Source organism: Podarcis gaigeae (assembly GCF_964106915.1).
Source record: "Podarcis gaigeae genome assembly, chromosome: 7".
Classification (NCBI taxonomy): domain Eukaryota; kingdom Metazoa; phylum Chordata; class Lepidosauria; order Squamata; family Lacertidae; genus Podarcis; species Podarcis gaigeae.
Window position 1 is genome coordinate 14632951 of NC_139683.1, and position 143694 is coordinate 14776644.

The 143694-nt window shown below is 45.3% G+C and overlaps 3 protein-coding genes across 6 annotated transcripts; 1 reads left to right on the forward strand and 2 right to left on the reverse strand.

The window, feature by feature from the left end:
• Window positions 1–2400: 2400 nt before the first annotated feature.
• Window positions 2401–29018, reverse strand: TBC1D31 (TBC1 domain family member 31). Its single transcript, XM_083749069.1, has 22 exons — window positions 28709–29018; window positions 27852–27998; window positions 27186–27301; window positions 24040–24218; window positions 23508–23659; window positions 22145–22304; window positions 20971–21171; window positions 20074–20250; window positions 18823–18902; window positions 18390–18536; window positions 18052–18185; window positions 16848–16981; window positions 16560–16739; window positions 14248–14480; window positions 12523–12675; window positions 10270–10405; window positions 9101–9193; window positions 8236–8376; window positions 7530–7724; window positions 5954–6104; window positions 3573–3704; window positions 2401–2683 (listed from the first exon to the last, which is right to left on the reverse strand). The coding sequence occupies exons 1-22, from the start codon at window positions 28783–28785 to the stop codon at window positions 2544–2546; spliced, it is 3258 nt and encodes a 1085-aa protein (XP_083605195.1). The 5' UTR covers window positions 28786–29018; the 3' UTR covers window positions 2401–2543.
• A 2272-nt stretch (window positions 29019–31290) lies between these two features.
• On the forward strand, window positions 31291–49480 carry DERL1 (derlin 1). The gene is made up of 8 exons (XM_083749432.1): window positions 31291–31663; window positions 36424–36535; window positions 37810–37874; window positions 39370–39396; window positions 42085–42180; window positions 43375–43427; window positions 44311–44421; window positions 45808–49480. The coding sequence occupies exons 1-8, from the start codon at window positions 31511–31513 to the stop codon at window positions 45944–45946; spliced, it is 756 nt and encodes a 251-aa protein (XP_083605558.1). The 5' UTR covers window positions 31291–31510; the 3' UTR covers window positions 45947–49480.
• A 1494-nt stretch (window positions 49481–50974) lies between these two features.
• Window positions 50975–104041, reverse strand: ZHX2 (zinc fingers and homeoboxes 2). Of its 4 annotated transcripts, XM_083749104.1 has the most exons (4): window positions 103380–103694; window positions 99184–99371; window positions 54923–57447; window positions 50975–52144 (listed from the first exon to the last, which is right to left on the reverse strand). In XM_083749104.1, exon 3 carries the CDS (start codon window positions 57322–57324, stop codon window positions 54928–54930), a length of 2397 nt encoding a protein of 798 aa, XP_083605230.1. In that variant the 5' UTR covers window positions 57325–57447; window positions 99184–99371; window positions 103380–103694; the 3' UTR covers window positions 50975–52144; window positions 54923–54927. The 4 variants fall into 4 exon arrangements, 3 of the variants coding, with proteins under 3 accessions (XP_083605230.1, XP_083605231.1, XP_083605229.1); XR_014566781.1 differs by lacking the exon at window positions 99184–99371 and having other exon boundaries at window positions 50975–54086; window positions 54667–57447; window positions 103380–103714; XM_083749105.1 differs by lacking the exons at window positions 99184–99371; window positions 103380–103694 and adding an exon at window positions 103703–104041.
• Window positions 104042–143694: the final 39653 nt, after the last annotated feature.

Consider the following 143694-nt stretch of genomic DNA (forward strand, 5'->3'; position numbering starts at 1 on the left):
AGCACAACTAAGTGCAATACAGCCATCTTCTCAGGAAAACTCTTCACAAAGTTCAAGAGGTCAAGACACAAAGACTTTAGCAACTAATCCACACCTAATGACCCACCTAAGTGGTACTCAGGATATCACTCAAGAAATCACTCAAGGTATCTCTCAAGTAATTAAGGAACAAAAGAAGAAAAGGCACACTAGCCTGGGAACTTCCTCTCTGCCCAGAACATTGGAGGCTAGACACCACACCCCCTCTACAGTATTTATAGGAACTCAAACATTGAGATCCCGCTCTGTTCCAGTAACAAGAAGCCGAAAGCACCAGCCTGAAGATGACGAGTGAGACCTCGTCGAAACGTCGCCTAGACACCCCAACTTTTACACGGGAAGACACCCGAGGACACCAAAACCTGCATATATATATATATATATATATATATATCCACCCTGCTCAAAAGTAAGCCCCATGCATCTGATGAGTAAGAACCCTGCTGCTTCCTAGGTGAATTGGATACTGCCTTCTTTTGCTTTGGAGAGAAATCAGCATAATTTAAAATGCCACACTGCCCACGGTTTAAGCACCCAGTGCTCATCAGTCCTTCAGACAAGCAGCTCCTAAACTTTTCTCATTCGCCTTCCACACACCCTTGCACCTACACTCTCAAAACACAAAACCAAGTCATGCATTTAGGAATTCCCCCTCCCCTGCATGTTGATGGGCAGGAGAAACGGGGCCTTTTCTGCTGTGTCCCCTCCCTCCTTCAAGATTAAGGAATTCCCTCCCTATGGAGGTGTGGGTGGCCCAAACTCTTCAAATTTTTAAGTGAGGTTAAAAAAACACACCCAGAAAACTTTCTGAGTTTGAGCCACCTCTGTTAACCTGTTCTTTGAACCCATCTATTTGCAGTTCCTAGTCATTTTTAAGCTGGCCTTTCTCTTTTAATACACCTGTGGCATTGCTGGGTTTTAAATGGTTAGTTTTCAAAATCAGTTTGCTTTTATGAGATGCAAGCTGCGATGTGTTGTCATAGATTCGGAAAACTGCAATTGGCAGCAGTGTCCGGGCAGAAATCAGGACAATCCGGATGCATGGCAGCCCATGTTGGCAGTGTCGTTTTTGAAAAAGCAGCTCAACAACTTTTCTGTCCGGATTTTCACTGTTTGAAATATGGCAGCCCTAAATCTGCCCCTTAGGTAGGCTGTGCCTTAAAAGCTGGCGAACAAATAAATTTATAAATGGCTTTGTATGGGGGCGGTGCAGTCTATATTTCTTGTTTTTAAACAGTGAGTATTGTATTTTCCGATCTGGTTTTATCTTCCATGGCATGCAAGTTTCTAGAGGAAGAGAGAACTTGAGAACATTCAAACCACACCCACCCACACCCCACCCCATGTGTTATGGCGCTGAAACAATGTGTTTTCTCATTATGTGACATGCTTCTGTTTGGCATCAGTGAACATCATTTTTGTCAGTAATTTAAGAGATTGCACATAGACTCCATTAAGGTGGGTTACTGGAATTTGTGCACACTTATTCCACTTTATACAATCAGTGGGGCCAAATAAGCTTGAATCCAAGCACTACAGTATTGATTTGGTAGAATTGGTCGAAATGTCACCAGACCTATTTCTGATAGGGACACCGAGCTGCATGCTTTTATGCACCATGTATTGCTGGTGTTGGGACGCGGGTGGCACTGTGGGTTAAACCACAGAGCCTAGGACTTGCCGATCAGAAGGTCAGTGGTTCGAATCCCCGCGATGGAGTGAGCTCCCGTTGCTCGGTCCCTGCTCCTGCCAACCTAGCAGTTCGAAAGCACGTCAAAGTGCAAGTAGATAAATAGTGCAAGTAGATACCTCTGACGGGAAGGTAAACGGTGTTTCCGTGCACTGCTCTGGTTTGCCAGAAGCGGCTTAGTCATGCTGTCCACATGACCCGGAAGCTGTACGCCAGCTCCTTTGGCCAGTAAAGTGAGATGAGAGTCGGCCACGACTGGACCTAATGGTCAGGGGTACCTTTACCTTTACCTTATTGCTGGTGTTATGTACTGAAGTTCTCACCCTCGGCCAGCAGGGGGACACTGTAGATAGTTATGCAAATGAAGGATCAAAAGTGACGTTCAGTGATTGGATGGATACTGTAGATAGTTATGCAAATGAAGGATCGAAAGTGACATTCAGTGATTGGATAGTTTTAGAAAGTTGTTACAGTAACAAGGTACTGGAGCTCTATATAAGCAGGCTGACTGAGCCCTTCCGTTCAGTTCTGTTCTGGCCTCTGAATAAAGAAGAGCTGTTTGAAGAATGCGATGTCGTCTGATATGTTCACCCACAACTTAACAGCTGGTGTTTTATTTGAAAATACATGTGTCTTTACTTTAAAGATTTGCTTTAAAAAACAGCTACACCTTTCGTTTGGTATTTTATTTTTATGTACAAAAATATTTCTAAAGGCATTGAGAATAAAAATGGTCTTAAAAAATCAGTCCCTTTGATCTCTTAAATGCAGCTCCTAAGGGGAAAAAGTCCATCTGCAGGCAGATGTTGTCCCTTCAGCTGCTCCACTGCACATCTGTTGGTGGGGCTTGCTTTCCACGTGCCTGCGACATGACCTTTCGCCTGAGCTGTCTTACTTCCACCAGCAACTCCTGCTCTCTGGATTCCAGCTCTTGCCGTCCTCTGTCTAAAGAAACTAACAAAAAAAGGAAAGATGAGAATTAAAAGCCCCCCCGGGGATTACAAGGGTGGAACAGCAACTTTTTGGAGATCAAAGTGGCATGAAGTTGTTTTATCTGGAAAGTGTAATTGCACATGTGAAAAGAACGTAAGACGAGTGTGCAGGATCGGGCACCTAGTCCAGCATTGTGTTCTCTCAGTGGAAGGGATACGGGTGGCGCTGTGGGTTAAACCACAGAGCCTAGGACTTGCCGATCAGAAGGTCGGCGGTTCGATTCCCCGCAGCAGTTTGAAAGCACGTCAAAGTGCAAGTAGATAAATAGGTACCGCTCCAGCGGGAAGATAAACGGCGTTTCTGTGCACTGCTCTGGTTCACCAGAAGTGGCTTAGTCATGCTGGCCACATGACCCGGAAGCTGTACGCCGGCTCCCTCAGCCAATAAAGCGAGATGAGCGCCGCAACCCCAGAGTCGGTCACGACTGGACCTAATGGTCAGGGGTCCCTTTACCTTTACAGAGAAAGCATTATACATCTGAATTCTCAAAATATTTTGACAATTCCCTTGCCAAAGGCTACAAATGATACCTGATGAGAGATGTTGTGCTGAGTGTCCTCTTATTATCCTATAGAGACAATCCAGCACTAGACAGAAAAAGTTCTAACTGCTTGGATCTGTCTCCTGCCTTTGGCCTCAAGAGTGCTGAGACACATAAGGTGCACGAAGTTCATAAAACGAACTGGCCAAGCTCCTGCAAATCAAGCTGGATCGCTACATCTTTATTGTGGAGATGGGGTAGGGAGATCAGAACAAACCATTTGGTTCCCAGCTAATCTCATCCACAGGATGGAGAACAACCTATTCGTTTGTTTGGAAGGAGCCCAAAAGACTTTGCTTAGCCACTTACAGTGTTTTGATGCTTCTTCTGCTGGCGAATCGTTTAAGCAGACATTGCCAGGCTGTGATTGAGTCTTGCTGGGTGACATGAGGGATTCTGAACTCTTTCGGGTCTGGGAGGCTCTCAAGTCGCGCAGTCTCTCTGTAGAAAGGGGACAGGCGGGACCCAGGAAGTTCTTGCTAAGTTACAGGCACACTTTGAGCCAATGTATTTTATCAATTTTACACCAAAGCCACCTCAACTTTATACCCTGAATCATGATGAAAATGATGCCATTTTTGGAGCTGTCATACAAAAGCACTTCATTTATTCATGGAACGTATTATCTGAATAATAATTATTTTATACCCTGCCTGTAATGGTTGTATGGGGTTGCTCGTGCGTAAGTTGCCGCCACTCCTGGCTAGGTAGCCTGGTTAAACCTTTCCTGGCTGGACAGCCCTTCACTTCGTGGCTGTTCAGTCGCTAGCAGAATCCGTCAGTGGGCGTTTCTTGAATTTCTTCCAGCAAAGAAATTCTTTGACGCCAAGTCTACGCCTACTTTCCCTGCACGGAAGTCTTCTGCGCAGGGTGGGTGTGGGTAGCGGAGGACCTGTGCTCTCCCCGCTGGTCTTCGGCAAAGAGTCCTGGAGCCCTCTCTCCGATTCCCCCATCCGCCCCCCTTTATCCCTGGTGTTACGCTGATTTCCTTCCCCAGCTGCTGAGTCTCCTCTCTCCCTGCTGGGCCCTTCTCCGGCATCGCTTGGGAGCCCTGCCTCCACTCCTAGCTCCGATGTCAGATCCTGACACTGCCCATGTGTTATCCGGAATTGTGTTTTGAACACTATCAGGACACTGAATACAGGCTTTCATATGCCGCCTTGGTTCATTCCTACACTAGCCAAGACCTTAGAACAATCTTCAAGAGCAACTCCATGTCAGTCTAGCCTCAAGGCTCACAGAAATACAGAGCTAGTCTAGGTTATCTGTGAAGCAGGATGACCCAGGAATCATCAAATCATACGAACTGAAAGGGACACGAAGGGTCATCTCGTCCAACCTTCTGCAATGCAGGAATCTCAACTAAAGCATCCATGGTAGATGGCCACCCAACCTCTGCGTAAAATCCTCCAGGAAAGGACAGTCCACAAGGATTATCCAGCCCCTAGTCTGTACACAATGAAGTAATGATGGAGAGATTGATAAACTGAACACATTGAACGTATTATCAGCATGATTCCAGTGTACTACTGTTATCAAATCCCCTTGTTTCTCCAAGGAACTCAAGGTGGTGTGAATGGGGGTTATCCCATTTTATTTTCATTCTAACTTTGGCAGAATCATTTAGGAAGTTTGAATTTGGGCTCAAGGTAACTTAAGACAGGGGGATCACAAGTGCCTGGACCAAGGTCAAAACTTGGAGGGATGTGACTATCCTGATGTTCTGTAATACAGTGGTACCTCGGGTTACAGACACTTCAGGTTACAGACTCTGCTAACCCAGAAATAGTACCTCAGGTTAAGAACTTTGCTTCAGGATGAGAACAGAAATCGGGTGGCAGCAGCGGGAGGCCCCATTAGCTAAAGTGGAACCTCAGGTTAAGAACAATTTCAGGTTAAGAACGGACCTCTGGAATGAATTAAGTTCTTAACCTGAGGTACCACCAAGGTACCTGAGGTTCTTAACCAAGGTGCCACTGTACAGTGGTACCTTGGTTTACGAACTTAATCCGTTCCAGAAGTCCATTCTTAAACCAAAACTGTTCTTAAACTGAGGCGTGCTTTCCCTAATGAGGCCTCCTGCTGCCAGTGCCCTTCCACCATTCGGATTCCATTCTTAGACTGAGGTAAAATTTGCAAACCAGGACACTACTTCCAGTTTTGCGGCGTTCATAAATCGTTCATAAACAGGACTGTTCTTAAACCAAGGTACCTTTGTAGTTAAGACAGTTGGACTACGACCTGGGAGTTCAGGGTTCGAATCCCCACTCAGCCATGAAGCTCCCTGGGTGTCCTTGGGCCAGTCACCATCTCTTAGTCTGACCTACCTTGCAGGGTTGTTTGTGAGGATGAAAGGGGGAGGAGGGGAACCAGAAACGCCACCTTGAGATCCTTGGAAGAGAAAGGTGGCATATAAATGTTAAAAATCGGCTCCCATCAGTCTCAGCCAGCACTGCCAAAGGTCAGGGATTATGCGATCTGTTGCCCAAGGAGATTCGGACGGCCACAGGTTGCTCACACCTATCTTATCCACGATATAAGCACACTAGCTTTCAAATGGACCACAAATGTTACCATGTGCTTCAACTTTGATGTTTGAGGTAGTATTAAGGCGGGGCGGAGGTTTACAGAAATGCCTGAAGTAAATGAACAAAACACGTGGACTGCATGCAGGAGGCTTAAGCACTCACCAAAATAGCTTTCTTCGTCTTGGAGCTTCTCAGCCAATTCTACAGCATCGTTCATTTCCCGTTCTAGAAAGCGCTTCCTGTTGGCATCCAAAGCAGCGGTCACAGCCTGCTCTGCTGCGAGCTGCTCTTGCTTTTCCAGGAGTTCCTCCCACTGAAAGAAAACAGGCACAGAGAAGATGCTGTATTGAAAAAGGGAGAGAGAGCAGTTGAAGAAGGAGGCAGCAGCACCACCAGGGACCCGCACTCTTAAAGGTAAAGGTGAAGGAACCCCTGACCATTAGGTCCAGTCGTGACCGACTCTGGGGTTGCGGTGCTCATCTCACTTTATTGGCCGAGGGAGCCGGCGTACAGCTTCTGGGTCATGTGGCCAGCATGACTAAGCCGCTTCTGGCGAACCAGAGCAGCGCACGGAAACTCCATTTACCTTCCTGTCGCAGCGGTACCTATTTATCTACTTGCACTGGCGTGCTTTTGAACTGCTAGGTTGGCAGGAGCAGGGACCGAGCAATGGGAGCTCACCCCATTGCGGGGATTCGAACCGCCGACCTTCTGATTGGCAAGTCCTAGGCTCTGTGGTTTAACCTACAACACCACCTGCGTCCCCTACACCAGCCTCGAATTCCTGCAGAGCTTTCTATGAATGCGATGGAAAGAGGCATAAGTGCAGGGATCCCAGTTGGTGTGGGGGTCAGGTGGGATTGCTATGAGGAATTATGAAAAATGGAGCACGCCGTTGTGTTAGCGATGAAAGCATTGCTTTGACTGGGCTTGATTCATTGACAATAATTTCTGATCAAATCCCACAAGCCTCTGCATCTCTGCCCATTTTCTCTACTGTCCATTCTCTCTGCCTGATAGTCACGTATAGCATATTACACAGGCCAGTTGCTTCACCAGGCATCCTGGGTCATAAATATAGAAGGCAGCTTTTGATATAGCTTTTGTTAGTTTTGTTAATCTTAGGGCCAGGAAGAGAGTTCAGGAAGAGAGTTCACAAGGAGATGGTAGATACTACTGTCCTTCCTCTCCTGTTTACTGCTGTTTATGACCTCAGGGGTTTGCTAAAAGCATTACTCCTCGATTCCTATTTTATTTACTCTGAACTATGTATGCATCCTCAAGTAGGAAATAGTTTCTTTGTAGTTAAAAGGATTTCTCTGATCTAACTTTGTCCCACATGGGGATGTTTTTGAAATGCTCAGATGACATCTGATTGGTTCTTACACCACTGGGTTATAAGTTCTTTTGTTAAAAAAAGGGACCTGGGCCAGGGTGTGACAGATTATTATGTGCACTTCCTCCCAGAGTCTTGCTGGCCAAGCCTCGTGTGTATTTTATTAATCAGGGTCCAATCCTTCCTTGCCTTTGGAACGCAACAGTTGGGACTGCAGTGAGGGAGCAAACGGGCTGCTGCATTTTGAAGGAACAGGAAGCAACACACCGTAAGCCGCCCAACCAGAGCCACGCAAGAGGTGCAGTTCATCAGCCACAGAAGTGGTCCCCCCCTGTGCCCTGTGACCCAACCGCGTGCACCAGTAGAGGCACAAACAACTCTGGCCAACCTCTCAGCACTCACTTTTCTGGCTTCCTCCTCTTTCATTGCCCCAAACAGCTCTGACTCTGCCATTCTGTTGTTACGGAGGTGCTTAGCCAGCTCTCGATATCGCAGGTCGCGATCCAGATCGCCGCTTTGTTGCTTGCGCAGGACCTGAGTCCGCCAGTCCGTGTTAATGTGCTCTTGATCTGCTTTGGCCAAGCATTCTTCAACCACCTCAAAAAAAGAAGAGAGAAAAAGGATACCATTTGCATCAGGGAGAGACAGGCTTTGAGTCCGTTCCCTCGAGGAATGTGCCAGGTTTGTAAGAAGAGCCTCATTGCTTGCCTATGAAAGGTGAAAATTGTCGGCAGGCGATCAAAAAAGGAGGCTTTGCAAAAAGGACCCCCCCCCCCGCCATTATCCGCAAATCACTAATAAATGAGTATATTTGGGTAGGTGGAGCAGACCTTTTGTGAACTTTCTGTGTAACCCTGAAAGTACAGTAGCTTGCTTTGCTTAAAAGACATCTAGAGATGAATAGGCATGTGAAGCCAGGAGAGACTGGCCTGGTTTGGGGGCACAGAGTCACACTTCCCAACAGTAGGCACCACTACCATTCACTGAGACAGTGTGGGGCAGGATGGGCGCAAGATGCGGGTCACAATATTGATTATGAATTATGGGAAAAGTTGTGTGTTCCAACACAAGGTTAAAAATCAGGAGCTACAACAATTTCTGCTCTTACTTGCTTTGCGTTCGATTCTCCGTCCTGCTCAATCTCAATCAGCCTCTGAAGGAAAAGGTCTTCGTGATCAGCTTTTGCCCGGCTCACGTCCAGCTCCCCTTTCACTTCCTGAGCCACACTTTCCTGCTCTTTGAGTAGTTTCTGCCGAGGTAGAAACTTTGGTTAGAAACAAGGATGGCATGGAAGAGTCTTTTTTATCAGCTGGAATTTGTTTTGTATCAGAAGTAGTAACAGGGATGCATCTTCAAAAGGTACAAAAAGGACTGAACTGCCATGCCGAACAAGAGGAGCCGGAGTGATTCTGCAGGTTAGAACAGCCGGATTTCTAGCCTGTTGCCAATTTGAAAATCAGATCGGGCAGCACATAATCAGAGTTGGAAGCAATCCCTGAGGGTCATCGTGTCTGGCCCCCTGCAATGCAGGAATCTCAACTAAATCATACATAACAGATGGCCATCCAACCTCTTCGGTCCCTCTCCAACATAGTAAACTTTCCAAGCCACTCAGATTTCCATCTGCATCCAATCTCAGCTTTGACAGTGAAGAGGATAAAGCTCTAACCAATTGTAGAGATGCATCAAATGTCTACCGAACCACAGTGAAATAACAAGGGCAAGGCATAGTCCAAACAACAACAACAACAATTTATTATAATAATAATAATAATAATAATAATAATAATAATAATAATAATAATAAAATTTACTTATACCCTGCCCATCTGGCTGGGTTTCCCCATCCACTCTGAGTGGCTCCCAACAGAATTAAAAGCACAACAAAACCTCAAACATTAAAAACCTCCCTAAACAGGGCTGCCTTCAGATGAGATACGACTGCGGGGTCCCAACAAGCCAAGCGCACAAACCTGCTCAAAAAGCCGCCTTTGTGCCGTGAGCTCCATCTGCCGCACTTCTACATCCTGAACTGTAGCAGCAGTTTCTTGCTCTCTCATAGACGCCTAGGACAGAAAGATATTGTTAGCCCAGAAGAGCAAGGATGTCCCTTCTTTTGTTGCCAGCATCTCCATATACAATGGTACCTTGGTTCTCAAACTTAATCTGTTCCAGGAGCCCGTTTGACTCCTGAAACGGTTCAAAAACCAAGTCACGGCTTCCAATTGGCTGCAGGAGCTTCCTGCACTCAATCGGAAGCTGCGGAAGCCGCGTCGGACGTTCAGCTTCCAAAAAAAGTTTGCAAACCAGACCATTTGTGGCGTTGGGGAGCCAAAACGTCCGAGTACCAAGGCATTTGACAACCAAGGTACAACTGTATATATTGAATTGAAATACTTTATTGTTGCTTGTACAACTTGTATACAGTGAGATTACACGAGCACCCCCCACTCAGCTCTCTTAGTCTTAATTCCCCTCGTTTACTGACGCACACCCACCAAACCCAAAAGTCAGTTGCCCTGTTGTTATCTTTTCATTCAGCAGCCTAACAGCCCACGGATAGAAGCTGTTCTTTACCCAGTTGGTGTGATTAATCATGCTTCTATATCTTATGCCCGAGGGCAGGAGATCAAGAAAGTGCCGGACAGGGTGTGAATCATCCCTGAGAATTTTCCTCACTCTCCTGAGGCAATGTTATATATATTTATAAATAAATAAATAAATAAATAACAACCCACCCACCCACCCACCAGGGTGAGGGGAAGCGGTATCGTTAACCAATACATCTTCCACCTCGCAGCCTCCCCTTACAGCTTTCCTATTTGGATCTAAACCAGCAGGGACTAACTTTTCAGATGAACCCAACCCCATATTGAAGTTGTTTCGGGCTGGATCCACACACTCAAATGATGGCTACGTGGCCATAGAGAGACCAGCTCACCCAACTCAAGAAAGCTGTTAGATGGCCCTGGGAAACGAGAGAATGGTCCAGAAGCCCTCAAAGAAGCGACACCTGCTGGTTTCACAATCCGCTTTCGGCTTAGTCCACACCCAAGCAGGAGAAAGATGCAGGAGAGCAGCTTAAAGGCAGAAGAGCAAAGCCGAGATGGGGAGCCTTTGGCCCTTCCCAGTGTTGCTTTACCTTTCTTGCAATTTCGTCATCAAGCCTTTTGAGCTCCATTTCCCGCTGATCTTGCTGGTACTTTAGGAAACGCCTCCTTGCGGCTTCCAGTAACTGCAGCTCCTTTACTTTCAGCTCTCGCTTCACAGCGGCTAGTCTTCAAAATGCAAACACAGAGGCAGGAATCAAGGAGGGCAGGAACAGGTGACCCTCTTATGATATAGAAGTGACACTGGGCATTAGTAGCCTTTTCTAAGCAGCTGGCCATCAGCCCCAGCTATCAGCCAGGGATAATGGGAAGTGTAGCACAAAAACTGACGCAGTGTGAAATTCTGGAAGCAACTTCCAGCTGCTTATAGCAATTCTGACAGGGTGGATAAAAATAAAATATTATTTAAAAAAAACAAACAGATTTTTAAAATTTTAATTCGGACTTTTAAAATAAAATGCTTCTGGAGGAAAAAATCTTTTTAAAGATAGTTTTCTATTTAAGTTACATTATACAGTGGTACCTTGGTTCTCAAACTTAATCCGTCCCGGACGTCTGTTCCAGAACCAAAGCGTTCTTATATATTAACAAAGCTGTATTCGACGGATGAAAGTACATGATGTTTGACATGATTGAGAATCATGGACTGAGGGACAAAGAATTATGAAGCGTTAAAATCGAAATGTGGAAAATATGGAAACAATGAGAAGAAGGAGAACTAAGATGTGGAGATATGCTTCAGAGATCCAGACCATGGGGAGCCCCCCAAAATTAATAAATATAATTTGGACTATAGCTTGGTCTTTTTTATTTTAGTTTTTTTTATTTTAATTGGAGTATTAGGATTGGATACATTAATTGGATGTTTTCTATTGGAAAATCAATAAAAATGATTAAACCAAGGCGCGCTTTCCCATAGAAAGTAATGCAAAATGGATTAATCCGACCCAGACAATTAAAAACAACCCCTAAAACAGCAATTCAACATGAATTTTACTATCTAATGAGAACATTGATCCAGAAAATGAAAGCAATAAACCAGGCTGCAATCTACTACCCAGTATCAAAAACTGACAGTGATCTACCCATTGCCAGTGACAATAGACAGTGATCTACCCATTGCCATTGGAGGGACAAGAATGGAGGGGGGAGTTTAAGTGGGGTATGTTTGGAAACATTCAAACTGGAGGGACGAAGAGCGAGCATGGGTGTGTGTGGGGAAGGAGGTGGCTAACTGGATGCAGGAGAGGGCAGTTTAAGTGAGGGGAAGGAAAGGGAGGCAAAAGTTCTCTCTCCCCCCCCAGTCCACCCGCCCCCCTCTTGTCAAAGCAGCTGAGTTGCAGAACGCTGCCAGACACTTTTATCCAATGCCCCAATCAGCACAATTTCTCTCTCTCTCTCTCTTTCATCAAAGCAGCTGGGCTTCAGAGCGCTGCCAGGACACTTCTCCTCACCAGCCCAATCAGTGTGATCTCTCTAAAAACGGAAGTGCAACACTAAAAACGGAAGCTCAGGACACATTCGACTTCCAAAAAGAATTCGAGAACCAGAATGCTCACTTCCGGGTTTGCGACATTCGGGTTCTAAGTTGTTTGTGAACTAGGCTGTTTGAGAACGAAGGTACCACTGTAATCCAAAGACTATGAATCAGTAAATAAGGATTTGTTTTAAGTTTTTCATGTGTGCTAAAACTCTATGGTTTTTTTTTTTAAAAAAATTGTTTAACCACATCAGTTAACAAACATGGATACATATGCTATAATGTTATTGCTTTGGTTACAAAAATTGTTTCAATTGTTATCAAGGAAATGATTATCTTCATCCTTCCAATAAAGTAGTATGGCAGAAAAGTTGTCCAAATATAAAGTTAATTTATTAAACCTCACAATAATTTCATAATTATTTGTGTATTTCTAATAGTATAACCAAATCAGTAATTTTTGATATAACTGTAAAAACTACTCTGAAAATTTATTATTTCAAAAATGAAACCTTCATCTGGTTGTAAATATTATACTAGCAAGAATGAGTCTGTCTGTTAAAAAAAAAAATGATTTAAATCAAGTCTTACTGACTAGTGATTTAAATCAATTTGATTTAAATCAAATCCACCCTGCTCTGTGACCCAATAAGGTAGAGCTTTTTCCAGATATAATCTAAACAGGGAAATGATATTTTGCAAGATGAAACGTTATTTATTTTGCAAGACAAGTCCATCTGCGGAAGAGCAGTTCTTCCAGTAATATTCCCGTGGTCAGTACCAGGGATGCTAAAACGGAAAATACCTCCGTCTTTGCTCTGCTAGTTTCTCTTCTTCCTTAAGCAGAATCTTCCTCCTTTGCTCCTCAGCCTCCTGAAGCAGCTCTTGCTTCCGATACCAAGTTTCATCTTCCACTCTGCGCTCGGCTGCTTTGGCCTCTATCTCCTGGACCAATTGTCTGCAAAGAACAATCATAGGGAAGTTTTCAAATGTTTGAGGTTTCATTTTGCTTTTACATTTGTTGGAAGCAAATGTAGTGTGTGGGGTAATGCAGTTAAGTGGGCAGGGTTCAAAAAATAAAATAATTTCAAACCTGACTGTTTAATGAACCAAGAGTTCAAGCAAGTCCATCACCTTTTCAGTTCAACGAACAAAACAGCTTTTAATCTCAAATACTATACGTAGGCAGTATAGATCACTATAGACTGGCCTAGATTATAAAGCAATGCAGGCTAAAGAGGGGAAAAAGTTTGTTGTACATTAAAAAAACAAACCATTGTTCCAAAGGCTATACATTTATCTACAGTTGTACCTCGGAAATCGAACGCAATCCGTTCCGGAAGTCCATCCGACTTCCAAAACATTCGGAAACCAAGGCGCGGCTTCCTATTGGCTGTAGGAAGCTCCTGCAGCCAATCAGAACCCATGCCGGACATTCGGGTTCCAAAACAACGTTTGCAAACTGGAACACTCACTTCCGGGTTGGCAGCGTTCGGGAGCCAAAATGTTCGACTCGCAAGGCGTTCGATGTCTGAGGTACAACTGTACTGGCAATAGATGGGCAAGTCCAAAAACCCAAGATATTTTTCTCTTCAAATGTTCAGTTATTTCCTTTCAAAGGGGCACCTGCCTGTTAAAATGACACGAGGATGTCGGGTGGCCTTTTTACTTTTGCCTACATAGTTAGAAATCAAACCACACGAGCTAAGGAACAGTGATTTGCAAGTGTCACTCATTAATGGTGCCTGCATCTCCTCCCCTTTCAGCCAAAAAGCCACCAGACCTTTGCAAAGCAGACCTCACTATTTCCAATGGGCAAGCTGTTCCACGCTCAAACTGCTCTTGCCAGTAGGAAGTGTCACCCAAATGTTTAGCCAAAATCTGCTTTCCCTGCAATTTCCACCCACTGCTTCTAGTCTGGAGCCACAGATAAATACAGTGGAACCTCGTGTAACGTACCGTCCTCCTTGCGAACGGTTCGAGTTATGAGCTCCACTAAACCGGAAGTAGATGCTCCCAGTTGCAAACTTTGCCCTGGGACGCAAGTGGAAGTCGCACGCTGGTGGCAGGAGGCGCCATTAGTGAAAGCGCGTCTCATGTTAAGAACGGTTTCGGCTTAAGAACGGAACTCCGGAATGACTTACTATATTTTTCCATCTAGAAGACAGCCCCCTGTATAAGACGTCCCCTATTTTGGGGGACTCCAATTTAAGAAAATGGGGGGAGATGGCCTCTGTGTATAAGACGCCCCCACATTTTTGACATTATTTTAAAGGAAAAAAACTTAGTTTTATACACAGAAAAATATGATAAGTTCGTAACCGGAGGTACCACTGTAGGAACGCAGCATCTTCTAATGCAACTGATCTCCAACCAAGATAGTCCAAGTCCTGGTTTACAAGACTGGGCTAGATTGCCCTCTTGAAGGGCAGTCCAGTTTCCCATCCCGCCCCCTGAGTTGCCAGTCCTATTTCCATCAAATCTGTGAAACAGGCCGCCCAACTAATTCCCCGCTGCCACCGGTTCAAACCTCTCTCTCAGGTACTCAATCTCATCCTGTCGGATTCGCTCTCGCTCCTGAGCCTGGTAATCCACAATGAACTTGGGATACTTGTTAAAGATGGGGTACTGGCCCTTGGTCAGCGGCACAAAGTCCTCCAGCATGCGGCGCGGGTGGATGTCGGCCGGGGTGCATTCCATGAGGTGGTAGGCCTCTTTCAGCACGGCGCCGACGTCGAGGTTGTTCCGATGGTGGAAGAAATACTGCAACGAAGGTGGCCTTTGGTTTAGGACAGAAATAAATAGGGGGAGAGGGAGGCGAGTGGCGCTGTGGGTTAAACCACAGAGCCTAGGACTTGCCATCAGAAGGTCGGTGGTTCAAATCCCCATGACGGGGTGATCGCCCGTTGCTCAGTCCCTGCTCCTGCCAACCTAGCAGTTCGAAAGCACGTCAAAGTACAAGTAGGTCAATAGGTACTGCTCCGGTGGGAAGGTAAACTGCTTTTCCGTGCGCTGCTCTGGTTCGCCAGAAGCGGCTTAGTCATGCTGGCCACATGACCCAGAAGCTGTACACCGGCTCCCTCGGCCAGTAAAGCGAGAAGAGCGCCGCAACCCCCAGAGTTGGCCACGACTGGACCTAATGGTCAGGGGTCCCTTTACCTTTACTAAATAGGGGGAGGATCCTATTTGGAGCTTGCTCAACTTTCCTGGGATTCTGGCAACTGGACCTCAGTCCTCCAGGCTCTGCTGAACTACAACTCCCATCATCCCCAACTGTCAACGAGGCTGATGGGAGGTGGAGTCCAACAACATCTGGAGGGCCACAGGTCCCCCAGCCTTGAACCTGACGGAACCTGCACCAAAGGCATTAACAGATTATACAATTTTGGTGGTCCCTCCCGCCCCACGTGCTAGAATTGATGGTTTGATGATTTATTTTGTTTCTGTGTTCCAAAATCTTATAAATTTCAATTACGCTCCAGTCAAAATATCACAACTGCCGTTTCAACGACTTCCATATTGACATATTAAAGGATTTCTATGCCTACATATGAAGCGTTCAAACTCTCTCTTTCCTGTGTGTGACAATTATTCTGTCCATAGTGTTTCTTCCCGTCCTTGTAATATATTATATCTATCTTTTGTCAATTGTTGCTTTTCTCCAGCATGCCCAATAAATAATAAATTTCCAATAAATTTCCTGTTTTCCCTCACAAAGGCCCTGTACCCATGCCTTTAAGAGATGCATGAGGGTGAAAATCAACAGAAGGGGGGGGGGACTGCAACATCTCTCCCTCTCAAAGAGTCACCACATGGGGTCCTGTCCTTCTCATTTACATTTATTTAGCAGATTTCAATCCTTCCTCCAGGGCTACCACCTTCTGTCAATGACACGAAAAACAGGATAAGAGGTGACACCTCTTCTGCTTGGGATTTGCTGTCATAGTTGGGACCCCCTTCATGCCAAGGGGCACTAACTTTCACCTGGAGCAGTGATCTTCAGCCCTTGGTCCTCAGATATTGTTAGACTACAACTCCCATGATCCTTGGCCACTGGACTAAGCTGGCTGGGGTGATGGGAGTTTTAGCTCAACAACATCTGGGGACCCAAGGCTGAAGAATGCCGGTTGAGAGCAAGGGTGGTTAACCTGGGTCTCTCCAGATTAGGGATGGGTAGACACATTAGGATCTGGTCTGTCCCAGTTCTGCCTGGTGAGGGGCCTGAACCTGTTCCATTCCAATGCTGAGCAGATTCTGAAAGGAAAATCCTTAAGAAATCTGCACAGAAACATAAAGGCAATGAATAAAGAACAACTAGGGCTTATATAATGGTCTGAGGGCTGCAGAGATTATAAAAACAGTTTATCTGCCTATCTACAGTCTGGGAGTGGCTGGGCGACCTTTTTTTTGAAAAATGTGAGAAATATCTTTTATCAGAACAGAAGCAGCGCTGCAGCCGTCAGCCTACCTTGTAAAGACTCTGGCAAGACTGCAGATTGTGAAGTGGATCCGCGATCTGATACAGGTTGTAATCCACCCAGATCGAGTCAGGCGAGTATGCTTTGGAGTACCAATTTGGTGAATTTCTCCCACGTTCCCTACTCCAGATGTTGCTCCACTACGCCTCCAATCAGCTCCAACCAGCTCCAGACAGCATGGCCATTGGCCAGAGATTATAGGAACTGTAGTTCAGCAACATCTTGAGGGTCACAGGGTAGTCACCCCGATATAGAGCTTAGTTATCTACTAGTGTGGACTGGTCGTACAGCAAGATCCAGGCTCCCAGGCGAACAGAGTTAGGCCCCCTGAATAGACACGCTGACCCAGCAGCAAGATGCTCACCTCAAAGTCTTCCTTCTGACTGCAGTGAAGCAAAGGAGCTCTGGAAGAGATGATGTAAGCAGCAACCACCATCAGAAAGTAGGAAGGGTGGTTGGAGAAGATGTTATCGAACATTTTCAGCCATTCCTCCCTTGTCAGAACCTCCGAGAACATGGTTTCCAGAAGAGGCCAGGCGTAAACCTGGTGTCAGGTGGCAAAGACAATTAATGGTCACCTAAGCACAACACATCGAACAATCACATGCTAATACTGTTCCATGCGAAGGTTGAATATGTATTTATTTTTAACCTGTGATGTTATATTGTAGCTCATGAAATGCTGAAGCAGCTCTTTGTCATGGTGTGCCAATATGTTCTCCACCATGCCCAGGATGTTGACTGGAGGGTTGGGGAAAAACTCAAACCAGTGCTGACACCAATTAACTAAAAAGAAAAGAAACAGGAACAGCTCATTGCCCTAACAGCAGCACACAAATGCAATTTCATCTGCTGTTTTGGTCCCGCCAATGACTATCTCATGTTTGAAAACTTGGTTCATTGTTTTGCAGTAATATTGAATCTTTCTCCCAAATGTGCCTTCCATTTGACATTTTTCAATGACAGCATTACAGGCTGTGACATTTTGATGAAGCTCCCGCTAGCATGTGAATGGCCGCCATTCAATCTTACTGGAAAAAGCCACATACTGTGCTTGGAGACACTTGAGCAGCACAAAACCTCTCCCACCCATTCCTAATATTTGGTAGCCCAACCCTTATTGACAGAGGGGCTCTTGGGGGTTGAATGTGCCTCTAATCAGGGCACACAGAGATATGCAGCACATCCCACAGAAGTCCTCAGCATACCAGCCCTCCCTCCAGCCATCACAACAAGGGGCATTTTGCTAGCTGGTAAACAATTTCCACCTTTAATGGACTCACACATCCTTTACTGTGGAAATGCTAGACTCCATAGCTGCGCCAGCAATTCACAGCTCTCTGCTATTTGCAAGCGGTCTCTTGGAAGGCAGTGCCTGTGCTTGGACAATCACAGATTGGCTTAATTGCAGCATTTCCCAAACTTGTGTCTCCGGCTGTTTTTAGAACACAATACCCATCATCCCTGATCACTAGACCTGCTGGTTATGGATGATGGGAGTTGTAGTCCAAAAACAGCTGGAGACCCAAGTTTGGGAAACCCTGGCTTAACGGAACCAACATACAGTGGTACCTCGGGTTACATACGCTTCAGGTTACAGACTCTGCTAAGCCAGAAATAGTGCTTCAGGTTAAGAACTTCGCTTCAGGATGAGAACAGAAATCGTGCTCTGGCGGTGCGGCGGCAGCAGGAGGCCCCATTAGCTAAAGTGGTACCTCAGGTTAAGAACAGTTTCAGGTTAAGAACGGACCTCCGGAATGAATTGAGTACTTAACCCGAGGTACCACCGTATAATTATTCAAAGACAGCCCACAGTATAGGAAGTGTGTCATCATTCAAGAGTGCTCCTGCCTTACCTATTACAGTAGCAACCACTTCAAAGCAGATGAGCTGGTTGTTCTGGAAGAGTTTGACAAAAGGGAAGGCCAACAGAGGGACGTAGGGCATCTCGCCAAAGATGGCGGACCAGTGAGCTAGAGCAGATAAGGTCCTGTACATGGACAGAAGAAGCAAGTGCTCAGAGAAAACCTGGCCAAGAAGAATCTCATTTAGTGAAGAGTTAAAATCAGCCTTAACTAAGCTTATGCCCTTCGGATGGTTTGGACTATAACTCCCATTATCCCTAGTCAGTGTGGCTGAGCTGGCTGGGGCTCATCTTCCCTTTCTTCCCACCTGAAAACATGTCCATATTTACCTTTGTAGGACTCTCAAGAGTTTCCTGCTTTTAATAGGGTATTCATTCTGAAGGTGCACAAAAGCTGAATGGGTCCCTTTATCCAACAGGCTGCTAAAGGCCAAGTGGTTTTCTGGGAGATGAAGTAAGGACCGCCAAACAAACATCCTGTAACAACAAGGGAGATTTGCAGACACAGGCCAGTTTGTGCAGAAGCGGCAGAGCCATGATGCTAGCTTCCCAACAGGTGGGTCACAGTTGCTTACTGCGAAGGATGAGGCAGTGGAGAAGTCAGCAGGGTGCAAATGCATCGGCAGGAGTGTCTCCACCAGAGCATATGCACCACGCTGGCTTCCCCACTTGCAGTAAGCAGCAGCAACCCCCCTGCTGTGGGGCTGGTGCAGTGGCTCCACTTTTGGTAGAAGGAAAGACATCAGGTTTGCATCCCACGCACCTGTATTTTGCAGGATACTCCCCAAATCCTTTCAGCAAGGTTCGCAGCCGCTTCTTGTTCAATCCATCGGGCAGCTCATTCTGGAACAGGAGCCACAAATTATTTCTTGCACTGAGGTGGCCTTTTCCCGCCCTTCCTGTCTCTCCTCTCTAACCTCTTTCCTCCGTTTTGAATTCTGCACCTTGCAGTCTCTACTGCGGGTCCACATTATGACCAAGCTACCCTTCTTTTCTGTCCTTTGCACCTTGAAATGCCATCTATTGATTTTCAAAACCAGCTGGGTGCTGCCTTAGAGCGGCCACCCTTTAAGGCACAACTTTTGAGTCAACTGTGCATAATCACCAGCTATCTGGCGAGAGGGGTGTTCCCAGACTGGGATGTTTGCATCTCTCTGGCAGAACTCATCTCGGCCAAGTTGTAAGGGAGAAAGAGCTGGGAACTGGGAAGGAACAAAATGTGGAATGAAACATGTATCTTCCAATTTTTTTTAGCTCAGAAACGTATTGGGGAGGAGTGCCTGCCTTGGCTTTAGTGGTCGTAAAGTAAAGGTAAAGGGACCCCTGACCATTAGATCCAGTCGTGGCTGACTCTGGGGTTGTGGCACTCATCTTGCTTTATTGGCCGAGGGAGCCGGCCTACAGCTTCCGGGTCATGTGGCCAGCATGACTAAGCCACTTCTGGCAAACCAGAGCAGCGCACGGAAACGGCGTTTACCTTCCCGCCGGAGCGGTACCTATTTATCTACTTGCACTTTGACGTGCTTTCGAACTGCTAGGTTGGCAGGAGCAGGGACCGAGCAACGGGAGCTCACCCCATCGCGGGGATTCGAACCCCCGACCTTCTGATCGGCAAGTCCTAGGCTCTGAGGTTTAACCTACAGTGCCACCCACGTCCCTTAGTGGTCGTAGCAGAAATTTGAACCTTGGGTGCGCTATTTCCAAGGAGGAAGATTTATACTAGCCTCCTCCACCCTGGTGGCCTCCAGACGCTGGACTCCAACTCACATCGGTCCCAACCAGCATGGCCAATAGTCAGGGAAGATGGGAGTTGTAGTTTAGGAAAACAACAACACGTCTAGAGGGCATCAATGGTAGGGAAAGCTGTTCCATACAGTCAGTCACAGTAGTGGCGACCTTCTATTTCTTATTATTTTATTAATTCCACCCTTCCTCCTAAGAAACTCAGGGTAGTGTGTGTGGATTTTCTACTTCAGGAATCAGATCTTGGCCCTGCCCTGCCGAAGGTTCTTACCTCTTTATCCTCATGCGACACATCTGGCTGTGCTTTTAACATTTTGGTTTGGATCTTTCCCCTTTTCGATTGCCAGGGTCTTTCTGAGATGCCGGGTGTCACTCTCACTGTCAGCTTGCTAGTGTCAAATTTGCTTTTAGATGACTCTTCAATCACTTTAAACAGAGGTGGGGGAGGCTAAAAAGCAGAAAATCCAGGAAGGAGATCCATTAAAAACCTTTCAACGCCGGAATGCAAAATGTATTCTGTAAAACCTAGTTAAAAGTCTAAATAATCCTGGTCACTGCCTAAATACAAAGCAATATGCTGCTGAGTAAGAAATGTAGAGGTTATCTAATTCTAGAAGCCTGTCTAAATTCTGCCCTATAACTCACAAGAGGCATTAGTGGATAAGGCAATTTTCGAAAGACTCAAATCTGGGTTGATCGTTTTTAAACTTTTAAGGTAGATATTTCCCCCCTCGATTCATTAGAATGGCTTAAATCAATGCGCAGACTAAATCAAGTAGTTTCCGACCCACCTTAAATCATAAATCAACTCATAGCCATTATCCTCCAGGGAGAACTCTTCACCTGGTTTGAAATCAAAACTGAGATGTACAGTATATTTGCTAAGGTAACACACATGAGGTGTTGCTTACAGGGGAGAAAAAAAACTGGTTGGGAGGAAGAATCCCCTGCCCATTGATTTTTCATTGCAACCTGCTCCTCCCACACTGAAGCCATACCTCTTCCACAGCAGAGCATTGGAACTGGAAGCAACTCAGACCAGAGGAAAACACATTCAATTGCAGGCCCAAAGCAACAGTTGGCAGGGACTTCCTAAAGGCATCTGTCAGAACAGAATGCTGCACTGCATGGGCCTTTGGTGTGATTAAAGAGGATTCTTCTGATGTACCTTGTTTACTTCTTTTGTCAGTGCCTGGACACTATATATGTTAAGGCTGCCGTTCTCCATGACCGCTGCAATGTACCTCCCATTAGGGCTCACGGCGACAAGGCTGATTCCCTCCTCGTGGCTACCGACATCAAAGAGTAGCTTGTATGTCCTTATGTTGATGACTCTCATGATATTATCTTGACTCAGCACTCCAAGAACCTAGAGGGCAAAGAAGAGGGTGTAAGAGAGCTAATGTGGAATGGACAAAGAGCTTAATTTGCTTTATTAAGCAAACAGACATAACGCTGTGATCCTAAGTAGGACTTCTATCTGGGTAAGCATGCGTAAGATTATGCAGTAATATTTTGTAGGCAAGAAAATGGTTTTCATTTACATATGCAGACTCTAATGCAACAGGTTTTTTTAAAAAAATTATGCAGACATAGAACTGTTGCGTGTCACATGTCTGTTTACATTCCAGCACAGTTTGCTGGGAACTTCCGTTGTGTGTATAGCCTTTGCTTTTCCCCGTCTCTCTGAGACGACAAAGAGAGAGACGACATGTTTCTTTGTCCTGATTTAGGATTAATAAATCTGTAGTTGTTGTATGCTTCCACAAGCCTCATGCCTATTCTGTGTGCGCAGTTCGCTCTGCTAATATAGTGTGCCCTGGCTTTGAAGCTTGGGTGCGCAACCCGAAAACGTGTAACCTGAAGCGTCTGTAACCCGAGGTACCACTGTATAAGATGATGCTTTTTTGCTTAAAAAAAAAAAAGGCAAAAATTGGTCGTCGTCTTATACACAGATAGCGAATGCAAAGTGAGGACATGCAATTAATGGCAGCAGCAAGCAGGAGATTGGCAGCGGTGATTGGGCGGGTGATTGGTGGCTGTGGCAAGGCCTGCTGGCGATTGGCTGGGCCAAGTGGGTGGGTGGGCTGTTGGTGGCAGCGAGTGGGTAGGCAATTGGTGGCTGTGGCAAGCTGTGTGATTGGCAGTGGCGGGCAAGCGATTGGTGGAAGTGACCTCCCCCACACCCCCAGAAAGCTAAACAACTTAATTTCTTAATTATGCGTTAAAAAAATATAGGGATTGTCTTATACATGGGGGCGTCTTATACACGGAAAAATATGGTATGTGTCAGCTACCAGGAGCTTAGTGAACACCATTCTGTTTCGAACTCTGCCACGCACCTGATTAGAACCACCGTCAAAGCTGTCTGGGAGGAATTCGAGGTGGCGAACAGCTCGCACTTTGGTGGGCATCTGGATGATCCGAAGCAGCTGCTTCGACTCCAAGCACCACAAGTGAAGGTGGTTTGATTTGCCCCCCGCTGCAAGGACACGGCCATCTCTGCACCCCAAAACAAGACACAGTTGACGTGAATGAAGGGGAAGGGTCACAGCGCAGTGGTAGAACACCTGCTTTGTATCCAGAAGGTGTGCATGTCTCCCACCTTGACTGCCTGGATAACCGCTGCTAGTCTGGGTAGCTGATACCAAGCCAAGTGGACCAACAGTCTGACTCAGTAAAAAGCACGTGGCTCTGCCAGCTGATTGGAGGCAAGCACCTCTGCCCAACAGCAGAGGAAAAATAAATCAAAAAGGATGAGACATTGACCAGAGGAGGAATGACTGTTGGGAGGAGTGCAGAGAGAAAAAACCTCATGGCACACCTGTACCAGCAAAACTAGCCGCCTTAATCTGCCCCAGCTGCAATAAAACAGATTTCTCCCATACGATAATCTTTATTATCATTGGCCCATACAGAACAATGAAAATGAAAAAATCTACATCATTCAAAAACCAACAAGCCTGCTATCCCAGCCTGGTTAACACCCTAAAAACTCTGATACCCTATAATTAAATACAATATACTCTCACAGAGACTACCTTACACTGTGTTTAAAACCAAAATCACATTTGGATAAAAACTGTTTCTCAGGCGGCTAGTCCTAGTCTTTATAACCCTGTACCTTCTCTTCCAGAAGGCAGAAGCTGAAAGAGATCATTTCTGGGGTGCGCATTATCCTGCACTATCTCTGCAGCTTTCTTATGAGACCTGGAAGCGTAGATTTGATCCAAAGTGGGAAGAGTGCACCCAATTATTCTCTCCACAGTCTTTACAACCCTGGGCAGCATTGTTTTTCCCCAATGATTGTTCAACTCCCAAACCACACACACAGACCATAAGTTAATATATTCTCAACAGTACAATGGTAAAATGCCATCAACAAGTCCTTTGAAAAATTATTTTTCTGGATGATTCTCAGAAAATATAACCTCTACTGTGCTCTCTTCATCAGGTCTTTAAGTTAAGGAGTAAGTTGTTTTTCCTGCATCACTCCCCCAACTGCTCAACTTCCTTCCTATAGGCCACCTCCCCCTCTCCATATCAGTCTCTATAGCCATAGTACAAACTGTAACTTTCCAACAGTTTGACTTCACCACTGTAGGCGCAATCTATTGTCTCTCAAGACACACGGATGCCGGAAAATCTAACCATAACTCAGCATTACCTAGAAGGACCTCTGCATGGTTGCAGAGTGTGAATTACCTTGTAACAGCAAAAACTTTATAGCTCAACGAAGATCCTTCAATGGGCGAAGGCAGCTGAAACTTGCAGCGAAGGGTATCAAACTCCCAGGCAAAGATAGAGTTATCTTTAAAGCAGCTGAGGATGGTGTTACTTAGTGGAAGAAAGAAAACCTGAAATCACAGGGAGGAAGACTTGGAAAGAGTCCATGCATTGAGCAGGAAATACTTCCAAGGTACAGGAGTCTAAAATATGCGCTTCCAGATTTCAACTGTTTAAACTCTATTACACTTCTGTAATGGGATAGGACCACATGAGCTTCAAGGTACCAAAATACTAGGACTCCAGGAGAACCTGTAAAATGGGGGAAGTCAGGCTTGAGTTTGTGCAGCACAATCAAGCTCTGGTAAAAGGAGGAAATACAAGAAGCGATCACTGAAAGCAAATACTTTGCAACAATGCCTGGGGCAGGCCATGTGGTACTGTCTAAGCCTCTCTGAAAGTGTCAAAAAGGTTGGCAACCTGGGCAAAAGAAATGTTTCTTTGGACTGACCTTCTGAATGCCCACAGACTGGCGGACTTGCAGCTTTCTTTTCCTCTGAAAAGTGTCAAGATCCCAAAGCTGGGCTGTGTCGGTAGACGACGTGATGGCGTATCTACCGGAACCATGAACGGAGATGGAGGACACTGAAGATTCATGTCCTCTCATCCAACTAACAAGTTCTTTGGTATCTAAGGAAAGAAGAAGAGCAAAGAGATAAGACCGTGGTGGGACCTTCTAGCACACAGTCTAATTCAAGCTTCTGGGGGAACTCTCAGAGGTGTCCGGTGCAAACAGAGGAAGCCATATGAGAGTTGACTCTGGCAGAGATGGTTCAAAGGCAGCATTTCCACCCAGATTCACTTCCAGCCTGAAAAGTGAATCACCTGTCAGATGATAAGCGGGTGCCCCCCCCCCCGGCGTCAAAAACGACCAGTGGAAATACTATCATAGCACATATTTTGTTATGTTCTTTATCTTTGGTTTAATAATAATAATAATAAATTTTATTTATACCCCGCCCTCCCCGATCCAGAGCCGAGCTCAGGGCTGCTAACACCAGTAAAAACATAATAGGAAAAGAAAAAAACCAATTTAAAATACAGGTTAAAATGCCATTTAAAATGCAGCCTCATTTTAAAAGTAGCCCATAGATCAAAACCATAAGGGGAGGAAAACATGAGGGTCAGACTGAGTCCAAACCAAAGGCCAGGCGGAACAGCTCTGTCTTGCAGGCCCTGCGGAAAGATGTCAAGTCCCGCAGGGCCCTAGTCTCTTGTGACAGAGCATTCTTGGCAGCGGTGATATCATCAATCTGTCCCTTGGCACCGGGACATTCCCAGGGGAACTGAAGGAGGCAGTGGTGCGCCCGCTCTTAAAGAAAACATCATTAGATCCTTTAGATCTATCCAATTACCGCCCAGTTTCGAATCTTCCATTCCTGGGTAAGGTGATTGAGAGAGCGGTTGCTGAACAGCTTGGTAGGTTTCTGGATGAAACATCAGCTCTGGATCCATTCCAGTCCGGCTTCCGCGCTGGTCATGGGACCGAGACGGCTCTGGTCGCCCTAACAGATGATCTCCGCAGGCAGCTGGATCGAGGTGGGTCGGGGCTGCTGATTCTTCTAGATCTGTCAGCAGCCTTCGACATGGTCGATCACGAACTCCTGGACCACCGCCTTGCCGACGTGGGGATCCAGGGGACAGTCCTTCAATGGCTGCGCTCGTTTTTCTCTGGTCGGGGACAGAGGGTGGCGCTTGGGGGGGAATTGTCATCCCGCCGCTCCTTGGTGTGTGGTGTGCCCCAGGGTGCAATACTCTCCCCGATGCTTTTTAACATCTTTATGCGCCCCCTCGCCCAGCTTGTCCGGAGTTTTGGGCTGGGCTGCCATCAGTATGCTGATGACACCCAACTCTATCTGTTGATGGACGGCCACCCAGACTCGGCCCCAGACACACTGATCGGATGCTTGGAGGCTGTGGCTGGATGGTTTCGTGGGAGCCGGTTGAAGTTAAATCCTTCGAAGACAGAGGTCCTCTGGCTGGGACGGGACGACATGGGACTGAGGGGGCAACTACCATCTCTTGCGGGGGTGCAATTAGTGCCAGCACCGTCCGTTAAGAGTTTGGGTGTAATCTTCGATACCTCCCTCTCCATGGAGGCGCAGATTGCAGCTATAACAAAGGCGGCATTTTTTCATCTCCGCCAAGCTAAGCAGTTGGCTCCTTACCTCTCTCGCCCTGACCTAGCCACTGTGATCCACGCGACGGTCACCTCCAGACTGGATTATTGTAACTCGCTCTACGTGGGGCTGCCCTTGAGACTGACCCAGAAACTCCAGCGGGTGCAGAATGCCGCAGCGAGACTCCTTACGGGGTCTTCGCTTAGAGATCACATTCATCCGGTGCTATATAAGCTGCACTGGCTCCCGGTGGAGTACAGGATCAGGTTTAAGGTGCTGGTTTTAACCTTCAAAGCCCTATACGGCCTAGGGCCCTCGTACCTACGGGACCGCCTCTCCTGGTATGCCCCACAGAGGAACTTACAGTCTTCAAATAAAAACACCTTGAAGGTCCCAAGCCACAGAGAGGTTAGGCTGGCCTCAACTAGAGCCAGGGCTTTTTCGGCTGCGGCTCCAACCTGGTGGAACGCTCTGTCACAAGAGACAAGGGCCCTGCAGGACTTGACATCTTTCCGCAGGGCCTGCAAGACAGAGCTGTTCCACCTGGCCTTTGGTCAGGGCGCAGCCTGACTCCCTCCTTTGGCAATCTTTACAAGACTTTAGTTTATGGTTGCCATTAATTTTGATTTTAATTCATTTTTATAATGTTTTATAATGTTGTACTGTTTTAGTGTTGTTAGCCGCCCTGAGCCCGGCTTCGGCTGGGGAGGGCGGGATATAAATAAAATTTATTATTATTATTATTATTCCACCAAGTCGGGGCCAGTACTGAAAAGGCCCTGGCCCTAGTTGAGACCAATCTAACCACCTTCAGCCCTCCAAAGTGTTGTCATTTGTGGACCTTAAGGTCCTCCACAGGGCACACCAGGAGAGGCAGTCCCGTAGGTATGTGGGTCCTGGGCCACATAAGGCTTTAAAGGTCAAAACCAGCACCTTAAACCTGACTCTGTACTCCGTAATAAAAATGTGTTGTTTTAAAAAGGAGAGCAGTGGAGGTTGGGTCAGTTCTGGATCCTGCCCTCAGGCTGAAAAGGGTTCCGTATTCCTGGTTTAATCAAAGATAATAAAACTCCAGTTCTCAGGTTCCTAAACTAGTCCATGGACCTCCAGTGGTCCACGAGGATCATTCTGATGGTTCATGGTGTATTAGAGGATTTGTGACTGAAGACAAGAGATGGGAGACCTCTTGCATTAAACATTAATATTGCTTTCTAACTGCTGTATGGTTGGTGTTTTTAAAATAAAACAACTAAAAATCACACAGCATCTAGATCACCACATTACAACTGCTACAACAGGCAGAAAAGCCATTAAGTGGTCCACCAAGATCCTCAACAATTTTCAAGTTTTTTGAATTTTCAGTGAGAAAAAGTTGAAAACCACAGTTCTAGTTTTATCATCACACACATGAGATGAAATAGACACTGAGAAGCAGTCATATATAAGGAACATAGGTTTTGTTAACCGAGCTCAGTACCTGTATCGAAGCATTTAATGGAATAATCAGCCAAAGCTACAAGGAATTCTGTTTTCCTGCGGAGATTAAACGCTAGAGCAGTACAAGCTTGCATTGTTCGTTGCACCAGTTTGAACCTATTTGTACAAAGCAAAATTATTACTTCAGAGGACAAGGAAAACTCATTGCAGCCATAAATCAAAGAGTGATTGTTGGTAAGACATATGCCTCAATACAGCCTTTGTGATTATATCACAGGCTATATAGTAGCCAAAAGACAATCCTATGAAATGAAGAATAACAGTTGTTAAAATCAACCAAAGATTGTGAGGTTGAAAAGACACAATAAACCATGGTTAGCAAAAACCAGAAGCAAAAGCTTCCAAACTGCTATTTGTACCTGTTCTTTAAAACAGGATGGGCAGTGTTTGAGATAAGGCTTCCTCAGGCTTTGTTTTGCAATACTAAACTATGTTTTAGAGTTACGGAGAAATCAGCCCAGTTTTGTGAGTATATAAACAACTGGATAGGAACTTACTAGGGCCAGGAAGGGTAATCTAGAAAGAGCTCACCTCTCTACTTCATGCTTAAAACTGTGCTAGTGTATGTATCCCTCTACTGACCCACGGTTTTTATATTTTTAATCAGAGCACATCAAAAGATCAGAGACAAAGAAGCAGCACTTGCCTGTTGCCCACCAAGTCAAAAACATAGATATTCCCTTGATGATCTCCAGAAAGCAGTGCATCTCCGGAACTGTCAAAAGCCACATTCAAAAAGCGAATGGTCTTGGAATGATAGCCCGTGGCACTGTGAATAATATTTACGATGACTCTGAAAACAAGAAGGTGTCAACAGCATGGTGTTATGAAAGTGGTGAGAGCACCTTCCCCTACCCTGCTTTTTAAGATGCTGTCTAGGTTTGTCATCACTTTTCTCCCAAGAAGCAGGCATCTTTTAATTTCGTGGCTGCTGTCACCATCTGCAGTGATCATGGAGCCCAAGAAAGTAAAATCTCTCACTGCCTCCATTTCTTCCCCTTCTATTTGCCAGGAGGTGATGGGACCAGTGGCCATGACCTTCGTTTTTTGGAAATCAAAAAAATTGTATAAGAGATGTCAATACAGTGGTACCTCGGGTTAAGTACTTAATTCATTCTGGAGGTCCGTTCTTAACCTGAAACTGTTCTTAACCTGAAGCACCACTTTAGCTAATGGGGGCCTCCTGCTGCCGCCGGAGCACAATTTCTGTTCTCATCCTGAAGCAAAGTTCTTAACCCAAGGTACTATTTCTGGGTTAGTGGAGTCTGTAACCTGAAGCGTCTGTAACCCGAGGTACCACTGTATATGTTTTATCACTGTGGAAAATGAAATGCTGAAAATTAATAAAAAAATATTTAAAAAAGGAAGAAAAGGCCAATTCAGTAGTGACTTCATTGGAACCGAAAGGGTAGCCTGCTCTTGGACATGGGAGCTCCACTGATGACACCCAAGGACAGGGTCCCCCCCCAACCCCCCTAAAGCCCGTTTCCCCGCCCGGTTTACCCCTGCTGCGTGGCCGGGGAGGGCTTGCGGTGCCAAATCTTCCCGTCCTCCCGGCTCCCCAGGTCCGAGCTCTGCATCCTGACGGGGAACTGAGGCGAAGCCGCCGCCGCCGCCGCCGCTGCCTCCCGCTCGAAAAGGTTCCAACCGCCCTGGCCCCGCCCCGCGCCAACCGCCGCTCGCCTTCCGTGGCCCCGCCTACTTCGGAAGGCACCAAAATCCCGTCGCGGGGGGGTTTAGGCCTCCCTCCCCTTCTTTGAGGGTTCCCGAATGCCAAAAGGCAGGAGAGGCTTCTATCTCTCGATCCCCCCTCCGCTTTCTTCTCAGGGTGGGCCAATCCACCCCGTTGCATGCCGGGAGTTGTGGTTTCTTTTCTTTCCACCCGCACAGGTGGAAACTGGCTTGGGAGGCGTTGGGAGCAGGCGGGCAGGTTCAGGTGTAAACGGCCAAGGCTGTGGGGTTAGATTCAGGAGGCTTTAAAGTTTGCTTTTATGCTTTAGCTGCAAGGTTGTCTTGGGTTCTCATTATTCCTCCTCTTTGTGGTAGAAACAGATTTAAATGTATGCATTCTGCGTTTATATGTTCTGATTTTATCCTGTGAACCGCCTTGAGATTTGCAGGTGTAGGGCGGTGTATAAATTTATTAAATGATAATACAGTCATAATAATAATTATATCACTTATTGATATGTATAGAATGATTTCACTAAGTTAAGCTAAGCAGATACATTAGGCTGAATGTTTCATTATTAAGATTCAAAAATACAGTCTCAGTAATAAAGTTATAAAATGATAAGAAGGAAGTCACGCACAGGTGGAGGGAAGACACGGCAAGAAATAAGAAATGGATAAATGTTGGTACATAATGAAATGTGAAAATGTGAATTTACAAATATAATGTATATGTATCACTATGTAAAGATTTCATATATGTATTGCAACAATAATAAATAAATAAATAATAATAATATCACTTGCTTTAAAAATAAAGCGGACATAACCACCCACCGTAATTAGAAGGCATCTCATGGTGCAAGAATAATCGATCGGAATGGATTCCGCGGTCATCTTGTCCAACCCCCCTGCAATGCAGGAATATCATCAAATGCATACATGACTGATGGCCATGCAACCTCTGCTTAAAATTATTATTGTTTATTAAATCTGTATACCACCCTTCATCCAAAGATCTCTGGGCGGTTCAAAGCATAAAAAAATACAAAACAAAAACACAAAATGCATAATGAGACCAAGAACAAACCAAACCGATAACCCTCCCTCCAAGCAAGGAGAGTCCACCACCTGTCTTGGCAGTCTCTTCATGCGCCTTTTAAAAAATGCATTGCGGTAGGTAGACATTCAAAAATGTCCTGGCTTTCGGGTGTAAAAATGGGGTTGGGAAAATGTTGCAGAATCGGAAAAATGTCAGGGAAAACCCAGATGTGTATTACAATGTGGTGGAAAAAGCAGCGGAAACAGCTCCAGAAGCTTAAAACCACTATTTGTAGCTGAGGTTTCTCCCAAAAAGCTCAACAACACTGGTGGTTTCCTTAAAAAGGTCAACTCTGCAGGTGTCACAAATTACACTTTTTGAAATATGGCAACCCTACATTTGTGGTTAAGTGACATGTAAGCTCTCAACGTGGGTGGCGCTGTGGGTTAAACCACTGGGCCTAGGACTTGCCGATCAGAAGCTCGGCAGTTTGAATCCATGCAACGGGGTGAGCTCCCGTTGCTCGGTCCCTGCTCCTGCCAACCTAGCAGTTTAAAAGCACATCAAAGTGCAAGTAGATAAATAGGTACCACTCCGGCTGGAAGGTAAACGGCATTTCCGTGCGCTGCTCTGGTTCGCCAGAAGCAGCTTAGTCATGCTAGCCACATGACTGTATGCAGGCTCCCTTGGCCAATAAAGCGAGATGAGCGCCGCAACCCCAGAGTCGGCCACGACTGGACCTAATGGTCAGGGGTCCCTTTACCTTTACCTAAGCTCTACACACACACACATACACCCCCCCTCAAAATGTTTTAAATATTTATATTCATCCAGATTGGCTTAGAGAAAGAAAAACTAATGCACTACAACTAAAGTGTCACGCACTCCTCTGATACTAGTTACAGGTAGGTAGCCGTGTTGCTCTGTTGTAGTTGAAACAAAATAAATAAATAAAAAATAAAAAAAATCCTTCCAGTAGCATGCACACGAAAGCTCATACCAATAGCTAACCTAGTTGGTCTCTAAGGTGCTACTGGAAGGATTTTTATTTATTTTTTTTATTTTGTTCCTTCTGATACTAGTAAGCCAGCCTGGGATATTATATGCATGAAATTGGCATTTAAATAAAGCGCACTTATTGAACATTCGTGCCGCGGCTTGCAGCAAACAGGGATGAGTTGGGATCAGGATAAACAGTTAAAAAAATAAAATTAAAACCTCTGTATGTTTACTTCCGCGTTTCTCTGTTTCCCCCCAACACACTCCCACGTGTATGGGTAAACAGGGGTGAAAAACGGTGCCCGCTGTCCCTTTAAGAGCGGGAACTTCCGGCGACGCTCCTTCCGCCCCGCCCCTCAGAGAGAGAGAGAGAGAGAGAGAGAGAGAGAGAGAGAGAGAGAGAGAGGCGGAAACCGGAAGCGGCCGTTGCTCGGCCGAATTCGGCGCGGCCACGTCGGAGGAAGGCGGGCCCCTCCCACCGCCCCACCTCCCGCGGCTTCGCTGTCATAGGAGCAGCTCCGGCGAGCGCGTCGGGCAGCGGAAGGCCCCAGGCGCCCAGGCCTCGCAGCGGCTAGACCAGCGGCGGAGGGGAGATGTCGGACCTCGGGGAGTGGTTCCGGAGCATCCCGCTCATCACCCGCTACTGGTTCGCCGGCGCCATCGCGGTCCCTCTGGTCGGCAAGCTAGGCCTCGTCAGCCCCTTCTACCTCTTCCTGTGGCCCGAGGCCTTCATCAACCGCTTCCAGGTAAGCGAGTGGGCGGACTGCAACTCCCGGCATGCTCGGCGCGAGCCTGGCGCTTCAGAATCACCCGCGGCGCGGCGCGGCGCATGCCGGGAGTTGTAGTTGTTGGGGTTGACGGCGTGGGGCTCGGCAGAGCTGGTTGCCAATGGATCGCAGGGAGTTGGAAGGGGACCCCCAGGGTTCATCTAGCCCAGCCCCATCCCTGCGATGCAGGACAGCTGCCTACCGCCGTTCCTGGGTGGGCTCGAACCAGCGACTTTCTGGTTGACAGCCAGGCGCACTGACCCGTTGTGCCACCCAAGAAGTGTCAGTGCTGTGTCATGGCCACCTGTTGGGGGGACGGGACACCGCTTGTAAAGGTGCCTTGTTTTGAGCCCAGGAGTTCCTACCTCTTTCCTGAAAGCAAAGCACAGTACCACAGTTTAGTGGGGAATGTTTAGGTCTTTACCATCGTGGGTTCAAATTCCCACAGTAAGTCCTGAAACTCATTTGCCGCATCTGGAAGCTTGAACATCATCATCATCGATATCTCAAAATCAAACATTGTTACTTTGTGTGCAGCCACTTTATCCCCTCCTTTTGTGCAGATGAGTGAATGATACAGTACAGTGGTACCTTAGGATGCGAATGGGATCCGTTCCGGAGCCCTGTTTGCATCCTGAATAGAACGTAAGACGCGTTTGCGTGGGTCGCGTTTCGCCGCTTTCGCGCATGCGAGTGATGTCATTTTGACCGTCTGTGCATGTGTGAGCAGCGAAACCCGGAAGTAACGCGCTCCGTTACTTCCGGATTGCCGCGGAGCGCAACCCGAAAATACTTATCCTGAAGCATAAATATCCCGAGATATGACTGTATATGAAGCCAAGTGCTTTGTGTCAGTATCTTGGTTTGTTCAGAAACCATTATGCTTAATCATTTCCTGGTTTGGATATAATAAGGAACAATGATGGAAGGCTTTCTGGTTTGTTTGTTAGGTTGTTGTTTTTTCCTTCCAAGATGGTAGGAGTAAAGCAGGCATGTGATGCTTATTCATGTGCACAGCGCTTGCTCTACAAGTGAGGAGGAGCCTGGGCTAACAAAATGCCTTTACCCTAGTACTGAAATGTCAAGGTAACAGTTCCATTAATAGGGTAAGGAGGCCAGGGCAGAATAGGTTTCCTTCTGGACCTTGCTGGGCCTACAGGACCTTCAGAAAGCAGTAAAGCAGCCATAAATAGAACACCTTCAAGGTTGTATTCTCTGAAATGCTACATGCATAGCCAACTAAACATTCTCAGTGTGTTTGTGAGACAAGAATCTGGATTTGTTAGGCACTGAGGAAACATTATAGAATTATCTAGGCTGCTATGAAAGGGACAGGCTTCATTGAACCAGGGAAGAACTTGGTTTTTAAAATTAGCGTTGTAACAGAGCAGCTTTTAAGTTGGTCACTGGAGGAACAGCTGGTTTGGAATATGCAAGGATGAACATGCTGTATCGTGCAAGGGGAACATTATAGGAATTCAAAGAGGCCAAAGTAAAGTAGGATAAAATGCATGTGCCAGATATGTTTGGAAACAGAGATCATGAATAGACGTTCATTTGTTAATTATAGAAGCCTCCAAGCCAGAATGGATGAGTTGGAATGCTTGGTTTTAAAAGAGAGAATAGATGTATTGGGCATAGTGGGCAATGGTAGCACACAGTTGTCTCCGCATCTGGACTCTATAGGAAGGACAGAGAAGGGTGTTCTGGAGGTGGTGTCGCTCTGCATGTCAAAGAGGACACAGAGTCCCGTGAGATTGAAATCCCAAAAGGGGCAGACTCCACCACAGAATTGTTAGGTGGTGATATTGGACCCCAAGAATAATTTAGTACTGGGGACCTGCTATCACCCCCCTGATCAAAATGCTCAGGAAGATCTTGAGAAGAGAAGGAGCTCAAGGAGGCATCCAAAAGAAGGAATGTAATAGACAGGATAACAACAGGAAAACCCCCCAGAAACCCAGAAGACAAAAGTCAGAGATTGATGTGCATTATAATGAGTGAAATAAGTATTTGATCCCCTATCAACCAGCCAGATGTCAGGCTACCTGGTATCTTCACTGGATGTAACGAGCTGAGATTAGAAGTACCAGCTGTAAGGGAGAAGTCTTACCTGTAATCCCAGCTCGTTACAGTACCTGTACAAAAGACACCTGTCGACAGAAGCAATCAATCCAGCAGATTTCAAAGTAGCCACCATGACCGAGACCAAAGAGCTGTCCAAGGGGGAACTTGTCAGTGATCTCAAGGCAGCTGGGACCATACTCACCATGAAAATAGTTGGTAACACTCTAAGCCGTGAAGGACTGAGATCTTGCAGAGCCCGCAAGGTCCCCTTGCTCAAGACAGCACATGTACAGGCCCGTCTGCAGTTTGCCAATGCACATCTGAATTACCCAGAGGAGAACTGGGTGAAAGTGTTGTGGTCAGATGAGACCAAAATCAAGCTCTTTGGCATCAGCTCAACTCGCTGTGTTTGGAGGAGGAGGAATGCTGCCTATGACCTCAAGAACACCACCCCCACCGTCAAACATGGAGGGGCACATATTATGCTTTGGGGGTGTTTTTCTGTTTAAGGGGACAGGACACCTTCACTGCATCGAAGAGACAATGGACAGAACCATGTATCGTCAAATTTTGGGTGAGCACCTCCTTCCCTCAGCCAGGGCATTGAAAATGGGTCGAGGATGGGTATTCCAGCATGACAATGACCCAAAACACACGGCCAAGGCAACAAAGGAGTGGCTCAAGAAGAAGCACATTAAGGTCCTGGAGTGGCCTAGCCAGTCTCCAGATCTTAATCCCATCGAAAATCTGTGGAGGGAGCTGAATGTTCGAGTAGCTACACATCAGCCTCAAAATCTTACTGACTTGGAGAGGATCTGCAAAGAGGAGTGGGACAAAATAACTCCTAAGATGTGTGCAAACCTGGTGGCCACCTACAAGAAACGTCTGACTTCTGTAATTGCCAACAAGGGCTTTGCCACCAAGTACTAAGTCATCTTTTGCAAAGGGATCAAATACTTATTTCACTCATTATAATGCACATCAATCTCTGACTTTTGTCTCCTGTGTTTTCTGCTGTTATTCTGTCTCTCACAGCTACAATAAACCTACCATTAGAATTATGGACTGGTCATTTCTTCGTCAAAGGGCAAACGGGCAAATTTAGCAGGAGATCAAATACTTCCCCCCCCCCCTCACTGTAAGTGGATGACTTCTTTCTGTGTCAGAATTGCAAGCATGGTCAGCCCCTTGTGGCAAGGCTATTTTTTGTGGCGGCTGCTGCTACTCAGAGTTAGCAGGACTGGAAATGTCATAGGCAGGGAGTTCGCTAGAACAGGTGGAATGTGCTCTATTTTTTGTGTAAAGACAGGCGATGCTTGTGCAAGTCCTACAATATAGCATTGGGGACGTAGCCACCTACTGCTTGGAGATTTTTGAAATCTAGCGGCAGCTAGACTGGTGACTGGGGGCGGCTGCCGAGACCATATAACACCGGTCTTGAAAGACCTACATTGGCTCCCAGTACGTTTCCGAGCACAATTCAAAGTGTTGGTGCTGACCTTTAAAGCCCTAAATGGCCTCGGTCCAGTATACCTGAAGGAGCGTCTCCACCCCCATCGTTCTACCCGGACACTGAGGTCCAGCACCGAGGGCCTTCTGGCGGTTCCCTCACTGCGAGAAGCAAAGCTACAGGGAACCAGGCAGAGGGCCTTCTCAAAAGTGGCGCCCGCCCTGTGGAACGCCCTTCCAGCAGATGTCAAAGCGATAAACAACTACCTGACATTCAGAAGACATCTTAAGGCAGCCCTGTTCAGGGAAGTTTTTAACGTGTGATATTTTACTGTATTTTTGGTTTCTATGGAAGCCGCCCAGAATGGCCTGGGAGGCCAAGCCAGATGGGCGGGGTATAAATAATAAATTATTATTATTATTATTATTATTATTATTATTATTATTATTAAAATGCTGTTATATATATGAAATAAACCACCCTCATAGAAATACACTACAGTGGTACCTCAGGTTAAGAACCTAATTCATTCTGGAGGTCTGTTCTTAACCTGAAACTGTTCTTAACCTGAAGCACCACTTTAGCTAATGGGGCCTCCTGCTGCCGCTGCGTCACCAGAGCACGATTTCTGTTCTCATCCTGAAGCAGAGTTCTTAACCTGAGGTAATATTTGTGGGTTAGGGAAGTCTGTAACCTGAAGCGTATGTAACCCGAGGTACCACTGTGTACTTCATTTCTATAGCATGTATAAATTTGGGTCCTCCAAGGAGAAGTTATTTGTGTACTGCCATGCTCTTGGATCAGAGCTTTCCAAACTTTTCATCTCACTGACATACTTTTTAGACGTGCATCATTTTGCGACACAGTGATTCAGTTTTACAAGCAAGCTGGAGGTTTAACTAACCCCTTTCCAGCCCCAGGAGGAGCATGGGGAGCATTCGCACAACACGTGTACAAACTGCAGCCGACATACTAACATGTTGCAGCACAGAGTTTGGAAAGCTCTTGTCTTAAATGATTGTTACTCTGACTTCACTCCCCTACATTTCTCTCCCATCTGTGTATATGCTAGTCAAGTGAGGCTTACATGCCATGCATCATGTGGAGTTGATAAGCTTATGCCATAATAAATTTGTCAGTAGTTAAGGTGCCACAAGACTCTCGGTTGTTTCACTGTAATAAACCTCTGAATTCATACTCTCTCTTTAAAATCTTTGAACAGATCTGGAGGCCAATCACAGCAACCTTCTATTTTCCGGTCGGCCCAGGAACGGGGTTTCTTTACCTGGTGAACTTATATTTTTTGTATCAGTATTCATCACGATTAGAAACAGGTAATGTAACATCGAATATATAACATGCTATTTAGTTTTCGCATTCAGTGACACTAGTTACCTTCCATTTTCTTTTATAATCTTCTGGGTCCATTTTGTGGAGATAGATGCTAATTCGGATGCATATAGAAGAACATAAGAAGCTGCCCTATACTGAGTCAAGGCATTGGTCCATCAAGCTCAGTACTGTCTGCACTGACTGGCAGTGGCTGTCCAGGATTTAAAACGGGACTCTCCCAGCCCTACCTGGAGATGCCAGGCATTGGGTCTGTGACCCTATGCATGCAAGGCAGGGGCTCTGTCAATGGAGCTGTGAGAATCTCATCTTGCTAAGATGCAGAATTTGCAGGGTTGCATCCAAACTTCCACCAATTCTTTGTGCAGCCCTTAGCGCTGCCTCCTAGCTGTCACCTTCTGGGGCAGCTTTCTGAGGGGCACGAGGCTGCAGGGAGAATTTGTGAAAACAGCCTCTCCCCTCTAGGTCCCTGGGAGAGGTCCCTGGGCAAAGTACCCATGATAGTGTGGACCCATGGGAGGTTAATGAAAATTCAAGTGTGTGTGTGTGCAATGCTAGTCTTTGGGGCAAGCTCAGACACTTGCCCTGTGAGGGTTTTGGGAATGAGAGGAAAATGGAGGCTGGTTATTTTGAATCAAGGTCCTGTTTTGATGCTGCTGTCCTATTCCTGTGTGGTCTGAATTCACTGGTACAGTCAGACCTTGGATTCCGAACGCCCTGGAACTTTGGCTCCTGAACGCCGCAAAACCGGAAGTGATTGTTTTTTAGTGTTCTTTTGAAAGCCGAATGTCCAACAGGGCATCCTGCAGCCAACCGGAAGCCTCGATTTGGTTTTTGAACATTTTGGAAGTCAAATGGATTCCGTTTGACTTCCAAGGTATGACTGTACCTCAAAGATGCACTACAGCGTTGTTTCCTGTATTTTTTGCAGAAAAATAGTGCTAGATACAAAGCTGGTACCCATATTGAATAAAGAGGCTTTCCTCTCCCCAAATGTGGAGATGAGATATTTCGTGTCTATTAAAACAGCCAGTCCCCCCCCCCCCAAGCATTTCTTAAGTGGAAGAAAAACCTTCCCTGACTCTTCCTGCAGGCTCCTGAAACGGATCAGCATCTCGTTTCTTCCTCTGAACGAAAGCTGCAATTGTGTCGTGCAATATAATCATAGCCCTTAAGATCCACCAGTGTCTCTGGGGGGAACAATGCAAAACAACTGCCAAGGTTTCAGCTCGCTCTAACGCCACTCTCTTGTTCACAGGCGCTTTCGATGGAAGACCCGCCGACTATATGTTCATGCTTCTCTTTAATTGGATCTGCATAGTTGTATCCTTTTTTATTTGCTACAACAACGTTTTGGCATGTTTGAGCTCTGCAGAGGGGTGGGAGTGGGTTGTGTGGTCCTCATCTGTGTTTAGTCACACGTCCACTGCATGGTCTTAGCAGTTCTAGTAGTATTTATTAAATTTGTATATCGCCCTTCATCTGAAGATCACAGGGCAGTTCATAACGTAAAAAATACAAAACAAGAACACAAAATGTATAATCAAAAACAGAACCCAATACCCGTCCCCCCCACAAACACATTCAAAAGGCCATAGATTGTTTAATCAGCCGAAGAGTAATGTTTTCGCCTGGAAGCACCAAGTGAGCCTCCCTTGGGGAGAGCATTCCACAAATGGGGAGCCACCACGGAAAAGGCCCATTCTCGTGTAGTGGACCTCTTGTGGAGGGGGCACACGAAGAAGGGCCTCAGGTGATGATCACAGGGTACGAGTTGGTTCATATGGAGACAGGCGGTTCTTGAGATATTGTGGTCCTGAATTGTTTAAGGCTTTACAGGTCAAAGCCAGCATTTAGTCAAGTTAACCTGCTTCACTCCTTTCTGCCCCCTTTTTGCTATGATGTGTTGTTAATTATTATTAATAATTTTATTATTTATACCCTGTCCACCCGGCTGGGTTTCCCTGGCCACTCTGGGCAGTTTCCAGCGCATATAAAAACATAGTAAAATGTCAAGCATTAAAAACCTCCTGATACAGGGCTGCCTTGAGATGTCTTCTAAATGTTGTGTAGTTCTTTATCTCGTTGATATCTGGTGGCTTTGTGTTTGTCTGTACGTGTAGGAATAGCTGTAAGGATTGCAGGTTTAAAAAAAACCACTCAGAAAGATGCTGTATAAATAGTTTTATAATATGGCATCACTGGCCCTGTACTAAAACCTGATTGAGTGGCTGAGCCTTAATGAGGTCAGAGTGAAGTGTTGGGCCTGTGCCTATCCGCTTCTTGTGTAGCTAGGGGACTTCTGCCAAGTTGAGTTTAGCTTTCGAGGAATCTTGGCTTCGCATTCTGTAAAAAAACAGTACTCCTGGCTTAAAATGACTAATGGCTTAACAGTGGCAGCTTCAAATTTGGCAACTATGTTACACCAGGATACCTCATTTGTACCTAATGCTGAGATGAGATTCTTTGAAAGCAGAACTAAACTTTGCAGAAGTCTTCCTCCTGGTCCTGCCGGAGGAGAGGTGAGAGGGGAGCAGGCACATCCTTGGTTGCACTTGAGTCCATTGAAGCTTGCCTGCAGAACAGTAATGGCAGTGTCTAGTATGGCCGGCTAACAGAACTTTTTCTTCTGCACTGTACTTTGTGTTGAATCTGATTCACCAGCAATATTTCCACAGGCTGTTTCAAAGCCATGCTGCAGGTTTCCAGACAGATTCTGTCCAGCTCTTTTAGTCCCTTGAGTTAAATGTGCCTCATCACAAGGTTGCGCTTCTTGTCTTCCGTTTTAGTTTGGTTTTCCTTAGTGAAACAATGAAAGATTACTGGTTTGGCAATGAATATGCAGGTAAGCATGTCTGTTTTCAAAGCGACCTGGCTTCTAAAGTGCCAGGTCTTTCATCCACTTGTACAGAATTCATGTGGGCCAGATCAGATCAGAGTGGATTATGTATACTGTGCATTCAATACTCTCCCATCTAAACCAGTGTGCTGGCAGGGAGAAAAAGGGTCAGTTTGTGTTTCTGAACACCTGAAAGAGCACCAAGCAAAACACTCCACATTCCTGTCCAGCAAGTTTGGTGTGAATTTTCTGCTGATACCCAAGTGCAAAATTGTAGGAGAAATAACCCTCAGAGAAAATGGCTGCATTCAGGTTTTAACAATACTTTGCTGCAACCCTCCATGTCTCTCTGTCTCTCATTCCCCAACCACACCCTCCCCAAGTCTGTCTGTCTGTCTCTCACACAATTGGCCTTGCTTTGCATTGAAAGGTGCCCTTGAACACTGATGATGTTTCATGTTTGCCTGGAGGACAGAGAAAAGGGTGTGGGTGGGTGTTTTGTCTACTGTGCAAAGGTAAATTTTACATTAGTCGATACTGTTTTGTGGATGTGTCTCTTCGGCTCCCCCGCTCCTCTCACGCAGCTGCAAGGAGGAGAGATTGGAAGCTTTCCCTTCTGTTCTTATCTAACTGCAATTTTGCATCGTGTCCACACAGGATGTATTATGCTTTTGTCTGTGGTGTGGCCGAAAGAAGCAGGTTTAGGAAGCTGACCGCAGATTAGGCATTGGACGTTGAAAATAGGGGCCAGGGCTTCTGATCTTCTCACAGGCATGCTTTGGAAGGAGAAATTACACAGGCTTAAGGCTTATTCATGTAACGTAGGGTTGGGAACCTCTGACCACCCAGATGACTACAACCCGCATTGTCCCTGATCATTGCCTGTGCTGACTGTGACTGATGGGAGTTGGGGAGTCCAGCAATATGTGGAAACTGCCAGTTTTCCATCGCTGGTGTAATGATGATAAACCACATCATACCCCTTGAATGCATTCTATGCAGGTGATAAGCAGTCTTACCAATGTCAACAGTGAGTGTGCCGTAGGTGCATTCCTTTTCAGCTGAAGCTGCCATAAAGCCTTTGCCCTTTGTAGGAAGAAGAACTTCCAAGACGCGCCTGGAGCTTCAGGCAGAGTTTCCAACTGCACCCTGTTCTTCTCAAACTCAGAATCCCATATTTGGGCTCTAGGAGCTATAAGACCTTTTGATTTCCAGAAAGAGGGAGAGGTGTCATTCCTGCTTTTGATTATGTTTCCACTGTGAGACTTTGAGGCTGAAACATTTCCTGGGAGCTTCATAAGAGCACTTCTTGGGATCGTATCCGTGAACTCCTCGCCAGCTGCATTGGGCCCAACCTCTCCCTACTCTCTCTGAGGGTTTCCATCTCAGGCCCTTCTAAGCCACTTGTGCCCAGTTCTCCCAAATGCATGCATCATTTTGCACCGCAGAGAAGAATCATATTTAACTTTGCATCTAAAATAGCCAGTCAGCCCCAGTTGTTTAAGGTGTGTGTGTGTGTGTGTGTGTGTAATCTAACTTTCAGGTAATTAAGCAAGCCTGGTGCTGATACCTCTGTCAAACTGTCCTTGCCAATCGCACAATCACATCTCTCAGTCACATTAGCTTTTTAAAAAAGATCTTGTTGAAAGTAAATCAACACCATTTTTTCTTGCGATGGAAGTCATTATGTAAGAACCAACACGGATGTTATGAATAAGGAGGCTTAAAAACCTGCAAGCCCCCTGTTAATGCTCGGCTCTGTCAGCGCAGAATAAGGAGGGGATAGCTGGACTTAATTTTAAAGTCTATTTTTATTTCTATAATTTGAGCAGACTCCTGTAATCTCGAGGGCTGCAATCTGAGGAAAATACACTTGGTGAGATGGTGGCAAAATCAGTGGGACTTAATTCTAGGAATAAACAAGGCTAGGAACCAAGTGTTTCTCTGTGCACCAATCCTTCATCACTTGTGACCCACTAAGTTGAAGGCAGCCCACAAGCCACGTATTGTGGTTGGACCCATCTTAACAACAGGCCTTTTGTATTTGCTATCTGGGACAGGCAGCAAAACCAGATTTCTCGTGCCCCGGCATGCTGTCCTGTCTGGTGATAGGCTGCTTTCTGCTTGGTGGATCTCAAATTAGGGACCCTGAGGCAAAGCGGAAAAACGCCTTTCTAAAACATTTTCTCAATGACGATGTGCTGTCAGGTGTGTAGAGACCTCTCTGTGGCAAGCATCCATGAAAGAGCCACAGCAAGCTTTGGGCTTCTGTGCTCTCTCCTGCTTGCTCTGGCACAGCTGTTAGAAGACTAGAAACTTCTTCATCTGTTTTATATGAACCACAGCTTAGTGTGTTGGCTGAACTCTAAGCTATGGATAATTGTAACTATAGTTAGTGATAACAACTCAAGGTTATAACCAGTTCTCAGATTCAAGTGACATGCTGCAGTTAATCAAAAACAGAAGGCAGAGATTTCAAACTCCCCTGTGCAACCATGTCAGGAGTGGGGAGGAGACACGCGCCAGAGTCTTGTTTCCATAATACTAAATCCAGGTTTGAAATTACGTGCAAATTCGAGAGAGCACTGAACAGGCCTCTGTGTTTCTTTTTATTGTGACCCTTCTGCAGTTGCTTAGGTCTCCTGTACTTAATCTCAATCTTTTTGTCTCTTCATTCTCTTGCTTCCCTTGTAGCTGCTGATGATTCCCTTGATCATGTCCGTACTTTACGTTTGGGCCCAGCTGAACAGAGACATGATAGTGACATTTTGGTTTGGGACACGGTTTAAGGTAATGCCAAAGGGCTTTCCCCTTTCCTCAAGCTTTTTGCCCATATCAAAGGAACTTTGCTCACTCATTGGGGAAGGGAGGCAGTTCCCCCCTGTGACTACTTGTCCCTTCCAGATTCTTAAAGGGATACTAGCATCAGAGGAGCTCTTTTGCTGCCACTAAAGGTGTTTTACTTCCAAGCCTTTCTGCAGGGTAGCCTTGGAGTTGATATCATGTGCCTTGGCCACAAGAGACATAGACCCATGTGTGAGATGGCAATGTCTTTATACCACATGGTATGCTCTAGAAACACCTTGCGATGCTGCAGCCAGGCATGGGCTTGTAGCAGAGCTCCTTGCCCTTTACCCACCTCCCTGATGCTACTAGCTACCTCATGTCAGATTGCCATGCTTTCTCTTGGCTGCCAGATACGTAGTTGTGGGGGCTATGCTATCATGGAATGTTAGGATTGGAGAAGGGGATTTGTCATCCTTGTCTGGTATGCAATGAGGAGGTGTACAGACAAGGAAAATATTGGCAAAGGCAATGCAGGATGGGAGGGAAAGGCAGAGTCGGGAGAGAGATTTTGTGCCAGCGGAGGCAAGGAATAGAGGAAAAAAGTTGAAGGACATTTAACTGCAACTTGGGTGTCCTGATAGCATGTTGCAAGCCAGGGAGAGGTATTGTAGTTCTGAAATGTGAATTACATGTTGCCGACTAGGTAGAGCAAAACCTCCATAGTTGAGGGGGGAAACATCTATATCATGACATGAAATAACCATGGGGTTGTTTCCAGTGATGCGAGCAGAGCTCTGTTTGATCCAACAGGAGCTTGCTGGATCAGCCTAGTCCAGCAGCCTGCTCTCTCAGGGGCCAGCCAGCCACTGACTTTGCCTTTCTCTGCTCCTCAAATATGCTCCAAAATAGACCCCAACTCTCTGGAACAGATTTTCAGGGTGTGCAGTGGGCTTCAGATGAGCAGAGCAGCGGTATGCTCTGTTGTGCAAGTGGAAGTCTTGCCCGAGTAGAACATCATCATTGGATGCAACCCCTGTACATTAAATAATGTACTTAATAATGTACTTAGCTCAATAATGTACTTAGCTAGCTATATTTCTGTTGGGGAATTGGAGAATTCTGAAGCAGGTGGAGACTAAATTGCGCTCTTCAGTTTCCTTGTTCACAGCAAGTTTGCATGTGCTCTTGTTGTCCTAGGCATGCTATCTACCGTGGGTTATCCTGGGATTCAACTATATCATTGGAGGCTCGTAAGTATTCCCAAATACCCGTTTTGTATTACAGTAAATACAGTCCTTACGGTAACATGTGGCCTACCTCCATACCCCAAAGGATATCTGAAACATCTGGATAATTAAGAGGAATGTGTGTGAATGCAGTAGCCTTTTTTTTTGCAGTGGCAAGGAGACGCTCATTCCCTTGCATTGCCCAGCTCTTCCACTGACCCAACCTCCAGATCTTCACTGGCAGGTTTCTCAGTGAGCAATTTCCATGGTGAAAGGTCCCAGCCATAGTACCAGCCCTGCTCAAGCTGCAGTTGCTCCTGCATGAGCAGCAGGCTCCTGTGTCCTCCCCTCTCCAAAAGAAAAGGTGAATGCGGGAAGGAAAGGAACTTCCTGTGCCTGTTTGACTCTTCCGTCTGCCTTATTTTTTAGCCTGTCCTTTGAGCATGGTAACTGCTAGGAGTTGTGGCTTTGGGCATGTATGGCACATTTTTTGCTGCTATACAGGAGAGTCAGTGTGGTGTAGTGGTTAAGAGCGGTGGACTCGTAATCAGGTGAACCGGGTTCGCTTCCTCGCTCTTCCACATGCAGCTTCTGGGTGACCTTGGGCTAGTCACACTTCTCTGAAGTCTCTCAGCCCCACTCACCTCACAGAGTGTTTGTTGTGGGGGAGGAAGGGAAAGGAGATTGTTAGCCGCTTTTAGACTCCTTAGGGTAGTGATGAAGCGGGATATCAAATCCAAACTCCTCCTCCTAGGGATAGGAGCCTAAAGCTGCCCTTTCCTCCAGCCCCAGCTTAGTCTCCTTGGCTGTATGTTGGGGCAACCAAGGTTCAATGTGTATAGATTGCCTTCAGGAAATGCTTTACTACAGAATTGATAAACGTTGATCCCATTCTCTTCTCCTGCAGTATCATCAATGAGCTGATTGGCAACCTGGTTGGCCACCTGTACTTTTTCTTAATGTTTAAATATCCAATAGACTTGGGAGGAAGAAATTTCCTATCAACGCCTCAGTTCCTGTAAGTTGTTTTAAAAGGTTTTCTCCTTTTTTAAAAGGAAAATCAGGTTGCTTATTAGGAAATGGAATTATCCTATTTGGAAAAAAAAAGGTTTATAACAGCGATAACTAGAGAATTTAGGTGACCCAAGCAAGCTTTTCCAGTTTGGTGGGTCTTTCACATTTATCAGAGCATGCATTTCTGACAGCGAAACCAATAAGGAGAGCTTTTAACCTGAAACTTTTAGAAGCCATGAATCGAAGAGGAGTAAGGGGGAAGATGACAATAGACTTGTAAAATAAAGTTTGAAAACAAGTAATTCAACTTAAACTGGTTTACACATGCTTACTCAAAAATGTCTTTCTGAATTAACTTGGGGAGGAGGAAGAAGCAGAGATACATTTCAGACATCGTGATATATCAGCATATACCAATATTTAGCTGTTGATATACCACAATGCTGAAAACCAGATATTGTCCAGTCCTTGATGCAAGCACACATGCTCACAATCTCTCTCTCAGAAAACATACTGGTTCTATCCCAGTTCAAAGCCAAAGAGTGGGATACATCCACACTGTTTCAAGGAGAGAAATAATTGCTGTATCTGTTAAGAGAGCTGCCTAGCAATTCCTGGAACCCATAGGAATGCAGTTGCAGTTGCTGCCAAATGTGACAGATCGTCCATTTTTAAACTGGGGCATTTAACACTTTTTAATGTATTAATAAGGGACGCAGGTGGCGCTGTGGGTTAAACCACAGAGCCTAGGACTTGCCGATCAGAAGGTTGGTGGTTCGAATCTCCGCGACGGGGTGAGCTCCTGTTGCTCGGTCCTTGCTCCTGCCAACCTAGCAGTTCAAAAGCACGTCAAAGTGCAAGTAGATAAATAGGTACTGCTCCGGCGGGAGGGTAAATGGTGTTTCCATGCGCTGCTCTGGTTTGCCAGAAGCAGCTTAGTCATGCTGGCCACATGACCTGGAAGCTGTATGCTGGCTCCCTCGGCCAATAAAGCGAGATGAGCGCCGCAACCCCAGAGTCAGCCACAACTGGATCTAATGGTCAGGGGTCCCTTTACTTTTAATGTATTAATATGCAATGCTTTCCCTCCCACTAAGCTAGGAAGGGCAATGCTTTTGAGATCTGAGTGTTTGATAAAAGAATGTAAACTGTCAAAAAGAGCTTCAGACTTGTTAGGGGGTCTGCCGAAACAGTCCCAATTAGGTTAAAACTGCACTCCAAAGGGCAGGGTGGGATTGAACAGTATCTTAGCCATATGTCATCCAATCATTTTGGCCAGCTTATAGCTCTTACTGTGTAGATTCTACACGCACAATGCCACAAAGCTGGAACTAGTCCCGATTTCAGAAAGACCAGGCATTTCTGAACGGCTCTTTTGCTTGGCCCCCAGGTACCACTGGCTGCCGAACAGGAGAGGAGGAGTCTCTGGATTTGGGGTGCCCCCCGCCAGCATGCGCAGGCCTGCAGAGAACCGCCAGGGCGAAGGGAGACACAACTGGGGCCAGGGTTTCCGGCTGGGCGATCAGTGAAAGAACTTCCTCCTTTTTCTCTTCTTCTTCTTTTCCTTTTTGTGTGTGCGGGACATCTTCAACCATTCATGGAAATGGCTCCTACTGAGGAGTGTACTCAAGAACTGGGTTTGCTCAAGGGCAACTGGCCCATTAAGAAATCTTAACTTTTTCTTTTCGTTCCTGGTGGAAGATGACACAACGGAAGGCACAAGATAGATTTTACTCCAGGCTGTTGAATAGTGCTCAACTCAGTGCTGCCATTAAAACAAACAAAAAAAGAACACACATTTTTAATATTGTCTAGCACAGTGTATTTTCTTTCACCATCCTCTCCTCAGGTGAATTTATGTTGTTGCATCTGAATTTCAGGCCCCTAAGAGCCCTACAGAGTCCAGTAAGAATCTACTCCTTGGGTCAGAGAATTGTCCAACACAGTAACTGGTAAAAAAAAAAAAGGGTTACTTCAGAGTTTGCTGTAATACTAACTAGCAGGAGCTCTTCGGGTACTGATAACTATGTTGGTATTTATTTAGCAGGAACAGAGCCTAAAATTTCCTGTGTAAGGCATCAGATATCTGTTTTGACTGGAGGAGATGCGAACCTAGGCCACTGAGGCGGAGTGCTAGCTCTCTTTTGGGAAATTTTTGCTGCGGCCATCTAAATGCCTCTGCCTCTTCAGCTGTAGATTGGGTGTGCTTTAATGCCAGTCCTGTGCACACACTCACTTGGTGGGGCTTACTCCCGAGTAAATAACACACATAGGACCGAGACAAAACTCAGTTCTTTGGAATCTGTAAGGTAATCACGCTTGGGTTTGTATCTTGTAAAGGGGAAGGCAAGCTGTGAAAAACAAAGTTGTAGGGTTAGCAAAAATTATTTTGTGTTTCCAAACAAGACTCCCAACCAACCGGTGCTTCAACATTTCTCATCCTGGAGGAAAATTTGGGTACCTGCGAATGTTCAGTAGTAACCTTCAGTGCAAGTTAAGCTGCTTGATTATAATACGAGTAATGGGTATCAAACGACTGATGACTGTTTTATGTGGGGTGACACTGGAGATATTTGGATAGAGGGAGGAGAAAGCAGACCTAATCTTGTCCTCCCAATCTTCTGGTTTGTTCCTCTTCCTGCTCCTCTCTTCCCCATCCCCAAGCAAACCACACCAGGTTGTGCTTACCTGTGTTCCCACCTGCAAAATGGGACTGCAAAACATTTCACCCAGCTGCACAAAGTAGGCACTCTTTCCATAGCACTGCAAACATGGAAAGTGCTGTAGAATTGATTATGAATGCTTTGGGTTGCAATTGCTACTGATATTTCTCCATGCATCAAAGGTGTAGCCAATGGGGCACCCTAGAGATGTTGTCGGACCCTCACTAGGGCCAACTGCATTTGGAGGGAACTATGTTGTCTAGCCTTGCTCTGCGTATATTTGTATACTCAACTGGGGTGGGGTGGGGTTGGCGAGAGTGCGGTATTTTCACCAGGTTTTGCTTTCCCAGAGGTGTGAACCCACTGCGGCAGTCTTTGTTGAGGGAAACAGAAACCTTGCAATTATGCGTCTTGATAGTGGGAAATTAAGATTAAGAAATCATTTAGAAGTATCCTCATGGTAATAAACCTTCCAGTGGCTCTTGCTTGATTTAAAAATACATATATTTGTAATAAAAAAAGATGGCATTTCCCCAAGGCCAGAATTTGTCATTAATTCTGGCTTGTAGCATGTGGGAACCCAAAGTCCTATAGCATATTGTCATGAATTAATTCTGGTGGTTTCGTGAATTGGCTGTCCCCATGTGCATGGAGACAGCACAGCTTTGCTTGCTGTTCCTTCACATAACAGGTTCCACTGGCAAAGAGTCAAGCAACTTCTTAACACTGCACTCTAGACTTGCCTCTTCAGCAGTGGGAACAGTTGTACCAAAATCAGAAAGCAAGAGTTTCAGCTGTGGATGCAGTTATTTGCCCAAGGCTGCTTGTTCTCTTTTCATACACTGTCTAAGCTGTGTAAATTTTGAATGTTGCCCCAACCCAGGTTCTAAAAACAGGATCTCATTGTGAATACTTTTAAGGATTGGGATTTTGTCTTCTCTGCATTCTGGGAGAAATTGGTCTCTGTATTGCTTGAGGTATTGTGGTTGGTCTGTACAAAAAACTGAGTTTCTCCCAAAGACCATTCTGTAGAATGGAACACTGGATTACAACCAAAGTGAAATCCATGAACAGACATGACTAATTCTGATGAGTCTACTCTGAGTCAAATCTAATTGGCTACAACCCCATAGCTATACTGATCATAGAGCTAATCAACGCATCCATTTTAAGTCCGAGGTGCAGCCAACTTCATAATGTAGGTGGGAAATCGCAGCTCTGAATATGTTCTTATGTAGGAAGTACTCCATGAAGGGGAAGAGGGAGTAAGAATAGCTTTCCATAGCTTTAATAATTGCTCCTTGGCAAGCTAGCATTCCAAAGCCAGGGATATTTTGGGGTCTTTGTGAAGGTGGAGGAATCCACTCATTCAGTTCTCCGCCTCTGTAGGAAATACTACTACTTCTGAATGGTGTAGCTTGGCTCCAACTTAAGAGATCTCTTATACTGTTTTAGCAGATTCATTCCCCCGGTGCTGAATGGCAGCAGCCCTGCTGCAGCTGAAGAGACCTGACAATCTTGTCTAGCCAACAAGGACCATTATTAAGCCTGCATTGCACAGCTTCTCACTTGAACCCTGGTAGCAGAAAGGGGAAAGCAACACCCCTCATTTGCTTGCAGCGGTTGCTGATGCTCAAAGAACCAAGCATGATTTTAAAGGGAACCTGTAGCTTGGCTCTAAGCCACGAGGATTGCTGTCCTACCAACCCAAGCTCCTACTTCCGCAGGAAGCTGCTAGGTCATCCTGAACGGAGCAATGATTTCCACCCATTTTACAAGTAGAAAACACACCAGAGGAGCAGAAAAGGGGGCAGGTTCGGTGTCTGAAATTTCTGTCTGCACCATAATCTTAAAGCAAATGTCAAATATTCAGGAAGGGCATATGGTACAGCAATTGTACCATGTTGCAGTGCATGTGAGGGGTGGCTTGGTTAGTGAACACCTAAGCCATTGACATTCTCCTTTCCCCCCCTGAGCCCATGTTGATTTTTGTAGTGGTCTAGTCTCGTGGAAGACCAGTTCTTCTCAAAGCTGGATTTGGCTATCAGAATGTGTCCCTGCATCTCTGCATATGGGGAACACAGCAGGAAGACGTCTAGCCTGCCTTCTCACTAGCATGTTAGCCATCCACATGCAACTGGTGCATATCCAAGCCTGGTGACCATCCTAGATCAATACCATGTGCCTTTCCTGGATGTTAAAAGCTCACTTTTGGGCACTTCGCACTACTCTGGTTTTTGTTCACCCGAAGCACTTTTCCCTCCCCCCTCTCAAACTGCCACCGGCAACTTCTGTTATGAAATGAGTACTTCTTTTTGTAGATAATTTCTCTTTTTGTAACCATTTTTTTTTTTTTGGTTCTTGGCAAAGTTTTAAATTAAAGATGTAAAACTCTAGAAACCTGTCTGACACTGAATTTGTTTCCGCTTTGCATGCCTTTGACCTCACTGTGCAACCACAAGGTGCTCCCCCAGCCGTAAATTGAATACCGCTGTTCTCACAAAGCAGTAAAAATTCCTACAGGGCAGTAGATTATTGTTGCCGACGTCTCGGGAAGCTCTTCCTACATTGTGTCTTGGTCAACCTTGCAAAACGTCCTATGTAGCCGAGTAGTAATATCGGGTCATTGAAAGATGCATTGTCTAAAGCCATCTATGAGCAATTCCGGCATTGCTCCATCTGTAAAGGTAAAGGTAAAAGGACCCCTGACCCATTAGGTCCAGTCGTGGCCGACTCTGGGGTTGCGGCACTCATCTTGTTTTATTGGCCGAGGGAGCCAGCATACAGCTTTCGGGTCATGTGGCCAGCATGACTAAGCCGCTTCTGGCCAACCAGAGCAGCGCACGGAAACACCGTTTACCTTCCCGTCAGAGCGGTACCTATTTATCTACTTGCACGTGCTTTCGAACTGCTAGGTTGGCAGGAGCAGGGACCGAACAACGGGAGCTCACCCCATCGCGGGGATTCGAACCGCTGACCTCCTGATTGGCAAGTCCTAGGCTCTGTGGTTTAACCCACAGCGCCACCCGTGTCCCATCTGTATTCCATCTGTAGGCTGTGAGAAAATCCTCGTGCCAAGCCTATGGATGAGAGGGCATGTGGCAGTCTCCATAGAATTCCTTCCACTAGGACTTCCACAGGTGCAATGCAGCATCCTTTTCTGTGCCCGCTCCTAATCCTGGGCATGTGCTAAAGAAGGATATACCTTTGTATAGTAGGCTAGTTTCTTCACATACTCCTCTACCTTCCATTAAGGAAAGCAAGAAGCACCACCAGTGTCTAAGGAAATATTCTCACCGGGCAGAGACTGTTAAGAGGGTGCAAAGCAGGGCAAGGGGACAATACATGACCCAGAGATAGGGCCAGATAGGAGTGGAAGGCTCCATTTGCCCCTTTTGCCTGAGGTTCCCCATCCACGATGCCAGGCCTCATCACCTGTCCAAGTGCCAGGTGGTGCATGCTGGGTGACGAAGTTGAGACCTCCCTGCATGCTAGACTGAGGGTGAAAATTGGTCCTTCCTCATTCACCATCCGATTAGAAACTTGGTGTTTGTGCGGTTAAGGGGTGTGTGGGTGTGTTTGTCTATTTTAAGGGTGTGGGCACATCCATTTTCCATCCCTGCCCATTTTCTCCCAAGGCAATGGAAGCCCAAGAAAGGGATAAAAGGTCCTTCCCTCTGACTATAGAGAATGATAGCAGTGGGATTTCAGTGTCTCTGAATCCAGCTGGCAAAATAATGGCTGTGAATGACAATAGGCCTTGCTTCTTCCCGGATAACTTTCTTTAAGCTGCCACTCAGCATTCAAGAGCAGGCGCGCTATGCTGTATTTAAAGCTACTTAGCAGCTTGAGGAAGATGTTGCATTTTAAAAAAAGAGAGACAAGAGGAAAAGCTTACCAAAAACATTAAAGCCTTTGTTTTACTGAGTTACAACAAACAAGCAAAATGTTAGAAAAAAGTGTTTTGTTTTAATTCAAACTCCCTAGCAATTAGATTTGTGCAGTGTATGTTGGGATAGGAAATGGATCCGTCTCTCCAAACCAAAGCAACTTCACCATTTTGACCTGTACCCAATATGACAGTTCGTCCCCTCTCTCAGCAGTTATTTGGAGAACAAAAGTGCATTCTGAGGACCTAGAAACAAAGGAAAGCTGTAGTGGCTGAGGGTTCAAGAAACCACATTGTGCACTAGAGCACCTAAGGCTGACAAAAATAAGTCTCTGTATTTGCACCAAACAAAGAATTGTGAGCAAGTTCGGTTATTAAGAAGCTTAAGCCCTCCATTGTAAAGTCTTTTTTTTTTTTAAAGGATTGTACTACATGTAGTAGAAAAAGGTGCTTAGAACAAGCAAAGGCGTACTGTCAACAACTCTGGAGCTCCATAATCCAGATGTTTTGGCAAACGGTGAAATGCAGGATGCTTTAAAGAGATTGGCTGTCTCTCCCAGACAAATGTTTTTGCTGCTTTTCCTGCATGCAGAGGAACAAAAGGGAGCCAACTGCAAATAAAAGGCTCTTGAGAAAGTCACAACAAGCAGCTAGCCCTAGACTGAACAGGTAAAAATGTGTGTTGAGATGGGTAAACTCTCTCTGCGAAAATAGAAACACATCTTTATAAACATGTGCGGGAGGCCTAAAAGGTTTCCAAGTCATCATGGATGTAGACGCAGCGGTAACTAATTTTCAAGAAAACCGATAAGCCAAATCGCGACCTCGAGATGGCAATGGGAATCCACAGCGTACGCACCAGCCAGGAAAGGCAGCGAGACGTCTCCACGTTGTGAATGGGAAGTTACAATGGGAGGCAAGCAAGTTGCAGGGAAAAACCTATGTACAAGGGCCCTTGTTGGAAAAGCCCCCTGGTGGAAGTTTGGCACCGTGAGATCTGTAGTGATGCTCCTCAGGACTGTCCTTTCTCCACCGCAACTGTACCCACGTGCCTTGAACTGGGAGGCAAAACCTGTTGGATTTCCCTGCTTCCGAAGATCCTGCTTGCTCCCAGGGTCAGTGATGGCGTACTCCCAAAGCGTGGAAAGATAGGTCTAGAAAGCTGAGTGATATGCCTATGACAGATAAACAAATGAGTGCACGGAATACGGTTATTATTTTGCAAAACGGGACACAGCTTGCACACCAGCAACAACCCTCCTTTGTGCTTTTTGGCTGTGGGGCACTAACTCAGGTGCATGAAATTCAATGGGTCTTCTTACTTGGGAGTGAAACGAATGCAGCTGTGTGCATAGGGGAAGGCTGTGGAGCAGCTGGATTCATTTAGACATGCCCATAAATTTATTTGTTTTTGCAGGGGAGGGTGTATGCCAGCCCTGAAAGTGACATACTTTATTTCCCCTTGCACCAAGAGCAGTGGTAAGGATTTAAAAACAAACAAACAAGGGCTGCAGCCCATCAAAAGCTTCCATAAAAAGAAGTCGCCCCAGCTCATCTTCATTCTCCCTTACTGGGTTGCTCTGCCTGGCTGCAAACCTACACACACTTACTGGGAATTAAATCCCTGTTGGACTCAGCAAGGCTTATTTCTGAGCAAGCTTGCAGAGGAGTGTACTGTACAGTGGATGCTTGGGTTGCGAACGTGATCTGTGCGGGAGGCACGTTTGCAACCCGCAGCGTTGCGTCTGTTGCAATTTGGCACATCTGCAAAGCACAATTTAGCGCTTCTGCGCATACGCGACTGCCGAAACCCAGAAGTAACCCGTTCCAGTACTTCTGGGTTTCAGCACATCCGTAACCTGAAAAAGCACAACCTGAAGTGTCTGTAACCCGAGGTATGACTGTATTTGTAAGAGACAGCATCTCTTCTCGCCCCCAGTAAGTTACCTGGATGCCAAATGCTTGCCAAAGGATAGGCCTGCGCAACACACCTGGTGTATTGCATGTGATCCGCATCTGTCACCTCTCATTCCCTGCTTTCTGTGCTTGCCTTATTAAACCATACTGTGCCCACCTGGGCACAGAAAACTCCCGATTTTACGAAAGGAAAAAGTAAGGAGAATGCTGAAGCTAACCAAATTAATTTTTCAGATTTCTGTCTGGTACTAAGCAGCCCTTTACAGGGGTCCACTGTGTGCGGTTCCTGTGGCAACTGCGTTAAGATACCCTACAATCAAAAAGAAATCTTTAGTACCTTACCCCAGCTTACAAGCAATACAATACAATATCTTCAATAGCAAACCCACTGACTTTAAGTCTTACCAATTCTTTGCTGGATGGTGTCCCGAAAGCATGATGAGACCATGTTAATAAGCATGTCAGAGTTTGTATGTTTCTCCCACTAGAGGGCCTAAGTTTGCGTTTTCAGCAATGAGGAGTGTTTAAAAAGACACTAAGCCGGGGCAGATAAATGAAATTAAAATACACACAGAGAGAATTGGGAGATTCCTTGGATTATGATTAATCAGTTAAGGTGGATCTGAAAAGCATGCAGAGGCTGCTGTCTCCTAGGCATATAAAACAGGTCAGTATTTTTCTCGATTCCAATCTACAGCCAAATACATGCGGCGTTTGAAATTTGCCAGGCGTGTGCGTGCGTGAGCATCACTTCTCCCTAAGTTGGGCAGAAGCTTCCTGGGCTTTGGGAAAGAGGTGCCAGGCCTCTGACAAGATGCTGCAGCCCTCCTGCCTCCTTCCCAAAGCAGAACAGGCTTTGGGGAGGTGGTGGAAGGGCTCTTGGACCCCGTCGAAGCATCACACAGAAGCTTCCCAGGCTTTGGGAAGGAGGTGCCAGGGTTTAATACTTTAATACAGTGGTACCCTCTGGTTGCGAATGGGATCCATTCCGGAGGCCCGTTCACAACATGAAAGGAACGCAACCTGCAGCGGTGCGTTTGCACACGTGCGGGTTGCGAACCGCTGCTTCTGCGCATGACGTCATTTTGTGCGTCTGCGCGAGTGGCAAAACCCGGAAGTAACCCTTTCCAGTACTTGCGGGTCACCGCGGGACGCAACCTGAAAAAACATAACACGAAGCAAAAGTAATTAGAGGTATGACTGTACAGTGGTACCTCCGGTTAAGTACAGTGGTGCCCCGCAAGACGAACGCCTCGCAAGACGGAAAACCCGCTAGACGAAAGGGTTTTCCGTTTTGGAGGCGCTTCGCAAAACGAATTTCCCTATGGGCTTGCTTCGCAAGACGAAAAAATATTGCGAGTCCCCGCGGGTTTTTTTTGCTCCCCCCCTTTTCCTAAGCCGCTAAGCCGCTTAACAGCTGATCCGCTGATAAGCCGCTTAACAGCTGATCGCTAAAAGCCGCTAGACCGCTGTAGCGCTAATCCGCTAAGCTGTCAATGGGCTTGCTTCGCAAGACGAAAAAACCGCTAGACGAAGAGAATCGCGGAACGGATTCTTTTCGTCTTGCGAGGCACCACTGTACTTAATTCATTCTGGAGGTCTGTACTTAACGTGAAACTGTTCTTAACCTGAAGCACCACGTTATTTAATGGGGCCTCCCACTGCTGCTGCGCCCCCGGAGCACAATTTCTGTTCTCATCCTGAAGCAAAGTTCTTAACCTGAAGCACTATTTCTGGGTTAGCGGAGTCTGTAACCTGAAGTGTATGTAACCTGAGGTACCACTGTACTCTAATTTACCAGGAACATCTTGGGGACAAGCCTAGTTCCCCTGTCCACTGACTGCACACCACTGCCTGCAAGTGTGTTGATGTTCCTTCAAAAACTTCAGAGCAGATTTGGGAACTGCGGGGGATGAGGAGAGTAAGTCCCGCTACACAAGTGGAAGTTGCTATAGCTGGATGCAACCCTTGAATTAGAACGCTGAGCCAAGGAGGACCATGGCCAGTGTTAGGTCAACAAACAATCCCATCATTACCTGTCTTAGGTGTGAGAGGTATCGCCAGGTATACTTTCAGAATCAAAACCTGCTTTGCTTCCCGGCGCTGCTTGACCCCAGCTGTCCATACAGTCTGAAGCATCATCGTCATCGTCAATGGTGACTTCCACCCAACTCACATTTCCCTTGTTCTCGTTATTGCCTTGACTACCTCGGTCACTGCATTCAGATTTCTCCATGCCCTCTATGTCCTGCTTCTCTGGCTTCTGAAGCTCTTTACTGGGTTGCTGAACCCCCTCGCTACTGCTACTCGCCGTCTCGGCGGCTGCTGGTCCTTTTGCTTCGTCATATCCATCGACGGCGTACTGCTGCTGGTATTGGTCCAGCCATTTTAGTGTCCCGGTTCGTAGGCAGCTCCTGTTCTCTTTGAACCAACGCACTATTTCAGTCCTCGTGAGCCCCGTCTGAGCCGCCAACTCGTCATACTCCTGTGGAGTTGGCCACTGCGTCCTTGCAAATGTGCTCTTCAACAAGTGCGCCTGCTCTTGGCTACTTGAGGCAAATGCAGTCGAGCACTTGGACAAAGAGGTCTGTGCCTGGGAGACGTCAAACTGCTCTGTCGGACCGATGGCACCGTTGGAAGCCCCTTCCTCCTTATTCTTTACGCTCGGCCCCATCGAGTCCAAGACGGCTTGTTCCATATTATCCCTGAGCTTTCTGCGCTCGGAGAACCAGGCCTCAACCTCTCGACTAGTCATGCAGGCTTCGTTCCGGAGCCTTTCCAACTCGCTTTGGGTTGGAAAAGAACTCTTGATAAAGCTTTCTTCAAGGACCGCCAGCTGTTCTCTGGATTTTCCTTTGAACTTCTGGAAAGTGAAGTCCGGGTATGGAGTATAGTTCCGCGCCTGCCTTGCTGCCACAAGAGCAACCTGGTCCTTGGCTAGCGACTCGCTCGTGATGTGGACAATCCCTCGCTGGCTCCGGTATCGGTGGTCGCTGAACCACTTTTTGATCTCACTTCGGGAGAGGCCCGTGACTTCTATCAGCCTGTACACTTCCGCGTTATCGGGGAACTGGCTGACAATAAAACTCGCCTTCAGGGCTGCTATTTGCTCCTTGGTCTTCTTGCGGTCATTTGCCAGCAGCGCAGGAGACAAGGGCACTGCGGTCGTGCTCGTCGGAGCAGCGGGGGCGATCTGTTTGGACAAGACCTCCGCGGCGACGTGCGGGCGCTTGACTTCCGGGACGGCCTTCTGGGCCTGCATGCTCCGTTTCTGCCCTTGGTTGGCTGCCACGGCAAGAGCAATGGGGGAAACATTGGACCCGTTTGAGACTTGCGTCAAAACCAGGCCGGTCTGGCTAAGTATCTGGCAAGGCACAGCCGTCTGGATCATCGGCTGCGGCATTTTTGCGGCGGCGACGTGAGCGGGCAGAACGGCAATCGTCTGGGCCGCTGGTTGGATAGTGCCGTTGAACATCTTCTTCCTTGCCTCCTCCACCTCTTCCGGAGACCAGCTGATGCCGTGCTTCAGACGCTGGGTGGCAAACCAAATCCGGATCTGTTCCTCGGGGTGCTTGGATGCGGCCGTCAACCATGACAACTCTGCCTGTGTCGGGTACGGAAACTTGTTGAAGGAGCTGATCATGGTTGTGTTGGTGTCCAGTGCGGAATTGTATTTGGTACTGTTCAACGGCACGGGGACTTTGGGAACCAGGCTGATGTTCGGCGGGAGCTGCACAGAGGGCATCACATGGGCCAGGATATCGTGGAGGAGCTCTGCTCCGTTAATGCATGTGATAGGCTCTGTGGCCTCTGTAATCAGGTGAGGGATCCCATCCAGGTGGTTCTCTAAAGAAACTTTCCTGCCTTCGACTTTAGGCTTCCCAACGTTAATCACTGGGGTGGCCTTGCTTGTACCGCTAGGCCCGACAGGAACCACCTCGATTTCAGGGGTTTCCACGGCAACTGAGCTGCTTGCCGCCTCAATGGACTGCTCTAGGACAGTCTGGTTGTTGAGCTTGATCAACTTGAGCTTGAAGTTGTTCTCTCCTGGGTGGAGTTTGGCGTTGTGTTCGGATAAGGAATCATACTTCTTGGTTGTGAAGTTGCACTCGGCGCACACGTACAGGGGGTTGAGGATGACGTTGGGGTGCTGGGTGTCTATGTGCTCCGTGAACTCGTTGAGATTCTGTGTGGAATAGGGGCAGTACTTACATTCGTAGCCTCCGAGGGGTTTCCTAGCTGGGTTGGCAGGGGAGGATTTCCCTTCGATCACCTCACAGTCGTTTTCGCAGCTCTCCTTACTGGCCACCAAACCATTGCTCGCATCCTGTTCTGGAGTGCCGGTTGCTTCCCTTGCCATACTGCAGTCCTTGAGAGCTTCCTCAGACTCAGATGCTCGAACCATACATGGAGTGGTCGATTTCCTTTTGCTAGCCATGGCAGCTGGGCAACTGTCTCTCCAAGATGGCTTATTGTGTGATGTTATCCAGGGTGTGTGTCCTAAAGAATTCTAGCCATGGCCTTCAGCTCTGGCCACCTCAGCAATTGGGCTGCATGGCACCTGCAAGACAAGACATGCGCCATTAATAATAAATAATGATAAATTTTATTTATACCCCACACTTCCCAGTTCTGAAAATCGGGCTCAGGGCAGCTAACAACAAATTTAAAACAATCGATGCAACAAAAACCAGTATAAAACACATCATCTTAAATACACGCCCCCCCATGACTGCTTTTAGTGTCGTGGAATCCTACTTAATATTGATCCAGAGTAGATTAAAATGTATAGTTAGCAGAGTAAAAATTTAAACTATGTTGCAGGATTCCCCCCAAAATAGACCAGAGGCAATTAATATTTCATCCAGCAGAGCTTTACTGCTGCTTGAAGGCAAATGAGCATAACGGTCACAAATCCAATACATTCAGGATTGGCATGGTCCATAATAAATCCAGTTGCAGCAGACTTAACTTAAACTTACCATAACTTATAGTAAGTCTAAACCTTAACAGTAAGCATACTATGCACAGAACACCATAGAGATAGAGAAAGTGAAACGCAGGCTCCTTCTAGGCCTTCTTTTATAGGCAGCATGACCGTGACAGAAAGAGAACCACTTTAAACCAGCTGTACTCAGCTTCTCCGAAGGAATAACCCAAACATCATGAACCTTTTGCTTGTTTCTTTCACACAGCGAAGCTTCCAGAACCCTCTTGAATTAATTTGAATGGGAAAGATCTCTACAAATCAGATTAATACTTTCTGCACCAATAAATGCAAACTGACATTTAGTTCCTATGCAAGTGCATACAAATCTAATAAACTGGCTTAACTTGATTATTTGCCAGCTAAAATTTTGTTGGAATGGATGTCAGTAACCTTAAGAAATATACTCTAGTTTGGATACAATCTAGAAACGGTGATTTGTTCAAAACTCTTCACCAAGGAAAGCTGGCCCCGAACCCCGTGTCATTAAAAACTTTTATTACTGAGGATCAACCATTCATTGCTTAAACATTGGCTATTTACTGGAAACGTTTCTCATTTTAGGACACAAAAATGCAAGTGAAGTGCCCACTAAACATTATGTCAGCACAAATATTTCAACTTGCACGTGAGAATCTTTGCTCTCCCTTCTTCCCATGCATGCCCCTGGGTACTGCCCAAATCTTCTCCAATCTACAATCCCAAGCATAGTAAGAAAGGAATAAATTACCTCCTTGCATGTTAAAATGAAGTTAAGCAAACCTACTTTGCACCTGTTACCATTCTTAAAATTATCTTTCTTACAAAATTCCTACCATTATGTGTTAAGTTGTGGGTAAACATATCAGACGACATAGCAATTCTTCAAACAGCTCTTGTTTATTCACAGGCCAGAACAGGACTGAACTGTTTATATAGAGCTCAACTACAAGGCAACAGTAACAACTTTCTGTAACTATCCAATCACTGAATGTCACTTTCAATCCCTTATTTGCATATGTGGACCTGAGTGAAAACTATCCACAGCATCCCCCTGCTGGCCCAGGGTGAGAACTTCAGTACATAACAGGTTGCTAGCATATTCAAATCAAATTAATGAAAAAGGGGGTATTTCCCTTCTCTTGGCTCAGACTGTGTTAAATAAGCTTATTTAGTTAAATGTCTTTTATGCTAGTTAAGTAAATAGACTTAAAGTGGTTTTTAATGCTGCTCTTCTGGATCATAGATCCTGCCAAACTGGCTTACAGTAAATGGACTGCAATAGAACAACAAAAACAAGAGTTAAAACTCTATACATAATTTAGCCGATTAACTAGACAAGTCAAGCAGATAAGAAAACCATATAAAAGCACCAACAGAGCCATCGCCCTCATTTCTGGCACAGAATGCCAGCCACTCCAGCTTATTTCAGCCAAGCGCCAATAGGAAAGGAAACTTATTTCAGGCTTGTCTTAAAGGAAGCAAGGAGTCAAACACAGCTATGGGGGAAAGGAATTCTACTCTTTGCCCCTACTGAAAATGTCTGCCTGGACACATGGTTATCTCATATTATAATCATCAATCTGACAAACTTTTACAAGTGCCACATTGTGTTTGTTCCATACCTTCAAGTAATCATTGACCCTTCCGTGTGGAAGCAACTAAACTGCCTGTTTTTGCTGCACAATAAAAACTTTTTTGTGTTTTTATATTATGTTGGAAGCTGCACAGAGTGACTGGGTCAACCCAGTTGGATGGGTGAGGTATAATGAATAAACAATTATTATTATTATTAATTACCCAGACGGGTATTTTAAATATGTCATTTTATAGTACGTATTTTTAAATCTGCTGATTTTATTTCCAAAATGAAACAGGGTGTCTTGTTTTAGTTTCAATTCTTTCTGTTAGTAGACTAAGTTGTTTTAAACATCTGGTTTTGTTGGTACTTTTAATGTATGTTTTATATCAAACGCTAAGATGTTTTGTTTTGTTGCTTTGTTTTTTATGGTAAATCTTTATTAGTTTTAAAATACAAACGTACAATGGAGGTAAGTATAGAAAAGTTAAATACTGAAAAAGAAACCATCAAGACATAAAAGTAAAAAAAAAATTGAAAAAAGAAAAAAGAAAAAAATCAAAGATTTATACAAAATCAATAAAAAATTCTGCATAAAACTTCCAATCGTTCTCATTATACTGTTTCTATTGTCATGGTTTTGTCGCACAGCTTTACTCTATATCCTTTTTCATTCATTCCACTAAAGTATTTGTTTCATTCCTTTTTGTTCACAAGTATCATTCAAGTTAAGGGACGTGGGTGGCGCTGTGGGTTAAACCACAGAGCCTAGGACTTGCTGATCAGAAGGTTGGCAGTTCGAATCCCTGCAACGGGGTGAGCTCCTGTTGCTCGGTCCCTGCTCCTGCCAACCTAACAGTTCAAAAGCACGTCAAAGTGCAAGTAGATAAATAGGTACCGCTCCGGCGGGAAGGTAAATGGCGTTTCCGTGCGCTGCTCTGGTTCACCAGAAGCGGCTTAGTCATGCTGGCCACATGACCCGGAAGCTGTACGCCAGCTCCTTTGGCCAATAAAGCGAGATGAGCGCCGCAACCCGAGTCGGTCACGACTGGACCTAATGGTCAGGGGTCCCTTTACCTTTTTATCATTCAAGTTCTGCTAAGATGGTACTATTTTTTACAATATAATTTTATATATTCCTTAAACATTTTCCATTCTCCACAAGTTTTCTGATTTAAAGCTCCCCTCACTAAGATGTTTTGATGGTTAACTGGTATACAAAGCCTGTTAAATAAATATAAACGAGTAAAACCAACATTTCCCATACTCTGGACACCCGCCCTCCTCCCAATTTGTAACTGAGGGATGTGTGAGCAGCAGTCAATCAATGTACCACCATTTTGACACTTTCTGATAAAACCATATTCTTAGCTTAATGCGTTGGATCTAAACAGTGATTTGCTTCTTGTGGTATTCCTTACTTTCATTTATCATAGGGATCTAAAAAATATTATTTTTTCTTAGGAGGCCACCAAAACATATCAAACAGTATCTGCATGGCTGAGCTTCACTTTTATAGTGAGCTGTCTCCAAGGACAGTCCATTAAGAGTTTAGCACAGTTGGAAGGTGATTTTATTTATTTCAATTTTGCTAGGTGGTTAAGGGTTTTAACAACACAGCACGATCAGCTACTACTTTGAAGTTAGCTGTCAAAAACCAATTCAGCAAAGATGATGATCAGATGATGTTTTAAGTCATTTTCCTTAACGTACTAATCAGCGAGACAGAAATTGCTGCTTAAGAGAGAACAAGTCCTCGAGGAAAACTCCCCAACTCCCAGGAAGAATTCTTTAAGGACGGTCCAGTGATTTCTTTACTTGTTTTTTCAGTTTTGTGGAAATGTATTGAGAACTGTAATTGGTCAAAAAGTTTTGCACAGAAGCAGTTTTGGATTAATTAACTTTGCATATTAAAGAAACAAGATGTTTGCTACCTCCCTGGAGGAGCCCGGGGAGCTCAAAATAATTGGGCCACCTACGGAGTTCTCTCTCTTGTGCTGAGGGCTTCTGAGGAAATCCCCAAAAGGCTTTCTGCTGATGGGCGAAGCAATTCCCTGGAACTGCGTGTTCGGAAGACTCTTGTGGAAATGCATAAAAAGGTAAAGGGACCCCTGACCATTAGGTCCAGTCGTGACCGACTCTGGGGTTGCGGCGCTCATCTCGCTTTATTGGCCGAGGGTGCCAGTGTACAGCTTCCGGGTCATGTGGCCAGCATGACTAAGCTGCTTCTGGCAAACCAGAGCAGTGCACGGAAATGCCTTTTACCTTCCCGCCAGAGGGGTACCTATTTATCTACTTGCACTTTGACGTGCTTTCAAACTGCTAGGTTGGCAGGAGCAGGGACTGAGCAATGGGAGCTCACCCCGTCACGGGGATTCGAACCGCCGACCTTCTGATCGGCAAGTCCTAGGCTCTGTGGTTTAACCCACAGCGCCACCCGCGTCCCACCTGTGGAAATGCATAAAGCTGTAGATATCCCAGGATCCATTTGTACAACCGAATCCCCAAGGGAGCTGGCTTCAGGAACCCATTGGCGGGCCAACTCTGCGCTACAAAGATGTCTGTAAACATCACATGAAGCCTGGCAACCTCAGCCCTGCTGTGTGGGAATCCCTTGCAGATGATCACAGTGCCCGGAAACAGACAGTGATGGAACACCCTGACCACTGGCCATGCCACCTACAGCTGATGGGAGCCGAGCCCAGCAACATCTTGGAGGCTGGCTGTTCATACATTGAGACACAAATACATTTCTCTACAGCTGCCAAGGAACTTGCCTTAGTAGCGCTGCAAAACAAAGGGATTTCCCTCTCTGCATCCTTTCAGGCCTGGCTGGACTCCTGCTGGCAAGAGGAAGGGATAAATAGCGCACAAGGTCTTTATGGCCTCTGGAGATGTGCATTTCAAAGCATCACTAATCTGTCAGTGGATGTACAACCAAACTAGTGCTTCTGACCTCCTCACCACAAACATCTGCCTGCAAGGCCTACAGAAGTCCCAATGCCCAGACCGTCAAGGTGTCAAGCTTTGGGATACTGCAGTTCACATCTTATCAGGGCAAGCATATATCAAGATGGTAAAAATAAGGCTCTTGTGAGCAGCCCTGAAGGCGTCAGTCAGTGCTGGCAGCAAGGACAAAGGGGCCGTATGCCAAATCTCCAGAAAATCACCCTATGGCTAGGGAGTGGCTGCCACATTTAATCCCAGAGCTCTTTGCAGGGGGTGCCAGTGAATACCAGAATACTCTCTCTCTCTCTCTCAGATGGAAGCATCCTTTCAAGGCATCAAAGCCTGAAAAGGGCAGCTACATCAGGAGAAAAAGAGCCTTTGCCACAGGAGAGGGCTGCACTTCCCAGGTTTCAAAGGGGCAAGGAAGGATGCCAGCTTATTAGCATGAGGCACCACACACCACCTGCTGCTTGGCTTAACGATTTGTGAAAAAAAGACAAATGGAGGATCTGAGCTCCACCTGACTTTGAGAAGCAGGGCTTTTGTTTTTGGAGGGCATTAACAAGAGCCTGGAGGTGAAGCCACCCCATTCGAAATAAGTAGAACTTGAAGAAGATGAGGAGGAGGAGGAAGAAGAGGAAGAAGATGAGGAGGAAGATGAAGATGAAGAGTGAAGTTATAAAGCTGCTGTGAAGATTTTGTGCTCAAAAGTCAACGATTTAGCTAAGAATGTGAAGTCGAGTGCAGCTCATTGTTAGCTTCAGTAGAAAAACTACAGAATTGTGTGTAGGTAATGTGATTGTAGGAAGACCAGTATTCTAATGTAAGTAGTAGCTGAATGCCACTACTGTTAGATTTTTAAAAGCTGATATTGTCAAATGTTCAGGCATATTTAATGGTTCTTTGGATTCAGTGACAGCCTGATTTTGAGCAGAGTTAAAAAAAACGGTAGTAAAATTGTCTTGCATGCTGTTGCATTGTATTACTTTTTAAACAATTTTGTAATAAAATGATGTACATTAAAAAAAACAAAAAAACCCCCCCAAAACCCCGAGGGCTGGTTAAAACTGCTGCCTGCAGTAGTGCAAGAAGTATTATATTGTAAACTACTCAGTGATCTTCAGATGAAAGGTGGTATAAAAATTTATATAATAATAATAATAATAATAATAATAATAATAATAATAATAATAATAATATTGAACTGTGGCTTTTACGCAAGCCACACTAGTTAATTATGACCCAGAAGGTACTTGGAGAAGTACCAATGATATATTTCTTTATAATTAATTAAATTGAGGCCTGGCTTTCCCAAATAAAGCTTCCTTTATTGGGGAACGGCTGCAGCTCAGTGGCACGGCAGCATCTGCTGTGCACTCAGGAAGTCCCAGGTGCAGTCCTGGGCACCTCCAGATGAGAGCTGGAAGAGAAATGATGCCTGAAACATGGGAAAGCTGCTGCCTGTCAGGCAGGCCAATGGTCATTGGCATCTGTCCATCTCAAGAAACAATGGGGTCAGAGGCCAATGGTATTATGACTCAGTATAACACAGCTTCCTATCTTCCTAAAGATGCATGGGAACTGCCACTGATGTGCATCTTAAGGAAATTATTTATTATTATTATGAAATGGAGTGGAATACAATAACAGTCAGGGCACCTTGAGGTGGGGTTTTTGGGGCGAGAGGAAAAGGGGATACAAATAAGATATATCAATAAATATGGGATATATCAATAAACGCCAGCCTAAGCATACAGTGTCAACAGCATCCAGAAAACAATGAGCAAACTGTTACATACACCATGTCCCCAGAGTGTCAGTTTTTGTATTTCCGTGGGGTACTGAATAGACAGGCTCTGATGGATTGAACAGATGAGACCAATAGTGTGTCCAACAGTCAAGAAGGTGGTTTCTGCTATGGAGGGAAGTGAGGGGCAGATGGGGCTCATCCACCTGGAAGGCAGCCCATCTAGAGAAGGAGAACTCTTGACTCTAAACCTCTGCTGCCTTGTGGGATATCTTCAGGAGAAGAAAAGGCTAAGGAGTAAACCCTAAAGGGATTGGATAGCACCTTGTACACCTCCTTCCAGCAACTCCTGCAGCCAAGCTGGTGCCCGCCATCTTGTTCTGCTTTCCTTTGGACCACATCAGTGAGGCTGAAATGGATTTTGTTGTCATCTGGGCAGCCCAGGACCCCCATACTGTTACACTGCCCAGGCCTATGCCCTGGGGAGGTCACATTGGTGCTGCTATTGCAGCAACTGGACTTCACCTCAGAGGCAGACCCCCATTGTCTCCTGAGACAGATGAATGCCAATAACAACTGAAAAGGTGAACTCAGGAGCGGGGAATCTGTGGACTTTTAGATGGCATTGGCCAAAGGTCAGGGATAGTGGGAACAGCAGTCCAGTAAAGTCTGTAGGGCCACAGGGCCACCTGCTAGAATAGATGGACATGCATCACTTGACAGCTGCGTGACCTGTATGCCTGAAGTGAGCCGTTACAGATTAAACCAGGGGTCAGCAACCTTTTTCAGCTGTGGGCCGGTCCACCATCCCTCAGACCATGTGGTGGGCTGGACTATATTTTGAAATATATATATGACTGAATTCCTATGCCCCACAAATAACCCAGAGATGCATTTTTAAATAAAAGCACACATTCTACTCATGTAAAAACACGCTGATTCCCAGATTGTCCATGGGCCGATTGAGAAGATAGGCCTTAGGTTGCCCACCCATGGATTAAACGTTCAACAGAACTCTCACCCAACCTCTCACATCAAAGACTGCTTCCCAAAGGAGCTGGTTCAGACATTTAGTGCCGAGTCATCAGCTGATGAGTCACCAACCTTTGAAAATCATATCCAGCCGTACTTCAAAAAGGAATCCAAGGTGGCTTTCTGAGTCACCAAGTGAAGAGCCATCAAGTGATCACGACGACTCACGATGCCTATATTACCTGCCATATCTGAATTCCACTTGGCAGGCGACGACAAGTGGGAGAGGGCTGGATACCTGGTTACCCACTATGGGAAACGGGACATTGGATTAGACAGGTCTTTGGTCCGGTCCAGTAGGGCTTTTCTGATGTATGTTCAAATTTCACAGAACGAAATCTCTCTGAATCCTTGGGCTTTTTGAAATGGCAAGAAAAGCCACAGCACTCTCGGTTTCCTCCGTTGCCATTTCCCACTCTGCTCCCACTATTTAACCACTTAACTTCCTTTACAGCGTTACACAGCAAGGGGCAGGGACCTTGGGGCTCTGTAGACATTGCTGAACTACAGCTCCCATCATTCCTGACAACTAGCCATGCTGGTTGAGGCTGATGGAACCTGGCGTCCAACAGCATTTAGAGGATCACCCCTGCTTTAGGATGAGCCAGTCCTCAGGTTGTTGCTCACAGCTCTTCAGCTACTCAAGAGTGACTGCCCCATTCAAATCCATCCCCTATGTAAGGCAATGGCCATGTGCACACTATGCATCTAAAGCATTCTCCCCTCCAAATAATCACGGGAACCATAGTTTACCCTTCACAAAGCTCCATTTCCCAGCACCCTTAACAAACTACAGTTCCCAGGAATATTATTAGGAGGGGAAATGTGCTTGAAATATATGGTGTGTATGCAGCCGATGTTGACTCCTTAAAGCAGGGGTCAGCAAACATTTTCAGCAGGGGGCCGGTCCACTGCCCCTCAGACCTTGTGGGGGGCCGGACTATATTTTGAAAAATAATAATGAATAAATTCCTATTCCCCACAAATAACCCAGAGATGCATTTTTAAATAAAAGCACACATTCTACACATGTAAAAACACGCTGATTCCCAGACCGTCTGTGGGCCGGATTTAGAAGGTGATTGGGTCGGATCCGGCCCCTGGGCCTTAGTTTGCCTAGGTAAAGGTAAAGGGACCCCTGACCATTAGGTCCAGTCATGACCGACTCTGGGGTTGCGGCGCTCATCTTGCTTTATTGGCCGAGGGAGCTGGCATACAACTTCCGGGTCATGTGGCCAGCATGACTAAGCCGCTTCTGGCGAACCAGAGCAGCGCATGGAAACGCCGTTTACCTTCTTGCCAGAGCGGTACCTATTTATCTACTTGCACTTTTGATGTGCTTTCGAACTGCTAGGTTGGCAGAAGCAGGGACCGAGCAACGGGAGCTCACCCCGTCGCGGGAATTCGAACCGCCGACCTTCTGATCGGCAAGTCCTAGGCTCTGTGGTTTAACCCACAGTGCCACCCGCATCCCTTTAGTTTAGTCCCTTTAGTTTGCCTACCCATGCCTTAAAGCTGCACATACTTTGGGTTATGGCGCAAACAGAGAAGGGCAGATATACCACCCACATTGTTGTAATGAAATATGACAGATATTCTAACCAGAAGTTGATTATTAAGTTTCCAGCTCCTTGTCACTGTAGATTAGTTGTAAGAAAAACTGGTACACTATTTCCTGAGTTCACTACAAACTTAGTGACACAGTTGTACAATACATTACACACACAAAAAACAACATTAAACTTGTACACTAAGCTCACGAAGAAAGAACAGAGTTCATTGATTCGACTTGCCTTTTTTTTAAAGCTCTTGTCATTAAAGTGCAATAAATTATTTTGGTGCCCAATTCCCTGAACCTTTGCATTCAGATATAATGTTGTTTAGAGCACTTAATGAAAAGAGACTGTAAGACTAAAAGCATTTTTAAAAAAGACTAAAAATTTCATTCACTTAATGTATTATCTTTAAGAGAGTCTGTAATAACACTTCAACATTTGTCAGCTGTTTACAAAGCAGTAAGAATCTCATTTCTCCCTGTGCTACACCCACATTATTTCAGATGTACATCTGAACATCTTTGTTCCTTGTTGTATGTCCCAGTATATGTCTGAATTGCCAGAAAGCTTTCATGTAAGCACGTTTTTCTCCCTGGCATCCAGCAGAATGAAAAAGCAAGTGTTAGATTTCAGAACACTTGCTTAAATCATACCCGTTGGAACAGCTTCAGTCCTTAGACAAAGGGGCTTAATGCAGACCCTAATCTCAGAGGTAGGGAATGTTTTTCAGCACTAAGGGCCACATTCGCTTCTGGGCCACATTTTGAGGGCCATATACCAGTGGTGGCTGTGGCTGTGGCAAAATTAAGACCCAGCAAGGCCTGAATGAAAAGGGGTGTTAAGTTGTGGGTGAACATATCAGATGATACAGTGATTCTTCAAACAGCTCTTGTTTATTCACAGGCCAGAACAGAACTGAACTGAAGGGTTCAGCCAGCCTGCTTATACAGAGCTCCACTAGAACGCAACAGTAACCATTTTCTGTAACTATCCAATCACTGAACATCACTTTCAATTCCTTATTTGCATATGTGGACCTGAGTGAAAACTATCTACAGTATCCCCCTGCTGGCCCAGGGTGAGAACTTCAGTACATAACACGGGGCCTGAATGAACAGGCAAATTCAACTGAAATTCTGAAGGCCTGACTATGATGTTAGAATCTCAGGTATATAAGCTAGGTGCCAAACGGCTCCTTCAACCAAGGTTACAGTTGTCAAAACAAAATGTCTAGTTGCCATTTGGGGGCAAGACGGCTCTAAAGTCTTATTTTTCAAATGATGGGCCGACTGTGGTTGATTCTCAGTTAAACATCTGGCCAGTTCAGATGACAACCTTGAGCTCGGTTAAGAACTTTGAGAACTTAAAGAAGGAAAGTCACTTGGTCCAGGGACAGTCCTCACAGATACTGGCCTATTTCAACCTCTTTTTCCTTAATGGTTACAGCTCCGGCTCAGGCTGCACAGAAAAAAGCATTTTGGTTCCAGAAATTCATTCTGATTCTGCAGATAAAATATAGCTGACAGAATTCTACAGGATGGGGCATTCGTGTATGAAAACAGTCCAAATGCAACGCTCCCTGTTTAGGGAAGCTTTTAATGTTTAATAGACTATTGTATTTTAATATTCTGTTGGAAACTGCCCAAAGTGGCTAGGGAAACCCAGCCAGATGGGCGGGGTATAAATTATTATTATTATTATTATTATTATTATTATTTCAAGCACCATCCTGGCAGCCAGACAGCTTTACTTGGATCGCATGTAGGGTCACACCTGAAGGAGTGTCTCCACCCCCATCATTCTGCCCAGACACTGAGGTCCAGCGCCGAGGGCCTTCTGGCGGTTCCCTCACTGCGAGAAGCAAAGCTACAGGGAACCGGGCAGAGGGCCTTCTCGGTAGTGGCGCCCGCCCTGTGGAATGTCCTCCCATTAGATGTCAAAGAGAAAAACAATGCAGGTGTCTGAGCAACCTGGAGAAATATGAGAAACCAGAAGTAGAACACTATATTGCTACAGATCTACTTACAGTAGTACCTTGGGTTACAGACGCTTCAGCTTACAGATGCTGCTAACCCAGAAATAGTACCTCGGGTTAAGAACTTTACCTCAGGATGAGAACAGAAATTGTGCTCTGGTGGCGCAGCGGCAGCAGGAGGCCCCATTAGCTAAAGTGGTGCTTCAGGTTAAGAACAGTTTCAGGTTAAGAACGGACCTCCAGAAGAAATTGAGTTCTTAACCCGAGGTACCACTGTACCAGACTTTTAGAAGACATCTGAAGGCAGCCCTGTTTAGGGAAGCTTTTAATGTTTAACAGACTATTGTATTTTAATATTTTGTTGGAAGCAGCCCAGAGTGGCTGGGGAAACCCAGCCAGATGGGTGGGGTATAATAATAATAATAATAATAATAATAATAATGTTGCACCTGGTGCCCAGCTAATTTTGAACATTGCCCATGTATACTCATATGGGCTGTCACATGAAGATGAAGCAAACTTGTTTTCTCCTGCTATGGATTCAAGTTACAAGAAAGGAGATTCCGATTAAACTTTCTGAGAGTCAGAGCTGTTTGACAGTGGAGCGGACTCCCTTTAGAAGTTGTGGACTCTCCTTCTTTGGAGATTCTTAACAAGAGGTTGGATGGTCATCTGTCATGGATGCTTTAGTTGAGATTCCTGCATTGCAGGGGCGATGGACTAGGTGACCCAACTCTATGATCATGAAGCACTTTACAGCAAGTAGATAGCAGCAGTGACCCATAACTTCAATTTCAAAGCCCCCATTTGGGCCTCGAAAGAACTTCTAAGTCATATAAATAAGGTCGATATCCAACCAAGAACAATCTCAGACCATAACCCGGTTATGGGCATGGCTGAAAGGAGATGAGAAGAAAGCAAGAAGATGGTGACTAAATGAAAGTCTGTTAAATGATGAAACTGTCCTGCAAAAAGTGGAGTTAACACTAAAAGAATTCTTTGAACTTAACCTGAACCAAGGGACTGACATTAAAACCGCATGGGATGCGAGCAAAGCTGTTATAAGAGGGTTCTTTATACAACAGAATGCATACCCCAAAAAAATCAGAGAGAAGAAAAAAAATGGAGATATGGGAAAAAATGGGAAGAAATGAAAAAAGAATTATTTAATAATCTGGATAGCGAACTAAATAAACAGAACATAAAAATGTTACAGACACGATTCTCGATGATTATAAATCAAGAGATTGAATGGAAAATCAAGTGGTTAAAACACAGGAGCTTTGAGTTTGCAAACAAGCCGGCAAACTGCTAGCCTAGCAACTTAAGAGGAAACAAAACGAAAGAATCATAAACAAACTTAAATTTCAAAGCTGTACAAAAGTCACCATCTCCACCCAAGCAGGTGTAAAAATTGTGCTAAAAATAAAAATCGCATCATTGAGTTCAAAGCCTCTGCATGGTACAATGTAATGTTCTAAATCCCTTTCTAAAAAATCACCTTATTTCTGACCGGCACTATTGGGGTAGGGGTAAGAGTGGGATGGAGGTCACATAAAATATAATTGGAAAGACCTCTCCTGTTGCTAGTTTTACATATTAAAAGTTACCATCTTGGCCTCATGTTAGCGATTTTGAATCATTAATCACTTTGGTAAAAGATGCTTTATAGGACAGGCTGGCTTTCACATTCTGAAACATTAACAATACAAGACTTGTGGCAGCTGCTGTTTTTTTACCTCGCACCATAAAATTGCACCTAACATGGACTCCCTGAGGTGAGCTGAATTGTTCCACTAAACCACTCAACTTCCTGGGCGCAAACAGCATGAGAGAGGCAGCATGGAATAGTGGTTAGTGTTGCAGTAGGACCTGGGAGATCAGGGTTCAAATCCCCACTCTCAGCCTGCCCTACCTCACAGGGTTGTTGTGAGAATGAAATGGGGAGGTGGAAATCTGTGTACACTGCCTTGCCTTCCTTGGAGGAAAAGTGGGATATAAATCCTGAGCAAATAAACAAACAGTTTGAAATCCAACAAGATAAACCGCTAGCTCTCAAAAAACCAACGGCCGAGAGAGTCTGCAACGCAACTCAAGCACAATGATTCTGTTGACATTTTCACTCCAACAGCCCCCCTGTTCCAGACAAGATGGGATACATTTTTAATTCCCCCATGTTGAAAATATAGCGAAGGGTGGACTGTGAAGGGGTGTAGCCTGGTGTGAAAATATAAACAAAAGGATTTTCCCCCTGCATTTCAAGATCTTCCTCAATGCAGCATACTAGGAATTCTTTTGTTGTTGTTGTTGTTTTTTAAATGACAAGCCTGCATTGGCCCAACTAAATAGAGTTTTGGAAGGGAAGTCCACAGGGGATATGCCTGCAAAAAACAACAACAACTACTCACTTTTGCAGAGTGTGCTGAAAGGGCATCTCTCTTTGAAGAGAATGAGAAATTAATGATCTGCCAAAGAGCCCTGGTGGGAATGATAAAATCTGAAAGTAAAGCGCCAGAGAGTTGGCACTAATGAAGAAAAAGAGGCCTGCAAGCCTGACCGAATATGCTCAGGTTTTGCCTCAGAACGAGCACCTGTCTGTTCTGCTCCAAGGTTTTTCCTTATCTCAGTGGTTCTTCAACTTTTTTTCTCTGGACCACAGTTTCAGAATAAAAAATTTGCTCATGCCACACCAAATCGTTTTATTGATGAGAAATAGATGGGGGAACAAAAAGAAGCAACTCCCAGATCAGGGTGGATTTGATTTAAATCACTAGTCAGTAAGACTTGATTGAAATCAATTTTTTTATTTTTTTTACAGAAAGACTCATTCTTGCTGGTATAATCTTAATATTTACAAGCAGATGAAGGTTTCATTTTTGGAATAATAAATTTTCAGAGTAGTTTTTACAGTTATATCAAAAATTACTGATTTGGTTATACTATTAGAAATACACGCAAATAATTATGAAATTGTTGTGAGGTTGAATAAGTTAACTGTTTATATTGGGCAACTTTTTTGTTGTACTTTGTTGGAAGGAGAAAAACAATGTTTTCCTAATAACAATTTAAACAATTTATTTAAGTAAAAGAATAACATTATAGCCTATGTATCCATGTTTGTTAACTTGATGTGGCTAAACACTTTTTTAACGGAAACAAAAACATTATAGCATATATATCCATGTTTGTTAACTAATGTGGTTAAACATTTAAAAAAATAAAACAAAAATCCTTAAGACCGAATTTTAGCACACATGAAGAACTTAAAACAAATCTTTATTTACTGATGAATAGTCTTTGGACTAGAATGCACCGTATTTTTCGCTCTATAAGACGCACCAGACCACAAGATGCACCTAGTTTTTGGAGGAGGAAAACAAGAAAAAAAAAATTCTGAATCTCAGAAGCCAGAACAGCAAGAGGGATCGCTGCACAGTGAAAGCAGCAATCCCTCTTGCTGTTCTGGTTTCTGTGATAGCTGCGCAGCCTGCATTTGCTCCATAAGACGCACACACATTTCCCCTTACTTTTTAGGAAGGAAAAAGTAAGTCTTATAGAGCAAAAATTACAGTAATTTAAATAGAAAACGATCGTTAGAAAGATTTTCCTCCAAAGGCATTCTATTTTAAAAATCCGATTTAAAAAAAACATCCTTTAAAAAAAATATCATTTGCCTGATAATAAATGTTGGAAATGTAAAGAAACTGAAGGAACATTCTTTCACCTTTGGTGGATGTGCCCAAAGGTTAAGGCTTTCTGGGAAATGATCTATAATGAACTGAAAAAGGTATTTAAATATACCTTCCTTAAGAAACCAGAGGCCTTTCTCCTGGACACTGTCGGCCAATTGGTGCTAAAGAAAGATAGAACATTCTTTATGTATGCAACAACAGCAGCAAGAATACTTATCGCAAAATATTGGAAGACACAAGACTTGCCCACCTTGGAAGAATGGCAGATGCAAGTGACAGACTATATGGAGATGGCAGAAATGACTGGCAGAATCCGAGACCTGGGAGAAGAGTCGATGGAAGAGGACTGGAAGAAGTTTAAAGACTATTTACAGAAACATTGTAAAATGTTTGAATGTTAAAATGATGTTGGATACAAAGGTAATATGGCATTAGTGACATGGTTAAAAGGAGTATGCAAAAATGATTAAAAAGAAAAGGGGGGAAAGACCAGAGTAATATTATGTCAAATGTATATAAAGTGGTACAAGGGATTAAGATATAAAGATTAGGTAAAAAATGATGTGGAAGGAGAAGAAAAATTGGAGACATAATAGGTTGAAATATATATTTATAAACGAGGTTAGAAAGAGGGTCAGAATTTGCTGAACTTAATTGAGTAAAGGGGAACACAAAAAAGGGAGATGCGAGGAAGTCAGGAAAGAGGGTTATAGAAGTATGAAGTTAAAAAATCGGATTTCTTCTTTCTTTTTCTGTTTCTTTTTTGATATATCTGTTTTTGCTGTATGTCTGTTTTACTAATGTTTTGTATTGCAAAATCTCAATAAATATCTTTTTTTTAAAAAAGAGAAAGGCAGCATAGACAAAATAAAAAATATTGATTTTTATCCGCCCAATCCCAGGTGCTGCCTTATACCAAGTCAAACCATTGGCTCATCTAACACAGTTTTTTAAAAAATGGAAAGAGCTCTCCAGGATTTCAGACTGAGGTTTCTTCAAGCCCTACCTGAAGATGCTAACATTCGAATCTGGTACCTTCTGCATGCAGGGCAGAGGCTTTAGCCCTGAGCAACAACCCTTCCCTGACTCCTCCAACCCAAACACAGCATCATTCATGGGCAGCTCTTTGATAGCAATACCTTGAGGACCACCACAAGACATGAAAACTCGCCTAAAACACCTGCGATTTTGGCCCCATCACAGGAAACTGAGAAAAGGATGGTGGAGGCGAACAGGAGGACACAGAGGATTTTAAACCAAAGAAAGGTGAATGAGGAGGACATGGTTTCCTCTAGGCCCAAAGAGAGGAATCGTAAAGGTTTCTAGCAAAAGGAATCTTGCTGCCCCCTTGGCTCCTCAAGGTTGTTAAAAAGAAACGTTGAAATGAAGGTGTCTAATAATAGTGCCTCTGATCGTCGTTTCCAAAAGGCACAGCCCCCAAGCAGGAGGGAAGTGAAGGACGATGAGGTACGTGAAGAAGAAGAAGAGACTATCTTTTAACTTGGCCTCCTGCTTTCACTGTTGACCTCAGAGCAGCTCAAAGAGGGCTGCTCTCTGAAGACGTGCCGCAGCAGGTCAATCTTTCTCAGTGGGCAAGCCGGATGAAAATCAATGGCTTGTAATTGGGGCTTGCTAAAAAGAAGAAGGTAAAGGTGGGGAGAATTTGGGGATGAAAGACTCTTGGATCTCTATGTACCGCAGCGGCAAGCGCTTGAAAAAAATAAAATAAAATAGAGAGGAACAAAGAGCTGTTATTTAAACAGAAGGGAGAGAGAGAGCGAAACCTTGCCCTCTTTCCTTTTCAGAAAAAAAGACTGATGCAATTTCTGCACTTTTATCTACAGACTTTCATCAGTACCTTGGTATTGTTGCAGACCAGATGATACTTTTCCAATTTTCCTAATAAAATTATCCTAGCAGGGACCTTCAGTCTGTCTCCATCGCGTGACACTTGTATTTCTCTTCCTGCGAGGCCTACCCTCGGGTGTCCACGTGTCCTAATTTAAAGGAGACTGTTTTCATTTTGCAAGGGTTGAAGACAAAGAGCCATGAGAATGAACTGTGGAACTGGCCACAGTTTAGGATGTGCAAATCTGTGCGCTCTTTTTTTACCGATACAAAACATTTCCTCCTTCATGTAAATGGCAGTGTCAGGCCTACTGACCAAATCCTTGAGACACTGTATTTAGTATAAAACCTGACCAGGCAGCCATGGGAAGCACAAATTTTGGCTGGCTACCGAGGCCAGCAAAAATGCATATACAGTGGTACCTCAGGTTACATACGCAGGTTAGACTCCGCTAACCCAGAAATAGTACCTCGGGTTAAGAACTTTGCTTCAGGATGAGAACAGAAATCGTGCTCCAGCGGCGCAGCAGCAACAGGAGGCCCCATTAGCTAAAGTGGTGCTTCAGGTTAAGAACAGTTTCAGGTTCAGAACGGACCTCCGGAACGAGTTAAGTACGTAACCAGAGGTACCACTGTACCCCAATTGCAGGTTATGGGGGGGGGAAAGATGTGTCAAAGACTCCCTGGCTGGACTCTGGTAGAACTAATATGGTGATGTCAATGAGATGTGACCACATTGTACCAATGAACATATGACTAGCCTCAATAATCCCTACCCCTAAAAGGAGGTTTATAATTATCTGTTCTCACAGCAATGTCAAAAGCTTTATTTGTTACACGTTGCCATGAAGGCATAAGTGCCAACGAGTCATTCGCCAGTCAGCAGATTCTCAATATGCCCCATTAATCTTGAGGAGAAGACTCTGGTGATGGTGGGTCTTTGGGAGCGAGTCATTAGAGTCAGAAAACCCTTTTCCGGGATGTATCCAGCTATGTAGAGCCACTGAAATTAATGGATCTCAGGTAGTCATGCTCATAATTTCAATGAGTCTACTCTGAGGACGACGAGTGTTGGATGCAACACTATGATCTATAAAATTTTGGAGTCAGCTGTTGGAAACAGAACCTAGGGCCAAATGGACCTTGATTTAATTCAGCAAAACTGTTCTTATGATTCAGCACAGCTTGATGCCTGAATACCCTTAAGACAAGGGATGAAGATCTTGTAGCCTTCCTGGTGTTGGTGGGTTGTATCTCCCATTATGCCTGACCACTGGCCAAGCTGGCTGGGTTTGGGAACCGACAGTCCCACTACACCCTGAAGGTCACAAGTTCTCCATCTCTGCTTTGTAACAGAACCATCATGGTCTCATACAACATAAACAGACATCCTTTAGACTTTACCTGGAAGCCATCCAAATCACAAAAGCTTCCGACTGTGTTTTCATTTGTTTTATGGCAAGAAGAAGGGAGCCTTTCTCAGTCTGAGAGCTGCATTCCCTTTCCTCTTGGCACAATAACAACATCATCACACGTGCAGGTTTTGCAAACAGATCTGGAAGAGATTTCAGGGATCCAACCCCTCACGCTGCATTGCAATGCACAAAATGTTCAGTCTGTTAAGCGGTCTGATCAGGGATGAGAAATTCTTGGTGCTATAAAAGATTGCTATACTGTAATTTTACTGGAGGTTAGGACCATGTAGGGATGCAGGTGGTGCTGTGGGTTAAACCACAGAGCCTAGGACTTGCTGATCAGAAGGTTGGTGGTTCGAATCCTCGCGATGGGGTGAGCTCCTGTTGCTCAGTCCCTGCTCCTGCCAACCTAGCAGTTTGAAAGAACGTCAAAGTGCAAGTAGATAAATAAGTACTGCTCCGGCGGGAAGGTAAATGGTGTTTCCGTGAGGTGCTCTGGTTCGCCAGAAGCGGCTTAGTCATGTCAGCTTCCAGGTCATGTGGCCACATGACCTGGAAGCTGTACACCGGCTCCCTCAGCCAATAAAGTGAGATGAGCGCCGCAACCCCAGAGTCATCTGCGACCGGACCTAATGGTCAGGAGACCTTTTACCTTTACCTTTAGGGCCATGTATGCCAACTTAGGCTCTTGGAAGGCAGGAGATAAATAAACAATTGACTAATTTAAAAGATGCTCCTGGGCAGCAGACTTTTAAAGACCTTCAAAACTATTTTAATGCAAGAAATTACAAAAAGCCTGAATACCCTTCTAGCTTATAAACTATGCTACCCAATCCTCTGCATGTTTTCTGACAAATAAGTGCCACTGGGATCAGTAGGACGTGCTCCCAAAATAAGAGTGTACAAGATCGCAACTGTAATTTAGTTCAGTTTACAAGCTTCCTTTTGCAGCTACAATATATAAAAAAAATCAATTTCTTTCCACTTTCACAACATGTTATCACTTGGGCATTTGTATCAGATTCAAAATTAATTTCACTACATGTATCTCAGCTGAACTAGAAACAATAACTAATAAAAGAGATTTACAAATGCACACACTGCCGTGATGCCTTCTAGTAAGGGCACCATCAAGGCAAGACTTGGCAAGGGAACAAAATCAAGGCCTTGCTTAGGAAGATGAGCAGAAGCACCCCCAAAAAACAACAAGATCATGGGCCTCTGCAGAGATTTTTCCAGCAGGGGGCAAATTAAAACACTGCAATGGGTGGCTGTAGCACACAACCTAGTTTCTCTCTCACACATAATTTTGCCTGTGCCTTTTGCGTCATATTTCAGGTTCTACAAAAGCTAGAAACTTAGGTCTTATTTTTAAAATGAAAACTGGGAATCTGGGGGTTATGGTTCATCCTGGGCGAGAGACTTATCCCCCACTGCTGCGAACACCCATGGCTACCATTTTGAAGTTAACTTGAGTAATATACGTTGCCATCTAAACAGGAACGGAAATGCAATACTATTAATTCCATAGTCTTCCAATGCAGGTGTCTGAGCAACCTGTTGAAATATGAGAAACCAGGAGAAGAACACTATATTGCTACAGATCTACTTACAGTGGTACCTCAGGTTACAGACGCTTTAGGTTACAGACTCCGCTAACCCAGAAATAGTACCTCAGGTTAAGAACTTTGCTTCAGTATGAGAACAGAAATCGTGCAGTGGTGGCGCGGCAGCAGCGGGAGGCCCCTTAGCTTTCAGAACAAATTAAGTTCTTAACCTGAGGTACCACTGTATTAGGATAAAAAAATTCCTTCCAGTAGCACCTTAAAGACCAACTAAGTTAGTTCTAGGTATGAGCTTTCGTGTGCATGCACACTTCTTCAGATACACTGAAACAGAAGTCACCAGACCCTTCTATATAGTGAGAAGGTGGGGAGGGGTATTACTCACGAAGGGTGGTGGGAATGGGTGATTGGCAGATAGCTGTGATGAGCCTGTTGACGACTTTTAACGACTGCAATAGGTCTTACAGGAAAAAGCAAGGGGTGAGAAGGTGAAAAATGGCTTTGTCTACATGACAAATTTGGTGATTTGTCTACATCATACCTAGAACTAACTTAGTTGGTCTTTTTTATTTTGTTTTGACTATGGCAGACCAACACGGCTACCTATCTGCCACTGTATTAGGAGTGGTTCTTCCACAAAACCAGAGATGTGGGATCTGTGGCCATGAAGATGCAACTGGGACAAGATGCAACTCCCATAAGCCTCAGCCAGTATAGCCAACAGCCAGGGATGATAGGAATTACAGTCCATCAACATTGGGGAGGGAGACACGTGTCACCCCACCCTTGCGCTGAACCCATGAAACAATGAAACCTTTGAAAGACACGCATGAAGGAAATGTTCCAGGAAAAAGTGTCCCCTCTTGCTACGGCAGCGACAGTTAGTGAGGCAGAATGAAATCACCAAATTAGGCCACGGTCTGAACTGGCGGAGTTGAAGTGCGGCTGATATGACAAGGCAAGAGTTTCTCTCCTTACAGTTCAGTCTCTGTGAAAATCACCACCACCACCACCCGCTTCCCGGGAGATCAGAAGTGCACTGAACCTCATTTCTGGAACTGGGTCACATCCAGGTCCTGCAGGATATCTCCAGGCTTAAACAGCCCCAAGAAACATGGAGGATGACAGTCTCCTTGGCTAGGCACAGAGATGCACACTCCAAAGTCAGAACATGTGCAGCGAATGCCAGGTCTAATAGCTATCATACAAAGGTCCACAACAGACTCCAGGGCACATATAGGAGGGGGGGGGGACAGTAAAGAAAGTAATTCCCCAGTTTTCCCAACAGGTTTTTTTTTATTATTATTGCAAATCCAACAAGGTAAGGAAAAAATAAAACAAAAACACCCAAATAATAATATCCAAATAATACGAATAACCATAGACCACTACCAGCTCACATTGTGGATACAGTAACAATCGGTACACAAATCTTAAAAGCAAACATAAGCCCCCTAGATTCCACACGATACAGATGCTTATATGAAATATGTTGCCAGGGCTGTCAGGTGCTCAGACTGTTGTATAACAGACGGTAGGTATTTATTTTTCCAGGCTCAAAATTGAAGTCTCTTATCCACCATAAGGGCTCACAAACCCCACTTTTGTTGTCTGTCTGATAGTTCCCATCCCACAGGGATATAGTTTAAAAGCACATGAGCTCCTGCAAATATCAATAATTTTTTCAGTACAAAATTGATGTAAATAACCACAAAAGAAATATATCACTGGACAAACCCGCATCTTATATCTCAAAGACACATTTCTCGGCATTACACCTTCCAACATCTATCTGCATTAGACAAAGCGTTCCTATATAAATGCCGTAAAGTCCAATGTACTAGAAATATCAATTTGTGCTGTATCAATCTCAATTTCAGGTCCAAGGAAACCATTCTGTATGGATTCTAAAACAATTTCCCATTGCTTATCTTTCAATTCGCTTTTCCACGCTTCTCTATGTTCCGGAACGTCTACCTTACCAAAATCCATTAAGAGTTCATAAACAGTGGTTATAGGTTTGGTTTTCTGTAAGTAGTCAATAAATCCCTCTAACAGTTTAGGAAATGCCAAAGTACTCAAAGCAGATGGGCCATAAATAGATACCAGCAGATGTTGTAATTGAAAATATTGCCACTCTCGCACTCATTGATAATTGACACTTAAGCTGTAAAACAAGAAATGATAAACATCCTGCATCTGAGTCTATCAGCTGGTCTAATATATGTATCTCACATGCCACCCATTCCTTTCGCAAAAAAAGACTGCCTGTCTATCTTCAGAACTAGATTACCACATAAAGTTAATTTAGCGTGAGTGTGTGGATCATATTGTAGTTGACAGGCCAACATACGCCATCTCCCTCCCTCTCTCTCAAAGGTGCTACAGGTCCTTTTACCATATATAGACACTATTATTAGCCATCCAAGAACAAGCATGAAATAAACCATCTCTAGAATCACTCAAGCTGGGGCACTGATAAGAGGAGAAACTTGTCAATCATTTGTACACGCTGACACACCCTAAGATGCATACTAATATCTGGAAATTTAAAACCACCTTCAGATACTGGTGGTTGCATTATCTTAAAGTATTGTCGCAAATTAACTTCCCAAATAACAATTAAAATATATATATATATGGGGAATAGATAACAAAATACCACTAAGTACATATATAATCCGTGGCAATATTCATGTGTAATATGTTAACCTTACCCCAAATGCTAAATTTAAGTAACGTGCATTGTTCTAAATCGCTAGAAACCTCCTTTATCAACTTGTTCAGGTTCAGTTTAATCCTCAGAAATATCTCTTGGAATCAAAGCACCTAAGTTTGTCAAGACCTCTGGGCACCAACAAAACCACCACTTTGTATACAAATAATCTATTGCCTACTGGCATTATTACCCATTTTGACCAATTAATTGTATACCACAAAATTCTACCCAAACTATTATTTTTTTTATTAACTCTGGTACAAATGCCTTGGGTCTACTAAGCACTAATAGTAAATCATCCACATACAAGGCTTGTTTAAATTCTACTTGCTCGTGAACAAAACCACTAATTCACCTATTCTGTCACACTGTGCATGCCAGTGGTTCGAAACATAAATCAAATACCAACGCAGACAGAGGACAGCCTTGTCTTGAAACTCTCCAAACCAACCGTCTGGAAGAAGTCTATTTGTCCTTGTGATTTAGGAGAGAGGTATAGATTTCTAGTCCGTTTTGCAAATTCTTGAGGAAATCCACATTTTTCCAAAAGGAGAGTCTGTCAAGACTGGCCCGTACGGGCAGGGGTACCTTTACCTTTTTAATCACAAACCGCCAACATGCTTTCCCAAATGTCCCCCCCTCCCAGCACCCAAATAAATAAATCCATTCCATGACAGTTTAAGGCCACCAAACTGGTTACCAGGCTTTGATGGCCAACTCCCTGCCTATGCCTGAATGTCCTACTGCATGAAGTGTCTTAGCCAAAAATCGCTGTTCATATTTTGACATCTAAATTTAAGATGACTATTAAGATTATTTTAATCCCTTTGCTGTGATTTGTCATAATTACACTGTGTAGTTTCTAAAATGTTGTCAGTTACTGGGAGCAACATATTTCGGAACTACAAGACTTCCTCTGTGTGGATAGGGGCTCTGCAGTACATTTCATTGTCTCCAGGTATTTGTTATTTATTTTCATTTATTCATTCAATTTACATCCCATCCTTCCTCTTGAAGGAACCTAACTAACTAGAGGCTTTGCCGCCATTATTATCAGGTTCCCTGCTCTCAATGGAGGAGGGAACTCCTGGGAGTCAGAAGAGAACATGTGACCACAAAGATCCACAAAGAACAGCGGCATATTCCTGCATTGCAGGGGCTTGGAATAGATCATTGGTGGTGAACCTATGGCACAGCTCTCTCTCTCTCTTTTTTTAATAAATCTTTTTATTGAGTTATTTCTCATACAGAAAAAAAACCAAACACAACAACAAAAAAACAACAACATAAGAAACCAACAAAAAGCAACACACCCACCCATCACCCACAGTGATTGACTTCCCTTCAGAACGGCCTGAGTTGTGGTCCCGCGTCATCTTCCTGCGGGGTGGTTCTTTTCTCCTTTGTTTACACCTCTCAAACATTATACATCGCCTACTGTAATTTTAATATTTCCTAAATTTGATTCCATATATGTGAGAAATTCACTCCAGTCATTAATAAATTTTGTGTTTTTCTGCTGCCTGATCTTCTGTGTCATCCTTGCTAACTCTATATAATCAAATAACTTGGATTGCCAGTCTCTAATAGTTGGGATATTAGGGGTTTTCCAGTTCTGTGCCAGCAGTATCCTGGCTGCTACCGTTGCGTATTGGAACAGCTCTCTCTGTGGGCATGCATGCCGTCGCCCCAGCACAGAGTTCGTAGCGCCGAGTAGAGCTGCGCATGCATGAGTAGCGGGTTAGCCACCTGCAGGCTGCAGCTGAAACATGAATGTTCCGTATATATATATATATATATACACACACACACACACACACACACACACACACAGTGGTGCCTCGCAAGACGAAAAGAATCCATTCCGCGAGTCTCTTTGTCTAGCGGTTTTTTCGTCTTGCGAAGCAAGCCCATTAGCGGATTAGCGGATTAGTGCTATTAGTGGCTTTTAGCGGCTTAGCGGATAAGCGGCTTAGAAAAAGGGGGGGGAGGAAAAAAAAGTCGGAAAAACTCGCAAGACATTTTCGTCTTGCGAAGCAAGCCATAGGGAAATTCGTCTTGCGAAGCACCTCCAAAACGAAAAACCCTTTCGTCTAGCGGGTTTTTCGTCTTGCGAGGCACATATCATTTTCAAAAGTAATTAAACATACTTTTACATCTTATTCAATTTTTCGACTTCCATCAGTCCTGTCTGAAAATTTTCAAATCTAATCTCTTAGTATGCATTTCTTATTTTCCCTATTACATTTCAAACTCATAACCAATATCTCTATCTTTTTCTACTTTGTATATTTCTCCTTCCAAAACCTCTTGTAGTCCTACTAGCGTAATTTCTTGATTACAGTTGCTCTTCAAATAATTCATATTTTTCTTCCAATCTTCTGTAAATCTCTGCTCTCACAGATTTCGAATCCTTCCTGTCATTTTGTCCAATTCTGCATAGTCCATTAATTTCGTCTGCCATTCTTCTTTTGTCAGAATTTCTTCTTGCTTCCATTTCTGGGCTAACAATACTCTTGCCGCTGTTGTTGCATATAAGAACAGTTTGACATCTTGTCTATTAATGTCTTGAGCCTATAATGCCAAGTAAAAATGCTTCTGGTTTTTTAAAGAATGTATATTTCAACATCTTTTTCATCTCATCATATATCATTTCCCAGAAGTTCTTTACGAAAGGTGAATGTTCCATTCCACTGTCTTAAAGTGCCTCGGTGCAGAACTGCCAGTAAGCCCGGCGGCATTTTGCTCCCTCCCGCACAAGCAGGCTTTAGAAGTGCAGCCGGGCGGGCTAGCCATCGAATCATAGGATTGTGGGGAGTTGGAAGGGAAGCCGAGCGTCATCTAAGTCCAACCCCCCTGCAATGCAGGGATCTCAACCACAGCATCCATGGCAGACAGCCATTCAGCTTCTGCTTTGAAATCTCCCAAAGAAGAGTTTCTTGAAGGGAAATGATCAAAACAGCCATGCTGCCTGGGAGTAATTCCCTTTTTCATGATTTCCCAAACAAGGATAATGCAAACTTTCACCTTTCAAGAACAAGTTGTATCACCGAAAGCTCTGCAATTGTGTTTTTCTTTTGAGACAAAAGATTTTAATGTATGAGTTGTTTTTTTCTAAACTAAAACCTCAGTATTCAGGTTAAATTGGTGTGTTGGCACTTTGCGATAAATAAGTAGGTTTGGGGTTGCAAATCTCAGTCTCTAAAAGGTTTGCCATTACTGGAATAGACAATCCTCAGGATTCCTTGCAACTCTACAGTTCTATGACTACTGAACTGTTGCTCTCTCAGAGCTTACTTTGCTGTTGCCAACTCCCAGCCTGTCCCCACCTACCTGGTGGTCTCCTTGATGCAATGAGGACAGGGCAGATTGGGCTAACCCTTTGTCAGACAGGCAGGTAAGCTGGAAAACACAACCACAGACTGTCTCACCAGAGTGGTGCATGCTCTAGTTATCTCTCACTTGCACTACTACAATGCACTCTATGTGGGGCTATCTTTGAAACTACAACTAATCCAGAATGTGGCAGCTAGACTGGTGACTGGGGGCGGCCGCCGAGACCACATAACACCAGTCTTGAAAGACCTACATTGGCTCCCAGTACGTTTCCGAGCACAATTCAAAGTGTTGGTGCTCACCTTTAAAACCCTAAACGGCCTTGGTCCAGTATACCTGAAGGTGTGTCTCCACCCCCATCATTCTGCCCAGACACTGAGGTCCAGCGCCAAGGGCCTTCTGGCGGTTCCTTCGCTGCAAGAAGCCATGTTACATGGAACCAGGCAGAGGGCCTTCTTAGTAGTGGCACCCACCCTGTGGAACGCCCTCCCATCAGATGTCAAAGAGAAAAACAACTACCAGTCTTTTAGAAGACATCTGAAGGCAGCCCTGTTTATGGAAGCTTTTAATGTTTAATTGGTTATTGTATTTTCACATTCTGTTGGAAGCCACCTAGAGTGGTTGGGGAAGCCCAGCCAGATGGGCAGGGTATAAATAATTAATAATAATAATAATAATTATTATTATTATTATTATTATTACAGGCCTACCTGCCTGTTCCAGTACTTGCCTGCCCAACTATTTGGACCTGAGTATGAAGCACCTTGGGTCCAAACAAACTTAGGCATTAGCGGCTTGCTCCCCACCCCCTGCCCCAAAAGCAACGACTGCAGAGTCCATCGCAAGCTGGACTTCCCCCAGCCAAAGCTCGTTGCTCTTCACCTCCGTTACTCAGCGACCGCAACAAAAGTCACGACTCTCGGAGGAGAGGAAAAGGAGCCGGCAGCCTTTGAGCCCATTGTCTGAGACACAATGTTCTGAAGCAAAAGTTCCTGCATAAAATATGAAAGCTGAGTGAATTATTCAGGCTCCGCGAATATCTGCAAGAACTAGCCCAAAGTCCTCTTTCTGCTGTTTTTATGTCTCCTGCAAAAGATTTGTTTCCCTAAATATCACACCTGCCGATTGAGGCTCTCCCTCTTGCCCTCCACTGCCTCTGTTTCCAACTGCACAGCAACCCACACTTTATGTTCAAGCAGAAAAATTGATGCGGAAAACGAAGAAAATCAAGCCTGAACTAAACCCAGCTCTGAGTTTAGAAAACAGGAAGTGGCAGGATGGGAATTTCAGCTGTTCTCAGTAAATGCTATCAGAGAATTCATGCATTAGTTTTTTGGGGGCTTTTTAAAGTAACTACTGTCGACTGAAGAGTACTTGTGTTTTCCTTTAAATTGCATTTGGTCTCTGGCTATGGGACAGGCATACATTTTCAGACAGCTAATGAATTGCAGCGATCCGTCAGGGGAGCAGAGGGTTTGATGCCAAAAAATTTGGCTCCCAAACCTCTCTTTGCCACTAGCTCTTATGCAGCAGCGATACAGAGCCTATGCGCAGCCTTGCCAGAGGCAGGGCTTCCGTTAAATATTAAGAGGCTGTTTGTTAAAATAACATTGCCATGGCAACCAGGGAAAGCTCAAATAGCGCCAGGTGGCTGTGCTGGAGCTGCTGACTCATGACGGCATGTTAAACTGCCAATCAACTCCTATCTGGATGATCTTGCTCCCTCTCTCAGACTCTCTGGATCAAGACAGGAAGGGCGCTGGGAATGCAGGTAGTTGCTGAGAAAGCAACAGGGATGCAGATGAAGGTCTGGGTATGATGCACTGCAAACACCCATCAGCCCCGAACCAGATGGCCAATGGTCCAGGGTGATGGGAGATGTTCTAGCAAGAACCAAAGGTTCTCCCATCCCAGCTGTAATGCAAGACTCTTGGGGTTACTCCAGCAAAACGGGAGCAGGGTTTCTCCTCTCCCACAGCTCCCCAATCCCCTACACAACAGTCTTCCCCAGCCTGGTGCCTTCCAGATGCTGCTGGAATTCCAAGACTCATCAGCTGCATGGCCAATGGTCATTTATGATCTAGGCTCCCATCACGCTCAAAATGGTATCCTTGGCAACAGTTATGGCTTCACCAAAGAATCCTGGGAACTGTAGTTTGTTAAGGGTGCTGAGAGTCGTTAGGAGGTGCCTAGTCTCCCCACAGAGCTACAAATCAACCCCTCTTCTCAAGGAACTCTGGGAATTGTAGTTTTCAGAGGGGGCACAGGGTTCCTCCGACAACCCTCACCCAGCTTTGCAGAGAAAGACGTATAAGCACTTGTGTACTGTTTCTGAATTTCAGATATCCCTCTGCTGATTTCCCCCTCATTTTTCAAGAGGCCTTTGCTATTACATGTGCATTATGTTAAATAGTTGCATCCAATTTAAGTGGGTAATAACATGTTATGAGACTCTATTTCACGGGGTTGTAAAATTTACTGCTGGGATGATACTGTGCATAATTTGTCATTGCTGCTTCGTATTTAGTTATTAGGTTCGATATATATTATGCACTATTGTGTATTATTTATTGGGCTGTATGGTTCAGATTATTGAATTGTATTTGTATAACTGTTTTAATTTGCATCCTGTGGATGTTATGTTATGTACTGACATATCAAGTTTATTATGTTGTAAACGGAGAATCTAGAACTGGTGGTCTTTTGACAAAGTTCGTGATTTAAAGGTTGAAATAAATGATGACCTCCATCCAGATATTGTGAGAAGATATTGCTTACTTTTAGATGGCATATGATGTCCTGGTTGCTATGCTCTAATTACCGCATAATTGTGCTGTTGGTAGAGTTTTTGGCAACGTTAAAATGTCGTTTTATATTAGTTGCCTTAAGATTTTTGCATGTTTCTAAATTGTTGTGAGTTGCCTGGAGACCACTCGGTGTTAGGCAACTCACCAACAGAATAAACAATAATCTTGCATTTAAAACATCAATGTATTGCCCTTCACCAAAACTGGTTCCAAGGCAATTTGCACAATTAATATATCAAATCCATAAAAACCATACGGTAAAAGCAATCAGCTGATGCAACATCAGCCGTCTAGAGAGCTACAGCTTCCTTAATCCTGGGCTAAAGCGCCCAGGTACAAACCCCAACTTAACAAAAGAAATTCTGCCTCTTGTTGCCTAAAAAAGTAATCTCTACTTCTTATACCCTTAATGAGATTATAGCTCTCTATTATGACAGTTGAGCCCCTTATTTATGATAGTCAAAACATTTTCAGCGCAAGGTAATTATGCTTTGCAATTAAAATCCACATCAGGCCTATGAAATCAAAGAAGCGGTATGTTGTAAGTCTTTTGAAAAAACAACAACAAATAAATATATGCCAGCGAGTCAGCTAGTCAGTGGCAGAATGAGAATTTAGTGTTCACAGTATTCAGCTGTGCTGTCTGGGGAGGAGAAAAGTTGTAGTTCAAAACAGCTGGATGACAGGCACCCAGTTGGGGAAAAACCGAGCTATGGCTCCTTGTTGCTGTATTTGGGTGCTTCAACTCATGGAGCTATGACAACCACAAGCAACGCCTGCACTGATGCAATGAAATGGTGTTTGGTTCAGGAAACAAAAACCTTTAATAAACCTGGTTTGGGGTTGAAGAACACTTTTTTCTAAAAAAAGATTTTTTAAAAAAGAGTCTTCTCAAAGTTCACTCCAATTGACTTGTCAGTTACTATTCAAGCAATAATCAGAATTAAGGAGCAAAAGCAACTTCGGTGGAGCGATAACAAAATAGAGACAGACTGGTGCAACACTGCCCAGCATTTTGTTTTAGACTGCAGACACAGAACTGGGATTTGCAAAGGGTTTGAAAAGACTGAACCTTGTTAACTTTACCTTGACTGATGTGGAAACTCAGTCCTTGTGGAGAGAAGTGAGGCCTTCTGGATACAAAGGTTAAAAAGCCCATCCCAATCAACGAAAAGTTGGAACTCCCTCCCTAGAGAGCTAGACTGGCTCCCTCCTTGCTGTCCCTACGACTACAGTCGTACCTTGGAAGTTGAATGGAATCTGTTCCGGAAGTCCATTCAACTTTCAAAACCAAAGCACAGCTTCTGATTGGCTGCAGGAAGCTCCTGCAGCCAATCAGAAGCCGTGCCGGACATTCGGCTTCCGAAAATCAGAACACTCACTTCCAGATTTTGATTGTTCGGGAGCTGATTTATTTGGGAGCCAAGGTGTTTGAGATCCAAGGTACGACTGTATCTTGCTTTTCAGGAACTGTATCAGGCTTTTGGGAACTGACTGCTCTTAATGAAAAGGCTGGTGCCATGCTGTTTGGATTGTAATTACATGTATGTTTTTAATAGACATTTAATATTTTTGTTAGTTTTATAGTTTCATAGTTTTGGTTTTATTGATTTTTAAATTTTATTGATAGCTTTAGTTTCAGTTTTATTAAAGCAGAGACATCACCTTGCCAACAAAGGTCCGTATAGTTAAAGCTATGGTTTTCCCAGTAGTGAGGTATGGAAATGAGAGGTGGACCATAAAGAAGGCTGATCGCCAAGGATGCTTTTGAATTATGGTGCTGGAGGAGGCCCTTGAGAGTCCCATGGACTGCATGAAGATCAAACCTATCCATTCTGAAGGAAATCAGCCCTGAGTGCTCACTGGAAGGACAGATCGTGAAGCTGAGGCTCCAATACTTTGGCCACCTCATGAGAAGAGAAGACTCCTTGGAAAAGACCCTGGTGTTGGGAAAGATTGAGGGCACAAGGAGAAGGGGATGAGACGGTTGGTCGGTGTTCCAACATGAGTCTGACCAAACTGCGGGAGGCAGCGGGAAACACGAGTGCCTGGCGTACTGTGGTCCATGGGACTCTCAAGGGCCTCCTCCAGCACCATAATTCAAAAGCATCCTTGGCGATCAGCCTTCTTTATGGTCCACCTCTCATTTCCATACCTCACTACTGGGAAAACCATAGCTTTAACTATATGGACCTTTGTCGACAAGGTGATGTCTCTGCTTTTTAAGATGCTGTCCAGGTTTGCCATCGCCTTTCTCCCAAGGAGCAGGCGTCTTTTAATTTCGTGGCTGCTGTCACCATCTGCAGTGCCATCATGGAGCCCAAGAAAGTAAAACCTCTCACTGCCTCCATCTGCTCCATAGACTTATGCAAAACCCTTACTTCAGAATAGCACCCAAATCTTCTATCCATAAATCAACATTTTCCTAGCTGCCAAAGTTTGCCTTTACTAAGCAAACAGCAGACTTTGGCAGGTCACTGGCATGCGTCAACAGTGTGGCAATGGCTGCCAGTCACTCATCTCCCCAGTTGTAGCACTACTTGGCTCTGTGGTGGGAAGACTATAGCTCTGTGGCAGATTTCCCAAGATGCAATGCCTAACATTGACACTGGTGGGTATTGCATCTTGGGGACTTTTCAGCTACCCACTAAGGAGCAGCTCTGTATCCAGAAGGAGCACTGCAGCCTGGATAAATGCATCAAGGTAGAAGAGGTGGTAAGCGACTGGTGGCAGAAAACAGGAGGATCCATGTCATGTGAGGTACCTGATGGTGCCAAGGGAGGCCAGGGTTTGGTGGCAGAGGCAGCAGGAGCAGCAGCAGCAGGCCCAGCATCCCTGCCAACTCCAGATGCTGGCCCTGAACAAAGTAGGCCATGAAAACATGGTACCTGCACCCCTGTCCTAGGAGAAGCCACCCAACATTATCCAGAGCTGCACACAGCAGAGGAAGAACAGGAAGAATGTTGCTCAATGGCCAATGCCTTGTGTGATCTGATTCACAAATAAAGCAGGTACCCAGTAGTAGTTGTTGGGAAACTGTGTACGTGCAGCTACTCACACAGAGTCAATCAAGGTTTGGCAGACAGCCAGAAGGCAATCTGAAGGAGTAACTCTGCCTGGTGATAACAAAGGCATAGAGACAGCTCCCTGACTGGTCAAGCTCTCTCAAGGGAGTGATAATTAATGGACTACTAACTGGTAGTTCAGAGGTTCAGTGTGTCAGTGTAGGAGTTTTGAGTCGTGTCAGAGAGAGCTAGCTAAAGATCCATGTTCTGTTCCTGTAAATAGTCCACTGTATATAATGAACACCTAACTACAATTTCCTGGTTCCTGCTTCCTCTATCCTGTCTGCAGCCAAGTCGCCAGTTGCTTCCGTGGATTCTGCGTTGACTCTGCTAGGTCTGGCTAAGGTCCTGCAACTAGTCAGAAAGTTGCGAAACACCAAATAGGTTTTGCCAATAGTAGTGACTGTTTTGTCAGGGAAGCATCTCTGCAGTCAATCATCTTCTCACTGAGAAAACCCAGGGGTCTCTGGAATGCAGTTTGAAAAACAACTCCCGTGCATTAAATATCACAATAAAATAATCAGCATGGGGGGAAGGAATGCATGCCACAGGCACCCCTCTGTACATACCGGCTTGCAATACATCAGCATGATTTTTCATCTGATGGCAGTTCACATTAGAACTATATTACATGATCCAATTTCTTTATCGATTTATGTATCAACGAAAGGCCTGGGTTGCCAAAGTGGATGTGAATGATTGGCGCATCCGTTTCGGAGCAGAAGCAACCCAGCTCTCCAGCACCAATGAAAGTAAAGAATGGCACCTGTTGCAAGGAGGGTGGCAACAAGAACGCCTTTGAGATGCTACCTTGCCGTACCCCCTGTTGTTATGAAAGGAAAGGGAAATGTTAGAAGGAAGGGAAATGATGAAAGTGAAACAGAATAGGGAAACTTACAAACACACTGCATCCATATTAAACACTGAAACAATTACTGTAGAACTCTTTTTGAGTAAGGCTGTTTTTCCTCCAGAAACATGCCCCCAATGAGAAACTGGGGAGCAGCATGGGAGAAATACTCATTATCCGTGATGGCACAGACACTATCCAATTGGTGCCCATGACAGATCCACAAGCAGAAATATTATTATTATTTATTATTATTATTATTATTATTACTATTATTATTATTATACCCCACCCATCTGGCTACGTTTCCCCAGCCAGTCGGGGCGGCTTCCAGCACATATATAAACGTAATAAAATGTCAAACATTAAAAACTTCCCGATACAGGGCTGCCTTCAGATATCTTCTAAAAGTTGTGTACCTTGGTTCACAAATGCCTTGGTACTCGTATGTTTTGGCTCCCGAACGCCGAAAAACCGCAAGTGTTTCGGTTTTCGAATGTTCTTTGGAAGCCGAACATCCGACGTGGCTTCCAATTGAGTACAGGAAACTGCTGCAGCCAATCGGAAGCTGCACCTTGGTTTTCGAACGGTTCCAGGAGTTGAACGGACTCCCGGAACAGATTAAGTTCGACAACCAATGTACCACTGTAGTTCTTTATATGACACCTGATGGGAAGGCATTCCACAGGGAGGGTGCCACTGCCAAGAAGGCCCTCTGCCTGGTTCCCTGTAGCTTCACTTCTCGCAGCGAGGGAATGATGGGAGTGGAGACGCTCCTTCAGGTACACAGGGCTGAGGCTATTTAGGGCTTTAAAAGGCAGCACCAACACTTTGAATTGTGCTCGGGATGGTACAGGGAGCCAATACAAATCTACAAGGCTGATGCCAAGTCTAGAATGTGCTGTGGTATACCTTGTTATTTTTCACATGCTCCTCCTGCGGCGCTGGACCTCAGTGTTTGGGCTGAGGGATGGGGGCGGAGGTAGTGGCATGGGGTGAGAAGGGGGGGCCCTAGGGGGTTAATAAGGGGGAGTGGCAGTGGGGTTCGGGAGAGGAGTGAGCAGGGGCACAGTCCCTAGTTAATCACATTCACATATTTGTGAAAAGGGAGACAAAAACGGGTAAGCCATTGCAACAGTGAGAAAGTGACTCTTGGGAAAAGCATGGGTGGGGAAATTGTGGGTCTTCAACTCCCACATCAAGGGACACGGGTGGCGCTGTGGGTTAAACCACAGAGCCTAGGACTTGCTGATCAGAAGGTCGGCGGTTCGAATCCCCGCCACGGGGTGAGCTCCCGTTGCTCGGTCCCTGTTCCTGCCAACCTAGCAGTTCGAAAGCACAAAGCGCAAGTAGATAAATAGGTACCGCTTCAGCGGGAAGGTAAATGGCGTTTCCGTGCGCTGCTCTGGTTCGCCAAAAGTGGCTTAGTCATGCTGGCCACATGACCCGGAAGCTGTATGCCGGCTCCCTCAGCCAATAAAGCAAGATGAGCGTCGCAACCCCAGAGTCGGCCACGACTGGACCTAACGGTCAGGGGTCCCTTTACCTTTAACTCCCACATCATGCAGCCCAACATCAAGAGGGCCACAGACCCAGGTTCCTGGTGCAAAGCAAGCTATGGTTGGATATAAACAACTATAATGAATTAAGATGTGTCAACGAGGCTGCTGCTGCTACTAAAGGCAATATGAATTTCCAAAGTAAAATTAATCAAAAATTGAAGTTGGCAGCTTTGAGGATGGGGAGGCGAGGAAAGAGAGGGGGGGGGAGATTTTAGGGAAAAGAAGCAATCTAATTAATTCACCACGGAAAGCAAAGAAGTAATGAACTAGCTCTCAAGTGCTTTTCCAATCTACAGTTCCTTTAGCTGAAAGAGATGTGCTTGCATATTTCTGCCAACAGTAGAGCACCAAGAGAATTTAAATGCCGGCCAGGAATCTAATTAAGAGCTGTCTTTCCCCTTAAAAACAAGATTTGCAGTTTGGGGAGAAGTTGCTTGCTGGAAGAGGGGTGAGGGGCAACTGTAGCCCACCCTAGTCTCCCATCCCCTCCTGAAAAACTGTCGGAAAACACATGAAGCTGCCTGAAGCCAGACTATCGGTTCATCAAGGCCAGCAATGTCTACTTTGAGAAGCAGCACCTTTTCAGGATTTTAAACAGATGTCTAGCTTTCTGGGGGTTTTGAACTGGAGATATTGTTTACTGAACCAGGATCTTCTGCATGCAAAATAACTCAAACACCAAGCTAAACTGCAGCCCAGAAGAAGCAGTAATGCTCCAATACTCCTGAATTGCCACCTTTTTCAAAGCTGCGTCTCAGGGAACCTGAGTTGTCAGGGTGCAATTATATCTGCTTCCCCTCTCTGTTCCTTTATTATCAGTGTTAGAAACTGGGATAGAATAGCTAGGAGCCAAATGGCTTCTGGGACCTGGGTTGTGGGTACCAAAAAAGACTGTCTAGTCGCCACTGGGGGTGTGTGTGTGTCGACAACACTTTTTATTTCTTATTTTGATAAGCATGAACTAATACAGTGGTACCTCTGGTTGCAAATGGGATCTGTTCCAGAGGCCCGTTTGCAACATGAAAAGCCCGCAACCTGAAGCGCCATATCTGTGCATGATTTGGTGCTTGTGTGCATGCACAAAGTGCAATTTAGCGCTACTGTGCATGTGTGAGCAGCGAAATCCAGAAGTAACCCCTTCCGGTACTTCCAGGTCACCGCAGGACGCAACCTGAAAAAACGTAACATGAACAAACGTAACATGAGGTATGACTGTACGCAATTCATGTAAGTGATACATTGTTAATATCACGCTTTTAGCAGAAATTGTTAATACACGTTTAATTGGGTGCTTACAATAAAAACTATTGGTACCATACTTCAGTTTTACCAAACTCCTTAACGTATTGTCTATCCTTAACATATACTTTGAGGCTTCAAAGCACATACCTTTCAGTAATTTTTGCGTGTCAGCCAGGCACACAATTTTTTTTTTTTTAAAAAAAAGGCACCCAGACTTTTTGAGGTGCTCGCAAATGGAGAATCTTTAGGCGCAAAACGCGCCTGGGACCCTGCTAATTTCAAACCATGATTATTACGCATGCCTATGGCATCGCCATGATCTGCCTGACACAACCCTGCTCACTTCAAGAGGCTTCTTTGAACTCTGGAACAAAAATTCACTCCCCTTTTCCTTTAACTTGGGCAGGGGGAAGCGAGTAGTTACTTCCTGGATGGAGAAACCCGGATGGCTTCTCCACCAAATAATAATAATAATATTTATTTATTTATACCCAGCCCTCCCCAGCCGAGACCGGGTTCAGGGCGGCTAACTCCAGGTAGAAAAACAATTGATTAAAATACAACTTAAAAACAAGATTAAAATACAACATTAAAATACAGCCTCGTTTCAGTAGAAACTCAAATCAAAAACTTTTTGGGATGAAAATGTCAAATCTTCACCAAGGCCAACTATCCAGTCTGGTCCTATGTGGGCCAGAAAACAAACCAGGGAAGCCCCCAAGTACGAGTTCCATCACAGAAGGAGAAAGGAAAGAGGGGGAGGGGATCAAGTTGATTCCAAGCCAAAGGCCAGGCGGAACAACTCTGACTTACAGGCCCTGCGGAAAGAAATCAGATCCTGCAGGGCCCTGGTCTCATGAGACAGAGCGTTCCACCAGGCTGGAGCCAGTGTTGAAAAGGCCCTGGTTCTGGTTGAGGCCCCGGGACCTCTAGGGTGTTGCTATTTATGGACCTTAAGGTCCTCCATGGGCATACCAGGAGAGGCGGTCCCGTAGGTATGAGAAATCTGAGGCTATTTCTTTTTCACCTCGCCAAAGCAAGTCAAACGCAGTCAGCCCAAACACCAGTTTATTGGCCTTGCAAGCAAGTCTACAAAAGTGGCCAGTGGCCATTGTAAAGGTAAAGGGACCCCTGACCATTAGGTCCAGTTGTGGCCGACTCTGGGGTTGCAGTGCTCATCTCGCTTTATAGGCCGAGGGAGCTGGTGTACAGCTTCCGGGTCATGTGGCCAGCATGACTAAGCTGCTTCTGGCAAACCAGAGCAGCACACGGAAACGCAGTTTACCTTCCCGCCGGAGCGGTACCTATTTATCTACTTGCACTTTGACGTGCTTTCGATCTGCTAGGTTGGCAGGAGCAGGGACCGAGCAACGGGAGCTCACCCTGTGGCGGGGATTCGAACCGCCGACCTTCTGATCAGCAAGTCCTAGGCTCGGTGGTTTAACCCACAGCGCCACCTGTGTCCCTAGTGACAAAGTTCTCTCCAGGTGACAAGACAGGGAAGCTCTACAGAAGTCTGGTTTTTTCACCTATTAAATTGCACTTGAATAGCCTTGGTATATATGGGCAGTGACCATTGTACCTGCCCATCATTGTACCTGGTGAAAAAACCAGACTTCTGTAGAGCTTCCCTGTCTTGTCACCTGGAGAGAACTTCTTCTTGCCACAGATTACCATGTAAGTGGCTATTTAAGTCTGCATTAAATGCTGAACAACAATTTCTCCAGCACTCCCCAGGCTGCAGCTAAGTGGCAGAAGATAGAAGTTTCCAGATTCAGTTCCTGGCACCTTCAATTAAAGTAATATTGGGTAACAGGTGGTAGGAAAGACCCTCCCTCTGAGACATAGAAGAGCCACTGTCAATCAAAGCAGACTGGACTGGACTAGACAGGCCAATGGACAGACTCAGGACGTGTTCACAGAATGCCATCATCTCTCTTTTCCCTACTGGCTGCAGATGACCTAAATTGCATTTCGCCTTGGCTGTCTGCTGTTAATTGATTTCTTGGAGCTTAGTGGTTTTTGCAGGAAGGGCTCCTGAAAAGCGAGGGCTGGGTAAAATAACTTGGGACAAAGGAAAGAGGCTAACCGATTGCTAACTAGGCATGAATAAAGAAGCAGTAAACCTATCTAGGCCAGAGCTCTGTTTACAAGGTATCACACAGTAAAAGGATACCGTAGACCTTGATAAATGCACACACTGTGACAATGCCTGCAGCCTAATGAAAGCTTCCTCTGCTTAAGAAATGTGCAACAGACTTGACTTGGAAGGAAGTCCCGTCAATCTCAAATGTTATTTGCTTCCAATTAAGTAACCTTTTCTCTGTTACTTGGGAGGAAGCCCCAGTGAACTCAGTAAAACTTACATGCTTAGGACTGGTCTGTAGAGGAATTAGCCCTACATTTTAAAACCACAGAATATTTAGGCTAAACACAGTTTAGTGTGTTGTTCCCACTCTAAACTGTGGTTAGTTTTAACTACAATTGGTTAAAATAAACCAGGTTCAGAAACCAGTTTGAAGCTGCCCCAATTTCCATTGAAGTTAAACTTATCCATAATTTGTCAGGTTCGGATGATCAAAAACAGAAACAAGTGCTTTTGAGCATCTCCTCTCAGCCACACTATAGGAAGGTGTGGGTGGCATGAGTCTAAGGCTCCCCTACACTAACTGTCATCACAGTAAACTATGGTTTAGCATGACACCCAAGTCAGGCTAACTGTTTAGCTGAATAACAGCCAATATTCCCAAAGAGAAGATCATGGGATAAAACTAGCCCCCAATGGTATTACTTAAGACTGAAGGTCAGGAAAGCATATTTGAATGTTTCCCCATGTTACAAAGACACCCTACTAGGACAGCCCAATTTTATACAGTGGTGCCTCGCAAGACGAAATTAATCCATTCCGCGAGTCTCTTCGTCTTGCGGTTTTTTCGTCTTGCGAAGCATGGCTATTAGCGGCTTAGCGCTATTAGCGGCTTAGAAAAGGGGGGGGGAGGGAAAAAACTCGCAAGAACTCGCAAGACGTTTCCTCTTGCGAAGCAAGCCCATAGGGAAATTTGTCTTGCGAAGCACCTGAAAAGACGGAAAACTCTTTCATCTAGCGAGTTTTTCATCTTGCGAGGCATTCGTCTTGCGGGGCACCACTGTACTTCCAGTTATAAACAAAAACAAGAGTTTTATAAGTTATATTATAGCTGTTCTCAAAAATAAGCCAACAGGAATAACAATTACAACTCAGCCATTATGACCCCATTACAACATAAATTTATTTCTTAAACATATAATATTTCAGTCTTTTGCACTGGGGGGAAATGAATTCAGAGCAAACAGTAATTGAAGTCTGTAACTGGAAACATTCCAAAAAAGGGGAGACTAAATTGGTTAGAAAAGTATCATGTCACATAAAGAAAGTTCTGAACCTAACCTCTGTAATATTGGTTTTCTACATGTCATGTTTCATATAAATATGTATGTAAAACAAACAGAGCTGATTTTTTTCATCTCGCTCTGTCTTGTGAGGTGAGACCCTGTTTATCCTTACCGATTTCCACTTTTCCAACACCTTCTTCTGCCATTTCACATCTCTGCACAAAACCACCACCCAGAATGACACAAAATATTCCGACTGGACCAAATGTCAGGGAGCAACTAGGGAAAGCGCTAATTAAATCACCTCAATCCTTGAAAACAGGTGGGAAAGGTGCAAACCTTCATGGCCTATATATCACCAATTCTAGGCAGTGTTAATTTCTATGTCAACGAAGACGCAGTTATATATTGATAGCTCAGAAGCTGGGGGCGGAATCAGAGAGACAACTCTGGAACACTATACAAAAAACTGCTTTACAAAGTTAGGCAAATCACTGTTTGCAGGTTCCCCCCACCCTCAAACATTTATACGTTTCTTTGTTTTTGTTTTTAAACCTTCTTGGTATATGGAATCATCCCCACAGGGAACCCTGTTTTTCCTGGATTATGGGACCCAAGTCAGACACACAACAAATTGCCCTCTATGGTGAGCCCTTGTTTAGGGTTCCAGCAACCCAGCAAAGACACTCTGTTCCAAGAATAGCCAATGTGGTTGCCTCCAGATGTTTTGGTCTATAACCTCCATCAGATGGAAGCTGCAGTCCACATCTGGAGAGTATTCCAGCTCTATTCCACCTCCCTCCTGGTTTTCTGGGGTTGTCCCCCCACAACTCTCCATAGCACTGTCTATACTATAAGAGGCCACAAGACTTTTCCCATGACCTATAGCTTTATTTGAAAGCTGCTTGAGTTTGATTTTGATCACAAAAAGGCAGGGCATAAACGTTGAAACATATCCATTTATAGAAATAATATTTGGACAAACTTATTCATGTTGTTTCCTCATTTCATCCCTTTAGGTTGGAGTACAGAATCTGTTGCCTTCTAGATGTTCTGGGGAGCTCCTACTTCCATCAGGTCCAACCAGCATGGTCAATAGTCAGGGATGATGGGAGTTGTAGTCCATCAAAATATGGAAGGCCACAGATTCACCACCCCTACTTTAGCTACATCCAATGACACGGAGAAAGAAGAAGGGGAAGCAAAGTGTGAAGCCACTTGCTATTATATACGGACACTTCTTCACTTATTTCTACAGTGGTACCTTGGTTCTCAAACTTAATCCGTTCCAGAAGTCCGTTCCAAAACCAAAGCATTCCAAAACCAAGGCACCCTTTCCCATGAAAAGTAATGCAAAACGGATTAATCTGTTTCAGACTTTCAAAAACAACCTCTAAAACAGCCATTTAACATGAATTTTACTACCTAACGAGACCATCGATCCACAAAATGAAAGTGATAAACAATGTACAGCAGTCACACATTCAATCCATCAGCAGCTGAACTGGGATCCACACAGTCACAAAAACAAAAAGAGCCACAAAAACAAAAACGCAAAATAAATAGCAAAAACAGACAGACCTCAGAGTAACACTCAAAACAGGTGGCACTCAAACCCAGAAGCATAACACTCAAAACGGAGCATGTTTGGCTTCCAAAAAAAGTTCGCAAACTGGAACGCTTACTTCCAGGTTTGCAGCGTTTGGGTTCCAAGTTGTTTGAGTACCAAGGAGTTTGAGAACCAAGGTACCACTGTAATCCCCCCCCCCCAGCGTTTGATGTGAATAAATGCTTCTTGAAACACTTCAGGCAAAGTTCACTTTTTAAGAATTGCTTGGAACAGTAAAAGTGTATTGTAATTCCTGATTTTACACAGCTGTTGGCAGAAATTAAAATGGGGGAGGGAATGGTTACTTCTCTAATTTTACACAGAATGATAGAAAAGTTGAGTACTATGTTGGAAAGCTGTTTCTGGTCAGGAAATGGAAAATTCCAGAATATGACAGCGATTTCCAGAATGACTGAAAAAACCTCAATTCTATTAAATATAAGCTATAATTGCCGAACCCTCTTAGACATATTCCAGTCCTGCTAGAACCAGAGGGGTTTAAGACAACCCAAAGTGGGTGGTGTCCTCTTCTTCTATGGCTATGGGCTTTTTAAAGGGTCAAGAAAACCCTCTAGCTTCTGACACCTCACTCTCACATCAGCTATGGCTTCCATGCTTCATAAATCTCAGTTCCTCTGTTCCCATTTTTTAAAATTATTGTTGTTGTTCTTATTGCCAGAGCAACAATGAATTTAAGCACACTGTATTAAAAATAGCTCAGTAATAGGAAACTTGGAACTTAGGACTATATAGTAGAATTTGAAGCTGTGCTACACGGACAGCAACCAGACAATGATGCTGATGATCCGATTTCCTGTATCTTTGCTTTTCTCTATAGCCCAGCTGTCTTGTTTGTGTATGTGGGGTGGTCCCACTTGGGACCACAACTTATTTTGCTGTCCTTTCCTTTCAGCCATTTCCCCCCTAGAAAATTGCTCCCTCTCCTTTCTATTTTGTCCTGTTAAAGGTAAAGGGACCCCTGACCCTTAGGACGACTCTGGGGTTGCGGTGCTCATCTCACTTTATTGGCCGAGGGAGCCGGCGTACAGCTTCTGGGTCATGTGGCCAGCATGACTAAGCTGCTTCTGGCAAACCAGAGCAGCGCACAGAAATGCCGTTTACCTTCCCACCATAGTGGTACCTATTTATCTACTTGCACTTGGTGTGCTTTCGAACTGCTAGGTTGGCAGGAGCAGGGACCGAACAACGGGAGCTCACTCCGTCGCGGGGATTCGAACCACCAACCTTCCGATCGGCAAGTCCTAGGCTCTGTGGTTTAACCCACAGCACCATCCACATCCCATTTTCTCCTGTTAGGGAATGATTATAGGTACCCACACATTTCTCTTAATGGAGCAAATGACAACTTTGGAGCATGTAGAGAGAAACCGCAATAGTAGGGTTAACTTACTCCAGTGCTGATGTGATTCAGGGACCTCTACTGACCACCCCTTGGCATTTAAAGAAACTAATCATGGATCCCCCCCCCCCAGTCTTGTGAACCACTAGTCCATCTCGCTCAGCTCTGTCAACTTCGACAAGCAATGCACCTCCATAGAATCAGGCGGAGATGGTTCTCAGCTCTCTACTTGAGATTCCCTTTCACACAAGATGACAGAAACTGAACTTGGGGCGTGCAAAGCTTGGGACCCAATGCATACCTGCCCACAAAATCTCTACAGTGGTACCTTGGTTCTCAAATTTAATCTGTTCCAGAAGTCCGTTCCAAAACCAAAATGTTCCAAAACCAAGGCACGCTTTCCCATAGAAAGTAATGCAAAATGGATTAATCCGTTCCAGACTTTTCTGAACAACCCCCAAAACAGCACTTTAACATGAATTTTCTTATCTAACGAGACCATTGATCCAAATGAAAGCAATAAGCAATGTACTGCAGCCACACAATCAATCAGTAGCTGAACTGGGTTCCACACAGTCACACACACAAAAAAAAGAGCCACAAAAATGCAAAATAAATAGCAAAACCAGACAGACCTCAGCGTAACACTCAAAACGGAAGTGTGGCACTCAAATCGGAAGCGTAACCCTCAAAACGGAGCATGTTCAACTTCCGAAAAAAGTTCACAAACTGGAACACTTACTTCTGGGTTTGCAGTGTTTGGGCTCCAAGTTGTTTGAGAATCAAGGCGTTTGAGAACCAATGTACCACTGTACTACAGATCTGCACAATTCGTGCTCCATCGAGGCGTAAAAATCACAAGAGCAGCTGTGCTGGATCAAACCAAAAGCCCATCTTGTCCAGCACTCTAGGGTCACAGTGGCCAACCAGATGACCACAGGTAGCCCCCAAGCAGGACCCTGAACACAGTAGCACTCACTCTACCTGAGATTGCCAGCAGCTGGCATTTACAGGCTTTCTGCCTCTGACTGTAAAGGTAGAACACTGTGATTAGTAGACATAAATGGGACAGTGCTAAAGCTCCTAGGTTTGTGGCCTGTTAGGAATGGCTGAAGTGTGTTGGGCTCTAAATCAATCACCTGCCACGTATGGCTGGCATACAGCACAGTGGGTCAATAGCTGCAGAGTCCTGCTTTACTGAGGCTCTGGCCCTAGACACCTAAGTTAGCGTTTTAATAAACATGCCCAGGATTGAGCTGTGAATACCAAATCCAGCAAAGTTCCCGATTCCGCTTTCCGGATGTAAGAAAAGACCTGCTGGATCAGGCCAAAGGTCCAGCATCTTGATCTCACCTTCCCCAACAAGAAGCCTGTGGGAAGCTTGCAAGCAGGACCCGCGTGCAGTTTTCAACTGGGCAAAGTGGATTTGATAGCTGCAAACTGTACAGAGCTGTTCACGTAGAAAAGACAAGTCCTGTGCAACTCAAAAGCTAGCTTGATTGCATTTAATCCAAATGCTCCCCCTCATTTTCCCCATCACACATTTTTACTCCCCTTTTTTTGTTGTGGGGCTGGAAACTGCCCCCATCTAGCTACAAGGGTTAATTAACATAGCAAAACTGGGGTGATTGGTTGTATTAGCAGGAATTACCACTACTGTGCATGGTCACAGAGTTTATTTTACACAAATTTAAGCTTTAACTGAATCATCACAGACCATATTCTTTTGCAGGTCACTCATCACTATTTGAGGGACGCGGGTGGTGCTGTAGGTTTACGATCAGAAGGTCGGCGGTTTGAATCCCCGCAATGGGGTGAGCTCCCATTGCTCGGTCCCTGCTCCTGCCAACCTAGCAGTTCAAAAGCATGTCAATGTGCAAGTAGATAAATAGGTACCGCTCTGGAGGTAAGGTAAACGGCGTTTCCGTGCGCTGCTCTCGTTCGCCAGAAGCGGCTTAGTCATGCTGGCCACATGACCCGGAAGCTGTACGCCGGCTCCCTCGGCCAATAAAGTGAGAGGAGCGCTGCAACCCCAATCGGCCACGACTGGACCTAATGGTCAGGGGTCCTTTTACCTTACCATCACTATTTGACCCCACTGTTTACATCCCCCCCTTTATGCCCATGCATATATCAATAAACTGAGGACGACACATTATACATTTGGAGTCTAGGCCATGAAAGCTGTTTGACAGTGGAACAATCTCCCTCGAAAGGCTGTCGACTCTCCTAACTTGGAGGTTTTTAAGCAGAGGCTGGACGGCCATCTGCCACGGATACTTTATTTGAGATTCCTGCATTGCAGCGGGTTGGACTAGATGACCCCTTGGGGTCCCTTCCAACTCTACAATTCTATGAGAGCACATGCCGTAATAACTGTAGATTCCTTTAGGGTGCAAAAAGATTATTTGCTGTTGCTGCAATAGGCTCACACCTGCTCTGAAAGCTGCCTGCTTCTTATTGCTCTTAACTGACAAGTGCATTAGGATCAGCACAATTTAGGGTTCAAAACCTTTAGCTGCCAAAAGTACAACGTGCCCTTTCAAAGGAAAGACAAGACAACCAACTAATGTGCCCAGCTTGGCACTCCAGCAGGCAAACAAAAGGCCATCAGGAAACAAGTCTAGGGCTCCCAACCGTCTCACATGGCTTTGAAGTCAATCAACCAGGTGGAACTTCTCAGCAAATCAAAACTTCACTTCCTCAAAAACCAAGCCTCTCCCACAGCACTTTATCTCAGGGGTTGGGGCAGCCTTTGTTGTTGTCTTTTCTCTGCTCTCCCCAGTGAGACAGGAAAGGAGCAAGTCCAATTCAAATCCTATGAAAATAAAAACTGATGGGGGGAGGGGAAGGTTTTTTTTGGTGGGGGAAAGAACAGACCTGGAAGTCTCTCCAAAGGAAATGTGGAATGATGACCAGAACACCTTAACATTTCCCAGGATTGTGGAGATCTTTGGAACAGGATCAAATCAGAAGTAAAACCAACAACGGTTAGGAGTAACCTTTTTTTTTCCTTTTCGGGTTTTGTTTCGGTTTTTCAACAGGGTGTTGGAATACACCAGGCGTTTGGCAAAATTTATATTTTTCATTTCTTAGCAAAAAAAAAAAAGGAGATGCGCTAAGAAGATGATCGCCCCTCCCCACCCGCTATCAGAAGATGGGGTAGTGGTGGGGAGGAGAGTTAGCCCGATGCGTTATGCTATGCAAGCGTGGCTTCTACAGAGCCATTATTTCCTATTAATAGGGGGGGAAATACAACGTCTCCTGTCAATTTACAGATTTTTTCCGGGGTTGCAGCGGGGAGAGAGAAAGAGACTGCAGCCCAAACGCGTCATGGTGCCTGCATCAAAAACAAATCTGGTGTGTGCGTGGAATTGCAGCCCAAATCTGTGCTTGTTCGGAGCCTGGAGGGGCTACCCCTCCCCATTCCCACCCCCTCCCCACCTTAAAACTCTGACCCCGTCTTCCAAGAGGCGCGCGGGGAACACGAGGGCAAAGGCGTCCGGCCCCCACCCGCTCCACCAACGTCGCAGTTATGGGGTAAAGGAGGGGGCCGGGGTGTCCCTCACTCTCCAAGCCTGGATTTCCAAGATCGCCTTCCTCGCCTCTACGTAACGCCTTCTCGAAAGCGGACGCCATATTTTGTGTGGCTGATGTCGACATAGGGAAACGTAGACATATTTTTAATGCATTTCTTTTTTTTAAAAGAAAAAAACACCCTTCGCCTTCTCTCCTTTTTGCTCCCCCCCCCGGCATGCCCGGCATGCAGCCCCCTCCTCCCTTAAAACAACAACAACTTGAGATCGGCTTGAAGAGAGGGCGAAGGGCCTCCTTTCCAATACTCGTATGTTTTCCCTTTAATCCGATCTTTTGCCACCTTCCTCGAAATCTTTCCTCTCTTCAACGCCCCTCCCTCCCTGCCTGCCTTCCTCCCCTCCCCACCCGCTCTCAAGTCCTCTTAACAAACGGGAGCTTTTTTTTTCCTCCCCCGGAGGAAGAAGCAAAAGTTAGGTCCGAGTGGCTTGCCCGATCGGTCGGGTTTACAGGGCAAAAGCAAAGAGCATCTTAAGTCCATGTGGCAAAAAGATTTAGCGGCGGGGTGGTTGGGTTTTTTTTTTCTTGCAAAGAACCGCACTTCCTTGTTCCTTCTTAAAAACAAACAAACCAAAAGCTTAATAATAGGGGCGGAGGAAGGGAGGGCGAACGTTGTTTTTCTTTTGCATTCTTTCTTCCTTCCCCTTCCTTACCTGCGATCAAAGCTTTGGAACGCCGAGACACGAACTTTCCCCGGGAATGGAACTCTCGGTGCGCGTTCTAGAACGCGGGGGAGACAGTCCGGGACTCTCGGTTTTAACACTCGGCCCACCGCGCACCCCCCCCACCCCCGCCGCGAAAAAAAAAAAAGCAACCACCACCACACTCACGCACACACACAAACACTCACGCACACACCAAAAAAACCCCCCACAACCCAGTAGCAATTTGGGGAAAAAAAATAAATTAAATTTAAAAAAAAAACCCTCTCCGATCGGTAGTGGTGATCTACGCCAAAACCCACATGATCTCTGACGTCAGCTTGCGTATTTGCATACGATACAACCCGCGGCTCTTCTAGCAGGGTCCCTCGATTTTGGACAAAGTTTTCATTCTCTTTCTTGTTTTTTTTCCCCAACGTGAAAAACCTGCAGCTACTTTCTCTACCCGCCTTTCAAAGGTCCTGCCTCGCTTTAAAAGCATGCCTTCACCTTCTGTTAATTAATCAAATCATATCTTCATTCTGTTCACATGGGGATGTTTTTGGTTTTTTTGTCTCCGCGTTCTTTGTTACGTGCATTTTGCTCTTAACTTTAATACAGTGTTAAAAAAAAAGGCGTTTAAATTTGCTGGCGGGGGAGGGGCGGTCGGAAGAGAAGGTTGCCTCTAATAATATCAAGGGTGCATTATATATATATATATAAATCAATGCTGCAGTCTTTCTTTGGTTATTAGTGCATGGTCCGAGGCTGCACTAAGCGCTTACTCGGGAGCAACTTCCATTCTGGGGTCGAGCTGCAGCCTCACGCGCGATGCTTGGGGAGCAACCCCACTCGAGCTCCGTGGGATTCCACGTGCATGATGAACTCGGGAGAAAGTCCTCGTTTCGTTCCGTGGGTTTTGCTCCCTCGTAAGCGAGCGTGGGACTGGAGCCTTCGGACCTCGATCTTGTGCACGTTTGCAAAAAGGAACCAGACTGCTTATGTAGAAATATGTGGAACACACTTGTTCGCTTAAATGACCTCAATGTAGCTGTGCGCTTTATCTCCTCCGAAAAGTCTCTCCGTCCTCCCCTGCTGCTTTGCCAAAGTACAGCAACCGCGCAAGTTGTCATAAAGGACCCAGACCACTTTCTCATCCGCGCCCCCTAACTTCTCATTGCAACACCGGCGAAAATGTTTCTGAATTACGCACGCGCGCACAGGTCCCGAAATCAGAGGGTGCAGAACTTCCTATGGAAGATACCATTGCTCCTTTTCCACCCCCCCCCCAGTAAAAATCATTCGGAGCCTTCGATCCTATAATCAGAAGTCCGGGGCATTCAGGGGCACAGCCCAGAAGTTTAGCTGAAATCAACAGAATTTGGGGCTGGTTATACGGTTGGATATCTCGCTCATTGCTATCCCTGGCGCCGGTTATGCTGTCGGATATTCCTTTTAAATGGGGGGGGGGAGAGGAGGAGGAGTCTTTCTTACGCCCAGGAAGACTCCGAAACAGCTGCACCCTGTCCTATAATGTGAACCCAGTTAAATTTAAACCCGGGCCATTATGGTTAAGACCCTCTGCCCTGTGATTAATGGACAAATTAACGCGCGCGCCCCACCGCACCAAATAATTAAATAAAAAAATCAAAATCCCTTTGCAAAGGCTCTGGTGGGTGAGATGTGGATTATTTTGTGGGGATGCACTGAGATGGCAAAATCTGAGAGTCCAAGAAAAGCGTAAAAGCTGCTTGCGCGCACAGCCTCAGGCCATGTAACGGGGCGGCGCGTAATTTTGTGTGCCGTCACTTGTTCCCTCCCCTCTGATCTAATTTTAATTGTTAAAAAAAATTATCCCAAGTCATTGGAAGAAATAGGCAGAGAGTAAGCCCCAGCCCCGTTGCTGTTCCACGTTCACTGTTTCATTGCCATGCTTCAAATGGAAATGTGCGTGAGGGTGCGGGGAGAGGGAGACCGGCAGGTGAAAGCGTGTCGAGACGCGCCTAGGCGCATCTGACTGGCGTCCCCCGTCTATCTTCTGCAAAAGGGGAAAGTTCGAAGCGCGGCTGGTGACTTCGACAAACTCTTGATCGCGGCCACGCGGGAGCTGCGAGAAGAAGCCGTCCTGAATGAATCTGATGGTTGAGGAAAGAGCAAACGCTGGGCTGAGCCTCTCTCCCGCGTTGCTCCTTTAGGTGGTGTTTTGTTAGCTTTCCCTTACCTCCTTTTCATTTGTTTGGAAGGAAAGAATGGAAAAAAGCTTCCGACTGCCTTGGGGAAAGGAGGAAATCGCTCCGGAGGAAAGTCAAATCCCTGGGGTGGCTCTTAACAATCGCCGGCTGCTCATGTCTTGAAGTGCAGCAGAAGTAGATTGACAGATCTGCCTGATTTACATCCCTGTAGAACAGCGGCCATTTTATATTAATAGATAGATATACTTTATGTGGTGCCAGGCCATTTATCCATCGGGGCAGTTGTTGTTCTCCTCCTCCTCTCCTTGTGTCTCCACTCCCACCCACCCCCCAAAAAACCACCCAGGCTCCTATAACAGCTGCCCAAGAAGCCAGCTGGTGTAGTTTATCCCAGAATAGAAGGTAATGGGAGACACTTCTTCACCTGTTGCGTTTCTGCCTGTCCTGCACAGCTTTTACACTGTTCTATGCATTACCTTGTTTGCTGGGGGACACTCTAGCCCACCTGAAATTTGGCATGGGAATCTGTCTCGTTTAAAAGTGCAAGGGTATTAGCTGAGATCACAGAATTGTAGAGTTGGAAGGGACACCTCATCTAGTCCATGGGTAGGCAAACTAAGGCCTGGGGGCCGGATCCGGCCCAATTGCCTTCTAAATCCAGCCCATAGACAGTCCAGGAATCAGCGTGTTTTTACATGAGTAGAAAGTGTACTTTTATTTAAAATGCATCTCTGGGTTATTTGTGGGGCACAGGAATTCATTCATTTTTTTTCTTTCCAAAATATAGTCCAGCCCCCCACAAGGTCTGAGAGATAGTGGACCGGCCCCCGGCTGAAAAAGTTTGCTGACCCCTGCAATGTAGGAATATGGAACTGTCCCATATGGGGATCACATCATCGATCTTGGTGCTGTCAGCACCTTGCTTTAACTGACTAAACTAGATCATTCTCACAATATTTTCTCACAATTTTGGAAAGGTTTTTTTTTTTAAAAAAAAATAGAACTCATTTACTGCCTTGATTGTCCTAGAGAGCAAGGTTCAATCTACTAGACAGGCAGTTGGGTTTTTACTGGTAACAAGTAATGTTTTAAGTTCCTTGGCTGGCTTTTTGGAGATTCTCTCTCTAGAGAATCGAAAAACCGGCCCACCTATCAGAGTTGTTGTGAGGGTGTGTTAAATATTTTGCAGATTTAAAAAGTGAGTAGGTTGCAACAGGTCTATTGTTGTTGTTTAGTCGTTTAGTTGTGTCCGACTCTTCGTGACCCCATGGACCAGAGCACGCCAGGCACTCCTGTCTTCCACTGCCTCCCGCAGTTTGGTCCAGTGGCGTAGCATGGGTTGTCAGCACCCGGGGCAAGGCAAGTAATTTGTGCCCCCTAACCCGTGGATTTGCGCCCCCTAACCCTAACCCCCAGATGTTGCACCCGGTGCGGCCGGCCCCCCCTGCACCCCCCACGCTACGCCACTGGTTTGGTCAAACTCATGCTGGTAGCTTTGAGAACACTGTCCAACCATCTCGTCCTCTGTCGTCCCCTTCTCCTTGTGCCCTCCATCTTTCCCAACATCAGGGACTTTTCCAGGGAGTCTTCTCTTCTCATGAGGTGGCCAAAGTATTGGAGCCTCAGCTTCAGGATCTGTCCTTCCAGTGAGCACTCAGGGCTGATTTCCTTAAGAATGGATAGGTTTGATCTCCTTGCAGTCCATGGGACTCTCAAGAGTCTCCTCCAGCACCAGAATTCAAAAGCATCAATTCTTCGGCAATCAGCCTTCTTTATGGTCCAGATCTCACTTCCATACATCACTACTGGACTCCATGGACAAAGGCAACAGGCATATAACAGGTCTATTACTGATCTGCATAAAATGTTACCCTTGCGTGCATATGCTGAGGTTTGTGCTGCAAAATGCCCACCTTTTTAATTGGCGATGAATGAACTCGGCGATTATTGAGCTTGGCTCTCATTCTCCCTTCCTCAATAATGCTTTAATTATATTTCAACTGTGCAGAGAGTGGTGCTTTCACTGTTTCAAATTGCTGCTATGGGCACGTGCCCTTTTGACTTTAAACAAGAAGAATACCTTTCAGCAGAGTTTATTTCACACTTGCTTACATTCATTGAGCTTTAAAATCACCCTGCTTACTGTTTTGCATTTAATTTTTCCTAAATACCAGGCTCCATGTTGTTATGGCCTTTGAGAAACACAGCAACAGTTTAACATTGGGTAAAAAGTAATTATATAGGGCACCCCTCGGCAGAGGATAATTAATAGCTTTGTTGCACTATCTTTGTAAATCACAGGAGGACTGGAGTTTAGGCTTGGAATCCAACAACACACTTTACAGTGGTACTTTGGGTTAAGAACTTAATTCATTCTGGAGGTCTGTTCTTAACCTGAAACTGTTCTTAACCTGAAGCACCACTTTAGCTAATGGGGCCTCCTGCTGCCGCTGCACCGCCAGAGCACAATTTCTGTTCCCATCCTGAAGCAAAGTTCTTAACCCGAGGTACTATTTCTGGATTAGCCGAGTCTGTAACCTGAAGCGTCTGTAACCTGAGGTACCACTGTATAGTGAAAACACATCGTTGGGGAGGGGGTGGTTTCACAGTTCATGTGCTTAGTATTTTCCTTCTCATGGAAAAAAAATGGAGCACCCATGCCTGGCCAATTAATTTAGCACAAAGGTGCAAGCCAGGTTTGCATTTATATATCGATGCAACAGAGTTTGATTCCCCACTTGCACTGATGTGTAAGAAGCAAAGGGGAGAGGGATCTTGTAGAAGCAGGAATTGTGATGAGCGCAGTGTCTTTACTCAGGCAAGGCAAATTGTTCTTGCCAACATTTTCTGTACAAATAAGTAGACCCTTGCCTTCCTTTATTTCTGGTCACCAGGCACATTAATGCAAGCTGAGAATCAAGAACTGTGTTTCAGCAACAGAGCAGATTTGTATAGACCCATTTCTCTTACAAGGTAAGAGCTGTTGGACTGGAATGGACTCCCTCAGGAGAGGTTGGATGTATGAGATGTAACCTAAGCAGTCAAATACAACATTTCCTGTTTGCCCAGAGTGGACACACAGGGGAATGTTGCTCCAGCCAGGAGGACTTCCTGTCACACCTAGATGACCAGATGACTTTCAGGATCCCTTCCAACTCTTCTACAATTCCATGATCCTACGAAAATGTGCAATGTAGGTAAATCTGCATTGCATTTCACAGTGATCTTGTTTGGCTATCATATCTTGGCTTAAAAAACAGGTGCACGGGGCTTCTCCCCACAAGTGCAGCTGCTTCCCTTCTCTGTATGCTGCAATAAACCAAGTCTTCAATGAGCCATAAAGGTACAGTGGTACCTCAGGTTAAGTACTTAATTCGTTCTGAAGGTCCGTACTTAACCTGAAACTCTTCTTAACCTGAAGCACCACTTTAGCTAATGGGGCCTCCTGCTGCCGCCGCGCCGCGGGAGCACGATTTCTGTTCTCATCCTGAAGCAAAGTTCTTAACCCGAAGCACTATTTCTGGGTTAGTGGAGTCTGTAACCCGCAGTGTATGTAACCTGAGGTACCACTGTAAAGGGTAAAGGTGACCCCTGATCATTAGGTCCAGTCATGGCCGACTCTGGGGTTGCGGCGCTCATCTCGCTTTATTGGCCAAGGGAGCCGGTGTACAGCTTCCGGGTCATGTGGCCAGCATGACTAAGCCGCTTCTGGCGAACCAGAGCAGCGCACGGAAACACCGTTTACCTTCCCGCCAGAGAGGTACCTATTTATCTACTTGCACTTTGACGTGCTTTTGAACTGCTAGGTTGGCAGGAGCAGGGACCAAGCAATAGGAGCTCACTGCATCGTGGGGATTTAAACCGCTGACCTTCTGATCGGCAAGCCCTAGGCTCTGTGGTTTAACCCACAGCACCACCCGCGTCCCTCAGTCAATGAACCATAGTTTCATCTACCGTATTTTTCGTTCTATAAGACGCACCAGACCACAAGACGCACCTAGTTTTTGGAGGAGGAAAACAAGAAAAAAAAAATTCAGAATCTCAGAAGCCAGAACAGCAAGAGGGATCGCTGCGCAGTGAAAGCAGCAATCCCTATGCTGTTCTGGCTTCTGGGATAGCGGCGCAGCCTGCATTCGCTCCATAAGACGCACATACATTTCCCCTTACTTTTTAGGAGGGAAAAAGTGAGTCTTATAGAACAAAAAATGCAGTAATTCAGAGGTGAGGAACCTCCAGCTCGCAGGCCAAATTCAGCCCAGCTCAGGACTTTATTTTGCCCACCAGGTTGTTTTCTCCAAACTGAACTCACCAGCTCCGTACCTGACACCTCATGTGATCTCAGGTTTGGGGCAAGGAGAGACACGGTTAAATCAGCTGTGTGGCCAAGTTCCCCATGGGAAATAAAAAAGGAATTGATTGTGCTGCAGAAAGCAGGCCTGAAATCACCACCCATCAGCTGACAGCCAATAACTTCAAGCTTGCTGACTCACCAATCCCGGTTTGGTGCTTTGAAGTCCCAAAGATCATAATCCTTTGTTAAATTTGGCCCATGAGGATGAGTAGGGAAGATAAGGATCTGGTCCTTCATAATCCCTTTAACTGCAGGTTCCAGGGGCAGAAGATAGGATCACTCAGCAATGTTTCTGGATAAGTAGAATACAAATATTAAATCCAATATGGCTCTCAAGTGTCAAATCAATGGAATCCTGCAATGGAAACCTGCAAAAGGGGCTGGCTGGCTGGCTGGCAAACACCCTGTACAGAAGAATTCCATACTGCAACATTTTGTTGCAGGTCTCACTCGTTTGTTCATAAACTCGATTTGTCTATAATTCTTCCACCGAAGAGCTCAAATATAGCTGGCCAACTGGAACCCTGTGCGACCGCACAGGCTCTCTCAGTTTTTGAGCCCCCTAGCCATAATAATAATAATAAAATGTCAGCACTTAAAAACTAAATAAGGCACTGAAAAAAAAAGAAAAGAGTAAGATGTGCTTTGCTTTTTTAATTTAACAAATGAATTTCTACCCCTTTTTCTGCACAAATGCACTAATTATTGAGGAAAAATCTCACTTTCATGCAATGTCACAGTTGGTATTAAGGATATGACAAAATCTATATCATTTAACCAAAAGGAAAAAAAAGAGATTGTCTGTTAACAAGACACACCTCTTATTTGCTTTAATTTGCAGCGTTAAGCTTAGGAAGTATGTCATGTTTTAATCTGATGCACATAGAAGCAAGTTGTGAAGCTTATTAAACACCAAAAAATTAACAGGTGTCTGAATCCGAGGTCCCATTGGAGCCTGAGGCTGCCCCGGCCAGATTGCCCCCCTGACCCCCACTCTGATTGGCACTGCAAAAGCATTCCACATAGCAACACTTTTTTGTGGATTAAATTTGTCTGTTTAAAAAACTGGATATCATTCTTGCTTTGAGGAGTTAAGGGTGGCAAGGAAAGGGGTTCTCTTGTTGCATTTGAGCCTCACAACCATCTCTTGAGACAACGTCTGTCCTGTGAGCATGCAGTTTAACAGAGGTGTGGATGTTTGAACATGGTTAACCCGTATCTGAAGCCTATATTATAATGTTGCTATAAAAAGGTAAAGGTAAAGGACCCCTGGATGGTTAAGTCCAGTCAAAGGTGACTATGGAGTTGTGGTGTTCATCTCGCTTTCAGGCCAAGGGAGCTGGTGTTTGTCCACAGACAGCTTTCCAAGTCATGTGGCCAACATGACTAAACTGCTTCTGGTGCAAGGGACACTGTGATGGGAGCCAGAGCCCATGGAAACCCCATTTACGTTCCCGCCACAACCGTACCTATTTATCTACTTGCACTGGCGTGCTTTCAAACTGCTAGGTTGGCAGGAGCAGGGACAGAGCAATAAGGATTCAAACTGCTAATTGGCAAGCCCAAGAGGCTCAGTGGTTTAGACCACAGCACCACCTACATCCCTGCTTTCAAATACCAGGTGCTGGAAACCACAGATGGTCAGGGTGTTGTTGTGCTCAAATCCTGCTTGCGGGCTTCTCCAATGCATCTTGCTGACCTCTGTAAGAACAACCACCACCACCCCACAACACCTTATTTGAGGGACTTTAAAAATTTTCAGAGTGGGCAGAAGACAATACTTGCTACAATAACATCGACTTTCTTTTCTTTCTCTCCTCTTTCCACCCATCAAATACTTGTCATGATGTGGAGACCTGTGTGACTCAAAAGCTTGCCCACAGCATTCCAAACCCTAGTTCGTCCAAATAAAGATGTTATTCCACCAATTTGGTGTGTGTGTTTTGCATTGTGTATTCTTCTTGTACTCTAGAGGCAGTACCCAACCAAGAACCAAATTACTGTATTTCAAGTATTTGGAGTCCAAATGCATGATCACATTTAATGGATTCGTTCAATAAAAAACATCAGCTGCAGGGAGAGAAAACAGGATCAGGACCTCAAGTACATGGGCCGGGCCAGGAGGATTAACCCTCTCTGTTTTCAGTGTTTTAGTCCTCAGTTGATGAAATTCACCCCAGGAAGCTGCTATTTGTCCCAGGACAGAAGTGGTTCCAAGTTGCATGTGTAAGGGATGGTGGAGGAGGAGAGTTGTCCTTGCATGGACCGCACAATGCCCATTGATCCTGCTGTTCTCCATGAGGGGCTTACCAGCAATTACTGTATTTTTCGCTCTATAAGACGCACCAGACCATAAGACGCACCTAGTTTTTGGAGGAGGAAAACAAGAAAAAAAATATTTTGAATCCCAAAAGCCAGAACAGCAAGAGGGATCGCTGTGCAACGAAAGCAGCGATCCCTCTTGCTGTTCTGGCTCCTGGGATAGCTGCACAGCCTCCATTCTCTCCATAAGATGCACACACATTTCCCCTTACTTTTTAGGAGGGAAAAAGTGTGTCTTATTGAGCAAAAAATACGGTATGCACCGTAGAGAGCTAAAACTATTGACTCCAGGTTGCTGTTTGCTGCTTGCGGATTGTTCGGCTGGGATTTGTTCAAGCAGAGCAGGCTTGGGGAGGCGAGAGAGAAAGAGGTCTCTGACAAAAATGCTCTGAATTTTTATGGACCATTAAGCACTTTGCAAGGGCTGCCTCATTAAAATGACAAAGGTGGTGAGCCAGCGGTTAACTGTATCCCATATGGGAAAGCCAGTTCATGAATAGCACACACATGCACATACATACATACCCCAAAGACCAATAGTCCGTTTTTGATCCAAGCGCAAAAATAAAATAAAAATCCTGAATAAGACTCCAAGCATTAGCATGTTTCAGGGGCATCATTTTAGAGCAGGAGTAGCCAATATGGTACCCTACCAATGCATTGGACTACAGCTTCCATCATTCTCAAATACTGGCCATTCTATCAGGGGTTGATGGGAGTTGGAGTTCAAAACATCTGAAAGGTACCCTGCTGCCTAGCCCTGTGTTGCAGGGTCCATTCTATTCTAGATAAGATAGGTGCTTTTTTCATGCTTGCTATCTTGCTCATTTGCAAGATATATGTTTTTCTCTTTCTGTACCACACTTTCTGTCTGAACGCGCCTGAATGCCAGGGTGGCACATGATTATGTTTTTAAAAAAGAAAACACTCCCACGCTACAGATCCTAAGATAACAAAATGGTGAGATACCAGCAGAGCAAGTGCTTTGTATGGAAATCTCCATTCCTGTGGTGTCCAGCAACTGGTATTCAGAAGCATTATGGCTCCATCTGGTATGCAGGCTGAGACCCTACTTGCCTGCAGACTGTCTCACCAGAGTGGTGCATGCTCTAGTTATCTCTCGCTTGGACCACTACAATGCGCTCTACGTGGGGCTACCTTTGAAGGTGACCCGGAAACTACAACTAATCCAGAATGCGGCAGCCAGACTGGTGACTGGGAGCGGCTGCCGAGACCACATAACACTGGTCCTGAAAGACTTACATTGGCTCCCATTAGGTTTTCGAGAACAATTCAAAGTGTTGGTGTTGACCTTTAAAACTTCCCTGAGTAGGGCTTCCTTCAGATGTCTTCTAAACGTCAGATAGTTGTTTATTTCCTTGACATCTGGTGGGAGGGCGTTCCACAGGGCGGGCACCACTACCGAGAAGGCCCTCTGCCTGGTTCCCTGTAGCTTTGCTTCTCGCCATGAGGGAACCGCCAGAAGGCCCTTGGCGCTGGACCTCAGTGTCCGGGCAGAATGATGGGGGTGGAGACGCTTCTTCAGGTATACTGGGCCGAGGCCGTTTAGGGCTTTAAAGGTCAACACCAACACTTTGAATTGTGCTTGGGAACATACTGGGAGCCAATGGAGATCTTTCAAGACCTGTGTTGTGTGGTCTCGGCAGCCGCCCCTAGTCACCAGTCTAGCTGTCTAGGGAGTCACCCCACCTTTAGTCATTTTGGTGGCCCTTTTCAGAATCTTATGTTCTGTCAGTCTTTGTTCTACATCAGATTTAATGTGATGATAAAGGGATGTCTTGGGACCTGCAATCAAAAGAGAGACTCAAGAAGAGGGTCATTTAAGAGTGCTTCCAGACCGACACTATTTTGGGGTGGGATTCAGTCACATGCTGGCAAATTCAGGTTGTGCCATTTAGCACATTAGCTTTCGTGCAGCAAACCCACTTCCCCCAAGGATTGGGCTTTTTGCAGGAAGGAAAGTGACAGGAATTTGCACGGGGATAACGTTTGCTTTGGATGCAATGCCATACATTTAAAGCACACTAAATGCACCTTTAAAGCATATGACTTAGAATCCCGAGAACCATAGTTTTCCCTCGTAGAGCTCCCATTCCCGGCACCTGGAACAAACTGCAGCTCCCAGAATTCTTTGGGGCAAGTTGCATGCTTGAAATGTGTGTTGGGTGTGCTTTTTTTAAAAATAGTTTTTATTAAGAATTTCATCATAACAAATTATCAAAAACATATCATCTTCATCCCCCCCATTTTTTCCCTTCCCCCCTCCCCAAGAAAACCCCTCCCTCCCCCTCCAGACTTCCCTCACCTCCTCTCTCTGATTTTTCAACACATGTTATTCTCTGCATATTATAAAATTGTGAAGATCCTTAAATTATCTGTCTATTATGTTAACAATAATAAATTTATGTATGTTTATTCAAAACCTGCCAAGGAGCCCAGTTCATATTGTTGTTTTTTTAAGTAATTTGTAAAAAGTTTCCATTCTTCTTTAAAGCCACAGTTGTCCTTGTCTCGCAGTTTGTATGACAATTTTGCCAGTTCCTCATAATCCATCAATTTCCCTTGCCACTGTTCTTTAAATGTATAGTATGGCTCTGCCCCAACCTTCCCACAAAGAAATCAGATAATCACATTGCCTGGAGACACCATAAGTCACAAGATACACACACACACACACACACACACACACACAGCTTTAAAGCATACTTAAATTACAAGGCTTCCCCAAAAGAATATCACCAACTCTAGTTTGTTAAGCTTCCTGGGATTTGTAGGTCTCTGAGTTCCCAGTTTGTGGGAAGCAACCCACTTTGAATGTATGGTTTGCATGCAGCCTTAATTTACCGTAGCTGTTTGTAATTCGTTGTGAGCTCCCTGTTGAGGGACAAGCTGTTCCTGCTTTGCTGACATGGTATATAGCATCTTGGGGGAGCAGGGTCCTGCCTTTAACATATAATTCAGTCCAACACTATTGCTAGAGATATAACGTGCACCATTCTGTTTCATTACCCATAACAAGAAACCCAATGCAACAATAATTTTACCCCTAATAAAAAATAAATAAATCCCGATATGAAACAAAGCCTAAATGCATGCAGCTGCATTTACTCAAAACCACTCTTGGCTATTCATGATATTTATTGTTAAAATTGCTTTGAGATGTTTCATGAGAAGCAACTCATAAACGAAATGAATATCCTTCTCTCTCTGGCCCATTCAACTTTATTTATTTCCTGCTTCTCCTCCAAGGAGCAAAAATGTGTTTTTTTTCCGCCCATCGCCCCACCATTCTATCCTCTGTTGTTGTTGTTTAGTCGTTTAGTCGTGTCCGACTCTTCGTGACCCCCTGGACCAGAGCACACCAGGCACTCATGTTTGTAGCTTCGAGAACATTGTCCAGCCATCTCGTCCTCTGTTGTCCCCTTCTCCTTGTGCCCTCCATCTTTCCCAACATCAGGGTCTTTTCCAGGGAGTCTTCTCTTTTCATGAGGTGGGCAAAATATTGGAGCCTCAGCTTCAGGATCTGTCCTTCCAGTGAGCACTTGGGGCTGATTTCCTTCAGAATGGATACATGTGATCTTCTTGCAGTCCATGGGACTCTCAAGAGTCTCCTCCAGCACCATAATTCAAAAGCATCAATTCTTCGGTGATCAGCCTTCTTTATGGTCCAGCTCTCACTTCCATACATCACTAATGGATTCTATCCTCTACCTGTGAGGTAGGGAAAGCTGAGAGATGGCAAGTAACCCAAGATGCTTCATGCCTGTGTTAATTTGAATGCTGGACTCGACAGTCCTAGTTTGACACTCCCAAGCACTGAATGTAGAGAGAACAGCACATGCATGGAAAATAACCCATGATGTAGCAGTGTTAAGGCGGGAGGAAGGAACCATACATTTTCTGTGCCATTTGGTGGCTATGTATTTCATCTGTTTCTTCATCTTTAATGGAGAACACAGTGCAGATCTTGACTTCCTGGTTGCTTTTCCTTTGTTTAAACCAGGGGTCAGTAACCTTTTTCAGCCGTGGGCTGGTCCACCATCTCTCAGACCATGTGGTGGGCCGGACTATCTCTCTCTCTATATCTATCTATATCTATCTATCTATCTATCTATCTATCTATCTATCTATCTATCTATCTATCTATCTATCTATCATCTATCTATCTCTATCTATCTATCTATCTATCTATCTATCTATCTATCTATCTATCTATATCTATCTATCTATCTATCTATCTATCTATCTATCTATCTATCTATATCATCTATCTATCTATCATCTATCTATCTATCTATCTATATTTTTTTTTTTGGGGGGGGAAATGAACGAATTCATATGTCCCACAAATAACCCAGAGATGTACAGTGGTACCTCTGGTTACGTACTTAATTTGTTCCAGAGGTCCGTTCTTAACCTGAAACTGTTCTTAACCTGAAGAAGCACTTTAGTTAATGGGGCCTCCCACTGCTGCTGCTGTCGCGCCACACGATTTCTGTTCTCATCCTGAAGCAAAGTTCTTAACCCAAGGTACTATTTCTGGGTTAGCGGAGTCTGTAACCTGAAGCGTATGTAACCTGAAGCGTCTGTAAACCAAGGTACCACTGTATTTTAAATAAAAGCACACATTCTACTCATGTAAAAACACCAGGCAGGCCCCACAAATAACCCAGAGATGCATTTAAAATAAAAGCACACATTCTACTCATGTAAAAACATGCTGATTCCCGGACTGTCTGTGGGCCGGATTGAGAAGGTGATTGGGCCACATCTGGCCCATGGGCCTTAGGTTGCCTAAAATCTAGGGCCCACCTAGATTTTCCCACAAAATCCACAGTTTGCATAACCAAGCTGTCCCCTGGCAGTCCGTACCTCAGTGGGTTATATGCGGATGGGGGGTTTTAATCCGAAGTTTCCACGTCCTTTCACCTTGTTTCCCAACTATTTCCTGTTTTGAGCTACCCCACCTCAGAAAATACCCACATCAAGAACAAAACTACTACAACAAAGAGGTGTCCACAGAAAGCTGGCAGGAGCACTTTTAAAGGACAACAAATGCCATTTTCGGATTCTTTAAGGGTAGGGAAACTCTGGATTTAGCAGCAAGAAGGCTTTGGAAAGCATCCCACACACACACACACACACACACACACACACACACAGCACTGGTGCTCTGGGCTTGTCAGAGAGTCATGCCAGAGTGCTGGACCTTGTTAACGGAGAAATCTGAGGGCTCCCTTGGACAAAAAACAAGGACACCAGCCAGGAATACCAGAGCAAAACAGCAGCCAGTAGGCTTTGTCTTTATTGAAGCTTGTCGCAACAGGACTCCCACCTGCCACAAGATGGAAGCCTTGAACAAAAGAGCCCACAAACTTTTATTAGCTGCTAATCCCCAGGTTACACCCCCCAAACTACATCACTAATACATCATGGTTACATCATGAAAGGGGAGGTCTGGTGGCAGTAATCTGATTATCCTGGACCCTGCCCCATGGTTCCCCTTGCCCTCCACCAAACACCCATCAAGTGTAACAAAAGAGATATTTACATTTCCCTGTTTCCCAGCCAAGTTAATCCCACCCTTTTGTCTTCATCTGGGTTTGTTATTTCTGGAATGGCTACCTGTCTGACACTCAGGTATCAGGATGCCAGGAATGATCACTCAGGCAGAGGGGCTGCTGAGTAGCTGAGCTCACATGTCTATATGAATTTCTGAAGTTTTCCCGGTGAGCCAGTACATAGATACATTTATCAGTGAATTGTTACATTTGGTATTCTGCAGCAGAGGCCCTTTAAATAGATAGGAAGAAACTGTGATGAAGTGTTTTGTGGGGACAAATCACAAAAGTCACAAAAGTGATTGTGCTGATTTTGGTAGTGGGCTGCATGTGCATGATATCTGCTGGAGGGGCAACCCCCCCAACCTATACATAAATTCCTGCAACAACCTTCAGCGGATGCATGATGATGTGTGTTGCACTATTATGGAATAGGGTGTCCCTATGGAATAGGGACACGGGTGGCATTGTGGGTTAAACCACAGAGCCTAGGACTTGCTGATCAGAAGGTCCGCGGTTCGAATCCCCACGACGGGGTGAGCTCCCATTGCTCAGTCCCTGCTCCTGCCAACCTAGCAGTTCGAAAGCACGTTAAAGTGCAAGTAGATAAATAGGTACCGCTCTGGCGGGAAGGTAAATGGCCGCCAGAAGCGGCTTAGTCATTCTGGCCACATGACCCGGAAGCTGTACACCGGCTCCCTCGGCCAATAAAGCGAGATGAGCGCTGCAACCCCAGAGTCAGTCACGACTGGACCTAATGGTCAGGGGTCCCTTTATCTTTTACCTTTATTTTCATTGGAGAAATGCTGGAGAGTATGAATTTTTCGTCATTCCTTCAACAGGGATCCTATATTAGATCATATCCTCATAGTCTCGACAGGCTCATCCACGTTGTTTGTCTCATGTCGAGACTATGAGGATATGATCTAATATAGGATCCCTGTTGAAGGAATGACAAAAATATGCACACAAATGAACAAGAATGATGATCAAATAATGAACTATGGAAAGGAATACTTACCAGGCTTCTGATCTGAGGTGGTGTGCGAATGAGGAGACTTACATTTTCTCTTTGTAAGGATTTTTGAAGTGGGGGGGGGAGCAGACTCCCCTGACACTAAAACCCCCAAATCTGCTTTTCATTTTGCTTCTCGTTCCTAACAGCAAAATGTATGCTTCTTGATTAGCTGTTATCTTGGCTTGATTGAGTCCTCCTGCTGAAGCGGTCCTCACTCAAAGGCCAAATGCAGAAGAGTTCATTAGCAAAGGATAAGCTTATTATCCCCCCCCCCCAATTAATGAAAAGTTGCCATAATTGATTCTGAGAGTGCGTGGGGATTTTAAATTTGATACCGTTTGTCGAAACGAGCCACTGTTTGGGCAGTCGAGAGGTTTGGATGGGAGAGGTATCTGTTCCTTCCTCTTGGATTAAATTAATATTTACAGAGCAATCTTTTGAGGCAGACAGATGCCACAAGAGAGTAGGGCATGGAGTGATGGAGAATGTCTCACTTTTCTGCAAAATGCATTCTGTTTCTCTTCCTCATGGGAACAGTAAAGAGCAGTCAGGGACACATGGACCACTGGACATAGCACTCAGTTACCCCTTCGCCTTCTGAGATTCACCAGGTATTGCCCCCTTACTTTCAATATAACCATAAGGACTGGAAACTTTTTTTTTTTAATGAAAGCTGAGACTTTTTAGAGGCCAAATTCTGCAGGCAAGTCACCTTCTCCCTGTTTCCTTGTGTTCCTGTGGAATTATGGCATCCATGCGGGTGACTGATATCTCTTCTTCCTGGTTTCCAGTACAACTGAAGCTCAGAGCTGCAAATTCTCGTTCTTCTCAGGCAGCGCTCAATGCTCAGTGGGGCATGCACCAAAAATTCCCAGGAACGGTTTCCATTGTTGAGTATACTACATTGGAGGAGACAGCTATTTCCATAGCAACCACATATGGCAGGTCACATGGTGACTCTTCAGGGTCTCTCCTCCCTGGTGATGAGGGTCTCTCTCAATGGTGATGATGCTGAATTAATTAATTAATTAATTAATTATTGAACTTATTTTCTCCTGTATTTAGTCTGCTGTTTTTGCTGGTTGATGAATACTGGGGGTTGGGCAGTATGCAATGGGTGACATTCAGCTTCTGGGACATGTTCAAAGACTTGTTAACATAGGGCTGCCATACAACCAGAATTTTCTGGACATAGCCGGGATTCGTCCATTGAAAATGGTGTCTGGGTGAAATTTTCAAAAACCTGTTAAAATGTCTGTAGCGGCAGACTTAACAGGCACCTCATATCATATGTAGTGGACCTGTAAAAGGTTTAAAGAGTATTGGGAAATAATTCATAATGAATTGAAAACAAATATTTAAAAGTACTTTTACAAAAAAAAACCAGAGTCCTTTTCATTGGGGATAATTCAGATGGAAATTCCCTGGTGTCAAAAATTGTGAATTATGTATGCTTTTACTGTGGCCTGTGTTTTGTTAGCCCAAAAAATGGGGAAAAAAAGGTGAGGTTCCAACGAAAGAAGAATGGCAACTTAAACTGATGGAATATGTGCAGCTTGCGGACCTGACATACAGAATAAGAGAACAAGAAGAAGATATGTTCTTTACACTGGAACATTTATTGATTATGTTCATGGAACGTTTATGGAATATGTTTATTGATTATATGGGGGGAAATTGTGTATACTTGAAAATGTTGGCAGCATTAAGATAAATTCAACAGTGTAAATATGTTTTGATGGATATAATAATGGAATACTGAATGGTTTAGTTTATGTAAAATATGCAGGGATTTATGTTATGCAAAATGAACCATGGAAAGAGAAGAAGGGAAGCCATTGATACTTTAAGGTTGTTTAAATGAATATTCTAAAATCAGAGACTTGAAATATAGAGAGATGGTCCTGCAGCATGTTAAGTCACATTCCTATGTCACTACCCACCAGGGAAGTGGTGGGGATGTCTTCACTAATGCACGTTACCTGATCTGTTTCCCCATGCTGAACTCCAATAAGGCTTTCATCTGCACATGTGCAATGGCTGTCTGAAATGTACACACCTCAGCTGAACCCGGTTGGCACTTAAAAAACAAATGCCTCAAATCAGGATACTTCAATCCTTCCATCTAGGTGCAGGCTGTATATATGTGCAAGAAGCTAAATTATTAGAACAGATTAAAAAGTTACCGCAGCATCTCTAAGCATCTGAGTAGGCTTGTCTAAACCAGATTGGCAGCTGCCAAAAAGAATACAATGATGGCACCTGATTGATCTCAATAGGCGAGGAGTTCCACAAATGCAGAAGGGTTTTCACAAATGCAGAAGGGGTATTATGTGATGCCTGTAGTAGTGTGAATTCTGCCTATTGAAGCGGTCAGGTAGGCACATTTAGGATAAGGTGATCTTGTAGGTAAACTGGTCCCAAGTTATTAAGGACATTGTATACCTTGAACCTAGGGACGCGGGTGGTGCTGTGGGTTAAACCACAGAGCCTAGGACTTGCTGATCTGAAGATCACCGGTTTGAATCCCCGCGACGGGGTGAGCTCCCATTGCTCGGTCCCTGCTCCTGCCAACCTAGCAGTTCGAAAGCACATCAAAGTGCAAGTAGATAAATAGGTACCGCTCTGGCGGGAAGGTAAACGGTGTTTTCGTGCGCTTATCTGGTTCACCAGAAGTGGCTTAGTTATGCTGGCCGCATGACCCGGAAGCTGTATGCCGGCTCCCTCGGCCAATAAAGCGAGATGAGTGCCGCAACCGCAGAGTCGGTCACGACTGGACCTAATGGTCAGGGGTCCCTTTACCTTTGCCTATACCTTGAACCTGGCCTAATAGTAGATGGGCAACTGGTGCCGTTCTCTGAGCACAGGTGTTACATGCTGACAATTTGTTGCATTTTTAAAATATAAAAATTATTACAACAGCAAAAAAGTCAAGTTTGTGCAAGTGATTGTGAGGACACGTATTATGAATGGCATGGATTATTAAATTCCTAAGCTTTTCTCTTTCTCTCTCCCCTAGATGGCACCAAACCCATTTAAAAAACAAGGACACAAAAGCCTTCTATGCTCTGCAGCCTGCATTCATTTCCTGCTTTGCTTCTGGTCACTGATAGTTCTATTATCCATCCCAATTTATTAACCGGGTAACACCCCCTCCAACTCTCCAACCTTCATTTCCACTATGGACTGTTTTCAAATTTTAGATCCCAGTAAGGATGGCATAGGGATGCAGGTGGTGTTGTGGTCTAAACCACTAAGTCTCTTGCACTTGCCGATCAGAAGGTCGGTGGTTCGAATCCCCGTGATGGGGTGACCTCCCGTTGCTCAGTCCCTGCTCCTGCCATACTAGCAGTTTGAAAGCATGCAAAAAAAGTGCAAGTAGATAAATAGGCACCACTCTGGCGGGAAGGTAAACGACATTTCCGTACGCTGCTCTGGTTTCGGTGTTCCGTTGCGCCAGAAGCAGCTTAGTCATGCTGGCCACATGACCCGGAAAAACTGTCTGCGGACAAACACCGGCTCCCTCGGCCTGTAAAGCGAGATGAACAGTTAACCCCAGAGTCGTCTGCGACTGGACTTAACTGTCAGGGATCCTTTACCTTTTAAGGATGGCATAGCTGTACCCCTACCTCTGTGGGTCTCCTGTGCTTTTAACATTAGAATAAATCCAACAGGTGAACTCCCCCAGGTGAATACTTGGATAAATTCAATGGGCACACATAACCCTGCATGAATTTTAGAGTGCAGATCTAGGACCTGAGGGACCTGGGTTCTGATCCCTACATAGACTGAAGCTCGCTCAGTGGTTTTGGGGCAGTCACTGCCTCTCAGCCTCACCTGCTTTGCAGGGCTGTTGTGAGGAGGTGAGGAGGAGAACCACGTTAATGGCCTTGTAAGCAGAGTTGTAAGCGGAGTTCTGTCACTCAGCCAAAGATATATTGGGTGGTAGCCAATGTTAGACATACTCAAGAGTAGAGCAGAGGATCGGAAATAATGGGTAGAGCTCCAAATGGAGCTGTCCAAGGTGCTGCCTTCAGCTCAAACTTTGCCTTGCTGGGAATGGAACATTGCCTTGCAAACTGAACTTTGCCTGGCTTGGTTTGCTAGGGCCTGAGTGCCTGCCTTGAATGCCACACACATACTGGGGCTAGAACTTCATCTGACTGTTATAAGAAAAAAACCCCTGCTCCTTTTCCCTTATGGGGTATTCAAGAGCCAGTATACAGTCCTTCAGTGGGTTGCCTATCGGTAGGAGAAAATAACAGAGGCCAACCAGAGTATATTGAGGAGCAAAGCAGCTAGTAAGCCTGGTCTTTATTAAACTGTTGCAACAGGGTCCCTACTCACCACACGCAGGAGGGAGGAGAACCCTGAATAATGGTCTGCAAGCCCTTGTACTGTATAGACTCTTGAAACCGCCCACCCTGTAGCCCAAGACCACCCCCCAAAACATCATACATACATCACAGAAGGAGGCGGTCTACAGCAGAAATCCTGTCTGCCAGGATACCTGATAATGGCCACTCTGCATTACCTGGGCAGTGTGGCCATTCTTTTGTGATGGCTAATACTTTAGTTCCTGAATCCAGGTCACAGGCTCACCCTATTCATACACAAATATGCCCTTAAGACAGGATTTGCAGGCAAAAAGACAATGGGAAGGCTTTCCCCATTTGCCTCCCGTACTGCAGAGGAATATTTGAGGTCATTGGGGGAGTCAAAATGGCTTCAGGATTGCTCTCCCATACCATCTCAGACACATGGTTTATACAGTTATGTATGTGTTTCCCTTGTACATTTATGAACATTTAATTTATATATTTGAGACCTTAGAATTCTTATAACATGACCGAGACCATCACTTAGGAGAGAACAGCTGCAGGGGATCTGGTGTGTGTTCCAGGTTCCACTCTGGATCCCCTGGAACCAAATGCTTCAGGGGGAGGTTAGTAAAGGCTGGCAAACCATCTTCCAGGGATCTTCACACTGAGGAAACTCAGGACTCCCTGGAACACAGTCTGAAAGCCAGAGATGTAGTTGAAACACATCTCAGAGTCACTCACATCGGGAAATCTTAACCAGCCGCTGATTTGACCAGTGCACTGTGGGCTTTTTCTTGGGGCTTGACCTACCGCAGCTGAGCAGATTGCAGATCACAAACGTTTCATTCATAAGTGCAGAAAAGGCTCCCGGCCGCCATTGTCATTGTCAGCGGCCCATGCTGAGCAACGCTTTAAGCGCCTTTCTCGGAATGACTTAGCAATTGTCTCATGGCTTGTTTCCTTGCCCAGATCGCTCATTCCCTCCCTGCAGTTTCTCTTTTAAAGTGTCTCAAGAGAATGGTTCAGACTATGCCATGTGAATCTCGGGGAAAGTCCCCCAGTTCATATGCAAGGGAGCCAGGAAGTTAGGCATCAAAGGAAAACAGTCACAGAAACATGCAGGGCATGTTTTAGCGGAGGGAAAGATTTCCTAGAAAAAAAGGGAGAAATTTCGAGGTCTATCATGGAACTGCACTATCTACTTACGTGCGCAGCTAACAGAATTAATTTCAATAGGGACAAATGTCAGGTTCTGCACGTAGGCAGGAAGAAGCAGATGCACAAATATAGGATGGAGGGCACTTCGCTTATTAGCAGTGCACGTGAAAAGGATCTAGGGGTCTTGGTGGACCACAAGCTGAACGTGAGTCAACAGCATGATGCAGCAGCATAAAAAGCTACTGCTATTCTAGGTTGCACCAACAGAAGTATAGTGTGCAGATCAAGGAAAGTAATAGTACTACTCTGTTCAGCCTTAGTCAGACCACACTTGGAATACTGTGTCCAGTTCTGGGAATGTCCAATTCCAAGCTGGAATGTGTGCACAGGAGGGCAACTAATATGATAAAAGGTCTGGGAAGCAAGCCTGATGAGGAATGGTTGAAGGAGCTGGGTATGTTTAGCCTGGAAAAGAGGAGACTGAGAGGAGATCTCAATGTTGTTGTTGTTTAGTCGTTTAGTCATGTCCGACTCTTTGTGACCCCATGGACCAGAGCACGCCAGGCACTCCTGTCTTCCACAGCCTCCCGCAGTTTGGTCAAACTCATGCTGGTAGCTTCGAGAACACTATCCAACCTCTCGTCCTCTGTCATCCCCTTCTCCTTGTGCCCTCCATATTTCCCATCATCAGGGTCTTTTCCAGGGAGTCTTCTCTTCTTATGAGGTGGCCTAAGTATTGGAGCCTCAGCTTCAGGATCTGTCCTTCCAGTGGGCACTCAGGGCTGATTTCCTTAAGAATGGATAGGTTTGATCTTCTTGCAGTCCATGGGACTCTCAAGAGTCTCCTCCAGCACCATAATTCAAAAGCAACAATTTTTCAACGATCAGCCTTCTTTATGGTCCAGCTCTCACTTCCATACATCACTACTGGGAAAACCGTAGCTTTAGCCATCTTCAAATATATCAAGGGTTGTCGTATGGAAGAGGGAACAAGCTTGTTCTCTCCTGCTCTGGAAGGTAAGACCCAAACCAATGGCTTCATGTTACAAGAAAGGAAATTCTTCCAGCTAAACACCAGGAAGAGCTTTCTGACTGTATGAGCTGCTTAACAGGGGAACGGACTCCTTCGGGAGGTTGTGGACTCTCCTTCCTTGGAGGCTTTTAAGCAGAGGTTGGATGGCCATCTGTCATGGATGCTTTAGCTGAGATTCCTGCATTGCAGGGGGTTGGACTAGATGACCCGTGGGGTCCCTTCCAAGTCTACAATTCTAAGAGTCAAAGACCTAGTCACACAGGGTGGCAGTCAATGCTAGTTAATGGATGCAACTAACTTAGGTTTGTTAATTTCAGTGGACCTGCTCTGAGTCACTACTACTACTACTACTACTACTACTACTACTACTACTATTTATTGAATTTATATACCACCCTATACCCGGAGGTCTCAGGGTGGTTCACAGAAGAAAATCAACATATAAAACTGCAAAATATATAATCAAAATGAAAACAACCACCCAATAACTCACCCCCCTTGTAATGAAGCTCCAGTAAATCTCTCATCATACGTAGCACCTGAGCTACAATAAAGGTAAAGGTAAAGGGACCCCTGACCATTAGGTCCAGTCGTGGCCGACTCTGGGGTTGCGGTGCTCATCTCGCTTTATTGGCCAAGGGAGCCAGTGTACAGCTTCTGGGTCATGTTGCCAGCATGACTAAGCCGCTTCTGGCGAACCAGAGCAGCGCACGGAAACGCCGTTTACCTTCCCGCTGGAGCGGTACCTATTTATCTACTTGCACTTTGACGTGCTTTTGAACTGCTAGGTTGGCAGGAGATGGGACCGAGCAACAGGAGCTCACCCCATCGTGGGGATTTGAACCGCCGACCTTCTGATGGGCAAGTCCTAGGCTCTGTGGTTTAACCCACAGCACCACCCGCGTCCCATGAGCTATAATACTGATGTTTAAATTTTGTTGGGTGGCTTCTTAGGGAAGCAAAATTGGTTGGTGAAATCTACCTGAGGCATTTTACTCCCCCTGCCTACAAAGGAAAAGAAAAAGGGGGGTTGGAAAATGCACAGTCAGGTTGGGTCTAGAGAGAGTTTATAGAAGACACAACTGCAGCACATGAAAAAAGACTCTACAGGACAAAGTGTACCTGCAGCCTTCTGTAATATATGGTCAAGTTAACATCTTCCTTTATTTTGACATCAGCAATTTTCACACTCTCTCTTCACTTCAGTGCTTTGATGACCTTTACTGTTATTATTGAGATCTAAACTATGGTTTTAGGTTGGGTAAAAGTGGGGTGGGAGGTTCAGCTTGTCCATTTCTTTTCACTATGTAACAATACTTAATAAATATATATATATTTATTTTTAAAAAAGAAAATTCAAAAAAAAAAAAAAAAAGAACAGCAAAAGACACAGCTGAGAATGTGCTGACAATTTCTCCTAGACATCACCTTCAGGAGCTATTTCTGACAACGAGATTTCCTTCTTCCTTAGCTGGAATTGATAAAGGTCGTCGTGAAGTGGGTGAGTTAAGCTGCTCTTCTGACTGATCCCAGGAATTACTATTTATCAGCCACTGAAGGGGGGGGGGGGGGATACAATCTATTGACTAGTGTTACCAGTAAGTGAGGACAGTAAAAAAAAGGCAAACTGCCTTTATATACACTTTAAAACATTTCTCTCCATAGTCCCTCTAGGAACAGCATGTTCTAAGACCTGGGTTCAAATTCCCCTTCAGCTCTGGACTGATTTGGGGCTCACAGCCTTAGTAATAATTCATTTGTAAAAAGAGAACATTTCAAAATATGCCTTTATATCATTAGTGAGATGGGGAAGCAGTGAACTCTAAGCAAACATGCTAAGCCAAAGTGTGGGGAACTGGCTTTAGCAATGGCAATGCACTGTTTTAGATGCCGTGTGGTTTTTAAAATTGCATTTGAATTGCTTCTTTTATTGCCCATTTTGTTATATTACAATCTGAATACAGAGAATTATTTTCATGGCAATGAAATGCAAAAAGTACAGTGTGTGATGAGATAAGCAAAGTGTCGTTCGCAAGGCTGGTAATTGGTGATAAAGCGCAACCATCACAGCTTTGCTGTCCTAATTAACACCTACAGCAGGACAGGATAGCAATGCTAGCAACTCACTTGTAGCAATGTTTAACAAGGCAAAACTTAAGGCAAGAATCAGGACAGATATTTATTAGGGGAAAATAGGAACTATTCCTGGCAAATAAGAGGCAGTAGGAACATGTATGATTGTTTTTTGTTTGTTTAAAAAACAACTTTTATTGTTATTTTGTTATGCGAGAAGACACACAAGTTACATAGTGAATTTTCACAATTAAGGAAATGTAATCATGGAGAACCGCTGCCAGCCCGTGTAGGCTATATTGAGTTATACAAACTGATAGTACCAGACAGCTTTCTATGTTTCTGTGCAGAGGAGGGTGGGAAATATCTGGTTGCGCTCAGTGTTGAATTGTTATGACTACTCTCCACCAAAGTGTAATCTGAGTGCAAATTTGAGCCAAGAAATTGACTGATGTTCGGCTCAAACTGATAAAGCCGTTGCAATTGTCTCTTTTTGCATCGTGGATGAATGAAGTTTAAGCAGTCAAAAATGTTAATGGGAAACACATCACATGGAGCATTCGCTTTGACTACAAACGCCCGGGCCTTAAGCCAAACAAAATACTCTTTGGGATTTTCTCAGCTTTCTCAGCGAGATAGATAGATATATATATCCCATATATATATATATATATATATATATATATATATATATATCCCTCCTAGAATGCTAGTCTGGGGGCATAATTCTGCTTCTCAGTGGGAGGGGGAAGAGTTTAAATGAAATATTATATTTGGATCACCTTTAAGTGACAGCCAAGTTAAGTACATAGGCTACAGAAGTGCTTTTCAAACTGTGTTTCACCAAACTCTGGGATTCCTCAATGGGATGATCGGTCAAGGCAGATAAACATCCCTGAAAGAAAGATTGCTCACTAGAACCAGACTTCTACAATGTGCTGTTGCAGAGGGACTTGCTCTGTGCACTCTCATGGCATGTGGAGAGGGTCTGAGCACTGCCCAGCATGAGGGTAGGACTAGAACGAAAGGGCAGATATGAGAAGGCAGATATTGGCAAAATCTCAGGAGACGCTTAATAAGGACATAAGAAGACCACAATTCTGGAAGGATGTTGACAAGCTGGAACATTTGCAGAGGAGGGCAACCAAGATGTTCAAGGGTCTAGAAGCCAAGCCTTACGTGGAACGGTTGAAGGAGCTGGGTAGGTTTAGCCTGGAAAAGAGGAGATATGATGTTGTTGTTGTTGTTTAGTCGTTTAGTCATGTCTGACTCTTCATGACCCCATGGACTAGAGCACGCCAGGCCCTCCTATCTTCCACTGCCTCCCGCAGCTTGGTCAAATTCATGCTGGTAGCTTCAAGAACCATCTCATCCTCTGTCAGCTTCTCCTTCTTCTTTCCCAACATCAAGGTCTTTCCCAGGGAGTCTTCTCTTCTCATGAGGTGGCCAAAGTATTGGAGCCTCAGCTTCAGGATCTGTCCTTCCAGTGAGCAATCAGGACTGATTTCCTTCAGAATGGATAGGTTTGATCTTCTTGCAGTCCATGGGACTCTCAAGAGTCTCCTCCAGCACCATAATTCAAAAGCAACAATTCTTCGGCGATCAGCCTTCTTTATGGTCCAGCTCTCACTTCCATACATCACTACTGGGAAAACCATAGCTTTTACTATACGGATCTTTGTTGGCAAGGTGATGTCTCTGCTTTTTAAGATGCTGTCTAGGTTTGTCATTGCTTTTCTCCCAAGAAGCAGGCGTCTTTTAATTTCGTGGCTGCTGTCACCAGGAGATATGATAGCCATCTTCAAATATTTCAAGGGATGTCACATAGAAGAGGGAACAAGCTTGTTTTCTCCTGCTCTAAAGGATAGTATCCAAACCAGTGGCTTCAATTTACAAGAAAGGAGATGGGGGCCACCTAAATTATATATTTTGGAATTTGAATGATTGGTGTTAGTAATTGTACTATAATTTGGCTTTGTTATAATGAGGTTATTTTTGGAATGTAATTGAAAGCTACTCAAAAATTATTATCAAAGGTGCTTCGCAGCCAAAGGAATGAACATGGTGCATAGTTAAGTATTTATTGCCAGAGATAACAAAGTCATTTATACAGCTCTGGATATTTACGGACACCAATCTAACTGCTAGGCAGCTATTCCCAGGTCTGTTCTCTATGTATCTTCCCCCTACAGGCCGCATGCATGCAGCTGGAGACTGCGCCTGTGTGGAAACTTCCTTTGCTCGTCCCTTTTCAATCCTCTACTGGTTCTGGGAGACAGTGGGGAAGCACCTGGCCCTTCATTTGCCTGACCTGCCTCTTCCTCCTCTTCCTCTGTCCCTTCCTGTGCTCCACCCTCCAGCTGTGAAGCTCCCCCTGCCTCTGAGTCTTGTCTCCTGGCTGGCCCAGGTCCCCACAAATCACTGCCCCCATTGTCCAAGTCAGACTCCAGCCCCCCTTCCCCAGTGCACACTTGTCAGAGTCCTGCCAGACCTCGACATCTGGAGATAGCAAGAGGTTGAAATAAACAAGGAGATATCTGCTTTTGGAGATTCAACATTCAGCCTAGATGAATGGTGCAGTGCAACCAAGCTCGCCTAGCCCAGTCGGGGCTGTAGTGCATGAGGCCAGTTGGTACACTGACTCAAGGGCGATGCTGACACATTCTGCCCAGACACTGAGGTCCAGCTCTGAGGGCCTTCTGAGGTTCCCTCACGGCGAGAAGTGAGGTTACAGGGAACTAGGCAGAGGGCCTTCTTGGTAGTGGCGCCCTCCTTGTGAAACGCCCTCCCACCAGATGTCAAGGAAATAAACAACTATCTGACTTTTAGAAGACACCTGAAAGCGTCCCTGTTTAGGGAAGTTTTTAATGTTTGAAGCTTATTGTGTTTTTAATATTCTGTTGGAAGACGCCCAGAGTGGCTGGGGAAACCCAGAGAAATGGGCAGGATATAAGTAATAATATTATTATTATTATTTTGTGAAGACAGCTCAGCCAGCATGGGCAATGGTTGGGAATTATGGGAGCTGAAGTTCAAATAATCTTCCTTCCTTCCTTCCTTCCTTCCTTCCTTCCTTCCTTCCTTCCTTCCCCTCTTTCTCTCTCTTTCTCTCTCTCTTTCTTTTTCTCTCCCTTCTTTTTCAGCCTATCATGGAAATAAACTGAAGCAGCAGAGGGAGCTCTCATCTCAAAAACCAGAGATCACAGAAGTTTGGGATGCAGTTTTTTTATTTATTTAAAGAACGAGGGCCATTTCCACAAGTGAGGCTGAAAATGAACGTACGGTAAAGGTAAAGGTACCCCTGCCCGTACAGGCCAGTCTTGACAGACTCTGGGGTTGTGCGCCCATCTCACTAGTGGCTGACCAAAGGTTCTATTGCACGTATGGTGGACTTGGGGGGGGGGGGGAAAGAGCTCGCTGAGGCTTTAAGCTGAGGCTGCATTCAGAATTGGTTTTATTGGTTATTGGTGACTGGTTTTATTGGTTATAGGGACGCAGGTGGCGCTGTGGGTTAAAGCCTCAGCGCCTAGGACTTGCCGATCGAAAGGTTGGCGGTTCGAATCCCTGCGGCGGGGTGCGCTCCCGCTGCTCGGTCCCAGCGCCTGCCAACCTAGCAGTTCGAAAGCACCTCCGGGTGCAAGTAGATAAATAGGGACCGCTTACCAGCGGGAAGGTAAACGGCGTTTCCGTGTGCGGCTCTGGCTCACCAGAGCAGCGATGTCACGCTGGCCACGTGACCCGGAAGTGTCTCCGGACAGCGCTGGCCCCTGGCCTCTTAAGTGAGATGGGCGCACAACCCCAGAGTCTGTCAAGACTGGCCCGTACGGGCAGGGGTACCTTTACCTTTTTATTGGTTATTGAATTGGTTTTACTGGTTATAATGCTAGCACTTCTGTCTCAGTTTCTACCCATTGCACCATGGAACTGTGGCACTGCATTTTAAAAGGGTGGGGGGAAAGAACTGTAATTTCATTCCTAATTTCATCACGTGAAATTACAACACAAAACTTCTGCTATTTTAGAGATGGAACAACTAAAGAATAAGGAAGTTACAGCACATTTGTTGGCAGCTGCCAGGACAGCAAAGGTTGGAACCTGGAAATGTTTACAATTATCAAACATAGAAAATCAGCACAAAAATTAAAATTAGCAAGGCGACCAAAAAAACCACAATAATTTTGATGCGGTTTGGTATGGCTTAATTAATTATACAAATAATACAACACACGGAAGAGAAGTGTCTGCAGTTTATACTACAGTTTGGCATTTATAGACAGCCCATCTCTATTTTCCATTTCTCTTTTCTTCTTTTGATGTATATTTGTTGTATCTTGAAAAATAAAAGTAGGGGATTGATTTTAAGTGTACAAATGTACTTAAGTTATTAGTGAAATTCACAGTTATTTCTCTGGCCCAACCTGTCTATCCTATCATTTTGGACTGATAAAACATGTTATTTTTTTATCATACCTTCTTGAGATCCAGTTTCAAAATTTTGCATTTTGTTCACAGATAACAAAATGATTTGCAATTGCCTTTGTAATAATAAATAAATAATATAAAAAACCTCCATTGATTTTCCAAATTAATGGGGTTGCAAATGGATCTCCTTTGTCCCCAGAAACAATAAACAAAGAAGTGAGTGCTTAGACTGGCACTAGAGTTTCAGAAGTGGCTTTTAAGTCCTGTGAGTGTCCACAGAAAGTGCAGAAATTATCAGGAAAGAAATTGCTGGCTCAGCTGGTTAGAGTGTGGTGCTGATAATGCCGAGGTCACAGGTTTGATCCCCAGAAGGGACAGCTGTATATTCCGGCATTGCATGGGGTTTGGACTAGAATCAGCGGTTCTCAACCTGTGGGTCCCCAGATGTTGTTGGACTACAACTCCCATCATCCCCGAGCTCTGGCCTTGCTAGCTAGGGGTGATGGGAATTGTAGTTCAACAACATCTGGGGGCCCACAGGATGAGAAAGGCTGGACTAGATGATCCTCAGGGTGCCTTCCAACTCTACAATTCTATGAAATATCAGGAAAAGACACACAAAAATGTGGTCTGAATGCAGAGTGAGCAGCAGCTACACAACTGAGGCAAAGGTAAAAGGTAAAGGGATGCGGGTGGCGCTGTGGTCTAAACTACTGAGCCTCTTGGGCTTGCTGATTGTAAGGTTAGCGGTTCGAATCCCCGCGATGGGGTGAGCTCCTGTTGCTCTGTCCCAGCTCTTGCCAACCTAGCAGTTCGAAAGCACGCCAGTGTGAGTAGATAAATAGGTACCACTGTGGCGGGAAGGTAAACGGTGTTTCTGTGCGCTCTTGTTTCCATCACGGTGTTCCGTTGCACCAGAAGTGGTTCAATCATGCTGGCACATGACCTGGAAATCATCATCATCAAACCTTTATTGGCATCACATAGAAACATTCAGAATACATTCAGAATAAATAGGCCAGTGCGATCTCCTCGCCATTTCAACAGTACAGTCATTTGCCAAAGGGAAGAAGAGGCGAACAATCTATTTCATCTCTGTGGGTCTCCAGTAAGGGCAGGATCCTGTAGCATACTTTGGCGACAAGAAATAGAGGAACTTAGCTACTGTCTTGAAGAGCTCCTGGTCTCTCCCCTGTAATAAGAAGCGTATGACCTCTGTCTCTGGTTTCCATGTTGGAATACATAGATGGTCTAGAAATTGTTGGCTGAGATCATACCTGGAAAGCTGTCTGTGGACAAACACTGGCTCCCTCGGCCTGAAAGTGAGATGAGCACTGCACCCCATAGTCGCCTTTGACTGGATTTAACCGTCCAGGGGTCCTTTAACCTTTTACCTACACAACTGAGGACTGGGAAATTAGGACTTCTTGTATTTGCTCCTTATATGAGTGTCCTTTGGCTTTTGTACAACCCAAAGCAATGGAGAAATAAGCAATTGAGACTGAAGGGTTCTCCAACCTATTTATCAGCGAACCTATTTATCTCTTGCGACCAGAGGCCAGGAGGATGCACTGAAGCAACTGTTTTCACCCATCCAAATGATTGATGGTAATTGGGAACAAAGTTAAGTGCCCCCCTGCCTCCAAATTCTTAATTTAAAGAAAACTTCCCTCAGGTTCTTCAAAAAAATTATATATCCCGTGTTCTGCTGACTTCCCTCTGCAGGGAAACGTTGGGCCTGTGATCCAAGCTTTCGAACATCTGTTCCTGCTTTGGAATGCTTGAGCACAGCTGACCGGCTTGCCAGAAAATATTAACCATAATCCAAAACACTAGATCAGACTGAAAGAAAAGTTGTCTTTCCTTTCCTTCATTATAAATCTATAGAGCGGCAAACTGGGACATGGGGCTAGTAGTTTGCCAGTAGGGGGTTGTCTTAGCCTTCCGCATTTGGTGTTTATTAGGAGAGGCGTTTGGAGGACGCGCTTGTAAATCTTGCTTTTATTTTATAGGGCAAGTTTATGTGCTGCAGAAGAGGGAAGCAAGCCCATCACTTAGCCTGCTTCTATAGAAAGCCGCTGAGAGCCAGTTTGGTACAGTGGTTAGAGTGTCAGACTAGGACCTGGGAGACCAAGGGTTCCAATCCCCATTCAGTCAGGAAACTCCCTGGGTGACCTTGGGTCAGTCACTATCCCCCAGCGATAACCAACAACAAAGGGTTGTTGTGGGGATTAAATGAGGAGAGGATGGACCAGGTGCATCGCCTTGAGCTCCTTTGGAGAAGAAGATGGGATAGAAATGCAATTTTTTAAATAAAAAAAAAATGGAATACTGATTCGGAGACCCATGGGAAGAACAGGGTGAGGGATGGAAACTTAGGGGGTTCCTGGTGGTAACTTTAGTCATGACATGATTAGATATAAAATTCTATTAGTGAACTTCAGTTACCTGGAATTGCCCAGTTTCCAGAATGAATTGCCGTATTTTTCTGTGTATAAGACTAGGTCCCCCCCCTAAAAATAATGTCAAAAATTAGGGGGCGTCTTATACACGGATAAATATCCCCCCATTTTCTTAAATCTGAGTCCCCCCAGACAGGGGGCGTCTTATAGACGGAAAAATGCGGTAAGTAGTGGGGAGCACTAAAAAGCCTCTAAATCACCATTTTTTGCTGCTCTCCAGCTTCCTCCCTCCCTCCCTCTCCACGCAACTCTGTCCTCAAGTAAAGTTAAAGCTCTGTTGTCGACTGGAGGCTGGACCATGTGCAGAAATGTGGTGCTGCCCCACAAACCAGCTGTTAGGCGGGGAGGCTGAGCAGCCTAAACGAAGTCCCACTGCACCTCCAGTCTCTTCTCTGCCCTCACTGATGTCAGGCTTCAGGGAATCTGATCTCCCTCCCTCACGGCTGGCAGCCAGAAATGGGAAAATAAGAAGTTCTTACCATGGTATTTTATTCAATATTCACAGAGAGAGATGGTTGATACTGCCTCTCAGATAATGGCTTTGCTCTGAGTAAAGTCTCACCCCCTCCGTCCAGTGGCAATGCTGCATGCTCCGCTACTGGGGGCGGGGAGCAGGTGGGGGCATGGCTGGCACCCCGGGGGTGTGGCACACATCCCGGGGGCATGGCATGCTGCCTGTGGGGGCGTGGCATGTTCTCAGGGTGTGGCAAGCCGCCTGTAGGGGCATGGCGCCCAGTGCAAGGGTGTGTGCACTGCACATGTCCGGGGGGGGGGCCTGCCACGATGGCACCCTACCGGAACAGTGGTGCCAGGGGCAGTCCAGTCCCTCCGCACTCCCGTTCCTCCATCTCTCGACTGTCTTGCCAGAGTGGTACATGCTCTAGTTATCTCCTGCTTGGACTACTGCAATGCACTCTACATGGGGCTACCTTTGAAGGAGACCTGGAAAATACAACTACAGTGGTGCCTCGCAAGACGAAAAGAATCTGTTCCGCGAGTCTCTTCGTCTAGCGGTTTTTTTGTCTTGCGAAGCAAGCCCATTGACGGATTAGCGGATTAGTGCTATTAGCGCTATTAGCGGCTTTTAGCGGCTTATCGGCTTAGCGGATAAGCAGATAAGCGGCTTAGCGGCTTAGAAAAAGGGGGGGGGAGGAAAAAAAACCCCGCAGGAACTCGCAAGACATTTTCGTCTTGCGAAGGAAGCCCATAGGAACTGGAAATTCGTTTTGCGAAGTGCCTCCAAAACGGAAAACCCTTTCGTCTAGCGGGTTTTTCGTCTTGAGAGGCATTCGTCTTGCGGGGCACCACAGTAATCCAGAATGCGGCAGCTAGACTGGTGATGGGGGTGGCCGCCAAGATCACATAACACTGGTCTTGAAAGACCTACATTGGCTCCCAGTACATTTCCGAGCACAATTCAAAGTGTTGGTGCTGACCTTTAAAGCCCTAAATGGCCTCAGTCCAGTATATCTGAAGGAGCGTCTTCATCCCCATCGTTTTACCCAGACACTGAGGTCCAGCGCCGAGGGCCTTCTGGCGGTTCCCTGATTGCAAGAAGCAAAGCTACAGGGAGCAAGGCAAAGGGCCTTCTCGGTAGCGGCACCCGCCCTGTGGAACACCCTCCCATCAGAAGTCAAAGAGATAAACAACTACCTGACATTTAGAAGACATCTGAAGGCTTCAGGGAAGTTTTTAATGTTTGACCTTTTAATGTATTTTTAATCTTTGTTGGAAGCCGCCCAGAGTGGCTGAGGAAACCCAGCCAGATGGGCGGGGTACAAATAATAAATTATTATTATTATTATTATCTCTTATCATACGTCATCCCTGCACCAGCTGAACTGTGCTTACTGCCTCTGAGCCTTCTGTTCTACTACTCTCAATGCTCGCTGGGACCTGGGTGTGTATGTCTGGCATGCTTTCCAAAGACACTGGGTCTGTCGGCTGTCTCTCCCCTGGTGCTGCTTCTTCTTCTTCCTGTTGTTCCTCTCCCAATATCTCCCAGCTTCTCCCCTCCGCAGCCTCTGAGCAATGGCCTTCTGCAAACCACTGTTCTAAATCTATACTGTCCTCCTGTTCTCAGGAAGGTTCAGGAAGGGGGGGGGGCAGTCTCCACCATTTCTCCTCAGTCCAGTCCCTGACACCCGAAGTCTCCCGGGAAAGGGTCTCCTCGTGAGCCATGAGGCCTCTGCAGCTCTCTCCTGCCATTTCCGGGTATAATTATTTATTTCCCAGCGCTGTGCGTAAACATGGCCCTGTGCGAGTTGAACGCTCATAAACAGGGCTGTGTGTGCCAGACCCTCTGTGGCAGAGCACCAATGGAAGCAGGTAGAATTGTGGCAAAGGAATATTGACATTCGAAGACTGTTCTAAGTCCAGGAGGACCATCTGAAGATAGGCATCACTTGGTAACCGTTTAGCAAATGAGCCCTGATAAGTCCCTCTAGGCTCGACCACCACCAGAACACCCCAAGGTGTCATTTCTTATATATGGGTTTTGACTGCACGACTGTTCCATCTGTTCTGTGAAGCCTTCTATTATTTTTTTTGAAGAGAATGGCAAATAAATCACGGTAGCCGAGAATTTCCTAGACATTTATTCCCACTTCGGATGTCTCCATTTTATGGAGGCATTTCCCCGTCGGCCTCCCAGTCAGAAAGATTTAGTTGCAATGCAGCCGTCAGGTCCAAACACATCACAGTCTTTCTTCTAAACGCATCCTTGACTGTGATGAAGAGCCGTGTGAAAAGTCATATTCCATGTCATGGCATATTTTCTTATTATTTGCATAGGATTTTTACACTTTGGGTTGCATCTAACTAAGGCTGCAGTCACTCTGCAGTTTGTTTCAGTTCATTGATGTTTCCTTAACCGTTATTTCCTACACTAAGTTTGAGGCTTCACATGACATAAATGCCTCTTCTGGAAATCTAGCAAAATAAAAACAAAAGTTTAGCACTGATTTTTATGTTAATTGCTTCCAGAAATATTGATTTGCAACCCCATTAACCCAGAAAATTGTGAGAGTAATATGTGGTGGTAAGACATTCTACCATTTTTTGTGGGTCAGCCATAGGGGAACAGAAGCATGCATGTGTGGAAAGAGTGGGCGATTGACGACATTGTCCAATGATGTATGTTACCATTCCATTATGCAACAGGAACATGTTAGAGGAATATTAGAAAACACGACGGAAGGTGCTATCACGATAATCAGGAAAACTTAACACAATATTTGCATGTCTGAATGAACACAAAGTTCTACTCAGAGTAGACCCATTGAAATTAATAGATCTAAGTTAGCCACATCCATCAATGGATCTACTCTGAGTATGACTAACAGTGGACACCACTCCCTATGTTTGATTTCCTTGCATGGAAATTCACTGGAATTCTCAGAGTTCCCCTGGAAAGAAGGACTGATTGTTAAACCTCTCTGGGAATTGTAGCTCTGTCAGGGGGAATAGGGGGTCTCTTAACAACTCTCAGCACACTTAACAACAGGGCCAGCGCATCCTGTTTTGCCACCCAAGGCGAAATGGGAAAGTCCCATTGCTTTCCGCTGCAGCCTCCCTTAGCTGAGTTGTGTGGTGGCACCCATGAATGGTGACGGTAGAGATATTGCAAGATCTTAAAGGTAAAGGTAAAGGGACCCCTGACCATTAGGTCCAGTCATGACTGACTCTGGGGTTGCGGCGCTCATCTCGCTTTATTGGCCGAGGGAGCCGGCGTACAGCTTCCAGGTCATGTGGCCAGCATGACTAAACCGCTTCTGGCAAACCAGAGCAGCGCACGGAAATGCTGTTTACCTTCCCGCCGGAGCGGTACCTATTTATCTACTTCCACTGTGACGTGCTTTTGAACTGCTAGGTTGGCAGGAGCAGGGACCAAGCAATGGGAGCTCACAGCATCATGGGGTTCGAACCACGACCTTCTGATAGGCAAGTTCTAGGCTCTGCTGTTTAACCCACAGCGCCACCCGCGTCCCTTTTGCAAGATCTTACAGAGCACATAAACTCTCATGAGATTTCAGTGATGGTTCACAAAAAGTGGATGCCACTGCCAGCGCCACTTCTCCAGTGGCAGCAGAGGTAGTGTGGCGGGCAGGGGGTCCATGAGATTGACACCTCTTGGGCTTACGCCCAAGGCTGCTGCCTCAGCCTGCCTCATGGGTGGGCACAGGGCTGTCTTTCCTATTGGGCTTACTGGCACATTGCGCCAGGGCGCTGGGCTCTCAGGGGCGCCCTAGTGAGTGGGGGAGCTGCGCAGCTTTACCAGCGGCCTTCCCTTTCCCTGCACGTCTGCCAGCTGTGCCCCGTCAACCATATGGCTGGCGGGCATGTAGCTTCCTTCCCAAGTCTCCGCGGGAGGAGAGTGATTCCCTCAGAGGCTTGGGAAAAGGTCGACAACTCTGGGAAATGGGGGGGGGGGGGCGCTGGAGGGATCTTTGCACATGCTTAACAAACTACAGTCCCCAGAATTCTTTAGGGGGAAAACTATGACTGTTTAAATTGGGATCATACTGCTTTAAAAGCATAGGGCAGATGGGGACGGACATGAACTGTTCCTATTCCTTGCTACGCACGAGGAAATATATGGTGCTAAGGAGACTAGGGACGGGTGGAGCTGTGGTCTAAACCACAGAGCCTAGGGCTTGCTGATCGGAAGGTCGGCGGTTTGAATCCCCGCGACGGGGTGAGCTCCCATTGCTCGGTCCCTTCTCCTGCCAACCTAGCAGTTCGAAAGCACGTCAAAGTGCAAGTAGATAAATAGGTACCGCTCCGGCGGGAAGGTAAACAGTGTTTCCGTGCGCTGCTCTGGTTCACCAGAAGCGGCTTAGTCATGCTGGCCACATGACCTGGAAGCTGTACGCCGGCTCCCTCAGCCAATAAAGTGAGATGAGCGCCGCAACCCCAGAGTCGGCCACGATTGGACCTAATGGTCAGAGGTCACTTTACTGTTACCTAAGGAGCTGTTAAATTTACAAATTTATTCTGATCAGGGGCAGGGCATTTCTTTCTTTTTTTCAAAATAAAAATCTAGGGAGAGGGTGAGAAGGGAGCCTAATTAGCCCCCTAGAAATGGCCCGTGGACTGTTGAGAGCAAGAAGTGAAGCACACCGTTCTCAGGTGTCGCCTCGTCCTTTTACATCCTCAGACTTCTGAAGGCAAAATCCGGCTGCAAATAAGAGTGACCAAATCAAAACCACATTTGTGTACATTTTAAAAAAACTAAAAAATCACTCAAGCTGGGAGTTCACCAGCCGAGGTCCTCGCAGGAAGAATAACACAGGTCTTTTCAGTCATCTGGATGGCTTCCATCTCGAACGGGTGCCTTTTCCTTCCTTCCTTCCTTCCTTCCTTCCTTCCTTCCTTCCTTCCTTCCTTCCTTCTCTCTCTCCTTCCTTCTCTCTCTCTCTCCTTCCTTCCTTCCTTCCTTCCTTCCTTCCTTCTTTCTTTCTTTCTTTCTTTCTTTCTTTCTTTCTTTCTTTCGGTGCAGTTCTGTTCTTCAGAAATGTAACGTGTGTTCTTGGAACACATAAACACTCCTTGGCAAATGCAGGACGAGTTTGTGACGACTCCCTCTCTCCTTGGGTGCCACCAAGGAGCCAGGAAAAAAATGGGGGACAGCAGAGACATTTGAAAGGCCTCCTAGCCACGGAAGACCCCAAATCAACTGTCATAGCCTATTTAGAAAATACTAAAGCACGTCTGAAGAATCATATGGAGATGTAAAGCCACAATGGATCCCCATGGGCGGAATTCGTCAGAAGCTACAAGCCCGAAAACATATGTGTTTGGAGACAGAAGAGGGATCCCCTCCTTTAGCAATTGCCTTTTGTGACTTAACTGCCATCGCTGCTTGTTGGACTAGCAGGTGCTCTCAGGAGTGGAGAACCTTTTTCTCACCTGTGGGCTACGCTCATTTATGGGTGGGGCCAGAGGCAGATTTAGGGGAGCACAACTGTTTCAATTACACCGGCTGCAGAGCCCCGGGAGGCGTCACAACGATTATGTTAAATGGAAGGCAAGAGGTGAGGGGGGCAGATTTCGGCACTGCTGGAATTTGAGACTCCAAGGTCTGTCACTGGTGGGGGCAGATGTGCAAACAGGCAGAGCAATGGAGGAGACATTTGGTAAAGTACCGTATTTTTTGCTCTATAAGACTCACTTTTTCCCTCCTAAAAAGTAAGGGGAAATGTGTGTGTGTCTTATGGAGCAAATGCAGGCTGCGCCGCTATCCCAGAAGCCAGAACAGCAAGAGGGATTGCTGCTTTCACTGCGCAGCTATTCCTCTTGCTGTTCTGGCTTCTGAGATTCAGAATTTCCCCCCCCTTGTTTTCCTCCTCCAAAAACTAGGTGCGTCTTGTGGTCCGGTGCGTCTTATAGAGCGAAAAATACGGTAGGTTCACACACCTTCCAGGCAAGCAAGAGGCATTGATGGTCTCCACTTAAGGGACATATTCCTGCCAGGCAAAAGCACATAAAGAGGGTGTGAAGCACAGCTGGTGAGGGGTGTGGCCTTGAAGAGGGGGAAAGGCTGAGGAGGGGTGTGGCCTAGGCTAGGGTTGCCATACGTCTGGAATTTCCCCGGGATTCAAGTGTCCAGGGGGATTTTGAAAAATCGCCGAAATGCCTGGGTATATGCCAACACAACCAGGAAGTGTGTGCTTGAGTAACCCTAGCCTAGAGAGAGTCCCAAGGACCAGCTCAAAAGGACTAGAGCAGGAGTCGGCAAACTATGGTCCCCGGGCTGGATCAGGCCCACCTGGGTCCTAAATCCGGCCTGCGCCGCAAAACTGAAACCCACCACGAAGCTGAGACTCCCGGCAATGGCAACGGGAGGAAGAGGCTGAGCGGCGGCGCCAATCAAACTCTGCACCTGGTTTACCTCAGCACGGCGTGGGGACATCTCTGCCAATCAAACACTGCACCTGGTTTACCTCAGCGGCGTTTGATTGGCAGAGCTGCCGCCGCCTGGCCTCCTCCCACCGTCACTGCCGCCGCCCTGGTGCTTCTGTGGGCCAGAGAGCGGAGTGGATGAGCTTGCTCTGCCTACCTGCTTCACGAGAAGCAGCAGCAGCAGCAGCAGCGGTGGTGGTGTTGGCAGCGCCTTCTCTAAACAAACAAACAAACAAACAAACAAACAAACACAATTTTAATGGTTTAAAATATAGTCTTACAATAAAGGTAAGTACAGTGGTATCTCGGGTTAAGCACTTAGTTCGTTCCTGAGGTCCGTTCTTAACCTGAAACTGTTCTTAACCTGAAGCACCACTTTAGCTAATGGGGCCTCCTGCTGCTGCTGCTCGATTTCTGTTCTCATCCTGAAGCAAAGTTCTTAACCCGAGGTACTATTTCTGGGTTAGAGGAGTCTGTAACCTGAAGCATCTGTAACCCGAGGTACCACTGTACAACAAAGTTAAGCATAAAAAAGAAAAGAAAGAGAAAAGAGAAAAGAGAAAAGAGAAAAGAGAAAAGAGAAAAGAGAAAAGAGAAAAGAGAAAAGAGAAAAGAGAAATAAAAGAATTCTCCACAACAAAAAGTACAAAAAGTTTAAAAGTAACAAGGAAAAAAACCAATTAAAAGTACCAGATATTTATACAACATCATGTCTTATCCAATCAAGTCTTCTCTGGAAAGCTTCCAATCATTCTCATTATATTTTTTTCTATTGTCTTGATTTTATCACACAGTTTGTTTTATATCTTTTCCCATATATTCCTCTAAGATGTTTATTTCATTTATTTACTACACACAAATATCATTCAAGTCTGCTAGGAAATAAGCGCCTTCTTTCTCTAGGGCTTTCTCTTGAGAAAGCCCGTTTTGTGCCACTGCCGCCAGCCCTTCGGTGAATGGGGCAGGCGGCAAACCGAGAAGGTGGCTGGGGCTGGGGCTACTTACCCCCCTCGCAGTGTGCATAGGAATCTGTTGGTTTTTTAAAAAAAATAGTCCAGCCCTCCACAAGGTCTGAGGGACAGTGGACCGGCCCCCTGTGGAAAACATTTGCTGACCCCTGGACTAGAGGACCACATTTGGCTGTCAGCAAAGGAACATCATGATATACAAGACTTGTACAACCTCAAATGCAAATAGGGAAATATTCTACATCAGTGTCCCAGTTGCAGTACAGCGGCCAAACAAAACAAGCTGGATCCAAGCAACTGGAGCAACTGCTCTTCAGCACCCCTTGCGGACAGGCCCTGCTCCCTTCGCTCCCTGACACACGGCTTTCTTTATGGGAGACTGACCAACTGATGAGCCGAAAAACAGTGAAAAAATCTTCCCTAGGGGCGTTCAAGTGGCCCAGGTCTTGTTTTCATAAAAACAGGAAGTGGCGCCATATTGAGGGGCGGCGGCAGAATGGAGCGGGAGGCATAGATCTAGGAAATGCGTTAGAGGGATGCACGGGTCTGAACTTCCAGTAACACTTGAACCACCTAGGGGTATTCAAGTAACCCAGGTCTTGTTTTCATAAAAACAGGAAGTGGTGCCATATTGAGGGGCGGAGGTGGAATGGAGTGGGAGGCATAGATCTAAGAAATGAGTTAGAGGGACACACGGGTCTGAACTTCCAGTAACACGTTGAACCACTGTACTAAAGGCAAGGTCCCTTGGGGATTTGGGATTGTGCATGAAATAGTGAGAAGCCGTGAAGGCTTAAGGGTTTTTCTGTGACGATCCCGGTGTTTTGGGGGCAGCTGGAGGGTATGCAGCTTGCAATCTACAAAGCTAAAGACAATGTGCCAGACATGTACGATGAGCCCCCAGGGAGTTAGAGACCACCCTTTTACTGCAGGGGAACGAACCTGCAATATGGATGCACAGGAAACATTCTACCACCGTGATTCTCTAAACAGCCCCTTGGCATATTCCCTTGCGTAACCTACTTCCATGCTTCACTCACTCCAGCCCTTTTACGTGGGGAGCAAGGAATCCCACCCCCAGCCCCAGTTAGCTGTGCTGCAGTCTCTTTTCCTGGATGAAGCCTTTCAATTTCCTGCAACCAGAGTAACGGCAGGTGCAACACCCCACTCCGCCCCCCCGGACTTCTCTTGCACACTTCCATATGGACATCTGGTAGGCAAGTAAAAGACCAAAGGAGTCATAACTACTCAATGCCGCTTTGTTACCAAGTCAGTTGTAATGTTCTATTATTATAACGTGGCTTTTGCTTTCATGGGCAGCAGGCACTGAACTCTTGCCAGATTTCCCCAAGAGCGGATGCCCTTGTAGTAGCGGCCGGATTCTGCATGGTTGTTTGCTGTGCAGATGTGGTGAGCCTTGGCTGGTGAAGGATGTCCTAAGCATTGCCCAATTTCCTTGTTTATATCCATGTAAACTCAGTAAGCCAAATCTATTTTTTTCTGTTTGTTCCTGAATTCTGC

Bases quoted from the DNA above. Each gene is read 5' to 3' on its own strand.
- ZHX2 (XM_083749105.1), bottom strand. From the start codon at position 57,324: ATGGCTAGCAAAAGGAAATCGACCACTCCATGTATGGTTCGAGCATCT.
- TBC1D31 (XM_083749069.1), bottom strand. From the start codon at position 28,785: ATGCAGAGCTCGGACCTGGGGAGCCGGGAGGACGGGAAGATTTGGCAC. The intron at 10,406-12,522 runs GTATTTTCCGTT...TGCATTTTGAAG, and splicing joins CTAGCAGAGCAAAGACGGAG to ACTAGCCGCTGTGAAGCGAG. The intron at 2,684-3,572 runs GTAAGTGGCTAA...TTTTTTTGTTAG, and splicing joins AGAAGAAGCATCAAAACACT to TTTCTTTAGACAGAGGACGG.
- DERL1 (XM_083749432.1), top strand. From the start codon at position 31,511: ATGTCGGACCTCGGGGAGTGGTTCCGGAGCATCCCGCTCATCACCCGC. The intron at 31,664-36,423 runs GTAAGCGAGTGG...ATCTTTGAACAG, and splicing joins CCTTCATCAACCGCTTCCAG to ATCTGGAGGCCAATCACAGC. The intron at 39,397-42,084 runs GTAAGCATGTCT...CTTCCCTTGTAG, and splicing joins GTTTGGCAATGAATATGCAG to CTGCTGATGATTCCCTTGAT.